The 120,718-nt window shown below is 40.0% G+C and overlaps 16 protein-coding genes across 23 annotated transcripts; 8 read left to right on the plus strand and 8 right to left on the minus strand.

Annotated features, from left to right (window-relative positions):
- The first annotated feature begins 1,740 nt into the window (after nt 1-1,740).
- LOC104414656 lies at nt 1,741-5,700 on the plus strand. The gene is made up of 4 exons (XM_010025805.3): nt 1,741-1,978; nt 2,627-3,940; nt 4,059-5,043; nt 5,213-5,700. The coding sequence occupies exons 2-4, from the start codon at nt 2,627-2,629 to the stop codon at nt 5,467-5,469; spliced, it is 2,556 nt and encodes an 851-aa protein (XP_010024107.1). The 5' UTR covers nt 1,741-1,978; the 3' UTR covers nt 5,470-5,700.
- Nucleotides 5,701-6,100: 400 nt separating this feature from the next.
- On the minus strand, nt 6,101-10,006 carry LOC104414657 (protein DEHYDRATION-INDUCED 19 homolog 3). The gene is made up of 5 exons (XM_010025806.3): nt 9,618-10,006; nt 8,857-8,999; nt 7,746-7,823; nt 7,009-7,262; nt 6,101-6,515 (listed from the first exon to the last, which is right to left on the minus strand). The coding sequence occupies exons 1-5, from the start codon at nt 9,691-9,693 to the stop codon at nt 6,407-6,409; spliced, it is 660 nt and encodes a 219-aa protein (XP_010024108.1). The 5' UTR covers nt 9,694-10,006; the 3' UTR covers nt 6,101-6,406.
- Nucleotides 10,007-11,215: 1,209 nt separating this feature from the next.
- LOC104414658 (exonuclease DPD1, chloroplastic/mitochondrial) lies at nt 11,216-15,086 on the minus strand. 4 transcript variants are annotated; one of them, XM_010025807.3, is made up of 4 exons: nt 14,848-15,086; nt 13,065-13,723; nt 11,761-11,966; nt 11,216-11,635 (listed from the first exon to the last, which is right to left on the minus strand). In XM_010025807.3, the coding sequence occupies exons 2-4, from the start codon at nt 13,646-13,648 to the stop codon at nt 11,415-11,417; spliced, it is 1,011 nt and encodes a 336-aa protein (XP_010024109.1). In that variant the 5' UTR covers nt 13,649-13,723; nt 14,848-15,086; the 3' UTR covers nt 11,216-11,414. The 4 variants fall into 4 exon arrangements, with proteins under 4 accessions (XP_010024109.1, XP_018716773.1, XP_010024113.1 ...); XM_018861228.2 differs by lacking the exon at nt 14,848-15,086 and adding an exon at nt 14,674-14,818; XM_010025811.3 differs by lacking the exon at nt 14,848-15,086 and adding an exon at nt 14,297-14,632.
- Nucleotides 15,087-17,394: 2,308 nt separating this feature from the next.
- LOC104414659 (importin subunit alpha-1a) lies at nt 17,395-22,198 on the minus strand. The gene is made up of 11 exons (XM_010025813.3): nt 21,828-22,198; nt 20,373-20,469; nt 20,134-20,225; nt 19,916-20,047; nt 19,606-19,791; nt 19,261-19,424; nt 19,066-19,144; nt 18,844-18,972; nt 18,575-18,702; nt 18,080-18,456; nt 17,395-17,959 (listed from the first exon to the last, which is right to left on the minus strand). Exons 1-10 carry the CDS (start codon nt 22,038-22,040, stop codon nt 18,081-18,083), a joined length of 1,596 nt encoding a protein of 531 aa, XP_010024115.1. The 5' UTR covers nt 22,041-22,198; the 3' UTR covers nt 17,395-17,959; nt 18,080.
- A 1,270-nt stretch (nt 22,199-23,468) lies between these two features.
- On the minus strand, nt 23,469-27,774 carry LOC104414660 (calmodulin-binding protein 60 C). The gene is made up of 8 exons (XM_010025814.3): nt 27,308-27,774; nt 27,113-27,188; nt 26,503-26,555; nt 25,756-26,252; nt 25,484-25,644; nt 25,188-25,391; nt 24,766-24,958; nt 23,469-24,639 (listed from the first exon to the last, which is right to left on the minus strand). The coding sequence occupies exons 1-8, from the start codon at nt 27,367-27,369 to the stop codon at nt 24,131-24,133; spliced, it is 1,755 nt and encodes a 584-aa protein (XP_010024116.2). The 5' UTR covers nt 27,370-27,774; the 3' UTR covers nt 23,469-24,130.
- Nucleotides 27,775-37,401: 9,627 nt separating this feature from the next.
- On the plus strand, nt 37,402-40,636 carry LOC104414661 (zinc finger matrin-type protein 2). The gene is made up of 10 exons (XM_010025815.3): nt 37,402-37,507; nt 37,636-37,716; nt 37,811-37,838; nt 37,991-38,073; nt 38,918-38,950; nt 39,449-39,527; nt 39,627-39,679; nt 39,841-39,901; nt 40,000-40,082; nt 40,209-40,636. The coding sequence occupies exons 1-10, from the start codon at nt 37,487-37,489 to the stop codon at nt 40,296-40,298; spliced, it is 612 nt and encodes a 203-aa protein (XP_010024117.1). The 5' UTR covers nt 37,402-37,486; the 3' UTR covers nt 40,299-40,636.
- Nucleotides 40,637-41,523: 887 nt separating this feature from the next.
- On the plus strand, nt 41,524-43,158 carry LOC104414662 (universal stress protein A-like protein). Its single transcript, XM_018859926.2, has 5 exons — nt 41,524-41,538; nt 41,639-41,938; nt 42,062-42,168; nt 42,456-42,574; nt 42,702-43,158. The coding sequence occupies exons 2-5, from the start codon at nt 41,740-41,742 to the stop codon at nt 42,796-42,798; spliced, it is 522 nt and encodes a 173-aa protein (XP_018715471.1). The 5' UTR covers nt 41,524-41,538; nt 41,639-41,739; the 3' UTR covers nt 42,799-43,158.
- A 2,053-nt stretch (nt 43,159-45,211) lies between these two features.
- Nucleotides 45,212-51,040, plus strand: LOC104414664 (U4/U6.U5 tri-snRNP-associated protein 2). Its single transcript, XM_010025818.3, has 10 exons — nt 45,212-45,342; nt 45,838-46,227; nt 47,034-47,278; nt 47,550-47,634; nt 47,744-47,929; nt 48,013-48,180; nt 48,281-48,499; nt 49,858-50,029; nt 50,209-50,380; nt 50,468-51,040. The coding sequence occupies exons 2-10, from the start codon at nt 45,859-45,861 to the stop codon at nt 50,559-50,561; spliced, it is 1,710 nt and encodes a 569-aa protein (XP_010024120.2). The 5' UTR covers nt 45,212-45,342; nt 45,838-45,858; the 3' UTR covers nt 50,562-51,040.
- Nucleotides 51,041-53,912: 2,872 nt separating this feature from the next.
- LOC104414665 (calreticulin) lies at nt 53,913-57,646 on the minus strand. Its single transcript, XM_010025820.3, has 14 exons — nt 57,457-57,646; nt 56,614-56,721; nt 56,278-56,470; nt 55,919-56,177; nt 55,783-55,839; nt 55,642-55,689; nt 55,435-55,521; nt 55,301-55,358; nt 55,149-55,216; nt 54,977-55,072; nt 54,834-54,881; nt 54,508-54,537; nt 54,292-54,420; nt 53,913-54,174 (listed from the first exon to the last, which is right to left on the minus strand). The coding sequence occupies exons 1-14, from the start codon at nt 57,566-57,568 to the stop codon at nt 54,163-54,165; spliced, it is 1,305 nt and encodes a 434-aa protein (XP_010024122.2). The 5' UTR covers nt 57,569-57,646; the 3' UTR covers nt 53,913-54,162.
- A 1,437-nt stretch (nt 57,647-59,083) lies between these two features.
- LOC104414666 (pyrophosphate-energized vacuolar membrane proton pump) lies at nt 59,084-63,350 on the minus strand. Its single transcript, XM_010025823.3, has 8 exons — nt 62,852-63,350; nt 61,344-61,918; nt 60,853-61,232; nt 60,673-60,759; nt 60,206-60,536; nt 59,719-60,129; nt 59,555-59,614; nt 59,084-59,474 (listed from the first exon to the last, which is right to left on the minus strand). The coding sequence occupies exons 1-8, from the start codon at nt 63,075-63,077 to the stop codon at nt 59,268-59,270; spliced, it is 2,277 nt and encodes a 758-aa protein (XP_010024125.2). The 5' UTR covers nt 63,078-63,350; the 3' UTR covers nt 59,084-59,267.
- Nucleotides 63,351-66,323: 2,973 nt separating this feature from the next.
- On the plus strand, nt 66,324-70,371 carry LOC104414667 (peptide chain release factor PrfB2, chloroplastic). 2 transcript variants are annotated; one of them, XM_010025825.3, is made up of 7 exons: nt 66,324-66,893; nt 67,560-67,772; nt 68,341-68,442; nt 68,632-68,769; nt 69,013-69,317; nt 69,476-69,594; nt 69,724-70,371. In XM_010025825.3, the coding sequence occupies exons 1-7, from the start codon at nt 66,447-66,449 to the stop codon at nt 69,753-69,755; spliced, it is 1,356 nt and encodes a 451-aa protein (XP_010024127.2). In that variant the 5' UTR covers nt 66,324-66,446; the 3' UTR covers nt 69,756-70,371. The 2 variants fall into 2 exon arrangements, with proteins under 2 accessions (XP_010024127.2, XP_010024126.2); XM_010025824.3 differs by having other exon boundaries at nt 66,338-66,893; nt 69,476-69,629.
- Nucleotides 70,372-72,437: 2,066 nt separating this feature from the next.
- On the plus strand, nt 72,438-75,909 carry LOC104414668. Its single transcript, XM_010025826.3, has 3 exons — nt 72,438-72,744; nt 73,146-73,261; nt 75,141-75,909. The coding sequence occupies exons 1-3, from the start codon at nt 72,619-72,621 to the stop codon at nt 75,397-75,399; spliced, it is 501 nt and encodes a 166-aa protein (XP_010024128.2). The 5' UTR covers nt 72,438-72,618; the 3' UTR covers nt 75,400-75,909.
- Nucleotides 75,910-82,538: 6,629 nt separating this feature from the next.
- Nucleotides 82,539-85,574, minus strand: LOC104417300. 2 transcript variants are annotated; one of them, XM_018860873.2, is made up of 6 exons: nt 85,480-85,574; nt 85,012-85,230; nt 84,545-84,718; nt 84,339-84,445; nt 83,860-84,167; nt 82,539-83,647 (listed from the first exon to the last, which is right to left on the minus strand). In XM_018860873.2, the coding sequence occupies exons 1-6, from the start codon at nt 85,525-85,527 to the stop codon at nt 82,728-82,730; spliced, it is 1,776 nt and encodes a 591-aa protein (XP_018716418.2). In that variant the 5' UTR covers nt 85,528-85,574; the 3' UTR covers nt 82,539-82,727. The 2 variants fall into 2 exon arrangements, with proteins under 2 accessions (XP_018716418.2, XP_010026905.2); XM_010028603.3 differs by lacking the exon at nt 85,480-85,574 and having other exon boundaries at nt 85,012-85,328.
- Nucleotides 85,575-95,941: 10,367 nt separating this feature from the next.
- Nucleotides 95,942-98,518, plus strand: LOC104414669. Of its 3 annotated transcripts, none has more exons than XM_018862069.2 (3): nt 95,942-96,248; nt 97,129-97,928; nt 98,240-98,518. In XM_018862069.2, the coding sequence occupies exons 1-2, from the start codon at nt 96,179-96,181 to the stop codon at nt 97,893-97,895; spliced, it is 837 nt and encodes a 278-aa protein (XP_018717614.2). In that variant the 5' UTR covers nt 95,942-96,178; the 3' UTR covers nt 97,896-97,928; nt 98,240-98,518. The 3 variants fall into 3 exon arrangements, with proteins under 3 accessions (XP_018717614.2, XP_010024130.1, XP_010024129.2); XM_010025828.3 differs by having other exon boundaries at nt 97,129-97,761; XM_010025827.3 differs by lacking the exon at nt 98,240-98,518 and having other exon boundaries at nt 97,129-98,086.
- Nucleotides 98,519-106,914: 8,396 nt separating this feature from the next.
- LOC104414670 (nicotianamine synthase) lies at nt 106,915-107,974 on the plus strand. Its single transcript, XM_010025829.3, has one exon. It carries the CDS (start codon nt 107,068-107,070, stop codon nt 107,893-107,895), a length of 828 nt encoding a protein of 275 aa, XP_010024131.1. The 5' UTR covers nt 106,915-107,067; the 3' UTR covers nt 107,896-107,974.
- A 2,265-nt stretch (nt 107,975-110,239) lies between these two features.
- On the minus strand, nt 110,240-115,649 carry LOC104414672 (homeobox protein knotted-1-like 1). The gene is made up of 5 exons (XM_010025830.3): nt 114,868-115,649; nt 114,502-114,615; nt 114,236-114,386; nt 111,838-112,091; nt 110,240-110,825 (listed from the first exon to the last, which is right to left on the minus strand). The coding sequence occupies exons 1-5, from the start codon at nt 115,129-115,131 to the stop codon at nt 110,637-110,639; spliced, it is 972 nt and encodes a 323-aa protein (XP_010024132.1). The 5' UTR covers nt 115,132-115,649; the 3' UTR covers nt 110,240-110,636.
- Nucleotides 115,650-120,718: the final 5,069 nt, after the last annotated feature.

Raw genomic sequence — 120,718 nt, forward strand, 5'->3', positions numbered from 1 at the left:
TGGCGACTTTATGGCCTGTCCACGTGGGACGCTGACAAGCCCCCACCGTCCATCACATCACACCACACCGCTCGCTGGTTGCTGACACGGCATTCGTCCACGTCACTTGCTAGCCTGGTCGTCATTTGTGTTCCCCTTCTTTTCGATTTCGAATCATTCTCTGCGGCAAATTTTCATTCACCCAAAAAGGAAAAGTGGAAAAGATAAAAAAGGAAGTAGAAACCTTCACACCACGCCAGCTTTCTTTTCCTTTTCTCTCTCTCTCTCTCTCTCTAATGCTTTGATGGCCTTATTTGTCTTTAAATTTATTATAACGGCAAATGCCAATATCGTTCAATCAGGTAATTTTTAAATCGGAAAAATATCACTATTGCTAAGTGATGTGTTGAATTATTAGTGATTGTTTTTATTTTTTTGGTGACCTAGGAAACTCTGGGATAATAAGAGGTAAATCTAGGGGCAATATGTACTAACCACCACACACGTGCCACCGGATAAATCACTCTGCGACGCCCGGGAATCGAACTCCTCCTCTTACGCTAGAGGGAAAAGTTTGCCGCCAGCAACACCACCCAGGTGGATGGTGAATTATTAGTAATTGTTAATGTATGGCAAATTTATTAAAGGGTTGTCTACGATTTATCATATCATTATATAAGTAAATTTTGCAAATTGATTTTACTTAGTCCACCTTTGCTCTTTTTATGTTATATTTGTATGAGTAATTAATTAATATAATGATACACACACATATATATATATATATATTTTTTTTTTCTTAATGTGGAATATGAATACTGTGAAATTGACGTGCCTTTGACTTCGAACTGCGGTTGCTCTTTGAAGTTTGGACTTGGTTTTTTTCCATAAATGGAAACAAAAAAGAACTTTTGCATTGTTTTTTCGCTTCTTTCACGTGGAAGGAAAGAGAGAAAATGCAGCTGACCTGGCAACTGCTGCCGAGGGAATAAATCAAATAAAATCGTCAACAACAATGTAATAAAAAGCATGATTTTTTTTGTTTCTTAATTAGCACATTTACATATAGCTTCAATCGATACCAAAGACAAAATGCGCTTTCAAAAAAAATAAATTTACAAAGTTTAATGAAGATTCGGCTATTAAGAGAGACTTTGTACTACTACATTCCTTTTTCACCCTTTTATAGTCCCGTCGTCATCAAGACCGTAAAGTCAAATATCTCTCAACATAAAATTACTTTTCATGCGGTCAAGAAAGAAGTCACCCAATTTCGTGAAATTTTATTAATCTCATACACATGCACAATTTTATCAATAGAAATTGCACGCATGTATTTAAAAAAGCCATGACTTTTTTACGGCATTTTAAAATAAGGAAGATCTAGACCCTAAAAGATCAGATTTTGTATACCCAGCATAGATCATTCTTAATTGCGACTCTTTTATAGAGTTATTCGCAAGACGATTTAAAAAAAATAAAATAAAAGAAGAAAATAATACAACCCGTGCATAATATGAGAAGAGAATAAAAGCAAAATTAAGGGAAAAAGAAAAGAAGAAAAAAAGCAAGGGGGGTGGGGCCCAAAAATACGTGCTAATATAATCGCAAATCCCAATGATTGAAGCTTAAAAAAATCTATGGTTAAACTGCTCCCTGATCTAGAAGGGGGGGCACTTCCGTAAATTCGGCACGACGACGAGGTTGCTCTTGTATATGTCGCCTCCGCATATCAAAACAGTTGCTTTTTTCTCTTCTTTCTCCTCTTCTTCTCGGGACATAAAAAATAAAATTAAAGGAGCGAGAAAACGCATCACGACTCGTTCTCCAAAATTTCGACGGACGGGGGGAAAGAATTCGGGTGAAAAAAGGAGCGATTTTGTACAATTCCAGGAGCTCAATTTCACTTGAGCTCACGAAAAGTTGTTTCCTTTTTCGCCTCCTCCTCCTCCTCCTCTTCCTCTTCCCCTCTCTCTCTCTCTCTCTCTGTGTTTCGCAGGTGAGCAATTGCGTTTTCTTTTTTCCCATCTTTCTTCCTTGACTTGTTGTCATCGAGGGCGGCGCTTTGATTCCGTGGGGAATTCGTTTGTGGGTGCGATGGCGTGGAATCGCATTAGTTGGTTGGGGGAATTTTGAGGGCTTTGCTCATTTCCGGGTCGGTTCTTGCTTGTGGTTGTGTTCCCGACTGTTGGGTCCTGCCCTTTCTTTGAGGAGTCGGGCAATTCCCCTCTTTCTTTCTCGGAATTGGGCTTCTGGGTTTGTGTTCTTTCGGCCCTTTGTTCGTGGGAATTTGCGTCTGCGCGGGTTGTTTTCGAATCTCGATTTGATTGATCTGGATTCGGTCTGCGGTTTCTGGGTCTGCGTTAGCTTTAATCTATGTTGGAAGCGGATCGAAAGAGATATTGGGTAGGGGTTGGGGGAGGGGGTTTGGGGGAAAAATTGGGTGGCTGACTGATTGTGTCTTGAGATACTGTGGAGGAAACATTTTTTGATGTATAATCTGGAGATCCGTTTCGATGCGATTTGATGTTACAGAGGCTAAGGACACGGTGTGAATTGCTTCTGTTGATTTTGGTCGCTGATTTCGATTTCTTGAAACTGGGTAGCTAGTCTTTTGTTTTTTTGACCCCCGCATTTGGTGAAACAGATGGTAAGGGGAGGGAAGGTTGGTAGCAAGAGGAACCCGAAGAAGGGGGTGAAGTCTAGAGACCAAGGTTCTGACGATTCAGATGAGGATTATGTAGTTTCTGATGAAGAAACAGATGCATCTGAGGATGCTGTGGGGGAACTAGAGGTGTCTGCGTTAGAGGAGAGTTTTGATGCTCTCGTGGAAGATGAAAATGAGGAGGAGGACGAGGATGAGGACGATGAAGATTATGATGGCAATGGTGCTGATGACGACGATGACGACGATGTGAATGAGGAGGAGGAGCAGGAGGAGTATGAGGATGAGGACGAAGATATGAAAAAGGTTGTCAATTCAAAATCGAAACCAAATTCACGGTCGTCCAGACAGAGGAAAGCTGGGAATAGCGTATCACTGAAAAAAGGTAGTGATTGCTTTGAAGAAGATGATGAGGAGTATGATGTGAATGAAGAGGACGATGAGGAAGATGATGATGAATTTGCACCGGATGAAGATGACTATTTGGATGATGAAGAAGATTCTGTGGCAAAGAAGAGCTACAGGAGTAAAGTGAATACCACAAGAAGGAAGTTGGGTAGAAGAGGTTTGCGGAAAAAGGTTTCTAGAGGTCATAAAAAGAGGAAGAAATCATCAAGTTCAAGAAACCGTTCGAGGAAGATGGTAAGGAAGCGTCCTGCGGTACAAAAGAAACCCAAATCTGCTGACGAACTCAACGACAGCGACGATGAGGATGATGTTGATTTTGGGGTGAGGCATAATGTTTGGAGAGAAAAAAGGAAGAATTGTTGGGGAAGAAGAAAGAGGAGGTATGTAGCGTCATCGGATTCAGATTTTGTGAGTTTGGCGTCGTCTGGTTGTGACTACACTATTTCTGAGGAAGAGAGAGAACAGGTGAGAGAAGCTAATGAGTACTGCGGGAACTTGTCAAGGAGCTCATTACCTTCCAAGAGATTGAAGAAGGATGGGTGCTTTGCTTTGAGAAGTTCATCTATCAGTAATGGGACAAGAGAGAATAATGATCCAGATCAAAAGACAAAGCCTAGCGGGATAAAGGGAAAAGAGAAGGTAGAAGAAGTAAACATTGGAAAGCCAAACTGTGGAATTTGCCTGTCAGCAGAGGACAAAAGAAGGGTTCGAGGGAGATTAGACTGCTGTAATCATTATTTCTGTTTCAAATGTGTCATGGAGTGGTCAAAGGTGGAAACTCGTTGCCCTTTATGCAAACAGAGATTTCGGGCCATTAGTAAACCTGCGAGATCAACTGCAGGAGTAGATCTGAGAGATGTGGTGACACAAGTACCAGAGCGGGATCAGGTATCATTTTGCTTGATCCTTCACTGTTGGTTTTTCTGTGACAGGCATGCTCTTGATGTTTTAGGTATACCTATCGTTTTGGTATTTCTGGATATTAAATGGCACGTTGTCTTTACAGGTCTATCAGCCAAGCGAAGAAGAAATTAGGGGTTATCTCGATCCGTATGAGAATGTAATTTGTACGGAGTGTCACCTGGGTGGGGATGATGGTCTTATGCTTTTATGTGACGTCTGTGATTCTCCAGCGCATACATACTGCGTCGGTCTCGGGAGGGAAGTACCCGATGGCAACTGGTACTGCGATGGTTGCAGACCCGCTGCCCTTGGATCTTCAAGTTCTCCGGGTCAAGATGCTTTGCCCAATCAAAGGACGACAAACATGAGTTTGTCTACCAGACTGTCACCCCCTGCCAATGCTATGGAAAGCTTTGACCTCAATGTGGCTCCTTCACCCCATCCATCGTATAATTTAGGATATGGGAATATTCAGTCTCCTAGGTTTTCTGGTGGATTCAGCCAAGCAACGCCGCCACTGTCTGGAGCAGGAGCTCCCACACTATCGGGAAGGAGATGGCTATTTCGTCAGATTCAGCAGATGCGATCTGGAAATAGACCAAGTCCTGTCGCTGTAAGAGCAGACGGAACAACTTCTGCTAGTGTTCGGTTTGGACCACTAAATTATTCCATTGATCAGGGTAGGCAAATGGGATCTCATCATACAGCTCAAGAAACGAGAGAGTCCTATGCTAATCTATTCGAGGAGAATGTACTGGAAAATCAGTCACCGTTGGTTCGAAGTAGGGATAACTTTGACTTGGGAGCAGGTCACTTGAGAAGGCAAGCAGGCAATGACCCTGACCTTGTTTTTACCCCTCCAATTCCCAGTACTACTGGCCGGGCACTTCTGGACGAACGTGCAGGGATGAGCTCAAATATAGTACCTGACCAGCATCATCAGTCCAGCAGCCGATCCAGCCTCGGTTCTGATGGGCCTACATCTCCTTATGCAGGAAGAGAAGATAGCCATTTTCGTAGAGAAAAAGAGGAATTGCAATCGATGGTCAAAAGCCATTTGAAAAGCCTTTCGAGAGATATCAGTTTAGGTATGCGAGTTATATGTCCTACTAGATTTTTGGTCCCAGTATTATACATATTACGCTCTAGAATCCTGTGGTCGTCCTCTTTATGATGCTTTCTTTCGAGTGCTTATCGCATTTGTTATTTCCTGGTGCCTTGCATGTGGTGAACTCATTGATATCATCGTTGATGCAGGTCAGGGTGATTTCAAGGAAATAGCGAGGTGTTCCACTCATACCGTCTTGGCTGCTTGTGGCCTTGAGCACAGGAGGAGCGAGGCCTACATGATCCCTCCGCCGTCCGGTTGTTCCCACGTAGACAAAATAGCCACTGGACAGACAAGCCTGATGAGAGGAGTTTGCTTGGCATGCTTCGATGTTTTCGTCAGAGACGTAACCCAAAAGATAATGAACACAAAACTGCCACCGCGTTGGCTTAGTTTAGGTCTTTAGGAATTGATGAAACATGGGCTGCCACTTTTTACACGTCCATCCTTTTTTCCTTGGGGGGGATTTAAGATGAAAAGTAGGGGGATTTTTGTCCATACTGATACTAGACTGACTGTTCATGGTCCCTAGAGGATCCATTTTTCTGTGATTACATTGATGATATTTATTTTTGGCTGAAGGGGTCCTATTTTTGGAAAGAGGTGGGTCAATCAATCTCTATGGTACTTCCTTTTTCTTCCCAGACCGTTGTCCCCTCTCTTTTCCATATAATTCAATAGAATAGAGGAGTGGCTCACTCACTTTTCAGATAGTAAATTCGACAATCTGAACCTAGTCAGAAGTTTAGATGTCGCATGGAATGTTCTCGTTCGTACGCACCGTGACTGATTGGGTCAAGTTTTGGTCGTGGAAACGGAGGCAGATGTCATCAAGCGAGAGTAGCATTGACTGAAAGTTTAAATTCGATAACGCCTGATTGCTGGTTACCGTGAAAATCCTCCCTCCACTCCATTTCCAACGCTTTTAAAAATTCCAAACTACAGTAAAAGTTAGCGGCTCTTACTCGATATTCTTTGCTCTTCCGAAAGCGCTTCCATGAGTTCGTGAATAATATAATACATACACGTAAAGGAAATTCCTTCGACATCGTTACTTTGAGAGGTCCAAGCATCACACTGGAGCTATGCACGTCAAAGCACGTCATTCTCATTTAAACTTTAACAATGATAAACAACAAACAAGGACGATACAGCATTTTCCCTCGGGCCTACACCAAAGTCGACAAGCAATGAATTACACTTTAGCTTATAAACCTTATTTCCCTCGCTTCCTATTTTAATACATCAGCAGACAACATGTTCACCCAGGGCCAACCATAAAGATTGCAGAGCCAGATTCTCGGTCACATAAAGCTCCATATCACCCGCCCCTCCACACCTACTCATAAATTGTCGTCGATTACGGTGGACCATAATAGCTCAGACACAAATTCAGACCTCTTTGCCCTCTCTTCACGATCCTTATCTGACAAAGGCGATGCTTGACTGTGGCTGGCACCAACAAAAGGCACACACGTTAGAAACAAGAACACCGCTGTCACAAGACAAAAGTAATGAAACGTTCGACCAAATTGTGAGACTGTTCACATGCTTATTATCTATGTATGTGCTCGACTTTCCTGATACGGCTGAAGCACACCCCAATTCCCTCACTTTTGAGAAAGAAAATTACTAGGACACAAAGAACAATGCTTTCCCTGACAAGCCCCAGCAGGAAGACAGGGCAATATAACTGATAATTGACTCATTGCCAGACCGCAGAAGAGCCTGTTGAATGATTTTTATAGATTCCGTCAACCAAAAGAACTCGTACCAGACCATAATTCGCTATCCACCCCAGCCGAACTCAAAAGCATCTCACTTCCTTCAAACTAATGCAACATGATGTAGTAACTTTCAAATAATTGTGTAGAAGATCATGCAGTGCAACAATCGATATGACAAGACAGCTAAAAAAAAGGTATTCCCTGGAGCAATAACACACCTTTCTGCCACATTTTCATTCAAACTTTTCTTGGCTGAGCTTGTTTCTATTTGAAGGGATGGCTGAGAACTGGAGAGATTCCCAGCAACAGGCGAAATAAAGGATGATAACAACGGATCTGGAGCCGCATTTGTTGAAGAAAGCATACCAGAGCCACCCAGAAGGGATTGGAGAGTCCCTTCTCGTAGTTCTCTCCTCAACAAAGAAAGTGTGGAGTGAGATCCACCTTTACGTGATTTCCTCTTACGCTGCATGTAACTCCCCGTTAAGGGAACATAGTTGTCGAGCATATTTGACATAACAATTTTCACTGAACACAGAGGCGGATTGAAGAAATGCATGGCTTGAAAATCGACAGAACAAACTAAAAATGGTGAATCAGCAATGATCAGTTCAACTTGGGAGCACACACCAAGACAGTCATATCATCCTCATAAGTCATAAGCTAGGTAATCCAGAGTCCCATTTTTAAAGTATTGTGTGGCAACTAGAAAAAGAAACTGCAAAACACTAGACGAAACTTGGTGGACACTAAAGTGAATTTTTTGAACCAAGCGTCATCCACAGGAAGTGGAAGTCAGAAAAGAAAGCAAGGTGCCTCACGATTCAGCACCTTCATGAAAAGCAACTAAATCAAATAAATAGCAAATTGCAAGTGAAGCAAAGAAGATATAGCAAATAGATCATATGCAATAGCATGTAAGGAAAGAGTGCAAGTAAAGATTGAAAAAGGATATCTTCAAAATATTTCCATGCTGTAAGGTTATGTGTGCAACCATATCAAACCCCACTCTCATTGCACAAACTGGACAAACCTGCAAAACAGAGATCAATCAGTTAGGATTTAGATTTTCGACATGCTTTCTTTCACATATCCTAATAGTTGCGGTTTTAGCACATAAATACAAATTTGCAGTGAACAAGCAAGTGCAAACATAACTTGCACAGAGCCATGCAAAGCACGCCACGTAGCCATTTACAGATATAATCCTGTCATTGCTGAAAGCCCCCTTACTACCAACCAAACAAGTGGTTCTCCAGAAGACCGATGTTTTTTAATATAGACGGACCAACCTAAGAGCCAGTCAGAAGTTAGAACAATGATATCTTAAACTTATAAATCGATCCATTGCTTAACCACAACAACCCAATCGAGGTGGCAGTCATACTGCCTTTCTTCATGGAGAAGGTGGGTGTTTCAAATCCCCACTCCCAACGTGTTCTTTTCCAAGGTGGCATTCTTGTCAACCGATTAATTTATTTAAGGCACAATAGAGTTGCAACGCCACTAGAATGGGAGATTGTATTTAGCATCCTTCTCACTATTGTCGAATTAAAACTCACTAGTTGGAGGATAATCACTCATGAATGCTAACAAGCCTTTCAACTGAATGTTAACTACGTTTCTCCAATTCATCATCCTATGGTTGCAGTTTCTGTTCTTCACCATCTTGCAAATAAGAGCCTCTCCCTTTATCTTTTTACTGCAATGTCTTTTAGTGCAAATGATTTATTGAAAGGCCACAGCTATTGCTTGCACCGAGTTCTGTTAAATCAGACAAAGAGTTCAGTTAAGTACACTAGAGACTGACGCAATGAGAGATATTAGGGCCTCTTAAGGAAATCCCACTGGAAAAAATAAATAAACAAATAACAAACTTTCCACAGTTAAGAACTGACTCATCGCCAAGATTAACAAAGAAGTTGGTTCACTTATTTGTGACATATCAAGAAATTGCAAGACCTGCACCAGGGGAGACAAGTATACAGTAACCTCGCAAACAACCTAACATGTTATAAGTAACTTATGTGATGTTGTTATCATCAACATATGAATTCGAGCAATACCCCATTCCTTGCCTCCAGCTGGTGCTCATCATCTATGTGGCAGCACAAGCCCAGGATGTCAAAGAACTCAGAACAGAAGGGGCAAGGGAACTCCTCTCTTATATCATAATCTCCATCGAATTCTTCGAACCCCATAAACATATCTGCATCCACAAAATCCCATTACATTAGATAAGCAGAGAAGCGCACCGCAATCACAAACTTCGGAATACATAAACAACCATCACCCTTGCCTATAGAACGAGGAAAAAGCCCAAACTTTACCGGGTCCACTCACTCTCTCAACTCGACCGCCGTGAGAGATTCGGCTGTACAAATAAGACAGACCGCTCTTACCGACTTTACTCAAGGAAGACGACGACGCTAGAGGCAAAGATGGAACATTTCGAAGACCAGTCACGGCCGATGCAACCGGGGAAAAAAAAAGTTCAAAAATTTTACATCTTTATCTGCCAATTCGACACCTTCTCCTCCTGCATCTATCCACACCGCGGCCGCTCTATCGATCATCGCGGTCTAAGCGGCCGACTCTAAAAAGACGTGCCAAACGCGATCGACCAAAGAGCAACAAACGACTGAAAACAGAAAAAAAAAAAAAAAAATCCATTCCTTCCTTCTCGTCTTATCTCCAGGCGAAGAAACAAATCAAACGCATCGCTCCAGAATTCTCCACCAAAAAAGATAAAAAAGACGAAACGATCGACCGATTCACCAGCGGCCGCCATGCACGGGGAAACAAGAAGCGAGAGGGGGAGGCTCACCGGATCTCGACTGGAGAGCGGACTGGTACCGCTTCGAGGCCGAGGACAGGCGCGCGCTCCACGAATCGCCGTCCATAGCAGCTGCTGCTCCTCCTCCTCCTCCTCCTCCTCCTTCCTCTCCCCCGAGCTGCCCGAAAGGTCAAAAGGGGCCGACGCAAATTCGCTCCGGACACAACCCCAAACAGGCCCCCGCCGCTCGTCGTCGTCGTCGTCGTCGTCGTCGGCGAAGAAAGAAGCGTCCGGCCGGCGAAGGTTCAGGTCGACGAGCGAACGATCGATCGGGAAGCCCTAGAAATCGGAGGAGGAATTTTGGGGGGGGGTGGGGTTCGAGCAGGAGAGAGAGAAGGGGAGTGAGAGCGATGGAGGAAACGACGGTGTTGGTGAAGGCAGGAGTGTCGTTCGTGGCGTGCTAAAGACTTTATTATTGTCCCCCTTATTTTCTTCCCCTCTCCCCCTTCCTAGATAATAGTGAAATAGATAAGAGGTGAAAAAAGAAAAATTGGAATTTGCTGGGCAGTCCCCCCCACACACTTTTTATTATTTATTTGTTCGTTTTTGCTCCTCTTTTTTCTTTTCTTTTCTTTTCTTACCTTTCGGGATACTTTTGACCGGATCAAATGGGAAAGCAGGAAATTTTTGGTGTTGTTTTTGTTTTGGTTTGGTTTGGTGCTATTCAGGGAGGAATCACTGTTGTGGGTCTTTATTTTCGTGTGGGATTTTTCTTCTCTTCCTCTTTTGGTCCTTTTGTATTGGAGCTGGTCATTGGTTTTATGCATTATCTACTCCTACAGCTAACATGGTTTTTCTTTTTCTTTTTCTTTTTTTATCCTTTTTCCCTCTTGCTTGATTTATTGAGAGTTTGAGGGATGTCTATAGGGAGTCAATTTTTTCTGTCGAAATCGCCCTTAATTTTAGAGATTGTAAGCATTTATTCCCGGACGGTTACATAAGATTCCATGATCTTTAATTTTTTATTTTCGGTCTTAATTGTCCATTCATTTGTTTTCCTTCGTATGTACAATCAACGTGATTTTTTTCCTTGGTACATCTTTCTTTTCTTTTTAATGAAAGTCTCTCTTAAAATATGATGAATGAATTAACATAGTTAGATAAGATGTTTTATGGAAAAGATACGCAGATAAATAATTACATTCATTTAATATTTTCTTCCGTCTTAAAGCAATTAAGAGTAATAGAGACATTTCATAAAGAAAAGAAAGAAGATGAAAGTACGCTTTTGCTTTTTAAAAGTCACATGCAATATAACACGCTAAAGCAAAAAATAACGGGAAGGGTAAAGGTCATAACAAAATGAAAGTTTAGAGATATTGTATAAAATTAGCATGCTAATGCTAGGATGGGCTAATTCACAAATACTTTGGTTTGGCATAAGTTCATAATATTAAGAAATTTTTTTATGTCAAATTGGCCTTTCTCTCTCTAAAGATTGTATGAGCACTTGTGCCACCTCTACTATTGTAAAATATCTATCACCACACGTATGTGAAAATTGTAGGATGGTAACAATGACATGATTGTTTCCTTTGAGCAGGACACTCCATGCACAAAAATGCTTGTGAGAGAGAGAGAGAGAGAGGTTGTAGCCCCAAAGGCATTTGAAATTTCATTTCTTTAAATAATGATAGGACACAAATTACAACAATGGTTGCTTCAAGATTGCTAATCTGACGAAATTTCCATGCCCCAGTATTTGTCACGAGCAGCAGCCGCTCCCTGTTGCTCTAGCATCACTCCTAAGCATCTGCTTGAAGAGGTGATGAAGCATGGATGAAAGAATCAGCTTGAACTTTTCTTCTTCTTGACACTGTTGAGATCTGTGGCTTTGAAAGATCTCTGTACGAGGTCAGAGGGCAGAATCTTGAGGTCGTGTGTCAATCTCTGAAGAATTGCTGACAATATGTTCACGTCCGACATAGCCCTATGAGCTGAACCCACCAATGGAATTCCGTAATGCTCGCGAAGCGATTGCAACGATATGCTTGAAGAAGGTTTCATTCCTGTCAAAAGAAGGCAAATACATTCAAGTCTTACTGTACGTACAGTTAATAGAATTCGTCAGTGAAGCAAACCATTTATGTGCACGTGCATAAGTCATTTGCCGCGTGCACAGAGAGAGAGAGACCTTTAGATTTCATCAACTCACGTGCCAGAGGAAGTGTGTCGATGAATAGCCAGTTTGCAGGAATCTCATAGGAGCAGCGATTAAATTCCTTTGACAAAAAAGGCACGTCAAAACGTCGAGCATTATGAGCGACAAAGAAGACTAATCCCCCAGATTTTTCGCGGCTCCTCACAAATTGAAGTAATATCGGTATCAAGTCCTCCATCCTACATAACCAAATTCCACTTCTGATCTGAGAAAATAATTTCAGCCAAAGAGCTAAAAACCTATAGACTTCCAAAATTGAGGAAAGCTGAAGAGCAACAGGACAACCATCAGCTTAGTATTTCATTAAGAAGACAATCCAGCCAACAAAGCACATAACACAGGTAATGGGAAACCATCTCATGTCACTTCATTATTTTCCAAAGAGAAGCCAAACTATAAAACCATTCCGTTTCTGCTCAACTAGCTATAATCTCGCAAGTACTGGGTAATACAGACTGGACATCCAAACTATCAGTTGAAGAGGCATTTAAAACACAAAAGCAAGACAAACTGCTAATAGAAGACTCAACAACAATAAAAAGCTTTTTTCAAAAGAAGAACTAAGGATTCCATCTTCTTGTTGCAGCCACAAGTCCCCAAGCATGAATAGTCCTTTCCAGCACAAAAGCTTCTACTTTTTGAGGGGTGCACAAGGGTCACTACTGTCACCTAAGGTGAACAAATAACATCATCCTTTTAATGACAAGTCTGCTTATAACTAACGGTCAAATTTTAGCTAAATCTCAAGCATGGTCCAATGGTTCATCTTAACCCCCCACAGAAGAACCTGTTCTCTTTGGAGCTCATGAAAGTGAAACACAGTTTTCGCAGTTACTACATTCTCATCATTTGGTTTTTCCTTTTCCTAATTCAACACCAAAAGGGGCAACAAATAAAAAAAGCATAGGCACGGGAGCAGCATGTACATCAAATGAAGGTTGCCTGAGGTATCTGTATCGGGTAATGTACTCAGAAGAAAAGTTCAAGGAGCAGTGCTCCTAACTTTTTGCCCACAGATGATTACTCAGTCAAAACATGTTAAACATAATAGACAACTTGAAAAGGACACTAATGCTTATATAAAAACATTGATAAACTTGATCAGAACCATGAACTTTGAGAAATAAAAGATATTGTGATCTGAATATACCACTTGAGACATATTGGACTATCTTTAATGTTGAGGAAGCTTTTTTCACGTGATCATTTTCTTGTCGCTTTAATTCATATACTGAAGTTGACAATACAAATTCATACTTGCAAGTGAATAGATATACCTGGGAACCTCAGGCCTGTTCACCATATGGGTTGTAATGCCATGAATATAAGCATTCGGAACAGAACGTCCTGGATTTACAAGCGTCTGGAAAGTGCTATTCTTGCCCCCTGAAAGATCTTGCAACGCAATCTCAATGATTCTTTCACTCTCTCTACTAAATCCTGTAGTCTCCAGATCAAAGACAATTAGGGTCACAAGGCTGGCTAATTCTTTGTTCTCAGCAATCTTTTGTTGAACATCAGAATACTCAATTTTGCAGAACTCGGTTATTCCTGTTTTTTCTATGTTCAGCGTTGTGCTTGCAGAGATTATAGCATCCGAAACTCCATCCCTAACATCACTGTGTTTATTGCCTAGGGTCTTGTTCCTTCCCCCTGTTCTTGAAGAAGATGGTCTCCTTATCCATTTCCTACTGTATCCTCCTTCAAGCCCAGAAGTCTTTGAACTGAACAATGTAAAGTGAGAAGCGTTCTTGTCAGGTCTACCAAGAGTGTGGAAGCTTTGACGCCAGAAACCAGCCAATCTCGGTATTCCAACTCTTGAAATTTGTAAGATTGAGAAGCACATAGTGAGAGTTCGCATCTGAGATTGAAGGACAAAGGATTTGGAACTGAACAGGAGGAGAATATGATGTCACTCCATTGCTCCAGCTATTACCTAAAATTCAAAGTAAGAATCTCAGAAATGTTGAACTTGCAAGACAAGCATGTGACAATCAATCCCACTGCAAAGCAGTGTGAAGAAGAGACATCTGCAAGCACACAAGATACAGCAAATAGAATGCAGGCGACCCACGTATTTATCTATTATCATACCAAATAAGACAAGGTTTTTCTCAATCGTTTTGAGCCAGCCATGTTTTTTTTTCCCAGTTGCTACAACCCAACGGACGGAAACAATTGTAAATTCATATTCATTACAAGCAACGCCTAAAACCGAGTTAGAGAACGCGGAAAAGGCTCAGTTCCAGTGGCATATTCCTATTCCCTCACGGTATTTCACTGCCTCCTTCACAAACAAAAATTTGAATCCAAAGCAAAATGAATGCTTTAACATCTGGATGCAAAGTTCAAGTAGCAAAACTAGAACGAAACCAGATAAATTGGATCAGCCAAGAACACTTTAGCAAGAGACATTTCATAATTCACAGAGTATCCCCGCATTCAAAGATAAGAATCAGTAAAAAGCACCTAGATTCCATCAGCTAACGTGCAAACGAAGGATACCCACTTAAATCGGGCCGGACTAAAGCTCAAAGCTGGAAGCTTTAGCGATAGGACAACACATTTCTATCGGATCAAATCTTGGGTCACGCTGGATTCAGGCAAAACGGATGCTCAGCAATTTCAAACTCACATCACTCCAACCAACTCCCGTGCTGCCCATTACCCGGTTGCCGATTCAAAGAGTTCTCATTCTCTATCAGCTCTACCAAATGGAATTCAAAAACTGGTGCTAGCGTGCAAACAAAGGAAACCCACTTAAATCGGGGTGGACTAAAGCTCAAAGCCGGAAACTTTAGCGACAGGACAACACATTCCTATCGGATCAAATGTCGGGTCACGCTGGATTCAGGCAAAATGGATAGCCAGCAAGTTCAAACTCACATCACTTCAACAAACTCCCGTGCTTTCCATTACCCAGTTGCTGATTCAAAGAGTCGGAACCTCCGTCAGCTCTACCAAACGGAACTCAGAGAGCGGTTGGCTAGCACACGAAAGGAACAGAACAAACCCAGAAAAGAGAACGGAACAGAGAGAGAGAGAGAGAGAGAGGGATGCCTGGTCGTGTGATGATTCGACGCCAGGCGAAACGGAACCGCGCGTTTGAAGTAGGAAAAGGTTGCGAATTGGATTACTTATACTGGTGGGGAAGGAACCTCCTCGGGAAGAGAGGGAAACGTGCACGGGGAAATGGAAATGTGGAGTGAGAAATAATCTCGGAGGAGAGAGAGAGAGCGTGGGGAGAATGGAGCGAGTGGGGGAAAGGAAGGAAGCAAGCACGAGGCAGAAGCAGGCACCTCCGCTGCTTGCGGATCGAGAGAGCCCCTGTCTGACCCGATCCATGCCTCTCGGGTCCATCCTCAAAACCCGGGTGACATTTTGTCAAATGAATTGGCCTTTTCTTCAACTTTCGCCTCCATATACTTTTAACTTATTCAATGTTTAAATTAATTCTTCAATTATATGAAAATATTCAATATTTTTCTTCCATTAATTCAAGTTTAGAGATACATGTACTACATTGAGCATGTATCAAAGTTCAAGTACATTGAATAATTTGAAAATTAAAGGAGGATATTCACATAGGACTAAAATTTATGAACCATATTAAACAAATTTAAAATTCATGGATTACATTACATATTGAACCAAAATTTATGGATCATTTGTGTTGTTTTCCTTTTGTTTTCCTAGCTTGTTACAATTAAAGTTCACAATATATAATTTTTTATACGTTAATTCACATATAATTTTATAGATTAGTAAATGAGATAGTGCTTTAAAATAAAAATTCTTAGTAAAAGAGCATAAAAGAGAGACTTTGGGCAACAAACTAAGAGTCTCACTTATTATAAATATTCCAATTGCATAATTACTTCGCACACCTATTTCACTAAAATTTAAAATTAGCGAGCCTCTTATTGCGGTCCCATATAAAAGTTGATAGTAAGAGAGTCTCTTCACATGAACAATGCCCAACCAAGCTATACGCACACTCAACCAGGCTATATGCACATGATGCAAATCAAATAAGTGTTACCATGCTAAAATAGTTCTCTCCCTTTTTATTCCGTGATGCGCAGAAGTTAGCACGAGAAATCACCGAGTTTGACAACATTTTCTTAAGCTTATCTTCCTTTTTCTTCTTTTCGTTTTCCCAATGGAAGAAACTTGCACGCACCTTCTGCCTTCTAAATCTTGAAACGAGAAAGAAACTCTCGTGAGTTGCCCGATCAGTTGAAACTAGTTTCCAACTCAAAAGGTCGAAATTCAAACCAGAGGAGGACATCGTGATGTTCTCTTTCTGTATTAACGTGCAGAGACAACCTACCTGCGACTTTCAAAACGCAAAAATAAGACCAACAAATCCGGCTTTCAGATACAATCCCACCCCAAACTCAAGTCTCTCTCTCTCGGGTTCTCTGAGACCGAGGATTGTCAACGCAACTCCTGGTTAGCATTGCCGGAACAAAAGCGGAGCCACGTCGTTGTTCCTTACTTTTTAAGGTAAAAATGCCTCCTGCGCATATGCGTTCGCTGTTTGCTTAAGTAAGGCATCAAAACACCAAAACGAAATCATTTCCTGTAAGTTACACACTTCCGCATGCTGTTTCAGCTTGATAATAGTTAAAATATGGTTTCATCAAGATAAGGACTTTAAGTTAAAGAGATTTTCCAAAATACAAATTGCATTTGATATATTATAATCTAAAAATCCATTGCGAAATACCTTTAAACAAAATAATTTATATTTACAAAGACTTATTATTAAAAAAAAAAAAAAAAAACTAATCAAGAAAGGGCAATGGTCACCGACGATTCAAATCTGTCACCGACGGCGATTGTCTGAGATTGCTGGACCTTAGACGGCCCTCGGCAAGGGTCGCTTCGGGTCGACATAGGTGAGACCTAGTTGAGACCCTCGCCGCACCGATCACAGTGAGACCCTTGCCTGAGGTTGCGTGGCCTCGGCAAGGGCTGCCTAGGGTTAAGCGACCCTTGGTGACCCAGGTGAGACCTAGCTGAGACTCTTGTCAAGGTAACCGATCATAAGCAAAACCCTTGCTTGAGGTCGCGTTGCCTTGACAAAGGCCACTTGTGACCAGGCAATCCGTCGCCTTGCCCCTTGTGATCACGCAACCTGTCACCTTGCCGAGGGTCGTGCGGCCTAGATACAAACAAAGGTCGCATGACCTATTAGCAATAGTCGCTTGGATCACCATGACCGTCGCCAGCCTCTCTCTAGTCTGTCGCCAGCCCCCCACAACTCGAACGTCTTCCCTCAACGAATAAGATAAACAGTGAAGCAATAAGGGCAAAACTGGAAAATAAAAAGTTAGTCAAAGATGGTTTGGGAAGAAAATTTCTCACTAACCTACCCGAATTTGCATGCCGAGAAGGCTGAAAGCCCATGCAGCCCAAGGCATCGCAAGATCAACTTTTGCTTTTCAGCTTTCAGAAAGCTACCTTTCCCCTAATGGGATTTATAAAATCTCTTCCAAACACCCAACATTTTGTAGGCTCTGGGTGTCCAAAGTCCATTCCCAATGCAAGTTCCAAACGCACCGCGTCAGGTGTCTGGCGCACCAATTAAAATTGTCCAGAGAAGCAAAAGCCAAAGGAATCATTTATTCACATCTTTTGCATATAACATAAGAGTTGACATTTCAACAAATAGAAGGCAATTGCTGCCACGCTCTGTCTCGACGACAGAAAAATCCGCAAGAACAGGGAGAAAATGGAAAATGGAAAATAACTATAATAGTGACCCTTAACAACTGTAAAGAAATAAAATACTGCTCAAGATTTCAGCGGAGCAATATAACAATATACCATTGTGAAGACAACAAGACTACAATAGCCCGACAGTAATTACTTTAAAACTGCAAGATCCTTGACAGGAGCCCAACTGACAGCGACGACCTCTTGCAACAAAAACTTCGACCAAGAGCGCTCTCTTTAGCTGCAGCGTCATCAATCCACATATAACCACACCGAATTGCTCTCTTCACAAAGCTTAATCCAGACCCAAGCCATTCCAAGCATGACTCCAAAATCTCATAAAAACTGGACACAACAGGGCGACTATGAGCGACACCTGACCTCAATGCAGATTCCATTCCATCCCTCCGCAGTTTGACAACTTTATATAATTCAGCAACAGCTTTCCCTGCAGGAGTAAAATCACAAGGACAAACGATATCAAACTTAGTAGGACGAGCTAAATGAACCTAAAAAACAAAAACCCCATGGGTCTGAAACAAAAACCCCATTGCTCATACAACCCAACCTTAGCCAAACTTGAAACCACCAGACGGAACAGGAGGCAGCTCATTTCCTCCAAACGGTACACCAGGGTGCGCAGAATCCTCAGGAGGCATCGCCTCATCTTCTTCTTCCAACCAGTATGTTTCAAGAAGCTTAACCGCTTTCTCATATATCTCATTGTTGTCATGACTCTGCAAGTTCTCAATCTTCTCTAAGCCCTCGGCATCGTCAATCATTTGAGCATAAAGATTCACATCACCTGTACCTCCTAGGTTTTTCTCAGCTTCCCCAACCTTCAAAATGTTCTCAAGACCTTCTAAACAGACGGTCACAATTCTTGGATCAGGACAGATGAGAAGATCACACAGAGGCTTTATACACCCTTGACAAACAAGGAACCTGCAGCAACAAAGTTAAATCAAAATCAAAGATATAGCACCACTCAAATACAAAAAGAGACTTCTTACCAAAAAAAGTAAAATACAAAAAGAAACACTTATACAAAGGTAACTCATACTTTATCTGTTCATGAGAACCTCCGGATGTAGCATTGGAGATTGCCCATGCAGCTTCCTTTTTGATGTCAAATTCAGCATTTTGAAGTAAATGGACGAGTGGAGCTATTATATTAGCCTCTATGACAGCCTGTAGAGTATCATACAAACAAATGGTCATGCATGATGAAGATGTTGACAAACCACTACGCTCTATATAAAACTTCAGCTTGCATTCAATCAAGGAAAACAACAAAAAAGAAAACAAAAGAAGCATTAAGAAATATTTTACCTGAATCTGCTCCTTGTTTCCAGCAGTGATGTTTGAGATGGTCCAACATGCTTCCTTCTTGATGCTTTTCTTGTAATTTCCAGTCAACAGGTTAAGAAGGCATGGTAGTGCTTGGTGGTTGATGATGCACTATATCAAAGGAAAAAAATTACAACAAACTGAGTGTGTTCCCAAACATACTTTCTTATAAGGATGTTGCAACAACATAACCCTTTCAAATACCTGAGTTTGTAAATCATCCCCAGTTACGATATTCCCAACAGTGCGAAGGGCAGGAATCAGCACTGACGGAGATGGATGGCTGACAAAATCGATCTCACATTAACCATCACGTATAAAAGGGAAAAAGGATCCAAACCCAAACAATGAAGAGACAACAATCCTATCAACAAAACAGTGTAGAAAAAAAGAACTCACAGAAGCAGTTCAACAAGCCTGGGACAAACGCCAGCTTCAATTACAGCTTGAATTTTGTCATTTGTTCCATCAGAAAGATAGGATAGTGCCCAACATGCATCAGTCAAGACCTCTTCATCATTTGAATGGATAAGACGTTCAAGAGCTGGAAGTGCGGGCCTAACCTGTCAGTGAACAGATAAATATTGGATGTCAAGGCAAAAACTGTCATTGCCAACATATAGTCTTAGGTGACAAACTGTACATGTACTTTAATCAGCAGAGAGGTTGACCATATCCATATCAATTCATCAAGTCATTTAATTAAGTCTTTGAACAAGAGGCAACAGGCATAAACCAACCAACCTGATCAAAAGGAGGTTGTGGCTTTCCCCTACAAAAGTTCGAGAGAGTCCAGGTAGCATTTCTCAGCATTGACAGTTTAGCATGCTCATTCAACTGTGCCAATAAAGGAAGCAAAGCTCCATTTGCAAGAACCAGATCACGGCATTTAGGAGAATCACCAGCAACATTTCCCAGTGCCCACACAGCCTGTTCCAAAAGAGAAGGTGAGTAGAGTCAATTGATTATTTGATCACACACTTAACAAAACAGTCCAAGTTTCAACTAAGCAAGAACAGAGGTAAAAGAAAGCATAGTATCATCCACACTATACCTGCTCACGAACATCATCACTAGGAGAAGCAAGAAGTTTAACAAATATAGGGACGGCTCCGTGATCAACCACAACTTTAGTGTTCTCAGATGTCCCGGAAGCAATATTAGTAAGAGCCCACGCTGCTTCGAACTAGAATTGGTCAAACAATTGAAAAGTTAGCACCAAAGTTGAAAGAATGTTCACAAGAGTTGATTAACAATGGCATCTCTTAATACCTGGAGTTGAGGAAAATCCTCCCTCATTAGAAACTCAACAAACCGTGGAACAACTCCAGATTGTATAACTTCTTCAATTGGAGGGCTGCGTTCTGATGAAGTGGAGTAAAATATTATAATTTGCATATAAAAAGCAAACTACACTTTGCATAAAATGTTAGTTCTTATTGTGTAAGCCTCTCAACCACACAATAAAAGCAACTGCAGAACATGCACTATACAATGTAAAAAAAACTCACCAATAGAGAGTAATTTTCTAAATTGAGTAGTGGCCTCCAGTTGCAAGTTATTATCATCACTATATACACCACCAATCATGGAAGGCAAATGTTCCAGCTGATGTTATATATTAACAACAAAAAACTGTCAGGATAACAACTCCATGAACACGAGTATGATTACCATTAAAACATGCAAAAAGCATGAAAACAGTTTCACCATAGCATTTTCTCTTAATTCATTAGAAAATATAAAATTGATGGGAATTAGCAATATCCACCGTGCTAGAACAATTTTTCAAACTACCTAGATAAGTATAATTTTTCTTTTTAAAAAATAAAATTCCTACAGGTCGACCTGGTTGCCAGCAATGGCATAATTAGATAGACAGACAGAAGTAACTATGTGAGTAGTTACCCACATCCAATTCCTTTTACTTTCCCATTCTAACAGAAGCAATCCAAGTTCCAATATAAACAATGCTAAAATGAAGGCTTAAAAAGAATCAAAATAAGGGAGCTCTCCCTCAAGATGCAACCTAGAAGACAACCAAACACTACATAGACCATATGTTCCTTTTAGCATTAAAAAAAAAAAAAAAGTATTTCTTTCGATAGTCAAACTGATAAATGAATTCCAAGCGAAGCTGCTCTTCCAGTCATATCTAGTTCCCTCCCAAAGAAAGAAAATCCAAAAGCTAGCAAAGATCACAGGTATAATTTCTCATATGCAACACATTCTTTTCCACTTTAGCTCTATAAACAACCAATCCTCATAACTGTCTCATGAGTTAACTACTCCAAACTAAATTGGGAGAGAAAAACAAGACCAAGCATATAGCTACAACAAGATTACAGGACCCCTCTCTAACGTGGCAAGGGAAAAGGTCATCTCCACATATCCCAGTTTACTAAAGATGATGGATGTCAATAAACCAAACTCAAAACGCAATAAAGTAGCTCACTTTTCAAGCCGTTTGTGTTCCTTACGTCCAATAGCTTAAGCCCCTTATGCAGTTAGTCACATTTTCAATGAGCTCAACACACATCTATGATGGTTCTTCGCTAACGCTTCAATCTATCAAGAATCGTGACCCAACTAGAATACACGAATAACATGCACAAGGTGATCGATGTCTTTATAATTCTGCGAATCTAATATTAAGATAAACCCAATTTCCATCCGAACAAAACAAAAACTCCTTCCAGATGAAGGGCTTCATCACGAACAATCAAGCTCAATTAGAGGTCTCCAATTTACATCCCAGCGAGCCAAAAACCAACCTCCACATCAAACAACAAACGAAGCTACACAACCAGTCCCTATCCCGACACGGTCAGAATCATCACCCGATCAATCGGACAGAACCGCTCAATCAACCAGTCGCGAAATAAAGCAAAAAGCAAGCCGATTGCCAGCCCACACGAAACCCTAAACCATCACATCCAAAGGACGACGACGAGGGATTCTCTCACCTTCTTCTCGACGGCGGAAGAGTGGAGCGACGGCGCGGTCTGCTGCTGGGCCTGGAGGCCCTCCCGCCTCTTCTTCTGCAGGCTCTCCTCGCGCCGGTTCTTGCGAATCTCCACCATGTTGTCCTCCCTCCGCCGCCGCCCCTCCTCCGCGTCGACCGCCACCTTGTAGCGGTTCCGGCGGACCTCCGTCCTCGCGTTCGGCCGGAGCGACATCGTCGGGGCGGGGGATCGATCGGGGGCGCAGCCGAGGCGGTGGACCAGGGAAGGGGAGCGGGCAAAACCCTAGAGAGAGAAAGCGAGAGGGTTTTAGAGAGGGTTGCGATCGGTCAGAGAGCGGGGAAGAGCTAGAGAGAGAAAGTGAGTGAAGAGAAGAGGCTCGAAGGAGGATCTGCTTTATAGCGGAGCTCGTGCGAGTCGACGCCATGGAAATGAGATTGGGCCCCGATCGTAGCGGAACTACGGAAATGCCATTCGTTTTGAATTTGAAAATATGGGGAAAAGGTTTTTTTTTATAACTTTTTTCGAAAGGTCATAATATAATATACCATTTATTTTTCGGTCCACTGTTGAACAAATGATGTTTTTTATTCGAACCCCTATGTTATGTCCTTCATTAATGACTCCTCGAAATGAATTCAAGTACTAATTTCCAAGGAAAATTTCGAAATAAGGCAAGAAAAATCATTTCAGCTAAATTGGTAATAACATAATAAGGGATTAGGAAATTGCGTCTTAACAAGGTAATGCTTAAATATATAGATTTGTGAGATTATTTTAAAAGGATTGAGGAAAAGTAAATCGTTGGATGACACAAATTCTACGGGTCAAATACAATTTAAGGGGACTCTTTTTACTTCCCAATGAGAATTGAGCTCATACTCATAGTAGGTTTTTTTTTTCTCAAATAAATGCCTAAAATGACTAATTTAGTTTCAAATAAGGGTCCAAACCACTTACTAGCAAAATCTTCATCCACGGCTTGTCCGGTGGATAAAATAGGGGCAAATTGGCTAGATAAAAAAAGGAAGAAGACCAAATCCCTAAAAATAGAAAGCTCCCAAATTGTGGTTAGCTGGCCATTGCGCTGGAATTTTCATGTTTAGCTAATTAGAAGCAATAAATGATCAGAATATGCAGCCTCTCCATCATTCAAATTGGATCTCTATAAGCTGTTACCGTGACAAGCAATCCTTAAAGAAGACAGGAACTAATGCACAGATGCACTGTGCCAAGAAACTTAAAAATATTTGAACAGATTATGGTAATGGGTTTCTTTTCCGAAGGTGTCTATGGATTCAGACATTGCAGCAACAATGTTTTTTTTTTTTTTTACCTGGGTAGATCCAACCACAATTTAGGACTTTTTGGTTTTTAGGGATTTGGACAGTTTTTACCTGGTTCAACTCAGAAATTCTTGGACCAAATCACTCCTGCTTCAGTCGCCGGAACAAGTAGCGACGGGACAAGAGGTCTACAATTGATCCTTTTTTGTAAAAATGCTTCAATTTTATGTTTTCATATGGAAGATTCCCTTCACTTATGTGGACAATAAACTCAGGAAAATTGCAAGTAAGAACGAGTTTTTCATCGGAATGGCATGAAATTCATTGTCACGAACTATTGCAATGGAGCCACTCGAGCTTCTTCCAAACCGACTTTACTTGAGCCGATCTCGAGACTTGTCTTTAATTTCTTTGCAACGAAGAATACATGCAGAACAATTACGGCGCACGCGGTGTTGCTTGTGACTCAAGGCACTCTCTTGGAGAGAGATTTCCTCCTGCATTCCTTTTAACAGCAGCATTTCGCTGGCCTGCAAATATGAGACAGTTTCAATTCCAATCAAGACAGCACAAGCATAGACATCAACAATGGGAGGTGGATCAGCAGCAAAATCTAAAACCTATCACTCCTAAAAAATCTATGGAAATCTGAAGCATGTTAAATTATAAAGCTCTTGAGACACTGATTTTGAAGACATTAGACATATATTTCACATGATCTGACTGATCTATTGCACGACTCTTGTGAGTGGCCTTTCCTTTGAACTTCCTATGAATCTACAGCTTGATACAGAAGAAACTACTGCAAGGAAAACGGCCGAAATCTAATCGATCTACATACAGACAACAATGCCACATTCTTTTGGCAACCCTGCTCTGTAAGATACTATGAATTTACAACCTAATGCAGGAAGAAATAAACGAACGAACGGATAAAGCACAGCTGAATGACGTGTTTCTGCCCCCAAGATGCTTGCAGGGACAGGGATCACAGCGGATGCACTAAAAGATCCTCAGAATCTACATACACAGAAGGCGCGCCATTCTTCTGGCGGCCACATCGCGCCTGACTGATCCCCACTTGACCGCAGCTCGAATCTTGCACCAACCTGCCTTAGGCTTCATGCTTTTGTGGATATGGACACCGATGTCTGGGAAAGAAGAAAAGATCCCAACTTCAGCCTCACCCAGTGAATTGATGAATAAGCCATTTCCCGGCGTCCAAACTGAAGAAGAAGATGATGGGAAACAGTATGATGATTCGACTTGTGAAACATTCATATCATTGGCTAAATTGCTGTTAAACTCGAGTGTCCTTTGTGAATTATACTGAGAATTGTTCTCTCCACTGTAGAGTCCCGTCCAGGCAGTTCCTGTCGTGAAACTACTTGCGGGAATTGGGTTAAAAGCTTGCCCTGGATAATAATCCTGTGAGATGGAAACTTCAAATTGCTGGCTCTGACTAGCGTCGCTGTTGTAAGATGTTGAAGCGGACGAAAGGTTGAATCCAGACAGTTGTCCTGCTGGATCTGCATAGATAACAAGGGCTTTTAGAAAAAAAAAGAATTTGTAAAGGCCTGAAAGAAATCACTTCAAAAGATAACCCTTTCAGGCTTTCAGCATCACAAAATCGTAACAAGTAAACTATCTCGCACCTTTGAAGTCTTCAATGCCTTGGTACAAAGACGGGAAATCAATGAGCGGCTCAATTGAACTTGAACCAATGATTGAATCTGATGTTGGCAAGCTACTCAAGGGCCTTGGTGGAGCAGCAATTGAAGATAAATTGATCCGTGCCCATCCGTTCAAATTCAAGTAAGCCTGCTGCTTTAAATTATGCACCAAATGCTGCAAGATAGATGAGGGGATCCTGTAAGAGATGTGATCACTCCAATAGCGACAAGAGTTCATCGGTGAAGATCACTAAAAGTAACATATATGCTGTGCTATTTGCTAAACTTGATAGAATGCCATATGCAGCACGCCACTGAAGGTTGTAGCTTTTCACCATACGAATTTGCAGTTGCTGAAATGAATCGAGAGGCACATCTATGTTTTTCAGATTGTCAAAACGCACCTTCTGATGAAAGGTCAAGTTTTCCAGTGGATGGTAATTTTGGCCATCAAAGGTTGCGCTGATGACTTTGTAGGTTGCATTGAACAAAAGCCCGGCACTCTGTGAGGCATCAAAATAGATGTACGCCTCATTATCATCTATGATGCAAGTCATCGCATGCCGATAAATTGCTTCCCATATCTTGTTCGACGGGTTACCTAGTGTCTGCAGTTTCAGCAACAGATAATTTAGGTGTCATTAAACTAAAGCTGCTCCACAAAAAGAATGATAGCCTGCAAGAAAGTTAAACTCCTCACCTTTCTTAGGGAATCTGAGTCCATTTCAAGTTTACGCAAGAAATCCTTGACGGTGAGAATTCCGACGGAAGCCAACCGAGATTGGAAGGTGCCGTCTTTTGATATTTTCTCAAGGCGCCATACTTTATCTTTCAGGTTTGGAGGGTAATGTTTCTTGTACACTGCAAAAAGGTCATGCGTAAATCCCATGAGATCAGTGGCTAGAGATAACCACGGCAATAACACGAGGATAGAACAGTGATGAATAAACTTTTCAAGCTGTTTAAACTTACGCTCTCCACGGTGATCTTTCACTACGAACTTTCCACTTCTGCCTTCCCTTATTCGTACACCAGCCAAAAATTTCTGCTCGATTTGAGCTCCCAACCGGAAGTTCCGGCTTTTTATCCAGCTCGAATTGTCCGTGAAGGTTATGTTAGTAAGATAACCAACTCCTCCTTGCAAAGTTATGCTTCGTTCTCCAACCACCAGCGGTCTTCGACCTTCTCTTTCACGCATAATTTTGGCCCTGAACTCAGTCTCGCTCCAATCTTCTCGGTCATCGGAGCCAAAGTCACCATCGAGGACCAGAACCTCAACTCTAGCCGAAGACAAGGGACCATTTCGAACGATAGAGTTGGTTCTGGTGTCAAATAGTTCGATTTTGATAGGGGAACCGTCTTCACCTTGGATCTTACAGCTCGTAAAAACTTCAGCCTTCAACTGACTGACAAAACGCAACTGCAAACCTCCTTCTCCTACAGAACTTCTGGCTGGGTCAAATGAGGGCCTGAAACAGAACGCAGGAAACATGTTACTTGATGGCTTGTGAGGAATCCGAACAATAGGGATCAGATAAACGAACTGAAAACGGACGGTACAAGCAGGCATGCATTCATACATCGAGATCAGAAACAATCAACAGCACCGGCTCATGCAACAAGCAGATCAAAAGCAGCCAATGAACAAGAAAATCCATGGCGACATGAGAAACATAAGTTTGTGGAGACAAACAAGAGTTGCATAGGTCAGGGACCAACCTCTGAAGTGGGTCTTGCAGGCGCGAGAATACACGTTCCACCTCCTCTCTAACCTGATTGACACAGAAGGGGAAATTGCGCTCGCATGAGAAAGGCACTAATCTAGATTAGACGAAATTAGTTCACATTTGGAGCATGCTAACGACTTGATTTGACTAATGATTACATCACCCTGTGAAGGTACCTGACATGAAGGGTACTCAAAACTGTATCCTCATACACCTATCCAAATACACTGATTTTCAGAGAGATGAAATTTGAAACCGGACAATTTTAACAGTCGCATACTGCAGCAAGTATATATTGTGAAAGTTATCATTTTTCTCTTATCGTTTAAGGCAAAATTTCTAGCTGCAAAACTAGACATTATAAGCAAGAAAGGGATCATGAGACTATAACTAAGCGCAGTTCACACTCCAGATCCGAAAAACCAACCATCAAAACTGCAGAATGCTTTCCAGTGGAACAACCTAGACGGTTCAACAGGGATGTTAAGCAAGAGTTGCCATACTTATTTGTCTAATACACAAACTAATCAAAACGGTGAAATACCAGTTTATGCAAATTACAAGCAGAAACTAAAGATTGCAGTTCATCATCATCAACCTACCACTCTGCGCACGAAAGGCTCGATGGCATGCGGGATATCATTCTCCGAGAACCGTCCAATTATATCTCCCAGAATCCTGCGGTAAAATTCAATCAAGTCCAAGTTAGAGGCCTTTCAGTTTCAGGGCATCGGTCACAGCCCCATTTGGAAAAAATTAAAAAAAAAGAAATGGAATAAAAAAACTGGGGTATCAACCTTCTCTTTGAAGCTCCAAAACCCTCTTCACCCTCCACCGGGAAAGGCCTCTTGAGCCCCATTACAGTAACGAGATCAACTTCTTGCCAGGACAGAACTGAGAGAGTTATGACGAGTCTCGGAGCAAAGCAGCAAATCAAGTGTCAAGGGCGCATATTTAAACCATTCTTGATCTTATCGTCCATACCAGTTCCACGTCAACACGCGCATGGAAGGTACAGAGAAGTTTCCGTTGAAAGTTGAACAGAGCGCCCGAATGAAAACTACGCGCTAATCATGAAGTCAAGCACGAGACTTTGCGGGTGCTCCCAAAACAGAGCCACTTGCAATATTAAAGAAATGTCAGAACAAGAGATGCTTCCAAGTTCAATTCCTAGGACTTTCAGTTAACTCAAAACACCGACGAATGAGTCGCTCGAAAAATAGGCGAAATGTTGAACTTGGCATTTTTTTTTTTAAGATCTCGGACAAATGCATGAATGGTAACGAACCCCGACCGCGTAACGACTGGAAAGATGGATTTTGTAAACTATTCTCTGCACTTCAAAGAGAAAGAGACAGGGACAGGGACAGGGACAGGGACAGGGACAGACGACACGTTGGCACTGCGACGGACGCGTGCGCGAGTTGCTAAACGCGGGAAGGTCGATGGAAGTTGCAGCGAGCGAGTCGTTTCCAATGGAACCGCGTTCCCTCGTGGGGATTTTGCGTGAAGGGTCGAGAGACAATTTGGAGGCGATCTGAATTTCGGGGTGCATTTGGGACGAATTCGTCGCGAAGTCGTCGCCCCTCGGCGTTTAAAAAAACTGTTCTTGAATGTGTGGTTTCTCTCGATGCTCTGTTTCTTGCTGCTGGGTCGGGAAAATCGAGAGTACAAAAGATAATATTCAAGATGCCACTTGTGCTCGAGAAAACGACGACCGGTTGTTGTGCAAAGTTTGAGCACATAAGATTTGCCATACGAGCGATCTCGAGAAGGGAGGAAGTATACATGCGCACGACACAGGGGAGACGAAGACCTTGACTTTGAATGGCGCTTTTGTCATTGTTTTATTCCCACTGCTAAGATACGACCTTGACGGCCCGACGGCCCGACGGCCCGACTTTTTCGATCAATCATTCAATTTTTTGAACATTTTCGAAATGTTTGATATTGGTTGGTAAGGTAAAGATCGGAATCCTTGAAAAGATATGTCGGATTTGAAATAGTTTTTAGATAAGTACGCATTCGAGTGTTTTGATTTTTCTATGTTTCTGACAAGTGATAGGAAGTGTCAAATAGTGATTTATACTGAATTTTTTATATTTATGACAGGTGATGAGAAGTGTCTTGATAGTGATGTATGTCGAAATGATTCTATCTTAAACGTGACTAACTTTGGTTATCGAAAGGAGATGAGCTTGGTTGAACTATCGAGATCGCTTGTGAATAGGGGATTAATTCAAATAACGTTAATTGACGACTCGAAAGTAAAAGGGTCGATGGTAAATGAGAAAGTATTGGCAAATTTGTAAGATTCTCGACATTACACTTCTAGCACCACATGACACTTCAAATACTCGGGCGATGGTTTCAATGTCGAATAGTGGTTGATTGTTTCAATGACTTTGGAAGCTGCGACTTCTTGTAAATTATAATTATCCATGTACCAAAAGCATGCCTATCATCTTGGCGGACATGTGGCAACAACAGTAGTAAATAGGAATAACTTGCTTGTAAATAGTTACTATTAGTGGGCTATGAATACCCCCGTTTTGTTGTAAAAAGATAGACTCATTTTATTGGAGTTAGTCAAATGACATTTAGGCTCCATTAGTTTAACGAAAAATGGGACATTTCTAAAAAATATTTTTCAAAAGTCATATTTCAGGAAAAATGACATTATTTTTTGGTATTCGATTGAAGAATGTTCTCTATCGTTTGATAAAGAGATTAGATTTTTCAAGGAAAATAATGATTGGTTGGTGGGCGTGTTCGAGCACGTAAGATTTGTCATCTCGAGCGATCTTGAGAAGGGAAGAAGTATACATACACACGACACAGAGGAGACGAAGCTCTTGACTTCGACTGCACTTTTGTCATTATCTTATTCCCATTGCTCAGATACGACCATGACAGCCTGCCCAACTTTTTCAATCTAAGGTTGTTAATGATTCGTGCGTCTTTTAATATTTTGTGAAATATTCAATACTGAATTATAAGGTAAGATCCGAATCTTGAAAATATATCACGGGTTTGAAATATTTGTTCCGATTGATATGAATTCCAGCATTTTGATTTTTCTATCTTTTGAGTGATGGTAAGTGTCTAGATAGCGATTTGTACCGAAAAGTAACTAGCTTTGATTATTGAAATGAGATGAGCTTAGCTAGACTATTCAACATTGCTTGTCGATAGGGGATTGATTCAAAGAACATTAATCGACAATCCGGGAGTAAAGCAGTTGATGGTAAATGAGAAAGTATCAAAATGCAAAGGACCGATACATTAATGTATCGGACTCTTAACTTTAAGTGACTGCTTCTAGCACTAGGTGACCGTTTAAATACACGAGCGATGGTTTGAGGAATTTGACTGTCAAATAGTGGTGTGATTATCTTGATGACTTACGGAGTTGTGACTTTATCCATTTACTATTGTACCGATAGTAATGATTATTAGTGGGCTATGAATACTCTCATTGGATGTTGTAAAGAGACATACATGCTTTTTGGGACATCAATCAAATGACGTTTAATTACCTTTATATTCTTGCAAATCTACTTCCGAGTACTTATAAATTCTGGCATTCATTCGTTCTCCATTTCGTTTTTCTTATCTTTGGCCAGAAATCTTCCGTCCAAGACCTACGTGGAACCTCTTTTGTTCATAAAAAAACAAAAAACCAAAATCATCTCTTTTTTTTTTTTTTTTTTTTTTGCAAAAGATTTTCACTTTTCAAGTGAGATAAAAGTATACCGCGTGCATCGCTTGAATCAATTTGTCGAAAATGATTTGCGAATCATCGTACGCGGTCGCAATGATCCAGCATGGGCTTTTCTCTTGTCGTTGTCGACCATAAATGTGACAAATTTCGCTTTTTTGGTCGGCGGACGTGCGACGATTGTTCAACCGACCGTGTTTGATTTTGTCAAATCTTGAATCGACGTGTCTGAGTATAAACCACGGACAAAGACACAAAACTTTTTCTTTTGTTTTGGTCGCAAAAGTCACAAAGTCACAAAACTTGATCCGCAAGAGTTGAAGACCCGAGAAAAACCAAAAGTTTCCGCCTGCTTTCCCCAAGCATTCACGATTTAAAAAATGTTTTTACAAAAATAATTATTCATATCCCGTAAATCTCACCCAAAATATTAAGACGCAAATTATTATCGATAAAGAATTCTTTTTATCAACTAAATTTTTTACCCAACCTAAACAATCACTTAAAAAAAGGTAAAAAAAGCTATAAAAAATCCAAATTTTACTAACCATGACATGTTCACCATAAAACATTAAAAACCTCAAATTACATTTACATCGAATTTGTACAGTGTAAACTTTTTTTTACGATACTAAAAATCCCAAACTTGAGGTTTAAATTTGGCGTTAGAGAAAATATTTTGGGTTTTTGGTGTCACAAGCAAAAAATTTGAGATGAATGTGTCATACAAATAGAAGTTTGGGTTTTTTGGTGTCATGGAAAAATGTTTAAAATAAACGTGTTATAATTAGCAAAGTTTGAATTTGTTTGTGATTTTTTTTCTTTTTCTGTGAAATAAATGCACAAAAATTGGGGAACAAAATGATTGGGGAAAGGAAGCAATTTGTTTCGGTGCACTTACACGCGTCGTCGACGACCTTCACGAAGCCTGTGCATTTCCCTCGTTTCCTGGAAATTCCTGCTTCGTGGATTGACCGCGGCATGACGTCTTTCGCCGTCGATGACAAAATTTCCTTGGCTATCCGAATCGAGAAAAGCTCGACCACATCGTACTAGTCCGCTGGAAATTCGAGAAAAGACGAGGCCGTTGACTTCCTTCTATAAACGAAACTCAGGTCGTCGTAAATAGCAAATTTCCCACCCACTCGCGTCCATGGATCTCGGTTCGTTCAATTCGCACCACGGGACCGATCGGTGCATGAGATAGCCATAAGAATGAGGATAGGATGGTCCCGATAAGGTTTCAAAATGTTATATCTCGACGTCATGTAGAGGTTTATCGATTGGAATTGAGTGTTTTAGATATATTTATTAAACATAAGTCGTGCGCCTAATGCTTTAAGCAAAGTAGGTGTAGATTTTTAAAAGCATAATATAATTCTAAACCTTTTCGATTGTATTAATTTAGGGCATGTTTCATAACGTGCAAAATAGTACCTAATTTTATTCTTTTGTTCTCCGAAACAAAAAATGAACGAAAATCTATTTGATAATTTTTGTTTCTGAAAATAGATTTGGACTGGAATTAAGAGTAAAACAAATTGCTTCTTTGTCCAAGGAAATAACTCTAGAATTAAGCATTTTCTTTTTTTTCCTCCATGGCTTTTTTCCTTCTTTTTCTTTTATTTTTCTTCTTCCTTCTCCTTTAGTTGAACACAAAAGAATTTTAGGATCGCATGAACTGAATTTCTATTTCAGAAATAGAATTTTTGAACAATTACCAAATGCTTTCAAATATTCAAAAACTCATCTAAGAAACAAAATTAGAAAAAATCATTTTTGAGTATAATTTTTTTACTGGAACATAATAGTTGTTAAACACATCCTTATTTTTAAACTTCTTGACTATTTGTAAATTTAGTTCTCCAATCGAATTTTTTACCGAGAATTGCTACTTGGATGATTTAGTTAGCATTGGCCATCATACGTGGCTTGGCTGACACTAATATGGATAATTTTTATTTTTTTAAATTATGTATTCTCATTCTTTTCTTTTCTTTTTTTCCTTTTTTTTTCTAACCTTGGGCTAGTAAGGGCGAGGGTGCCACGACCCTCACCGGCCAATAGGTGAGGGCTTATGGCCATGATGCCCTTATGAAGACCAAGTGACCTTGTCGATCTTGAGTTAGGAGAAAAAATAGAAAATGAAAAGAAGAAAAGAAGAAAAAAAAATTAAAGATTAAAAGTTTTGTCCATCTCAATGGAAGATGTGTCACTTAGGATCGCTGTCGCCATTAGACCGTCACGCGCCTTCTTTCGATTAAATTTGGTTGGAAATATTAACGAATTGTTTGATAATCATTTTGTTTTTGAAAAAAAAAATTATGCTTAACAATGATTTTTTTATTTTATTTTGCTCTCTGAACGAGTTTCTAAGTATTTGAAGAGGTTTGGTAGTTGTTCAAAGTTTCTATTATTGATATAGAAATGCGTTTAGTAAGACCTCAAATTCTTTTGTAATTTAATTTGTTTATTTTTAAATAATTTTATTATATTCTCCCATTTTGTTCTTCACCTTTTTCCTTTAGCCAATCACTAGCCCCTAGCGAGGTGAGCCTCGCCGGTGCCTAGACGAGCTTAACCTCACCAGATTTGGGCAAGGCTAAGCTCGTCTAGCCAAGGTGAGGTCAAGCCTCACCCATTCGTTAGGGAGGCTTAGCCTCGTCAAGGCGATGCTCCGACGAGGTGATTGCCCAAAGGAAGAAGGAGAAGAAGAAAAGGAAAACGGAAAGAGAGAAAAAAGGGAAATGGACTTAATTTTGGAGTTGTTCGTAGGAACAAAAAAAATGATTTTTTTCTACTTATTAATTTTATTTCAAACAAAAAAGTTATCAAACGAATTTCTAAACAAAAGAATAAGATTAGGTATCGTTTGATCGATTACCAACTAGACCTTAAATTGACAAATTGTCAAGAAATTTAGAATTAAATTGGTATAATCGAAATGTTTAAAAGTAAATTGGCATAATTGAATGGTTTATAACTAAGTTGGTAAATTGTCAAAAGATAAGACTAAATTGACCAAATATCAAAATGCTTGGAATTAAATTGATACTGTATAATAAGTTTAGGTTTTTAGTAATTTTTCCCAATGTATGTTGTATATACTTTATGCATGTCTTTCCCAATTCTTGAAAAATCTTCATGAGTAAAGATTCCGCGTCAAAGACAAGTTTTGCCCTAGAAATCCCATGCACATACAAAAGAGATAAAGACATGTAGTCTCCATTATTTTGCAAAAAATAAGTAATTTAAAAAATATTTTTCAGAAAACTATCACTTGTATCAATTATAAAAATTGAACAAACGAATAATATTTTAGACATCCGAGAAAATACAAGACATAAGTTATTGTGGATAATAAAAACATTCCTGATTGACTAATCATTTCAATAGATAATTATCACTATTAAAAAAACATATTTTATAAATATTTATTTTTCGCGAAATAAATAGAGCCGTAATATCAAAATGGCCTTCGAGCCGGACCGACCAAACCCGATGGCCTCGGTGCCAGTGCCACAAGCGATTACGACTAACGTCGGCAGATTTGCTATGCTGAGTCTCGACCACGTTGGTCGGAGCGCAAAAGATGGCTGCGTACGAGTTAACCACTTTAGTTGCCGTTGGAAATAGTATATGGGTCGAGGAATTCCCATCTTTTCTAGCCGAGACTGTTATGCATGACATGGATCGAGAAAATCTTCGCCTTTCCCGTGAAAAAAATGCTAAGATTATGGAAAATCCAATTCACTAAGGCATGATTCCGGCTACGCGGAATGCATTAGCAAGGGTCGATCGATGCCTAATTTCAGCAAAGTAAGAATCTTCTTCTGTCATCCTAAAACGGAAAAGCTCAATGCAAACCCTAACTGAGTACCTAACTCTATATTTGTCACGTCTTCTTACCCACACCCAACGAGTTAAACAAACTAGAACTTCCCTTTCCTCTTTCGCTTTCCCCATCTCTCACCCCCACTCCGTGGCCATTGTCCCGCACGGAGAGGGGAGCGGCGAGATGGAGGATCCCTGCACCGGCCGGAACGTAGAGATCGTGGAAGCCGAGAGCAGCTCCCGACCGCGCCCTTGGGAAGCCGCCGAGCCATGCGCCGCCTCAGGCGGGGGCGAGAGGCGCCTATGGTTGAAGGAGGCGGAGGCGAAGAGGAAGAAGAGGGTGGCCCGTTACAATCACTACGGGGTAGAGGGCAAGCTCAAGGCTTCTCTCAAATTCGGCATCCGTTGGCTCAAGAGAAGGTGTTCTCGGTTCGTGGGTCTTCGGTGATTATCCCATTTCATGGGGAGCATGAGATAATTTGACATTGTAACGAGATTGCGAGGTGAGATGCATGGACGGAAGACGTTCGTATTGAAGTGACAAGGAAGTTGGTTCGTGATGCCACTCGAACGCCCCCAGAAAAAAAAAGAAATACAAATTTATATGTTGAAATTTTAAGATAGATAAAAAAAAATTGATCATCACGTTGATACAGTGTAATTTATAATTAGAACTGATTTTTTTTTTCTCTCTCGTTCAAATATTTTCTTGGCCCTCTCTGTACTTCTCCCTTGTATGATTGATCACTTTCTTCCATGGGAAAAAAAGGGAAGACCAGGATCGGCGGGTGGAGAGTTTGATGTACTTTTCATATGGTTCAAACAAATTCTTAAATTCTGATGTTTCTTCTTCTTCTTCTTCTTCGGGGAGTTTGATGTACTTTTCATATATTGTTCAAGTAAATTCTTAAATTCTGGTGTTTCTTACTGTTCTTCTTCTTCATCACTCCCTTTCTTCCCTCTATCTTTTTGTTTCTTTAGCTTCTGTATCGTCGTCTTGCGTTGTTGATCAACAGTCATATGACAAGAAGTGAAATGATGGTACAATAAATATGGATCTTAAGTCAGTAGCTGTCTATTTAGCATTAATTAGCTTACAATTTGGGGATAATATCGAATTTTTCGCTTGGTAAATATATTTATCAATAAATTATAAAGTTTGGATGGGCCAAAATGAAAACTTTCTACATAGTGGGCTTTGGGCATAGCGTATGGATTTGCGAGAGGGGCCCCAGCGAAGAGCCTCCTCTGAGTCCTCTCTATTTAATATGTCCTTGTCCATAAGATCGTCTTAAGTGTCGAAATGTAGAATGTAGGAATTGGTATGTTTTGTGAAAAAAAAATGATTGATATAAAAAATATCTTCATGAAAATAATTATTTGTGTTAGTTGAATAATGAGTTAATAAAAGTACTCCTATTATCATATCTAGCCATTTTTGTAAACGATAAGAATTATTTTTTGGTACATTCATTTTTCTTAATAATACAAATATTCATTTTGAGGAAAATATTTTACAAAACAAACGGAGCCTAATTGGGACTTGAGAATCAATGAGGTATTAACTAAATGGCAGAGTTTTTGGTCAGGGTACAATAAATTCGTATTTGTCCTGGTGTCTCTCGTGTAGAGTAATCTTGGGATCACGCCTGAGCCCTGGAGCTTCCAAGTATTCTAAGTTAATCATACAGAGATAAAAGGAGATTGGCAAATTTTCGTAAGGTCACGAGACGGCAATTGTAGAGCACCCTAGATGCAAACAATCTTATCCAGCTTTGTAAGAATCGCACGAGCCCGGCGAGATCCGCCGGTACTCTCCCTCCCCCCTTGCCTCTATCTTCCTCCTCTCGGGTTCATGATTTCAGTTAATGCTCTATTTTATTTTCTAATTTCAAAGTACTTAGGTGATAATTAATCACGCACTTCATGGCCGGCCAATTTTCCCCCTCAGGCCATCATCGTGAAAAGATAGATCGATCGATACGCGTTTGGGAAACATAATGGAACGTTGAGATGAACTCACATAAAATAACTATTTTGAGACAACGGGTCCAATTTGATAATTTCTTTTTATTTATTTTTTCCTGAAAAGGGTAAAGTTCTGGATTTGGTGCATAATTAATTACTCTGCTCTTGTACCTTATCTGATAGTTTAGGGTCTATTTGGTAATATTTTTATTTCTTTGTTATTCTATTATTTTGTTTCTTGGAACATAAAAAGAAGATAAATCTATTTGTGTAAGTCAATTAATTTTTTCATCACCGAAAATGGTTCAATAACGATGAAGTAGATATGGAACAAAAATAATAAATAAATTTTTTTTTGAAACGATAAGAGAAATGAAGTTATTTTAGAAAAACAAACTCAACATAACCTAAAACTTATCTTTACACATTCGACACATGGCCCAGGTGAGATCAACATTTGGACCAAATCTCCTATTTAAAAATTTAGAAAATAGATTTTGAGTAGGTTTACTAGATTTTTAATGTTAATTCTAGTTTAAAATTAATTTAGCATTAAAAAATGTGAAAATATTTTGATAAAAATTGGATTCAAGATTAAATAAACTTCTAATGTTTTATAATATGGATTTTTGAATTTATCTTTCTCTTAGAAACAATATTAGGTTGCCACAACTTAACAACTTCATCGAGAGAATATGTCTTCTTCCCCTCATATTAAATTGGAGACATCTTTGAGATTATATGCAAGATGGCTCTAAACAGGTCTTTTACATTACTATTTATCTTGTGGTCATAGCAAGCAATGTTCTGTATATTTTCAATGTCGTTTGCTTGAAGATTTGATGAGTTTGTGTAGTGTATCAACTTTAAAATCACCTCCATTTGTTGCGTCCTTGCCCATTTTGGGCAATATTTGCTTGTCTTCTTGCAATTAAAAAAATTCAAAAGTTATATCTATTTATTGTAATGCCTAAATATTTATTATTAGCGTGCTCATATCGTGAGTTATATATCGGGATTTCCTACTACCATTCCAACCATCCATTTTTGATTAATAATTAGATATTTTAATAATTAAAGAATCGTACTGAACACATTTATATCTATTTTTATTTTAGAAATAAAAATTTTATATAGTTACTAAACATGTTTTCCTACTCAAAAACTCATTGAACTGTAGAAATAGAAAATGATATTTCTGAATAGAATTTGTTCCGGGAAGAAAATGTTACCAAATCCATCTTCACCGACCATCGGAAAATTTTGTAGACAAGAAAAGAAGAAGAAGCCAATTTCGGCTGTAAATTAGGTTTCGTCATCGTCCCGCCCTTTCCAGGCTTCCGTAGCCAAAATCCGCATCCTCCGGCAGCTTCCTCGGCGCTCCCGGGGAATCGGACGCCCGATTCGCGACGATTCTTCTTGAATTCCAGGCCGAGCCGAGCCGTCGGCAGCCATGGTCAATACCAGCAACAACGTAAGTTCGCGATGGATTGAAATCTTGTGTTTTGTTCGGGCAGGTGATCAAGGGACTGTGTCTGTTGAAATTCGGGCCGTTTTGAGATGTGGGTTTTTGATTCCGGGATCGTTTGGCTGTTCCCGCAGGCTGTCGGGGTCGACAACACTTTCCGGCGGAAGTTCGATCGCGAGGAGTACTTGGAACGAGCCCGGGAACGCGAAAAGGAGGTTACTTTCTTGCGACGCATCCTTGTTTTTGTCCGTTTAGGGATTTTTGTTTTGATTCTGAGCTGTTCGAGCTTTGTGGCATTGGTTTTTTCAGGAGGCGGACCCGCGGCATAAATCAAAATGTGAGCTTTATTTTGTCTTTCGTTTGAGTAGTTATTTCGTGGGTGTTGTTTGATTTCCAACTGAAAGTTAAATACAGTACAGTGGTGGCTGGTGCTTCTGTTTGTGAAAGGAGTGTAGATGTTGGAGGAGTGATGTGGATATTTGTGTGCAGCGAAAGGTCCGCCTGTGCAAAGGAAGCCGTTGAAGCATCGGGATTATGAAGTGGACCTTGAATCTCGCCTAGGAAAGACTCAGGTGAGTTAAATGTTGGCATTATGTTTTCTTTTATTTTCCTGGGCCTGGATCGTGATTCTGTGTGTGGTGGCATGTAACGATTTCCAAGCTTTATGGTATTGTTGTTTATATTACATAGATGGAACTTGCCATCAACTTTCGCCATCGCTTTTGTGAGAGTGACCCGATTCCTGCCAGGTTGATCTATCCCATGAACTAGCTGATAGCTCGTGGTGCACCCAATTGGCTGTTTCCCATGTATTTGAGTGGGATGAATATTGATAAGCACGTCTGTTCTGCTAATAAGAACTTGTTTGTTCACTGGTATGAAATGGATTGTGTCCCCTGCTAGGGCGTTCCTTCTAAAACTAAAAGCCTGTTCATCTATTCTTCTCTTCCAAACAACTACCATCATAATAAGAGAGAGGAAATTGCTTGAGCACTAACTCATTGGTATTACTTAGAGGAGTGACTTGAATACTCTCGTGTAATCAATGATGCTAGCAATTAGCATGGAAGGACCTACAGTGTACAAGCAAGATCATTGTCTCTGTTCTGATTCACCGTGAGTTCTTTTATTTCTAGTTTATTTGTTCATGGAGTCAATGACTGTGTTATCATTTCAAGCACGTGAAGTTGCCAAAATTGGCAGCAATGAACTTTGGTTGGTGATCCCCCCCACCCAAAAAAAAAAAAAAAAAAAAACTTGGTGGGTGATTTTTCTGGGTCAAGTATAAACGTGCAAAGGAAGTTTATTTATATACATATTGCGAGATTGTAAATCTTGGAGTTCGTGTATGTGGTTATTATCACATCTCTTGTCAGTACTTATTTGACATTCCCTTTACTCATTTGTGCTTTGCAGGTGGTCACTCCAATAGCACCTCTAAGCCAGCAGGTAATCTCTCATTGTCTCAACATTGGCTGTTAAGGGTTGTGTCTGTTGAATATTGACTTCATACATATGTTTTTTCACCTTTCATATCCAGTGCCAGATCAGAATAGAAGTTTTTCTTGCTGGAGTTTCTATAGTCATTTGTGGGTCCAGATCTTTTGTGTGCTCTATTGGCTATCAAGTTCTATCACCACCAATGGGACTGATAGTTGCCCCCTCTCCTACTATGCTTTGCTTTTGCTTAGTAAATCGCTACTTCATTCTTTTAGCACAGTGCTTTGACATCTGAGTAGATTGAATTGACCTTTTGTGTTGCCATGCGAGCGTGCTTTTTTCTCAAGTACCCTTGCTCAGGGTTTAGGAGAAATTTCTTGCGGAATGTTGTTTAGCTCATGTAGATAGTTTTTGCTGAAAGATCATTTTAGTTGCTGAATATGTTCATGGTTATGATTTAATACTTTAACATAAGTATTTTGTGATCATATTTTCTTTGTTTTACAGGCTGGGTACTACTGTTCAGTATGTGAGTGCGTGGTGAAGGACTCAGCAAATTACTTGGATCATATAAATGGAAAGAAACGTACGTGTTCACCAATAGCTTTCATTTGGTCAATTTTCTACAAGTTTCTCAACTTAGTTTTCATCTTCTCCTGATGGCTTGTTTCATTTTGTCATTCAGATCAAAGGGCCTTGGGTATGTCTATGCGGGTAGAACGAGCATCTCTTGAACAGGTGATTCTTTCTCTTTCATTTTGCAGTGTAATTAAACTCTATACTGCTTACTCTGGGGCAGATGACTTGGGTTCTCATGGAATGATTTATGCTTTGCCGAAAGTCATGGTTGGGATTAGGAATGGAAGGCTGATCTCTGAAGATCTTTTTGTGGCCTGCAGGTCCAAGGACGTTTTGAACAACTTAAGAAGAGGAAGCCTCCTGGTACCTTTACAGAGCAAGGTAACCCTTCCAAGGATGCAAACGCTTAAGGAGTAGAGTTCATCGATGCTTCATTTAATCAGATGGCTAATGGAATGTCTGTCCTCTCTACTTTACAGATCTTGACGAGCGAATATTAAAACAACAGGAGGAAGAGGAGGAACGAAAGCGCCAAAAAAGAGAAAAGAAGAAAGAGAAGAAGGTTTGTATTTTTACTGGTTTTTGGTGTGTATCACAATATGAGGAACATGCAGCTGTTCTGTGGTGCTGGTCCCACGATGCTTGCTATGGTTTTGTCTGTCATTCACTCTTATGTTCTGTATATCAGAAGGAGAAGGCGCAAGAAGAGGAACCCGAAATGGATCCTGAGGTTGCAGCTATGATGGGATTTGGGGGTTTTGGCTCATCCAAAAAGTGAGCAGTTATCACCATACCTTCCTATCATTGGTGATATCCCCATGTTTATCTGATTTTCAAGGTGTAACATCATCTTGATCCACAGTGATCCTTCGCGAAGGTGTCATTATTTGTGTATTTGGTTTGTATCAGTGAGTAGCACAAGATGATTTTCAAGGTCATCTCAAATTTGCAGCTGATTTATGTGGTGTCTTTTCATCTTTATTTAGGTGACGTGGGAGCTAACTTAATTTAGATCGCTATTCTATCATCAAGTTGTATCTGTAGGAATTTGAATGTTGCAAAGCAACTTTCTGACTTAAACTCCAACTGGAACTTGAAGGGGAAAGCCTTATGACTAACAATTAGATTGATCTTTATAATAAAAATGAGAATTTGGATTGATTCGACATCCACTCGAAGTATGTTCTTGCTTGACAAGACGGGGGACTTTTGCCTTTCTATATGATGATCTAGTTGGTTCTAGCTACAAATAATTTTGTACGATCATCTGCAAATGAGAAATTTGTTGGGAGTTTTGGGCCAATTAACTTATGTTTCAACCTAAAACACGAAAGCAAAAAATAGGGTCAATATGATTCGGACATGGTGTGGAGGTAAGATCAAATCGATCCGAAAGCTCCGGCACGGGCTTTATCTTCTGAAGTGGTGTCAAATTGACTTTGCTCTGTTGGGCCGGTTGTTCAATTCAATAGAACCGGGGTAATGGCGACATTTTTCTATCGAGTTATGTTCTGATCTTACGGAGAGAGTGTCGGTTTCTTGACTCAAATTGATTTCCAAAGCCAGAAGCAAAAATTAGAGTTATAATTTTTGATTTTGTTGGCAAACCACCAAAGGAATTTTCGCTCCAGGAAAGGAAACCAAATTGTACCGAGCTGAATGATACGTTCCCCCTGGTTTTCTGTTTGAATGGAATGATGAACGCCACTACTAAAAGTCCCAGATTTATGTTCTAAAGAAGAGTTCAAGTATCATGAAAATGCTCGAGATGAGAGTGGAAAGGCATCGATAGGAACTGGCCTACATATGTATTAATGTCAACTGCAACTTTGAACATATCCAATGGCTGACCGAGATTGACGTGACAACGTTTCCAGATCCGAAAACTGCTACGAGACAAAGTCCAAAAGATAAAAAACTGCTACGAGACAACGCTATCCAAAACTGCCCACCGTCTTCAAAACCACTGCACTGTGAATGGCCCCTTCGCCCCCAGTAAACCATTGAACTGCCAACAGGTTCTTTTCCTCTCTCTCTCTCTCTACCCCCGGCTGATTCCTGCTGATCGACACGAAAAGCAAAGGAGGAAGTCCACTGACACTATAAAATTCACTGCAGCCTCCACTTTGCAAACCAGCCCAGTTCACAAAGAAGCTGATTTCACTCGAGCGTTCGATCTACCCAAGTTTCTTGAAGTTTTTTTCTTCGGAGTGATAGTGATGGCAGAAGCGGAAGCTGCAGAGCGAAGAGTACTGGTGGCCGTCGACGAGAGCGAGGAGAGCATGCATGCCTTGTCTTGGTGCCTCAAGAATATCGTCTCCGACAAATTCAGAGACACCCTTTTGCTCCTCTATGTGAAACCTCCTCGGGCTATGTCCACAGCTCTCGATGGCACAGGTACAAGATGTTATACGGAAGGTAGCTTTTTCTGTTCCATTTTTAGTTCATAGTCTTATGACCTTTGGTTTCAAGAATCCCGGAAGTGAAAGATTGATTTTTTATTTTCTTTTTCTGGGGTCGTGTTCTTTGTTTCTGTTTCAGCCTACTTGTTTTCATCCGAAGTGATGCTTGCCATTGAGAGGTACGGCAATGAAGTGGCCGATTGTGTGATGCTGAAAGCCAAGAAATTGTGCAGTGAGCTTGCTGATGTGAGTTCATATTCTTGCTCTCAGTGCTTAAAGTTTGTATTCCTTGAAGAAAATACTCGGACACCTCTTGGATTTGAAAACTTAGCTCAGCAAATGAGACCAGATGAAAAATCAAAAAAGAAGTTAGGAATGCACTTACGATCATTCATTGAGATGAGTCTAAAAATGGACTTTTTACAAGTGTAGTGATTAAAGTGAATTCAATAGATGCGCTGCTGAGGATGATGACAATTTTGCTGTTGAGTTTTGAAACATGATGATAATGTTGGGCATGGGGATTCGGACAGGTTAAGGTGGAGACAAGAATGGAGAATGGTGATGCACGGGATGTGATCTGCCAGATGGCAGACAAATTGGGGGCTGATCTGTTGGTGATGGGAAGCCATGGCTATGGCCTGATTAAGAGGTAATCATGATTGATCAGTGTTCTATAATTATCATGTCTATGCATGACAAGTTAAACGATTTTCATTTTCTTTTCCTAAATCTTAGTTGGAGATTGAATTGACTTTGTTTTGGGGTGGGAATGGCAGGACTTTTCTGGGGAGCGTGAGCAATCACTGTGCACAGAATGCGAAGTGTCCTGTGATGATAGTGAAGAAGCCCAAGTCCACTGCCAACAGCCAGTAACTAAACCCAAGCGGCTCTTTGCTCTGTTTAGGCTTTTTCTCTTTGTAGAACTTCTCTGTCTCTCTTGAGTTGTGTGACCTACTGCCGTTGCCTCATTTGGTCAAGTGTCCTGTAAATGCTGTTTTCTCATTCACGTTTCTTGTGAAATTGAGCCGAGGGTACATCTCAGCATTTCCCCTTTCGAAATGCTCACATGCATCGCGGGTTGCATTTAACATGATGTACTATAATCAATCGCGACATAGTCATTTGGATATAGTTTTTGATCCTAGAATTTGCCCAGAGAAACGTTGACAGTCTCATTGGCCCCTTAAAGGAGCAATGATAGCCAAGACGAAATCATTTTCTAGGGTGCTGTCATTTTGCTCCCCAGGTATTTAGCTTGAGAAGAAGCGGATTCTTCCTTCCAATTGCGCCTCAAGAAGAAATGATTCGACAACCATCTACCTAGCTGAAAACGAGTTAATCATCGTGGAGAGTTGTCGAGTGGAATAGTAGTAAGAATCACATGGATGGCAACTTCGGTCTTGAACTGAGGAGATGATCAATGGCAATTCAATTCGTGCGCCCATCAGATCTTGAAGCCGTGGAATGTGTTGGTGTCTGGCGCGAAACTTAAGATGCGGGAATGTTTGTCCTGTTGTCCTGCATCTCGTTCTTAATTTCGTCTCAAATAATGATAAGGTTGGTGTCGACACTCTGTATGCTACTTGAGATTCTTGGTATGCTAGAGATATCCAGAGCCCACGGAAATGCTTGTGAAGATTCGTCTAGTACTCGTCTTCAAAATTGAGATCTGCGTTTCAATTACTGCAATCTAAGACGTGAAGGCTATTGCCTCGTATCATATTTATGCAATGGATGTATCATTCATTTGTTTTGACAATGCTCTTTTGGTTCCTCAAAAGTAAGAAGCACTACTTGCTTCGGATGAATCTGGAGCCAGAAGAGCCGGACTGTGTTGTTCCCAAGGAGGGTTCTTAGAAGTGGCAAAAAGAAAATGTGTGTACCTTAGAAGTAGAGCTCGTGTGCTCACTCACTCACTCTGCCTCTCACGTTTTATGCATCTAGAGAGAGAGAGAGAGAGAGAGAGAATTATCTCCTAAATCCACACGTAATGGGGATGACACAGCACGTATTGCGCGTTCTTTTCGACCCTCATTCCGTTGCTTCCATTCCCAAGTTGAACTCGTGACAGGGTGGATCAATGCATCCCGTAGCTGGTCACAAACCTCATTCTCGGAAAAACTGCCCTTATGTTGTTAGTCCATGGACGACGACTTACTTACGTTCACGACACCAGTTTCTCCAAAATTTTTTATTTTTTTTTATTTTTTAAATAAAGAAAATCCATAAATTGCAAGTTCAAAAGGGCTCTCGATGCTGGCTCTCTTCATAAGTGAAGTTACAGCTTGAGTTGACATACTAAAGACGCCAAGGCCGAATATTTAATCGGTTGTTTCGTCGCTCTTTTTATTTTCTTTTAATAAGTTTGCTCTAAAATATGTGGGTTTAACATTGGAGTTTTATTCTATATATTAAATATCCCAACATTTCTTGAAAAAAGATGCAACAACTTCTATCTATCTTTTTTTTTTTCTTTTTAAAAAAATTCTAAATAAGGGCTTGAACTCATTGTTTGATGAAGGCCAATTTTATCTTTTATTTTTTTTTTATATTTTTTCCATAAAAAGAAAAATTCAAAAAAATTACATTTTTTAAAAAAGAAAAACACAAATAAGAGAGAGGTGTACTTTTGGTTGCCACCCCATTGCTGCTGGGGGCAAAAGCAATGGCCAAGGACCCTCGCCAAAAACGGGAGAGGATAGCGACCCTCTCCCAAATTTGGGAGAGGGTCACCCGCTCTTGCTCAGACTTAGCGGCCTTTGCTTAGGGCCCTCAAACCTAGTCCCCTAGTCTAAGGGTGCTAGGTGAGGGGCTAGCAACCCTTGTTCATATCTGAGAATTGCCTTCTTTCGTTTCTAGTAAGGGTTCGCTGGCTTGTGCCTCTAGGTGGTGAGGGTTGCCAGCAACCTCGCCTTTGCATTAGCAATGGGGTGGTAACCAACCCTCTTGCTGTATTTTTACCTTTTTTTAATAATTTTAAATTTTAATCTAATTTAATTTAATTTAATTTTAATTTGGGCGAAACAGTTTTTGATATATTGGCTTCATACCATCTTTGAAGTTGATATGATTTGTTCATATCTTTATTTAAAATAAAATCTATTTTTACCCTTATTTGGAATTATCAATTTTCTTTACGTAGCTTTTGCATTGCGATATGTATTTCGGGTTTTATTTTGTGGAGAAATTCGGCCCTGAGATTTCTGGATTAAAAAAAACAAATAAAAAGAGGCATTCAGAATTTATATTATTATGTTTATGACTTCATAAATTAAAATCCGAGGATCAAAAGCATAAAACCCAGCAGCAGATCACCCAGCATTTTCCCCCAAATCGCGTCTCCCCGCTCTCTCTCCATCTCCGACAACCGCGCGCCACCGCCGGAGCAAGCCCGCCGCCGCAGCGCCGCCACCTCCGGTTAACCCCCCTCCCCCTCTCTCTTTCTCTCTCTCGCTCGCGTACTTTGCTGGCTTTTCGCCGTCGGCTGCAGTTGCCATCCCTCTAGAAACTTCTCTTCGTTGTGCATTCGGGCCGTTCCCCATTTCGCTGTCGAGAGACCGTTCGGACCTCGATTCTGCTCTCTCTTTAGCCGGTTCACCTTCGGTGCCGCTGATAGTTCGACTAGGAATCCGGTTTCGCGGTTCTCGTAGGTTCTGGTCCCATACGCCATTGTATAGTCTGTGTTGATGTCTTGAAGTTTCGCTCTGCTGACTGACTGCGAGCTGAGCAATTGAATTCGGTATTCAATTGTTGTTGCGCCCTGTCGATTTTTCGAAGTTCATGCTTTCGAATCGGTGATTCATAGCGAGGCGTATGCGTAGAGCTATGGATTGTTAGCCTGCCATTTTATTTGATTATTGACCTAGGCGAGAATTTGGTTGGTCTTGTTTAATTTTTTTGTGATACGAGCAGGGAAAGGAAGAGTTAGCTATTATGAAAAGAAACGGGGAAGCTGTGGATGACGAAGAGTTCGTTCCCGACGCGAAGAAGCAGAGGGTGCTCGAGCAATCATCTCCTTCTTCGTCCTCATTAGTCGAGAACCCACTTCATCAATTGACGGCTTACGATGATGTTGATGATGAGGAAGACGTTGCGAGGAGAGGAATGAGAAAGGGTGACCAAGAGGGAGTGGATGGACGTGAGGCAGGGGAGCAGAATGGACGTGTGGTTGATGAAAGAGGGAGAGAAGAGGACGATAGCGAGAGTGATGATGAAGAAGATGAGGGGTATAATAAAGGGAAGAGAGGCCGCCTTGTTGAGATCCGGAGGGACTGCCCTTATCTTGATACAGTTAATCGCCAGGTACTCTAAGCTGACCTTTTATGAACTCAATCTATGATGATATTTGTGGGGTTGGCTTGTATTTTTCTGTGCCTATGTTAGCGTGTATAATTTGTAGTAAATGTGCATGGTGATGGGAATATTCAAGTCGCAATAGAGCAATTAGATTGCTAGGCGCATGGAGCTTATTTGTGGCTGTAAATCATTCTACTTCATGTTGCTGGCGGTTATGTAGTCTAGTGTTTGTCCATTTTGTGTTTTAGCACACTACACATTTCTACTCTCTATTGCTATTGCACATTCTTGGGTCAGGAAGTGGAGTTTCTTGATGCTTAAATCTATGTGGAGACTGGCAGTGCAATTGTTTCTTAATTTAGGTTTTAGTAAACCACCAGTAGATTGGTTTCCATTCTCAAGAATCAGTCTATTGTCATTTCAGTCTTAAGGATCATTTTGTATAAGTGTATATTCTTGGTTTTTGCAACAGAGCATGCGAGAAAAGCTGGATAGTACTAAAGAAAAAGATCAAAGTTGTTATTTGCTAAATTTCGTGCATATGAGGGTTGTTATGATGTGGTTCATAATGCTGTGTTTGTTTGTAAGGTTAATTGTAAAAGGATGTTGTGTTTATATATCATAGTCCTATAAACAAGGGTCATAAAGATGAGTTAAGGTTAAATGAAGCAACCGATATTAGTTTTGGTGTATGAGTTATGTATCATTGAGAATATGTCATTTTGTCAATGATACACATGTTAACTGTTGTTACAAGTAATTAGTGTTTTTACCCTATCATACTTTTTTACATGCTGCTTTATCCATTCCAGGTTTTGGAGTTTGATTTTGAGAAGTTCTGCTCTGTATCTCTATCAAATTTGAATGTATACGCTTGCTTAGTCTGCGGCAAATATTATCAAGGAAGAGGAAGAAAGTCTCATGCTTATACACACAGCGTTGAAGCAGGGCATCACGTCTTCATCAATCTTCAAAGTGAAAAGGTTTACTGCCTGCCCGATGGATATGAGATCAATGATCCCTCTTTGGATGACATTCGGCATGTGCTGAACCCAAGGTTGCTTCTTATATTTCAACATCGTTATGCTGTTAATATCCATAATCGAGCTTTCTTTTATGCTTGATTTTTCAATGTACTGTCTTTCTCTGTGCATCCTGGTTTAATTGACTGTCTTTGTCTGTACAATGTGATCTGTCCTTCATGTGATAGCAGCTAGGCTGTAATGTCAACTTGTAGCAATCCTTGCAACTTCTTTTTCAGGTTTTACTTGGCCATTCATTCATTCCGTGAGGTGCTTGTTCTTGATTTAGTTTATATCTAATGTTAGGTTTACAAGGGAGCAAGTTGTACAGATTGACAAGAACAAACAATGGTCAAGGGCTCTTGATGGTTCTGATTACCTTCCTGGGATGGTAAGTGCAATATTTTGATCATGCAACAATATTCCGCTGCTACTTTATATTCAAAGTTAGGGTTTTCCTTTTCTTCTGTGTTGGCTATAAATTCTCGATTATTGTTCAGGTGGGACTGAATAACATCAAGGAGACTGATTTTGTCAATGTCACTATTCAATCGTTAATGAGAGTTACTCCTTTAAGGAATTTTTTCCTTATTCCTGAAAATTATCAGCATAGCAAATCTCCACTTGTTCATAGGTTTGGAGAACTCACCAGGAAAATTTGGCATGCACGAAACTTTAAAGGACAGGTTTGTCACTTGGAGAATTCTACCTCTTTCTAATTCCCCTGTGCACAAAAAGAGATTCTCACCATCGACTTTCACATTTATAGGTAAGTCCACATGAGTTTCTGCAGGCAGTTATGAAAGCCAGCAAAAAACGTTTCCGGATAGGTGCGCAGTCTGACCCAGTTGAGTTCATGTCATGGCTTCTTAATACTTTGCATGCGGATCTCAAAACTTCAAAGAAAAAGAGCAGCATTATTCACGAGTGCTTTCAGGTATACTACCGGTTTCTAGCTCTTTTGTTTCATATGTTGCTGCCACTGCTTTTCATGCACAAAGTACTCGTCTAATATTTTTTTTTTTTTTACTTTGAAGGGGGAGTTGGAGGTTATAAAAGAGATTCCTGGAAAAATTATGGCTGATAAGAAAGAAAGTGGTGATGACCAGGATGGCAATGCAAATCTCATGGATAGTGGGACTGAACTTAATAATGTAATGTCTGACACATCTAGAATGCCCTTCTTAATGCTTGGACTTGATTTGCCACCGCCGCCACTTTTCCAAGACGTAATGGAGAAAAACATTATACCCCAGGTTCGTTGTTCTTTATGTTAGCTTGATGAATATTTGGCAATAGCTGTAGTTATTCTCCTTTATATTTTTATTAAGTGTTGAATCCTGTTAAATGTCTACTGTAAGATTTCACTGAGGGATAAAGACATGTAAATATTTTTGTTCATATTGAAACTATGAGTATTTGCTCCCATTAGTGGCAACATCATCAATAAACACATAAAAAGATATCTTTCTTATTGAATCTATGAGAATTTGTCAGCTGAGGTGGTAACAATTCTTATTGTTTAAGAGGCTAGCATGATAAAAAAAAAAATGCTCCCTTTTACTTTGTGGGTGGGATTGGATTTATGTTGACAGGATTGAGTATCCGTCTGGAGTAATTTTTACTCTTTAACTTTCACTTCTTATAAATTTTGTGAAACCTACACTTTGACTTTTATTTGCCTGAAACACCTGAAACCTTTCAAATAAAAACTCAATTTATTATTATAAAAAGTACTACTATCCAATCGAAAGACGATTGATTATCTATCCAAGAGTCCCACATATGAGAAAAGGTCACAAATCGAGTTGAACCAAGTAAAATTGCAAAGGCATAATGATAGTAGGGTTGGGATACCTCCGCTCTCCGAACAGGACGTGAGGGTCTCCCCTCATTCAGCTCTCTATGTTGGAAGCAGAGCGTCGGATTTAAAATTTGAATATTCAAAGATACCCCTTCGTCATTTCCTTGGTATTGAAGTTGGGCTAGGTCATTTTGGGGCAAGCGGATCATAGGATTTTTAGTTTCATATTTTGGAGGGAAAGTGCAGGCAAACAGGCCCTGAATCTTTATCAATTGAGTTGTGGACAAGTAAGTGGTTTTTCATCAACTTGATATCGAGGGAACTTATGCAACATGGTTTATGCGCTATAAACATGATAGATCCTTTGACAATAAGTTTTTTCTCCTTTTCTGATGGTATATGTATAATTTGGGAGTCTTCTGTATCGACAGTATTGATGTGGGCGAGAAATTTGCTTTTACTGATAAAAAGTATCTGTGTGGACATATTAAACAAGATACTCTTTTCAGAAGAGGCTTAGATTGATCTATGGCATTGCATGCCTAAGCACATCAGATGCCTCCCGCTCGGTCAGTCCTTTGCAACAGTTTGGTACCATTTATTGAAAGAATCGAGTCAAATAATACACGTTTAAGATAGTTTGGGATTGTGATCATATCATGAATTTTCATCATGGGCTTGTATCATGTGATGGGGAATCTTCAAGTTGAATATCAGATGAGAGAGGTCCTCAAAGATTTCTGTGGCACTTCTGCACCATTGGAGTCCCAAGTGCTTATTGATCTAACTTAAGGTTTTATTTTCTTTCAGGTACCCCTTTTCAACATATTGAAGAAATTTGATGGAGAAACAGTAACAGAGGTTGTACGTCCCCGCCTTGCAAGGATGAGATACCGTGTTAAGAGATTGCCTCGGTATCTCATTCTCCATATGCGGAGATTTACGAAAAACAATTTTTTTGTGGAGAAGAACCCAACTCTCGGTGAGCTTTTGGAACCTGATGATTTTAGTTGGAAAAAAATTGGGGAACTTTGATGATGATCAGATCAGCCATTTCATAATGCTGCGATTTGATTTAGAAGAAAATATGAAGTGGCGAATGTGAAATGTTGATCAAATTAGTACTTTTAAGTATCCGATTACTTATGATTGCTTTTGCAGTTAATTTTCCTGTCAAGAACTTGGAATTGAAGGACTACATTCCATTACCCACACCAGGAGATAAGGAGAGGTTGCGATCAAAGTATGATTTGATTGCCAACGTTGTTCATGATGGCAAACCTGGTGAAGGTTCTTACAGGGTTTTTGTTCAGCGGAAGTCTGAAGAACTTTGGTAAATCTCTCTCTCTCTCTCTCTGATTTTTGGGGAAATGAGAGTGCAGTTGTTGTATAGATTGACAAGTCCCACTTTATGCTTTAGGTATGAGATGCAGGATCTGCATGTTTCAGAAACGCTTCCTCAGATGGTTGCACTCTCAGAGGCATACATGCAAATATATGAGCAGCATCAGTAGGACAATTTTGGTGGCAAATTTTTTCAGTGCCTTCTGCTTTGCAACTTTGAGACCCCAATGGTGCTGGGCTTCAGATCTTCTAAAAAGAAGTCGATCTGTATGTGAGACTACCTGTCAGATCTGAGGAGAGCAGCTGGGGTTTTTGATGAACCTTAAATTTAGGTTATCTTGCTGTGCTGAGATGACTGATGGCGTAAACCTGTATTCTGTTGACTGTATATGATCATTAGCGAAACCTTAAGCTTAGGTTACTTTGAGTAATTAAAGAGGGTGGCTGCGGCATATCTCTGATATCTACAGTAATCATATAGTTCTCAGGTTCGTTTGCCTTTCCGCATTTTTCAGTTGGCTGCCTCGTGCAATGGAAAGGCAAACATATTGATGTCTGATATTTTTGCCTTTTGTTTCTGTTCTTTTTCACTAGCATGTACTTCCTGGTGACTGATTTCAGATAGACTATTGAGGCAAGCTTGCATGTCTTCTTGCTGGTCTGTCAGGTTCTTCTAAACTCTGCGCTTGTCTACCTGTTAAGCATATTGATGAAATGACACGACCACTGAAGCGAGGAAACGGTCGAAGGATCGACGTGATGTTAATGTCGCCATGGACACGGTCGAAGGATCGACGTGATGTTAATGTCGCCATGGACGAGAAAACCTTAAAACTACATTTTCTAAAAGAAATTGTTAGGGCTGTCTACAAAGCGAGTAAGGAGCGGTTCAAAATGCGATCGACCCTAGCGCCACCTAGAATTCCTAGAATTGATATATCAGCCACGTTTCTTGCAAAACATTTGAAACTTGAGAACTCTGGAGTGCATGCTCTTCATTTATGCTAACCATGTTTACACACTAAACTAGTAGAGAAACTCATTGATCGTTCGTAGCCGGGTAGAGTAAACGTGTGTAAGACGCACGCTCCAAAAAGTGGAAGGGACAATGGAAATTGAGGGGATGAATGATTACTTCGATTTGATCCGTTACAGCACTAGGCTATGCAATGGTTGTTGGATTAAAAAAAAGGATCCGCCCGTTGCACGGATTCAGGTATTTACATAATTTGATTTATTTAGGTAACATAAATGGTTAATACCATTAAAAATCTTTATAAGAAATTTACTCAAAATTCATATCGTCTAACAAAAAATCCCAAACTAATAGCTGATATGTTTACTTCAACTTAATTCATGTTTTACAAAAGTTCTCAAACTGATACTTCTAACCTAACTCTGCCCTTTGTTAAAATGAATACATGTTGACACATCAAGATACACACATATCAACACCCGTGAATTTTTTATATTGGATATATCATTCTCCACTATCCTTTAGTCATTTGCCATGTGTATTGACACGTATGCAATCTTTAACGGGATATTGAATGGAATGACCCTACTTATATATGCGATATTGTCCTTGCAAGCTTCGCAAGGGCCCCACTTATGTTCAGTTCGCACCCGGCCCCGGGGCAAAAGAGTTACCCCGTTTCTTCAAGCAGGAAAAAGGGGGCTGGTCTTGTATTGACAGACCATCCGAATCCCAACGAGAAATTTCCCCTAGCGAGGCAATAAACGTGATGTCTTGAACATGTTCCGGGTTCTAGGTTGAAACTCGTGCATGATCCATTTCGGTTGAGCTTGCGCGAAGATTTAAGATTTATTTAATACCAATACAATAGTTTAGGAATTTTTTTGATACTTTTCTAGTTACTTTGTGAACTAGGGTTTCTAGATTGAAAGACCTAAATAAAGAACTGCATCTGGCTGTTGATACTAGTTGAAGGTTCTTGCCTTTTTACGGATGATACATTCATTACAAAAAATTGTTGTTTCGACAGTACAGTGTGACAATGCAACATATAGACCGTAAAAAATTATGCAAATCGGGTCATTTATGTTTATTTGAGTGTTGCAATTGCATAATTCACCTAAATTTATTTCAACTCCTTTCATTATGGTAGCTCACTCGACGATTGATGCCTTGTCTATGGTGAGCTTTTGCCTTTTCCCTTTTTTTAGATAGGATGATACAAGTGACAATTGGTGGATAAAATGAGCATGACAACGCGGATAGTAATTTAATTTTATCGACGAAGATTTATAAGGATATCGAATTGAGATGGTATTACTTTCAATTTTCATGATAATATATGTTCCTTTCCTATTCCCATGCCCATGCGAAGCATAATTCGTTTAATAGTGGAAAAGAAAACTAACATTAGTGCGAACCGTAATATATGTTCCTTTCCTATTCCCATGCCCATGCGAAGCATAATTCGTTTAATAGTGGAAAAGAAAACTAACATTAGTGCGAACAGTGAATGTACCTCTCATCGATAATTATATAAAAGTACATAAATTTTGGCAATTGTGATATTGTGAAATATTGAAATTAGATTATGGAGGATGAAAATGAAGGTTTTTCTGTTAGAAGGTGATGGTTCTAACTTCTAGCTGACGCAAAGGGTTATGAAGGAATGTAGTTTGGCTATTGATACGGCTCATACACGACACACTTCCATCATGCCCCGGTGGTAGACTCATTAATTGGTGGGTCGGATAAAAAATAGTCTTACTCCAAATAGACCAATTTAATCTATTTTGACTCATTTCCATAAAATGTATATCTACCTGTCTCATATTCAATCCATACATGATCCGATCCTTAATAGTAAAATACTTACATATTTAACTCAATGTGTGAAAACTCATACCTAAATTAAGGTGAATGTGTGACGTGAGCAAGTGTGGGCAAGAGAAATTGAAGTGAGAGTCATTGAGATGGGTTGTAAATTCATTTAACACTTATATCGTGTTTAAACTCATCTATGGCCTATTTACTGAAAATAAAATCATGAATTAAGAAATAGACCTATGACCCATTTTACCTAGCTAGATGCACAGTCATCACTAAGCACAAAAACGTTTTAGCTTTCGTGTTATTGCTAGTTGTCGTAATCTAACCGTTTCTTACCCCATTTTCCATACAGGGGTGCAAACGAGAATGGATAGACGCTTCGATAAGGGAGTACAGACATTAACCGTTTTCATGAACACAACACAAATTGAGTTTGTTCCGGAGGTGTTGAAAGGAAGAGTGCCGGTTGCAGAATCACAGACAAGGTCTCAAACTGCTTTCAAGGAACATGGTCGCGTCGTGACTCGTGACGCATACACAACATATCCATGCCTAATGCTTACGGACACGATTCTCCGATCTAATTATGTTTCATCAACTTAGCGCTCAAAGACCTTAAAAGCCGTGCTGACTATTCAAACTGTTACAATCGCGATGATTAAGGGACGTCGTCAAGTGGATATGTCAAGCAGAGAGCTTTGATGGTGAGGGGAAATAGCAAAAGGAGGGGCACATGTTTCATTCTCTTTCCCAATCCTCAGAATCAGATTTGACATTACATGTTTCATTCTCTTTCCCAATCCCCAGAATCAGATTTGACATTGATGCAATCAGCCATGCACTTCGCATGAAATGTTCTCTCTTTCTCTCTCCCCCAAGGATAATTCCTACTAAAAAAGAAACGGTAAAAACAAGCAAAAAATCAAGAATTTTGGAGCAGCTCGTTACTCCACTTTCGGCGTCGCCTACAGCTCATCCTGCAAACGAGAAAAGACGGGAGAGAGAAAACTTATCAGTAGATGAAGAGGAAAAAAAACAAACCAACAGCAACACCTTGCAGTCGGCACTGTCATCTTGGTTTCGAGGATTCCTACCTTTACATCTTCAGTCTTGATCTCGTCCGTGGAGTCGGCGCCATCATCTGTTTTGGTTTCGATTTCTGCATCGGAATCATCTGCTTCGGCATCATCAGCATCATCGGCATCATCATCTTCATCCTCAGCCTAAAAAACAGATTTTTTACCCCCATGAGAAAACACACGGACACACAAAATGAGATCAACTATATTTTTACAGGCTTATGGACTTACATCGGAATCAACAGGGTCGGCCTTAGATTCCTGATAAAGCATTGAACCACAAGTCAGTGTTATTGAATTGGAAAAAGATGCTGAAAAAATGCGGTGGTGCATCGAGCCTTCAGCAGGCCAATGTGGGCATCCACTTACTAAAACTAAACAGTATAAACAAAATTTATACATACATATATATGGTCGAAATTAATAACTTAATAAATCAACAAGTGGACATTGAGGATATCGAAGTTCTAACCAACTATAGTGAGCCAGATGCGCATTAATATTGATAGCAAGTCTGTCCCAGACAACGATAAAGACTTGTGAAAACGAGATATTACCTCTTCCTCTCTCTTCTTCTCTGCCTCATCAAATGCTGCCTTTTCGGCCTGAAAAGTCAAAGAAATTGGACAATCTCAGACACGAATACTGGCAATATAATCACTTACTTGAGTAGAAAAAAGAAGAAGCATATACTCCATACATCCTTGTTCTTGCCCCATGTTTCTTCGGCAAGCTTCTTTGCATATTCGACATCATCAGTAACCAAGACGTTGTCAAACAAGGTTCCAGATTTGACCTGAAGCACACCAACACTGCTCATAAATGTTCACGCCCTGTGAAAACCGGAATATTAAAGAAGAAAGACACGTTACCTGCCACAGTTCTACACCAACATACTTCAAGTTGGGGTAGACATATAGGTCTGGGTCATCTTTAAAATCTGTTTGAATATATATGAATATGAGGAGTTATAACAAAGATCACAAGAACAAAACCAATAAAAAACATTACTGAACAAACAAACCTGGGTTGTCAATCTTCGGTGCCTTCCACTTCCCCTTGTAGTTGGGATTTTTAATTTGCTACAGGAATAGAGAGATTCTTAAGAACTGCGTGATCCAACAATCTCATTAAACACGATCAAGAACATTCTAATACCTTTGGCTTCCACAGTCCCTTGTACTCAGGGTTAGGCATAGTTGGGGCTGTCCATTCACCATCCTCATCTTCATCCCAATCCTCAGGCTGCAAACCATCATTGTTCAAACTATATTAAGCAGCTGAACCTCCAACGGAGCAGAGCTATAAATTGAATCATAAAATGGAGAATAGTTGCATAAACAACTTCAAAATGATCATATTCACCTTCTTGGCATCGGGATCTGGTATCTCTTTTGGTATATCATCATATCCCTGCAGGCACATGTCAGCTGTCAGTTCATCCAATACTCATTAGACATCTACTTCATAAATAAACGAACTCCAGAGACATAATGATGCCTTTACCTCTGGCTTCTTATCTTCTGGATCGGGGATATATTCATTGTCATCCCAGTCTTCTGGCTGCCACCCAAGCAAGGGAATCAGCATGATATACCATCACATACAGAGGAGAAGCTAGATGAATACCTCAGTAACTTACTTTTTTGGCCTCAGGATCCTTGATCTGCTTAGGTGGGAGAAGATCCCAGTCAGTGTACAAGCTACCGCTTCGCTTCTCAGCATTATCAATGAGAATACTGTAGGTGGCGTCAGGGCGGAGGATGAAAGTATAAACATGAGTAAGCTGATCAGTCTCGCAGGGAACTTCCTTCTTGATCAAATGGTTGGTATCATTGTAGTTGAGTATAGCATGAACTTTCTTGGTGCTGTAGCCACAGATATCAGGTCCAAACATAATACTGCAGCAATCCCAACAGTCGTCGAATGAGCAAGTGCTTACAAATAGAACAACTGAGCAGAAAGGTAATAATATCATGTAGTCAGAGGAACTATAGTAACCTGTATGGGGTGTCACCACCGAATTTTTTCTGATCAATTTCACCACTGAGTAGCTTCATGTAGCCACCACCACAGTCAAGCTTCTGCTCATGCTTGACGGAGAATTGGAAGACAAGGGTCTTGTCTTTGTTGCTGAACTCAGGGAATTGCGCTGATGTAGCATAAAACCTGTAGTCTTCACTCGTCTGGATACCTGCCAAAGGAGATCGATGATAACTCTGAAGCTAGCCAGCACGAACATCAGATCATCTAGATTCTCGAATGCTAAAAGAATAAAATTCAAACTAACCTAACTAATTCACAACACATATATTCGCTCGTGAGAGAAAAGCCTACCTTTGTCATTGGGGTCTCCATTCCATTTTCCAGATGTGTAGTTCCACTCGCCAGCCAAGTTTTCATCTTTTTTCCAATCAGACTTGACCCACCGGTTCTCCCATCCATCTAATTGAATTAGAGACATGGCAGCATAGAGTTACAAAATGAGAAACCGCTAGGCAACAAGAAAGCACAACACAATTTATGCAAACTGACCACAAATTTTTCGCAAACAGAACTCAATGCCCCTAATGACTTTTTTCTAGTCTAGGACACAATCTTATTAATTAGTCATTTCCAGCAAGCGACCGATCATGATATCAAACTTAACATCTCGTCACACAGCGAAGGCAATATGCTCGTAGAGCCCTACTCCCAACAATGCTCGCGTCGGTCAGGCAGCAGAGCTAGTGCTCCTCCACTAATTTCCACTCGGACCAAACATTGCTGCATTCACAAACTCGACGTACAAGTCCCGATAATCTATAGCACCCGAAGTATCCGCCACCCGAACACGTAAACGGAAAATGACTGCCCACAGCAATCTCACGCCTCCCCCGTCGCGGCTAAAACAAGGCCAGCCAAGGAGGCGGCCCCCGATTTCGGAGTTAAAAAAAGCGCGATCAAATTGCCGACCGCAAATTCCCGCCAGACACCGATCTAAACCAAAAAGCGGCGTCGAGCCAACAGATCCACGCGCGAACAGATCAATCTCGGAAACGACTCCGCGAAACTACGATCGGCATCAACCGCGCGCTCGCGACATCTCTAACGGAAAACGCAGTCGAACAAAAACCGGAAGCGACGAAGGAGAACGAACGAACGGAACGGAAATGCGCGATCGAGCTCCGGAAAATGTACCGTCGAATCGCTCCTCGAAGAACACCTCGGCGGTCGCGATCGCCGCGACGGAGAGGAGCGCGAGCAGCAGCAGCAGGAGGCCGCCGGGGTTCGCCGGCCGCCCGATCGCCATCGCTGTCTAGAGAGAGAAAGCGAGACAGAGTGAGTGAGAGAGAGGCTCTTAGTGAGAGAAAGAGCGTCGCAGCGAGCGGATGAAGCTGGGAGGAAAGCGAGGTCCGGGGCGGCGTTTTATAGCGGTCGTCGCCCTCGGTGCTGGCGTGGCGCGTTGACGTCCACCGTGGACGCTGCGCGGTGACGTGGGCCGGTGGCGGCGCGACACGTCGCCGCTCCTCGTCACGGGCGTGACGTGGCGGAGAGAGATTGGCTCGCGCGAGGTGTACGGAATTTCGAGTGTCACGAGAGATGCGTGGGGCCCCCCTGTGGAGCGGGGGGGGAGCTGCCGGCCGTTCGGTGGATTTTCCTGGGAGCGGGTTCCCGCACGCTTACAAAGGTTGGCACGTGCGGGACACGTTCCAAATCGGAGCCGCCCCCATCTTTCCGTCCGTCGATTTTTGTCCCAGTGAATGGATCTGAGCCGTCGGATTAGGATACGCCCGCGCAAAGCAGGCAACCTTTTTGGTCGTTTTGAAAAACGAAGACGATATCTTAATATGCCTTTTCTTTGGAAAAATTAGGTAGGAAAATCGAAAGTCATTAGAAACTTTACTAATCCTACACAATACACATTATTTGCTTCTGCATATGATATCTTTATCGATTTGGAAAGACAGGATAATTGCTTAAAATTTTTAAGATTTTCTTTTTTATAGATCATTATAAAATCTCGAGAGACGATCTAGGCATTAGAAATGACGCGTGGCAAATAAATGAATATCCCATATCGAGAGCCACGTCGAATTCCCAATACTTGAATTCCATCGGTCGTGAGCTCAAGGCCTTAACGAAACTCCATGAAGACCTTCGGTCTCCAACTGGCCAAAGTAAAAATCTTTAATTCCTCAATTGATCACGGACCAAGATTGATTTTTATCGCGTCGATGCATTTGAGGGAGCTGAAAATACATACACGTGCTCAATTTCTCAAATCAAGTCTTACTAAGGTCAATTATTCACAAAGTTTTGGAAGCGGCTTATCACTTAGATATAAAAACGGATCACACATATAAATTCTTAACCCATTTATGATGAGTAGAGCGATTATATGAATTAATTATATTCAATAAATAAATTGTAAATGAATTTAAACGTAAGATTGGGCATTAATGTCAAATATGGATAATAAATAGCTTCGCAACTTATTTAGATTCAATTCATTTATACCACTCTTTCTTCATTCCCTCACTTTTACTTGATCTTGTGCTTACTCACTCCTCATCCTTTCCTCAACTTGGGTATGAGTATACCTCAATTATATAAGTATTTTAGCAATATATGTTAGATTGAGTTTGGATCAATTATATGGTTTGAAATGTGATTAAATGAGACTATTTGGGTCAGGTAATTTTTGACCGGACTCAACCGTTTAACAGTTCTAAATTCCACGTCTAAGTTGCTTGAGCTTTATAAGGATTGCGGGGCTTAGCACAAAACTTATGTGTGATTTAACTTGGAAAAATCAAGCTAAGGATTGCATGAAACCGGGTGGCTAAGCTAGGACTTGTATATATAGAAAGGGTACCGCAACAGTGCAACTGAAAGGGGGAACTGCCATGGATGCAACAGAGGAGTCCTAATAATTACAGCAGATGCTCAGTTAAAAGAGGCAACGAACGACGCTGTTGGCCTGGCCTGGTCCGACCGGCCGGCGGAGTTCAGAACAGCTTAAACAGCAAGCCCCCGTGTGTGGCGAAGAACGGGGCGAACACCAACGACTCGACCGCCATGAGCTTGATGAGGATGTTGAGCGACGGGCCGGACGTGTCCTTGAGGGGGTCCCCGATCGTGTCGCCGATGACGGCGGCCTTGTGTGCATCCGAGCCCTTGGGCCCCAGCGTCCTGGCATGCTCGGAAGCGCCAGCCTGCGCGAGCCCGGATCAATTCAGACTCGACCCGACTCGACATGACACGAAGAAATCAAACGGCAAACGAGCAGACTCACCTCTATGTACTTCTTGGCGTTGTCCCATGCCCCGCCTGTGTTAGAGGCTGAAATGGCAACCTGAATCAGAAATCAAAACGAGATTCATCAATTCAGCAAAAATGTCTGGACTTGTTTATAATTGACACGATGGATTTGGGGAAGGTAAGGTGATAGGTGGCTACCTGCACGCCGGAGACGAGCGAGCCGGCGAGAACTCCAGCGAGAGTTTCCACTCCGAACAAGGTGCCGGCCACTAGCGGGGTGAGCATGACCAAGGCACCGGGCGGTATCATCTCCCTCAGCGAGGCATCGGTCGAGATCTTGACGCAGTTCGCATAGTCAGGCTTGGCCGTTCCCTCCATGAGGCCCGGGATGGTGTTGAACTGCCGCCTGACCTCTTCGACCATCTTCAGCGCCGCGCTCCCGACGCTCTTCATCGTCATGGCAGAAAACCAGTAAGGGAGCATGGCACCGACGATCAAGCCTATGAACACCTTCGGGGTCAACACATCAACGGCCGTGATGCCCGCCCTGCTCACGAAGGCGCCGAACAAGGCGAGAGAGACGAGTGCCGCTGATCCAATAGCAAAACCCTAAAGAGAAAAGGCAGACAGTGTAATGAGGTTCTTCATGTCACAGCTGATCATGCAAAATTTAGATAGTCATTACCTTGCCAATGGCAGCAGTGGTGTTTCCGGCAGCATCCAAAGCATCGGTCCTCTCGCGTATTTTGTGGCTCATTCCGGCCATCTCGGCGATCCCGCCAGCATTGTCGCTGATAGGTCCATACGCATCGATAGCGAGACCTGTCGCTATAGTACTCAGCATCCCCAATGCAGCCATAGCGATTCCATACATGGCAGCCAAGCTGAAGCTCACGTAAATAGCAATTGCTATGGCAAATATGGGGATGATGACGGATTTGTAGCCCAGAGCCAATCCGAAAATCACGTTGGTCGCGGCACCAGTCCTGCACGAATCCGCCACATCCTGCACCGGACTGATACAATCGCTAGTCAGCAAATCAGTGAAGCAATGCCCCGTACTTTACATGCGTCCTCGGCGACCTCCGAACGCAACATGATCTGATATGTTCTACATGATAAAGAGTCACAAATCATGAATCAAAAACTCACCTGTAAGCATTGCTCGTGTAGTACTCCGTGGTATAGCCGATAACAAGTCCAGCCCACAAGCCGGTCACAACGCAGAAGAACAGGTGCCTGTGAGCATATTAATCACGTCGATGAAAATGATCTAGGAGACATAGAAACGAAGATGAATCCGAAATGATGGCAGCAGAGCGGGAAGCATACCAGTTCTTTACGACTTTGTCGCTCCCGAAATTGTACAAAGTGAATTCCGATGGCAGAGCAAAGAAACTGACCGTGGCGATGCCGGCAGTCATCAGGACTGTTGAGATAAGAAGCTGACGCTTCAATGAAGGTTCGATTTCACTCACGTGCTTGATCTCAGAAAGATCTGTCGCGAATAGTGTTGTTATCAAGCAGACAACAATTCCCATCGAGCTAATGATGAGTGGATAGGACATGGCCAAGAAGTTGTGGCTTATGCCGAAGGATGAGATTGATGCGACAAAGAGTGCAGCGCACGATGATTCGGCATAAGACCCGAAGAGGTCAGAGCCCATTCCGGCAATGTCCCCGACATTGTCGCCGACGTTGTCTGCAATTACCTGCAAAACAAGCAGTGCATTGAGCATGTTTTTTCACAGATCACGCAACCAAAATTTTGATTTCGCAATTTTGTTTCTAGACCGATGTCATGGGAAGGGAAGAAAAGTTACAGCCGGGTTCCGTGGATCATCTTCAGGGATATTTTTCTCGACTTTCCCAACAAGGTCTGCGCCGACATCAGCTGCTTTGGTATATATACCTCCGCCAACTCTTCCAAAGAGTGCCATCGAAGAACCGCCGAGTCCATAACCGGTAATAGATTCATACAGTCCCTCCCAGTCATCTCCGTAGTAAATCTTGAACAGATTGATGGACACATATAGAACAAGAAGGCCATTGGCAGCAAGAAGGAAGCCCATCACAGCGCCGGATCGAAAGGCCACAATAAATGCCTTCCCGACACCCTTCCTGGCCTCTAGAGTTGTCCTAGCATTGGCATATGTTGCAATCTTCATCCCTAGAAAGCCTGAGAGCACAGAAGTAAGAGCACCGAGCAAGAAGGCCACTGTGCTGAAGATGGCATTGGCCAGAGCTGGTTTGCAGAGATTTTCCGGGTTGTAACTGCAAGGTTCGCTTTCGGTGCTAAAGCCCTTAACTGAACCGAGGAAGAGGAAAATGATGGCGCCGAATGCACCCATGAAGATGGTGAGGTACTTGTACTCGGTAAATAGGAAAGATGTTGCACCTGGAACAAAAATGGTCAAGCATCTATGCAGTTAAAGATCAATTTCCCAAGTTCAAGCAATGCTGCAGAAAAAGAATCTAATAGGATATCCATTTTGCTTCTCTTCTGCCAAGTTTCACACTTTAGGTAGAGTACTAAGAATTATAACATACGGTAAAATTCTGGAGAGACGGTTCTTCGGTGACAGATGGAGATAGGATAATCCTAACCAAAGCATAAGCAGTTATTTTCTGGTTGTTCAATCAAACGATCCTAAGTCGTTTGCAAATCTAGATTACCACCAGTTGTTTCCAGAAAGTCACCCCAATTATTAAACTCCGCCCAACAGTAAGCAGTTGAATTTAGATATGAATTACACAAATCATATTTTCTATGTAAATTTGGACAGCACCAGGCTGTCCGACTAGTGACGATGTTTCTTGCCCAGTTGAGCATTTCCTTGGCTAAAGATTGGCTTTTGATTTGTTCCTCACATCCGTTTTGCCCTATTCTATTTTCCCCTGTTTGTATACCTATGGAGAATATGGTGATGATGATGATGATGCTGGGTAAATTTATATGGTGCCTGCCCAGAGTGAGTTTGGTCTGATGCATATGATTTTTAGCAGCAAAAGATGACATAACGAGAGAGCGACTAAAAAAATCATGACAGCAGCAACATCTCTAAAGGCAAACACAATGTATACGAGAACTTCTGACGTAGTCAATCACCGTAATGATCTCATGGAATGTGAACTTTGTGAGAACCTCTTAAATAAAACGACACAAAGAATAAGACAATTCCTTGATACAGAAAAGAAAAAATATCCCACGATCGGCTGCCTGTATTTATATCAGCAAACGGAATTCACTATCTCCAGAGTCTCACAGACAATTCACAGACAAAACAGAGCCCTGAGAAGTTTTCTTAAAAGATCGAAACGGGGACCTTACCGACGGCGATGGCATTCTGAATCTCAGAGCACTTGATGACAACACTAAGCTGATCCACACCCTCCTCTTGATCTTCATTCTCCATCAGGTTTTCATGGTAGCCATTGACGTCCTCAGTGACCTTGACCCTGGACACCAGGAACCACTGGAGCAGAGCAAATCCAATGCCCACCAAAGCAGACCCAGGTATCAGAACCAGGGTCACGGTATCACCCCACACGCCCATTCTCGAGAAACCTAGGAACCACTGCACTTCAGCCCCCAAAAGACACAGTCACTGGTCTTTAGTGGTACTACGAATTCTGAGCCTCCAGAGAAGCGCGAAGTTGCATTATCCGTGGAAGATTTATCTCGAGTGGTCATGCAAGATGGTGCCAAAAAGAGCTTGGAGAGCCGGTAGTTTTGATCGACGGATAAAGGGTCCTACGCATTTGCGAAGTTCGAGGATTTTCTCGTCCTTCCGGGCCTTCTATCTCCTGGGGGCTTCTTGCTGCATTAAACTTCGGGGGCCGTGCTATACCAGTAGGTTTGAATGGCAGCTTTCAGGATCGTCGATCCATATCCGAGATTTTCTAGGGCACCAGAATTCAACGTGTCAGGATTTGGATAAAGTCGGCCAAGTCAGCATGGCACGATGATTGGGTAGAGAGAGACGAGAACATTAAATCTTTGCAAAATGCATTCACTCATGGGTCAAGAGATTTTCACTTGTCCATATTACAAGACAGTCAATCAGCTACCACCTTTCCCAGATCAGCCCTTCACTTCAGGATTTCAGCCCTTGATTTGTCTCCTTTTTTATCTGCTAAAGACAAAGAAACCATCGTGCCGGGATCAGATTAGGTGAGAGGATAACCATGCTTTGCGCAATGGTCAAGGAACTGGAAATTTGCGGCCGCAATTATGAGGAGAGAGCGTCATGGTTTCGCATCCGTGTCGATCTGCCATGCTTCCCCAAGTCGGCATCAGATGATGGTAATGGAGAGGAATCACTGTCAGAGTCCCACTTAGGATGGAGGAGATGTCCTTTCTCGTGATGTGCATTGAGTCAGCACTCTGAAAGTAGCCATGCCATGCACTGAATCTCCCCTGGAATGGAACCGTCCTGAAAAGGAGAGATCTTGTCATTGGAGGAACAGGGCTTTGGGGAGCAAATTTTGGCCAAAGAGAAAGATGCCTTGCCCATGCATTTCATTGATGGGAATGGTCAAAATGGTTGGTGAAACCCTTGAGATTTTTATTAGGCATATTTATTAAAGAAATACTAAACTTTAAAGTATTGATTTTTTTATGCCCCTAGAGAAGTTTTCGTAATGAGATTATTTAACGAGTGTCGGGTGACTATTGACAAAGTTCCTATAAACTTAGAAGAATTGGAGATTTCTAATGTCTTAGCAGGTTATGCCTTGGGTGACTTTTCTATTAGAAACTAAGTCATTGCAATAATTGTTTTTTCAATTATTGTTAGTAACTTTCATGTGAAGAAAAGTTAATTACCTAAAAAGTAATAATAGTTCTTTTTTCTTCATTTGCTTAGTAAGTAATCATGAGAAAAAGTAACTTCAGCTTTTGAATAATTAATAATTTCTCCATATAGAAACTCAGTATCAATCCATCATTTTATTAAGCTTTTTTCGTCGTGGTTACTCTACCGAGGATATATGATTATATGTTTCTATTAATAACTAATAAATATTTATTTGATTAGTCACTTTCAAATAAGAAAAGTAATTTTTTATTAAGTAAGCTATTAGTGTTTCTCCACTTTGATTGCGACTCCCACTTAGGATAGTAACTTCTGCCGTATACGCAATTAGGAATTAGGGATCATCTGTAAAATTTACATGTGATTAGTTTTTTGTAACAATCAAATGTTGTTTTTCATGCACTTATAGTGAGTAATTTCTGTGCTGTTAATAACTTATGTAATTTTTTACTTATGCAAATCGAATGAGCTAGGTTGTTTTTACAATTAATAAGATAGCGTTAAGCAATCTCACAAATATGTTGTATTTCAAATTAGAATTTGAATCTTCCTAATCTCACGATTACACAAATTTATTAGGAGAAAATTTGAAACATGAGATGTCTCACCTTTCTTCGTACAACCTAACATTTTTCAAAATTTTGTTGACATGCGTGCTTTTTCGGATATTCATTTGATGAACAATAAGAAAACATAGTAGTGTGTAATTTCACACAAAATCAATAAAAAGTGGGGTCATATTGAAAATCCTTTTTGCATGTAGAAGTCATCAATTTCCAGTCCTGTCTGATTCCACTCAGGAACTAGGCTACGAATTGAATCACCTGATATCAGAGACCTCCGGTCTGGTTCAATTACTATCTAATGGAACGGATCACTTATTGTTCATAACTTAATATGTCTGTTGGAACTTGTATTCACATCAAGTTTCCTCCAACTAACAGCGACTGGATATGTAACTTTCCCTCTTTGAAATCAGTGTGAAAGTTTTGTAATTTTGTAGTGATCGCTCCTATGAAGAATAGCTCCCAGATGAGTTTGTTTGTCTCGTCACTGTAGACGATGTAACTTTTGGGAAGTTTCGAGGAAGGAGGACTGAAGATCACTTTACTTAATTTTTTGAAAAAAACTAAAATAATTAAAATATTAGAAATTGGATCATCTAACACTGATTTTACTTTTAATAATTGGAAATCAGACCCAACTGGCATTTAGTCTAGTGTAGACGATTTCTGGTTCAATTAATCTGTTACCAAAAAATTCTAAACCTAACTCTAAACATTTTAACTGTACCAATTAAGTCATAATTTTTTTTTTTTTTTATATTGATACAAGCTCAGTTTACCTGGGTAGGAAATAGCTTACGTGCGCGCCGACATTCTTATATGACACTACCACGCTGATATAGACAAAATTTATTATTTTTTAATATTTCATATCTATTTTTTCCATTTATTTTTCTTTTCTTTTTACCCCTTACCAGCGAGGTTGTCGATTGCCCATCGCTGGCCAAAGGTTGGTCCAAGCGAGGTGTTGACCCTCGCCCGAATCCATGCCACAATGGCCTTGAAGGCCCCTGCCAATGGCCGTCGGGGTCGATGCCTTGTTAGTGGTTGGTGACGGCGTGGGGACTCTTGCTTAGACAAGTCTCTAGTTGGTGAGGTCACCACCCAGAGCACGAAGAGAAAAGAAAAAAAGAATAGTATAAAAAGGAAAATATGATAAAATAATTTGAAAAAATATTAAAAGTGATTAAACTTTGGTGCAATGTCCGATTGCCAACGCTTATATCAACAATTTTCTAAACTCATTTGAATATTGAGAAATTCATAAAAGTGGTCTTATTAATATAAAAAAAATTAAGACTTAATTAGTTCTATTGAAAAAATTATGGTTGGATTGATATCATATAATAAATTTATGACTTTTTTGATATATTTTCGATTTGCAAGTGAATTCTTCAAGATCCAAATTTTCCGATTTTGCCCCCTCAATCTGGAGCTATTTCCAGTTCGGTCCCTCCCCACCATAAACCCTACAATCTCAAAACCCCCAAAAACACGAACAGAGTTAAGCTGAATTCCATCTTCTCCTTTTGATGCAAAAAACATGACTGTGATTTTCCTGAGAAGATCGCGCATCGGATCTTCTCCGCATCCTCCGAATCCCGCATCGCGAGCCTTCTCCCTCCGCTCCCTGTTCAGTCTCGCCGCCCCGTCGGAATCCCGAGTCCAAGCTCCGAAACCCTCTCGCTTTCGCGGCTCCGATGGCTCCGCCGGCGGCTCCGTCGCCGGTTCCGGTGCGCCGGTCGGGGCGAGCTGGGTGCGCCGTTTGGAGGAGGCGCTGGGGAGAAGCGGCTGTCCGGCGCGTTTCGGGGGCTTGCGGTCGTTCGCTGCTCGAGCCGCCGCCGCCGAGGAGCCCGCGACCTCCGACGGCCTGACGGTGGAGGGGATCCTTTCCAGCCAGTGGACGATCCTCGACGAGAGCGAGGGCGATTGGAAGAGCCATGCCGCCGCGATCGCGCAGTCCATAAGCTTGATCAAGCGGCGCTTGCAGGTGGAACAATTTTCCTTGTGATTTTAATTTATCATTGAAATGCAAATCAAGGGTCGGAGTAGATAGCTCAGAGAGGTTCATTTTAGCTGAGGAAAGTTGCATTTACATTTGTGTCAGCAGTCTGCCAAGTTTAGGGAATCGCAGTTCCTAGAATTTAGTGCCTAAAGTTTACATTTTGAATATCCATGGTGCTGAAGCCGGGCTTTGAGAACGGGGGTCACTTGTCAAAGTGCGTTTTTTATGCTTTTAGTTATAGAAATGTTGGTAATTCTGGTGCGTCATGAGTAATATGAGTGAGCGGTAATGCTACTTCTGTTGTAGGCAAAACTCTAACAAGGGACTCTTGATGCGAATTTGATGTGGAGGAGCAAAATATAGCAAAAAGAACAACAAACGGGGTTAAAATTAGTTGAATTGAAGCTGGAATATAGAAAAGCTATTCTAGGGTTTATAGAAACTAACTACATTTATTGAATCCAGAAAAACTGATGACAAAGAAAACACTGAAAATACTTGAACTAGAATTCTCCTCCTGCATCGACTTGTCTTTGGTCTAAATTGTAGCTTTCTCATGTGTTCTTTAAGTTGAGCTATGGAATATCTACCATATAAAAAATCCATACTTTGATTTCGACTTCTGATGATGATTCTGTGTTCTTTTGACAGTGGAAGAGCTTGTTAGTGAGGTTGGAGCTGTTGTCTACACAATTGAATAAGCCAGACCTTTGGGATGATCCTCAACATGCTGGAAAAATAAGCCGTGAGCATGGTAGACTCATGGCTAAGATGAGGGAGGTGATGGGATTTGAACAGGAGTTGCTTGAGCATATTGACATGATAAAGCTTGCTCGGGAAGAGAGTGATGCTGACTTGGAATTGGTGGGCCCCTGGTTTTCCTCACTAGGCATGTATTTGTCCCTGTTTCATGTTGTCTCCGGTGCTGTGCTACTCTTCCAGTCTATATTTAGTTGGACGAGTTAATACTTTGCATTTCGGACTACTAGTGTGTTTATTTTTAACTCTGGGATTAAGAGATCGGGGCGTGAACAGTTTTGGGAGAAACTGAGAAACAATTTCACCCTACCGCTGGTGCATCAGTTATAACTAGGATTATTTGTCCATCAGACCAAGTTATTACAATTGCTATATCCCTGATGTCTCCTTGTGCTGGTATGATACACTTTACATAAGTGTGACTGTTGTGCTCCATAGTTTAGATTGGACACTGCTTTTTAGGTTCCCTATCTCATTATGTCCATATCATGTCTTGTCGCTCCTGAATTTCCTCCATTTTACCTGTATGAGTTCTCATTCATTTTCTTTTTTTCCTTTGAAGTCAAATTATCATTTCCACTGCTGAATTATTGAATTACAAATTGTTAGTGCTATTGCTTCCTTGCTGCATTTACAAGTTTATTGGAATCATGCCTTCTTTCTGTTCGTGCAGGAATCATTGCAAGCTTTGCTAAGGATGAGAAGATTTTCAAAAGAGAAAGAGCTTGAAGCTTTGTTAGCTGGAGAGCATGATTCTTGCTCCTGTTTTGTAGAGGTCTGTATCATGCATTCTTAACTCCTAGTTGTCAAGTCACGAGCACTCATGTTCGCAGCGCTTTTTTACATTTTGGGTTTGCATCTTATAGGATGCATAAGTGACTTTGAGCTTCCCCACACCTAGCATTATTATTCCTTGTGCCTGGACAGTCTAAGAATTCAGTGTTTCGCTCATCTATATACATAGGTGCAAGCTGGGGCCGGGGGCACTGAGAGCATGGATTGGGCTGCGATGGTCATGAATATGTACAAAATGTGGGCTCAACGCCGAGGATATGGAGTAACAGTGGTGGATGAAATGCCTGGTGAGATTGCTGGAATCAAGGTTCACCTTCTTACCATCTTTTTCTCACGTTACTAAATTCCTTGTGTTTTTCCCCTTGAAGAAGCCCTACTCAATTATAACGTTCCAATTTTGACCCCAAAAAAAAGAATAATGTTCCGAATTGCAAGTGTATTTAGCTATATGCAGTGTAGCTCTTGCTTCTTTTGACTTTTTCCTTAACTACTCTGTTTCTGAATTAGCTGAGTTTGCAATTAGTCCTGACCTAGACTTTGTGATTTTCAGCGAGCAACAATTAAAGTGGATGGTGAATATGCATTTGGATATGCCAAAGCTGAAGTAGGTGTGCACAGGTTGGTACGAATCTCACCATTTGACAGTAACAAACGGCGACATACTTCATTTGCTGCTGTTGCTGTAATTCCGATCTTCGGTGAGGATTTTTCCCATGTGCAAATAAATGAATCCGATCTCCGAATTGAGAGATTTCGATCTGGAGGAGCTGGTGGGCAGTCTGTTAACACAACTGACAGTGCTGTGAGAATCGTTCACATTCCCACTGGAGTAACTGCAACTTGCCAAAATGAGAGGTAGATGGAATCAACCTATTTTAAGTTTTTGCACTGTTGTTGACTTATTGCTGCACCATAGTGAAATTTGGAAATTTGGATTTACATAAAGGGTGCCCATTCATTCCTTTTTTTGAGGTGCAGAGTTCTTTTGTCACCTTTTTTCTCTGCTATTACAGATCACAACATCAAAACAAGGCTTCAGCCATGGCGGTGCTCCAGTCTCGGTTAGACCAGCTTGAGATGGCTCGACAGGCTCAGATGAATGCACAACATACACAATCTCTTACAGAGATAAGTTGGGGCAACCAAATTCGTTCCTATGTCCTTCACGTATGCCGTAGCATCTGCTCATCTTCTCTTAAAAACCATTATATTTCGTCTGTGTAGAAAGCTCTTCCTGACACTGTCATTTTCTCCCGTGCAGCCTTACCGGATGGTCAAGGATCTGCGGACTAACTACGAGGTTTCTGACCCTGATTCCGTCCTAGAGGGAGATCTTGATGGGTTCATCTTGAGCTACTTGTCAGATTTGATGGACAAAGATGAAGCCAGCTCATAGATCTATCCAATTTGTTCCGCACGAACTTCGGTCCTAAAGCAGAAATGACTACATCCTGCATCCCTAGCGGGGACAGATTTATGATTGGCACAAGGGAGTGCGAAAATGGGCCTCAGCTGCATCGTTAAGTCGTGGTACATACTGAAAGAGTCTAGCTTCTTATACATTTATCTTCGGACAACTAAATTATTCATCAATAGTCAAAATAGTCGAAGCAGTTCTCGACTCGGAAGAGCAGATTAGCATTTATTTTTCCCCAGTACTGCCAGCAAATGGGTGAAGAAAAGTATCAGAATCGGACTCTACATATGATCTCACCACACAGCTGGGTTGATGAAGTGATGAAGATACATTAGGCGCCTTTTCTTAGAGCAGGAGGATTCTTTCCTTCTTCTTCTTCCTCCTCTTTTCCATTTTTGCGTTGCAGAACCTCTCTTTTTAAGTAAGTGGATATCCGTGAATGACTGTAATTTAGAATTCATTAATAAAATTTGCTTGTTATGAATGTACAAATATATCAAGTCTTCTGTTTTTTTTTTTTTTGGGTTTTCTACATCTTTGGTTTTCTACATCTTAGGTTTTCCACATCTTATAAAGTATAGATACATTCTCAAAACATCAAAATTTCCTCATCCTTTTTGTGCACAATTTGCATCTTTAAATTATAAAAATTGCACTCATACCCTTTTTTTCATCAACTTAATTTAATTTCAAAAATAAGATTTCCCTAGTTAAGAAAAAAAAATTCTTCTGTATATGGATTGCATCCAAGTAATTGCAATTTAGTACCAGTATTATAACTGTAGCAATGCATCTACGTCATTGCATTGCGAGAACGGTATCCCTAATTTTAAGAACTTCAAATTTTCAATTTTTTTCTAAGTTAATTAAGTGTTTCTTTTACAATTTGTCCATATATAGATAATTATAGATAAAATCAAAATATTGTTTATACACTGAATACTCATTCATGTTAGTTTTTCTTTTAGGTCAGCATTCGTTTATGTTAGTTTACATTGTGAAAAAGGTATATGCTTTATTCTGCCTGTGTGAAAGAGAGGGGGCAAAAGAAAAGGTTTAGGGCGCGCGTGTTTTTATTTACTTTTTTTACATTTAGGAGCTAAATGTAAAAAAAAGTGTTTACATTAGGGAAACAATTTTTGAATAAAAACGCGTTTGGTAAACTTGTTCGGAAATAAAAAATGAATAGAAATACGTTTGGTAAATTTTATTCTTTTTTTGTTTCTTTTAATTTTTTAATATTTTTATTTTATTTTTCATTTTTTCCTTTCTTTTTTTTTTTTCTTTTTTTTTCGGCTCTGTCGCCGGCGATCGGCCCGACGGCCGACAGCCTCGCCCGGCCACGGCGAGCCTCGCTAGATCTAGGCGAGCTCGAGCTCGCCCGACCATGGCGAGGCTCGGCCTCGCCGGGGCCGGTGAGGTCGCCGACCCTTGACAGCGTCGCCGGCCATGGCCGAGGCCGGCTACCGGCGAAAGAAAAAGAAGAAGAAAAGAAGAAGAGAAGAAGAAGAGAGAGAAGAAGAAACGTTTCTTCAAAATTGTTTATGGAACAAGAAGTAAGTTTTTTTTGTTTCTTTTTTTGTTCTTTTGCGTTCCAAGAACAAAAAAACAAAAAGTGTTCAAAAACACTTTTTAGGAACGTTTCCATGCAGCCCCTTAGAATCTTATGTTGAGCAAGATATCTCATTAACTTTCACGAATTGCACTTTATTCTTATATTTACTATTAATGTCGAAACATTGTTGGTAAATGGTCATATTATTATTTCAAATTTTGCGCAATTGGTAAAATTTACTCAAATCTCATTGCTCTTTTCTTTTTAAAAAATTATATATATTTTTTTGTCGATCCTATTTTATTTTCATTTTAATTCTTATTCTAAGACTTTTGCACTATCTTGAGACTTACATTTAAAATTAAATAGTCTTTACTCTAATTTCTTAAAAATATGGGAATTTAAACCCTTCACTTCTCCCTTTCTATTTGAGAAAGGTGGTTGTAATTAAAACATTACTTCAAATCCAACAAAAATCTTCATTGAGAAGGAGGTAGTTTTTTGTACCACATTTCCACTTTCTCTCACCTATCTAACTAATATGGATTTGGAGATCTTCCTTATCTCTAACACAATTACACTCCTCACCCCCTCTCCCTATCCCCAAATATTCAAATTAAATTTCACATCATCTTGTATATCAATTTGGATATTCTGTACCATTATGATAATCAACATTAATCTAAAAAAACTTATTCATTAGTTTTTTTATTTTTGTCCATTAATTGGTAAATCTTATGAATTTTGCTCTTCTTATTTCTTTTCCCCTTTTTGGGCATGTGCATCATCCTTTTTAAATAGAAATAGCATAGGCAAGCAGTTCTAATTTCTATATAGTTTCACTAAAATCTATTATTAGATATAGATTTTTCATTTTCTGGAATCTGTAATTTATTCCGTCATAAGTTTTAGGGTCAGTTTTAAGTTTTAATCAAGTTCTATTTATATTATTTATTGAATGATTTAATGAGATTTTAAGTTCTTCTCTGGATCTAATGCTAAGAAATGGAGGGGGACAAAAGGCATGAGATTTCGAGGACGATTTGGACCAAACGGGAAGAGCCTCCCTTGCTTCGCAACATCGGACGCCTCGGACCGACGACAAAGGCGGCGACTTTCGCAGAGGGCGAGAGCGAAGATCCGCGAGCAAGAGGGAGCGAAAAACGGGGTTGCCCGCCGCGTCGATGGCGTCTTCTTCTTCCACCTCTCCGGCGTCGGTGATCACCCCGGAAGACGTCCTCGAGTCGCTCATGAACGACGGCACCATCGACTCCCTCCGCCTCAAGATCATCAACCAGCTCAAGGCCAACGTGAGCGCTCCCCCGCCCCCCGGTCCCCCTTTTCTGCGAATTCCTGCTGCCCTTTTGATGGTTCGAGTTGCGGGGTCGTGGGTCGGCGCGGGGCTCGCCGATCCTGGACGCTTCTTGCCTATTTCGTGGCTCTGTCCATTGGGTAGCGGCTGTTGCGTCGTGGGTTGTGTTTTTTTTTGGGTCGAATTGGTCCATTTTAGTGGCCTCTGGTGTGAATTCTGGGGGGTGGATGATCTTTACGTAATCGTCGGCTCTTGGCATAAGGAAAGGAGGGTTCTTTGTTCTTATACTTGATGTCGCGCGATTGTTGGCATTGTGCTTTGGCTTCCATTTGCATTTTGTTTGTTATGCTTCTTAAAGTTTCTTCCTTTTCTCTCTTATCCGGATGGTCGGGTTCGCAGGAGGAGCTGAAGAGCACCACAATTAAAATGGCGGAGCAGAGCAAAGTTCTTAATACCCCCGGAGCTGAAAAGCAGACCAAGAGAGAGCTCTTCGACGCCCTGCGCCAGGAGTTAGAGTAAGAACAAGAACATACCGTTCTTGAGTTCGAGTTTATATCGTAACGTAGCTAGTAGCGTACGTTAGCAGTTCGTTCATGCTCTGAAGTTGTCAACATCCTCCCTGTAGCTAGAGTGGTCAGTGCACTTTTTTGATGAGCTCGATGGACAACAGTTTCGGGATGCAATCTAGTGCTTACCGTGTGGCTTTCGGCCATCTTGATGTCATCCCTGTAATCCTCCTGCTGAAAGAGTTGACTGTCAAAGGAGAGATGTTGCAGTAGTAATTATGGTGCTAAATTGTAAAAGTACCCCTGGTGCTACGAGCGAGTCTTCTCCCTTTAAAATGCGGGAGCAAGGGAATGGCCAGTTGTCGTCCTCCCTTACCAAGAGTCAAGAAGTCTAGATTTTGATCCTACCTTCCTCCAAGATGCCTATTTAAGATGGTGGGGAAGGAGATAAAAGAAATGAAAATTACTCCCTAGATAATGTTGGTGCAATTTCTAGTCTTGCTACCTCATGCCAAAATGCTGTAGATTCTGCTGCTATGAAGTAGATTATCAAAACCGAAGGGCAGAGTGCTCGCCAAGACAGCTTTTTAGATGGCTGTGTAGCTTGGTTGGCATTGAGAAATCAAAGCCTCAGGATCTCAAATTCCAAACCGTAGTTATCTTCATAGTGCAGTTGCCATGTACTAGAATTTAGTTGGCTTTGGCTTTTTTAGGTCAATATGGAAGTTTATAGTCGGCAAGATTGTGAAAGTCTGACCTCATAGTTGATTGCGAGTAAAATTTTAAATATAATGTTGACAAATAATAAAGGGCGGTATAGGATTCAGAAGGGTTGCATCTTAGTAGCAAAATATCGTACTTGTTAAAATAAGATTCAAATCTTGAATTTTAACTCCCCGTTTTCTGAGCATGAAATTGATCGATGGGAATTGTGACTTGTAAGCCTTGGAAACAAATTGGAAAGACCTTGACAGGGAAGCACAGCGCACTTTTTCTTCAGTATCAATGTCACAATTCTAAGTACGTGGGTAATAAATGTTGACTGCAGTTAGAGTGGAGGTCACAGCCATAAGACAGACAAAAAGCAATTCTTTCATTCCTCAAGCATCCTCTCTCTCTCTCTCTCTCTCTCTGTGTGGGAAGTGTGGGTTGACTGGCTGTGGGGGTTGGTGAATAGGCAGACTTGTCTTCCTCACATCTTTCGTGATTATTGTTGTAAGTTAGTGTTATCTTTAATTTTCTTGAACCCCAGCTGAGAAAAGATGGAGGAGAATAATGGCCATGTTTCCCTGAGAAGATGTTAGTGGGGGTTGAGGGACTAAGAAATTAATTTGAAAGAGATGAGTTCATTATTTGATCTAACAAAGATATTGATAGATTGAATTAGTCTCCTCGACTAGCTGCTCTGCCTTGGCAAATCGTGACTGAAGTGTGAATACAATAATGATTGAAACACAACTCTTGCTGAATCTGATTTATACATGTGAGTTAGTTTTATTTTTTAACAAACGTGTGACAAGCTGTTTGCAGCTAAATTTTGTTTCATCTAGGAAGTCTTTTCTGAGGGAAATATCCTGTGTAAAGTCATGCTGATTATATGGACTGCTAGTAGTTTTATATCAGATAATCCAGATCCATAGATTATCATGTTCATCCCTATTTATGCACTCTTTGCAGTTATACAGAAATATTTTGAGTTTATGTTCACCACCTTTTGATTTCCAAAGGTATGGCATTTTGCTAGAGATCCATGTTGATTCACACAATTGTCAGCACACCTGTTAGGCTGACTGGCAGAACTATCACTTCTGGATGAAGCTAATTGTTGGCATGCGTTGTTGCTGGTCATTGGATGTTTATTTATTTGCTTGTGTTCATTTTTGCACAGGGCCCCAGTGCTTGAGAAGGCCTCCAAATCAGTTTGGGAGTTAATTCTTGATGGTGATGGGCTGGGGAAAGAAATAAGTGAGACGGTAGAAAGAGTTTTCTGTCGATTAAGTGGAAGAGAAGCCCCGCTATTTGTTGAAGCAGAACCAGATAGAGCAAAAGATGAGTCCAGAGGCAAAGAGAAGCATGCTAATGCTGACAATGGAACAGAGGAATTTCACTCTGCTTCAAAGAAGAGAAGTTTTGGCGATATGAACTGAGTGGATGGATGTGTAAAGGAATCAGGCAATTGTTGCAGCGTACATTCTTAAGTGCTTTCAGGACATGATCCACTCAGTTGAACTAATATGAAATGTGTGAGAGAGTCCTCTACGAGACCTTTAAGCAGAACTTTTCAATCAGTTTTTTCAGGATTTGAAGCAGCATCTAAATTGTCAAAGCAGCACCTTTGGGAAGATGTCACTGTCAGTTTTGTGACAGGGCTTGCAGTTTTGAACATAATTGTAGTTTCTATGCTCTAGTTGGTTCAATGTATTTCATATCAAGGGTTATGACATAGTGATGAAGAGTCTGTATTTCATTTTTAGTTTATATCTCCAGCCTTAGTACCAGTAGTTGTTTTGCTAGATACTTGGTATAAGGCTATTGACTTGTAGTTTTGAACAAATTTTTGTTTGCATTAGCTTCTGTAAAGGTTGAAGTGATCCATTTTCTTTTTATGGTGTATGTCAGAGGTTTCCAGCATTTTCTTAAATGCTTTTCAATGTTAAGCTTACAGTGCATCCCATTTGTGTAGGCATCCTAAGTTCGAGGATTGAATTGATGACAAATTAAAGTTTGCGGACCATATTACAGACAGCCAGGTGGAGAATTTTATTTTTCCCTGTTTTGTTGCTGAGACATTCAAAACTTGGAAAAGAAAGATGAACACATTACTTTTTGGCTGCAATCACGTCCAGAAACAAAAATGTGTAGCGATGAAAAGGAAAGAACGTAAAGGAAAGAGATGCCACCATCATCTTCAACTCATCCTAGTCCTAATATGCAAAACTGGGACTGCCCCACTGATATATTCCTCACCTCAAACCAAGTTTTCATTCATTGACTCTTGAATCGAGGTCTGACACAGAACATCAGTCTCAAGGTGATCGATTGTGTGGTTTTCGCTCATAAGCTTTGATGGCGCATCAAAGAAGTGATAAGTTTGTCTCTGGGACACGGGGACCAACTTAAATTGCTCGTTACTGTTAGCATCCATCATGTTCCTGTCTCATCCATTGCATCACCATTGCTTGCAGAACCTCCTGCACTCGATGAACCAATCAATGATGTAAAAGTCTCATTCTGCTCTGAGGGACCAATGAATTTCCCACTACTGTTGACATATCCATCATGCTCCTGTCGGACACCCATTGCATAATCATTGCAAGCAGAACCTACTGCACTGACGAACCAATTGGTGATGTGACAGTGCTGTCAATTGCAGGCAGAAGCCTAAGGTGACACCGACTGATTGGATTGGGATCCAAGACTAACTGCTGCTGAGTATTCCTCATGATTGCAGGAGTTTGCTAGGTGGGGACCGCTGCTTCTCCAACATAGGGTGAGTTTAAATGTTCTCTAAGACAGGGGCCTGAATCGGCTGCAGCTGCAGGGGGTGGAGGCGGAAGGGCTTCAAACTGACAAAGGTTGTTGCATTCTCGAGTCATTTGTGAATTCTCAAATCCAGAGTGTTGCAGCATGCAGAATGTTGTTTCTGCACCGCTCGGAAAGCTGCTCTGGCTCAACTCAAGCAACTGGTGGTTGCTGCTCAGAAGCTTGATGTAGTTTCTGTCGAGGGCTGCTGAAGGAAATTCAAGATGGTGCCTCCTAAGAAGAGACTAAGAATAAGCATTACCACCTATTAATGGATCGAATTATCAGTTTACTATATGACTAAACCTGTGGAGGCATTTATCTACACTAAAGTTCATCATTGTACAGTGACAGGAAATACTGGAGTGTGTGTCCAACATATCGAACAAGATAATAGAGTACCGGCACCTAAGAGCTTGGCCGCCAGCGAAATCATCTGCAAACAACCAAAGCGAGTAATGCCGGGCGGTGGATCAGTCTCCTTGTAGAAGGTGGGAGGCTGGTCTAACTGCATGATGGTTACAGTGAATGGATTGCATTAGTATTATGGTAAAAAATGTCGGATTTGAAGTCAGAGAAATTTCTAGGGTCAAAGGAAATCAATTGGAACCTCTATTTTCAGGATTCCCAGCTTGTTTTTTGATAGTGGCTCTTATACAAAATGTCCAACCATTGTATCTCAAACTTCTTCAGACCATTTGCGTGCACTTCCCAGACTAATTTCCTTGTTGCGAAGTGGAACTTTCCTACCAAATCTGCTTCATGTGCAGAAGCAAACTGCACATACGTATACTTTTGATTGCTGAATGAAGGGAAAGAAGGGAAAACAAAAGTTCTGCTCTTCTTCGTCAATTGTAAATTATGTAGAACTAATATTGAATCTTAATTACCTGCCATGAACCAATTTTGACTAATGTAGCAGGAACTTGTGCAGCTTTTATCTCTCTGTCACGAAGATCCACTTGAGGGTTATTTACTTGTGCCAGAGGATGAAAGGGCTTTGATTTTTGGGACGGAGCAGTCTGCACTTGGTTCTTCAACAGTCGTCCTGATCGAACCTTAGCCCAAGCAGAGCCAAGTTCTCGAGTGTCTCAGCGAGTTCCTTAGCCTGCAAAAAGACAACAGCGACTTGTGCAGGAGGAGGCAAAAATCTGGGCTCTGATATCTCACGGGATTCTTAGAATCCCAAGCAGATCGGAAGAGAGAGGTCACTTGGCTCATAAAAGAGTCGTCCTTCTCGAGCAGTCCTCACTTGGCTCATAAAAGAGTCGTCCTTCTCGAGCCTTGGCATGAGCGGAGGCAGAGTCTCCGCATGATCTTTAGCCTGCAAAAGAGATAACAGTAGATCATATTCAACAAGCGCCAGGCAACGTGCATGGCGGAAAAGTTTCTTGTTTACACAGTTCAAGGATCCGTCAACCCAAGAAGAGACCCCAGATGGAACATCGGCATTAGCATTACCATCATGATACATTCCATCATTTTTGCCTAAAGATGGATGGTTGTTGATATCATCATAGGAATCCGAAGAAGAAGAAGAAGAAGGACAAGAAGAAGAAACTGGTCGCCAGATTCTGGTGGAGGTTGGGATGGCGACGCCATGGCAATACACTGACTGGAACTGTTTGATGGAATTGGGAACCAAATGATGATGAGGGGAAGAGAGAGGGTTGCTATGATGATGAAACGGAAACTCCCCTGAAGCAGAGAGAATAGTGACTGCACTGCACTCTACTCTGCTTCTATATTTATGGATGCAAACGAGCGCCAACACCAGAAATTCACAACATCTGAAGAAGTAAGTGTAACAACATTGGAGGAAAAAAAAAGGGAAAAGAGAGCCCAAATGAATATGTCAAAATTATGCATTAGCTAACTCTAAAATAGATATTCATTCCCAATTTTTCAGTACTAATGCCAAAAATTAAAAATCCAAACATAGACTCAAATCCATGACAAAGAGTTGGTTTTGAGTCATTTTTTTCTGACTATTGTTGAGAAGATATATCAAGTTGATAGATACCTCTCTTTGCAGAGTGTGTCCCATACCAAGTTTGATAGATTAAAATCAAGAGTTTCTGCTTTTTTTTTTTTTTTATTATTTTTCGATATACTTTTTTTTGTTCTTTCAGTTTCTTTACATATAGGTTTGATTAATTCGATGGTTAGAAGTGGTTATAATCTCCGAGCCGTGCAAAAGAGTAATCCTCCCAAAAGAAAAGCATTTTTTGCCCAGCTTCTTGCATGGTTGAAGAAAAGCATTGGCTTATGTAAAGGTTGAGGCGATTCATGTTTTTTTTTCCTTATGGTGAATGTCAGAGATTTCTAGCTTCTTTTATAAACTAAAGTGCCAATTTCAGGTATTGACCAAAAAAATTTCCTTAAATGCTTTTCGATCCTAAGTTTACAGTGGTTGGCATCCTAAGTTGGAGGATTTATTGCAAGGTGGAGATAAGAATGTACTCATCCCAATCCTGTTTTCAGCAATAAAACTCGGAAAAGAAACGAAGAACACCCTACTTTGCATACACTAAAGAACAGAAGAGAAAAGAGAGGCCACCAGCATCTTCAACTCATCCTAACCTCAACTTTGCAAACCTGGGACTGCCCTACTGATGAATTCCTTGGCTTAACCCAAGTTTTCATTCCTTGAAAATCTTGAATCAGAGTTTCACACAGAACATCATTGCCAAGGTGAGCCGTCGTGTGGTTTTTGCTCGCAAGCTTGATGTCGCATCAAAGTGTTCTTTATATGGTGCATGTCAGAGGCTTCCAGCATTTTCTCTACATGAAAGTACCGACTCTACTGATAAAAAAATTTCCTAAATGCTTTTCGATGTTAAGCTTGCAGTGCACCCACAATAGGAGGCATCCTAAGTTCGAGGATTGAATGGCTGACAAAGTAAGTTTTGTGGACCATATTACAAACTGCAAGGTGAAGGTAAAAATGCACTCATCCCAACTCTGAATTCCTTTGTTTTGTTGCTGATTTATTAAACTTGGAAAGGAAACGATTAACACTCTACTTTCTGGCTCCGATCAACGTCCAGGAACAAAAATGTGTAACAATCGAAAGGAAAGCACAGAAAAGAAAAGAGAAGCCAATAACATCTTGTCCCTACTGATATATTCCTCAGGTCAACCCCCAGTTTTCATTCCTTGAATCTTCTTGAATCAGTGTTTGACACAGAACATTAATTCCAAGGATTGCTTGGAAAGCGGCCCAGGCTCAACTCAAGCAATCGGCGGTCACTGCTCAGAAGCCTGACGTAGGCCCTGCCGAGGGCTGCTGGAGGAAATTCAAGATAGTGCCTCCTGAGAAGAGAGAAAGAATAAGCATTACTTGCTATTATTAATGGATCAAATTATCTGTTTCTACCATATGACCTGTGAAAAAAAAATCATTTATCTATACTATAGTTCATCATCATATAGCGAGAGGAAGTATTATGAGTATGTGACCTATGCGTCGAACAAGATTATAAAGTACCCGCATGTAGGAGCTTGGCCACCAGTGAAATCATCTGCCGAGATCCAATTCGAGTGATCCCGTGGCTGCTGATTAGTCTCCCTGTAGAAGGTGGGCGACCAGTGTAACTGCACGATGGTGACAGATTGGATCGCATTAGCTTTATGGTGAAAAATGGTTGATTTCCAGTCAAATTAAATTCCAGGGTCAAAAGACATCATCTGCAACCTCTATTTCGAGGATTCCCGGCTTGTTTTCTTCGATAGTGGCTCTAATAGAGGAAATGTCCGACCATCGTATCTCCATCTTATACTGAATACCGTTCATGAGAACTTCCCAGGCTAATATCTCCGTTGCAAAGAAGAACTTTGCTACCAAATCCCCTTCATGTTCTGAAGCAAACTGCACATACGCATACCTTGATTACTTAACGAGAGGAAAGAAAGGAAGAAGGAAAAATTCTGCTCTTCATCATCAATTGTAAATTGCATAGAACTGACATTGAATCTCAATTACCTGCCAAGAACCGATTCTGATTAACGTAGCAGGAACACGTGCGACTTTCAACTGTTCCATGTCGCGACGATTCCTTGGCAGGTCATTGCGTAGTATCGCAAGACGAAGGCGCTGTGGTTTCAGGAACAGAGCAGTCCAGACTCGGTCCATGAAAATAACGTCCTTATTGAGCCTTAACATGAGCGGCGGCGGAGCCTCCGCGTGTTCTTTACCCTGCAAAAGAGATAACGGTAGATCACGTTCAAAAAGTGCCAGGCATCGCGCATGGCAAAAGAGTTTCTTGTCCACGCAGTTCAAGAATCCGTCAACCCAAGAAGATACCCCAGATGGCATACTGGCATCAGCATTACCATCATGATACATTCCATCTTTTCTGCCTATGATGGTTCTTGATATCATCATCATCATAAGAAGAAGATGAAGAAGAAGAAGAAGAACCTGGTCGCCAGATTCTGGTGGAGGTTGGGGTGGTGACGCCATGGCAATGCTTCAGTTGGCTGAAACTGTTGGATGGAATTGGGAGCCAAACGATGATGATGAGAAGAGAGAGGGTTGTTATGATGATGAAACGGAAACTGCGCAGAAGCAGAGAGAAGAGTGACTGCACTGCACTCAACCCTGCTTCTATTTATAGATGCAAACGAGCCCCCAACACCAGAAATTCGTCACATCTGAAGAAGAAAAAGTATAGCAACGGTGGGAAAAAAAGAAAAGAAAAGAAAAGAAAAGTGAGTCCAAATTACTAACTCAAAATTATGCACGAGCTATTCTAAAATAGATATACATACCTATGATTTTCCAGTACTAATGCCAAAAAAATTTTAAAAAATCCAAATAGACTTATATGCATTTAGACTTCACTCTCACATAGACTCGATTCTATGACAAAAGTTGGATTTGAGTCTTTTTATTCAACTATTATGGAGAAGATATATCGAGACGTTATATCTATCTCTCTTGCAAAGCGCATCTCATATCCAGTTCGATAGATTAAAATCAAGAGTGCCCACTTTCTTGTTTTTTTTTGTTAGTATATTTTGATGTACTTTTTTTATGTTCTTTTAGTTGCTTTATTTTGCATCGATCAATCTATTTCTTTAGGTATGATTAATTCGATCAGTTAAAAGTGTTTATTATCTCTTTGAGCCGTGCGAAAGAGTAATCCCCCTAAACAATTACTTTGCACATATCAATAATAATCTACTATTTGATGTTCTACAGCCAAAAGATATGAAAAGGGGAAAAAGACGAAAAAAACAGAGAATCCCCGGGAATTGACTGGACTAGAGTCCTACAAAATGAATTTAACTTGGTAAATCTTTTTTTTTAAAATTGATTCCCCCGATGGAAATAACTTAGTAAAGAAAAAAATTAAAACGGAATCAACCTGGAAAAAAAAACTTCCTTCACTGAATTCATAAAAGGCGGCTTGTATGGTTATAATGACATATAATGACCAACAAATCGGAATCAACGTTTTTATCCCAGCTTCTTGTGGGGTTAAAGAACAGCATTGGCTTATGTAAAGGTTGAGGTGATCCATTTTTTTTTTTTATTTTTATGGTGAATGTCAGAGATTTCTAGCTTTTTTTTTTTTTTTTAATAAATTGAAGTGCCAATTTGAAGTATTGACCAAACAACCTTCCTTTGTTGTTTACAGTGGCAGGAATCCTAAGTTTGAGAATTTATTGCTGAAAAATCAAGTCTGTGGACAATATTGCAGACTGCAAGGTGGAGATAAGAATGTACTCAACCCGATTTTTATTTAGCAACAAAACCTGGAAGAGAAACGAAGAACACCCTACTTTGCCTAAAATAAAGAACAGAAAAGAGAACAGAAGCCACCGACACCTTCAACTCATCCTAATCTCAACTTTGCAAAACTGGGACGTCCTATTGATGAATTCCTCAGCTCAACCCAAGTTTTCATTCCTTGAAAATCTCGAATCAGAGTTTGAACACAGAACATCATTTCCAAGGTGAGCCGTCCTGCGGTTTTCGCCCATAAGCTTGATGGTGCATCAAAGGAGCGAGATGCTCATAAATTTGTTGTTCAGATACAGAGGGACCGAAGTTGAATTGGTCGTTAGAGCTAGCATATGCGTTATGTTCCTGTCCGACACCCATTGCATCGCCGTGGCTTGCAGAACCTACTGCATACGAAGCTATTGATGATGGGAAAGTGACGTTCTGCTCCAAGGGACCGAAGATGAGTTGCCTGTTAGTGGTAGCACATCCATCCATTGCATTGCCAGTGTTTGCAGAACCTACTGCACTCGGCGAACCTATCAACGATGGGAAAGTGCCACTCTGCTCCGAGGGACACATGATGAATTGCCCGCTGCTGTTCGCATATCCATCATGTTCCTGTCTGACACCCATTGCAACGCCATAGCTTGCAGAATTTACTGCACTCGGCATACTCGTTGGTGATGTGAAAGAGGTGTTCTCCTCCAAGGGACAGAAGATGAATTGACCACCGCTGTTCACATATCCATCATGTTCCTGTCTGGCACCCATTGCATTGGCATTGCTTGCAGAACCTATTGCACTTGGCAAACCTAAGCGTGATGGGAACATGCCATGAACTGCAGGGAGAAGCCTCGGGTCATGCGAGCTGATTGGATCGAAGAATAACTGCCGTTGTGGATTCCTCATGATTGCAGGAGTTTGCAGGGTGTGGACCCCTGCTTCTCCAGCATAGGGTGAGTACAAATCTTCTCCAAGATAGAGGGCTGGACCGGCCCTGGCCACGGCTGTGGCTGCAGTTGTGGCTGCAGGGTGTAGAGGTGGAAGGTCTTCGAGCTGAGAGTTGTTAGATATCTGATCCCATGGATTCATTTGTGAATTCTCCAATCTGTGGTTTTCGAGAAGTTGAGAATCCAATACTGTGTTACACCAACAAATTGAGAGTGAAGAAAGTGAGCCTGTGATTGTTTTGAGACAATTTTCAAGCTTTGATATATACATCTTTGGTGAAAAAGGAAGAATATATGACCATGTAAAGGCGACAGATAAAGTGATCATATTCCACCTGTAGTAAAAAAAATGTAAACTCTCAAGGTGACTAAAACTTTCTCGTGACAAGGATGCTGCGTACCTGACATCGGCGGAGTAGAATTGTTCCATTGACGGGCTTGCTCCATCACTGCTTCACATGATTGTCTCCGCTGGGGGGTCAATGCCGGCGGATATGCATTCCGAAGGTGGACCTGATGCGCATGTGGCATTGCCATTGCTGATCTTGGAGGATATTCATCGCAATTAAAGTGTTGCGACGTGTAGAATGCGTTTTTCACACCGCTTGGAAAGCGGCTCTGGCTCAACTTAAGCAACCGGCGGTCAGTATTCAGCAGCTTGACGTAGCCCTTGTCGAGGGCTGCTGAAGGAAATTCAAGATAGTGCCTCCTGAGAAGAGACTAAGCGTAAGCATTACTTCATATCAGATGGATCCACTTACCAGTTTGTACTATATGACTAAACCTGTGAAATCATTTATGCACACTATAGCTCACAGTCCTAGAGCGACAGGAAATACTGGAATATGTGGCTAATGTATCTGACAAAATAATAAAGTACCGGTACATAAGAGCTTGGCCGCCAGTGAAATCATCTGCCGAGATCCAATTCGAGTGATGCCGGGGCTGCAGATCAGACTCCTTGTAGAAGGTGGGTGGCTGGTGTAACTGCACGATGGTAACAGTGATTGGATCATTAGTATTATGGTCGAAAAAGCCGGACTTTTAAGCCAAAAAATTCCTGGGTCGAAAGAGATAATTCAGAACCTCTATTTCGAGGATCCCTGGCTTGTTTTCTTCGATACTGGCTCGTATAGCGGAAATGTCCGACCACTGTATCTCCATCTTGTTCTTCAGACCGTTCTCGAGCACTTCCCAGACTAATTTCCTTGTTGCGAAGTAGAACTTTACTACCAAATCCGCTTCATGTACAGAAGCAAACTGCACGCATATGTACCGTCGGTTAATTAACCAAAAGAAAGAAAGAAAAGAAAATTTCTGCTCTTCCTCACCAATTGTAACTCATCAAGAAGTTGCCAGCAGAATAAAAAATTAAATCAAGCGGTTCAAGTGTTTTAAACAGTTGGTAGAAATCTCACAAAATTTTACGTTAAATTTTTCGAACGTTAGAATATTTAAATATTAAACTGTGTCATTGCTTAACAGTTAAGAACTGTTGGGATGTGTGCGACTTTTAACTTCTGATTACAGAAGTAACACCGAATCGTAGTTACCTGCCACGAACCAATTCTGATTAATGTAGCAGGAACGTGTTCGGCTTTTATCTTCTCTTTGAGTTGGACTTGTTTGGGGTCCTGGTCTATTGCAGGAGGACGAATGGTCTTTGATTTCTGGGACCTTCCCTTTCTTGCTTGGTACCGGAAAGAGTCAGTCTTATTGAGCCGGAGCCCGAGCAGAGGCAAGTTCTTGAGCGTCTCAGCGATTCCCTTAGCCTGCAAAAAGACAACAGTTGACCATGAACATCCGAAAAGAGTGGGAGATCTTTTCATGCACGGCGAAAAAAGATCCAAACTTGTCTACACGGTTCACCAATCTGTCGACCCAAGAAGAGACCCAGATCGCGCGTTGACATTATCATCACTGTTACGCATTACATCTTTTTGCTTTTTGACGATCTTTGACGTCATAAGCATCCAAAGAAGAAGGAGAAGGAGAAGCAGGAGGAGAAGAAGAAGGAGAACCCGGTTGCTAGATTCTGATGGAGGCTTTGGTGGTGACGCCATGACCATGCTTCGGTAGAGTGGAACTGCGAAATGGGATCGAGAGAGGGTTGGTATGATGATGATGATGATGATGATGATGATGATGATGAAAGAAAGGGAAATCGGTAGCAGAGACGAGTGAGGGCAGTTCGCGCAACTCCGCTTCTATTTATAGAGATGCAGAGAAATGCCAACGCCAGATTCTCAAAATCTAAACAAGAAAAAGCACAACCCCATCGAGAGATCGAGAGAGAGAGAGAGAGAGAGAGAGAGAGAGAGACATGAAAACGTCACAATCATGCATGGGCTAATCCAAATAATCCATTCTTGGATCCGGATCTTCTTTGTTTGACTCCTGTTAAGAAAAACATACTACGGAGTCGAAGCACATCTCTCTCTACGGAGCGTCTCACAACCAGTTCATAGATAAAACCAATCACAAATTACAACGTTCGGCTTTATTATTATTATTATTATTATTATTATTATTATTATTATTATTATTATTATTATTATTTTGCGTCGGTATATTCTAATATGCTGTTAATTATTCTTTAGGTTGCTTTACTTCGTCTGGATCAATCCGTGTTTTTCTCAATTTTATCCACTGAAAGTAGTTATAAGCAATATCTATCTGAGGAGTCCCGGACCAATAAGAACTTTGCAGATATGATGATTCTCTAATATTTGATTTTCTAGCATAAGTAAAAGGAGATAAGTAAGAGGATCTTGACTGAACTTGAGAGTCCTAAAAGATCTGACTACTGTCTGTTTGTTGGGGATAATCAGGCAAAATCTATTTGATTTGATTTCGCTCGTCCAGCCTAGACAGAATTAACTTAGCGAAGAAGAAAAAACTAAACCAACAAAAAAAAAAAAAAAAAAAAACAACTGGCAATTCATTTGCCTTCAAATTTCCAGATATATTGCAATTCTTTTTTTGCCCCAAAAAAATTATGTCGATGGCTAGTAATTATCAAGCTCATGTTTGACTGTGGTTGAGAGAAGAACAGGAGGCATCTAGCGTGACTTTTATTTCATGTTCTCACTTTCAATTCAATATTCTTTGTTGTATTAAAGTCGACTAGTTAAAATTAGAATGAGAACCAGACGCTGATCCTCTTATATTAGCTTCTTCACATTGTAATTTGGGCATTTGAGTGGAAATATGCATACATACTGGGTTACTTATATTTTTAATGCAGAAATGCCATTGTGAAACATATTTTATGTTGTGTTGTAGTTATTTTTCCGTAATCCCAAAAATGATTAATCTCCAGTATCATAAATTTTTATTCATACCATTAGTAGAAAACGTTCTTAAATGCGAAAATTCATATATGAAACCGAAAAAGGAATGGATAATCAAAATTCACAAAATGCAATGATAAGCCTACGCAAACTAGGTATCAATAGGAATGAGTTAGAATTTCCTTAAATTTCCCTAACATAGAGGCTCGGGGTAGCTCCTCGTCTAAAGCATGAGAGTGTGGTCATATCACTTAAAGCCATAATAAAGAGTAATTATCATCAAATTTAAACGTGTAGCTCATTGGATTCAACGATGGCACTTATTAGATTCAACCATTCAATCATACCGTCTATGGAGGAACAACAATTCTTCTTAGAGCAAATTCTATCTCGAACCTTGTACAATTGCCGTTTATCCACGATGAAAAAGGCCTATGATAAAGAGCAAAGCAGTAAAAGTGGGACTTTTTCTAAAGTGGATGATGATTGAATCGTACATCAACTAAGGAATTTTGATCCCTAAAAGGTCAAACAAGTGTTCAACAGTGGCCGCCGTCCCAATAGGCAATAGCTGGCACTTGTATGGACTCAATTTGGCATTGGCTCAAGTCTCCATATGATTGGGTTCACGTGGCTCAAGTCTCCAACTAGAAGTATATCCTTGACTACATTTATGCAAGTCTTCTTCTATAGTACTTCAACTTCAGTTCAAATCCAAGATGGGATGGAAGAGAAACTAAAAGTTATGTTTTAAGTAGACATCCGTTCCAAAGTTAACCGCCCAATATAGTCATAATCACTCCTTTCTTAACAAGACGGGCATAAATGAAATTCAATCGATAAGAATTGGGCTTGATAGTACTTGAGCATTAGGGTGAAACCCTACGGACTAGTACTAGGTCAACCACTCAGTCGATACTTGAGATAGATGGATTGTGATATGTTACAAACTTAGTTTAGATTTGCAATTATGTATGTAAACGGTGTTATATATTTTAGCAACTTCTCTTGTCATATAACAAGGAGTTTCTTGCATGGGGAGCACTTGAGAACATTCAAAGTTCCTCGCCCGAGTCATCTTAAAAGAGATGACCACATTTGGTGGAGGGAGTCATGACGCAACATTTTCATAGTCTTTAAAGTGATGGGAGGATTTTAGCCAATATCTTCTTTAATTATTATGAAAACTTGGGCACGTGCAACTCATTTTTTTATTTAAAAATTGCAGTGCCCGTGCGAGGAGATAAAGAAAAGAAAGGTGATAAAGACATCATGTGAGGTCATGCAATGGCAAGATGGCAACTCAGGGAAATCTCACCTTTGTGGAAATTGATGATCCACCAGTTTAAGTGAGAGAGATCCAGAGCAACTTCTAGGTGGATGGATAAACATCGATTAAAGTCATCATTAATATGACTGATTATGTATTAACTAATATGATATTCTCGTCTAGTCTTAGTAAAAGTAGTGGAAGGAGTCTATTTGTGGGATGCTCTATCCGGTGAGATTGGAACTCATTGGATGTGTGACTTAGATACATATCATTAAGTAGGCTATTCAATCAATCAATGTTTCTATTTTTTATTTTTTGTACTTGTGGCTAATTGGGAAAAATTTCAAGACCTACAATCGGTTCCTTTGCAATATATCTTAGGGGTGGTTGTCACCTCGTCTCGACATACCAGGTAATATTGGGGAGGCAAAAGGAGTGCGAGATGGACTATTTGTAACGACCAGGGCCCAGGTCGTTACACAATTACTTCGGCTTCTATTGTTTTTTGGGCCTCATATGTGTCTAGTGCCCGAGTAAAAGGAAAATCTCATAATTCATGAAGAAACCTTTATGTATTTTGGATGTACAGCATCTCCGGGCACCCAAAATTGATCGTCACATGCCAAAGTATTTCAATACTCGATGATTGGTTTTGAGTGGATAGAAATGTTGTAGTGTCGATGCACTTGAAAATTTCTCAATTTCAATTTCTGGCTGTTATTTAAATTAAATTAGTGCTTTCCACTTGTTTCTTCCCTTGGGATAGAGTTTAGAAGTGGATTCACATAAAGCAATTTAACAGTCCATGGGTCAGCATCTTCAATACACTTTATTATCCAACTTCTAGATTACTTTGGCTAGTGATGACTAACTACCCTCACGCTTCCCCCAACAACGTAGAAAATTCAGATTAGGGATAGAATCTCTTTTTACCATCAAATCATCGCGCAATTAACTGAAAGTGTCTAAGATTGTGAGTTCAATGAATTCTGCTATATTATATGCAATAAAACCCTAAAGAAGTACTCACGATTTGAGTGAGAGTCTGTTCTCTATGTCATATATCATGTGGATTTTAGGAATTATAAGGTTACCTTTTTTACCCCATTCATATGAAGAAATCACCGAGATTTCGATACAAAACTACAACGATTGCATAGATAATTGATCAACAGAACCGTCATTACCTCGCTTAATTAACAATCTTTTTGGTTACCGTAGATATTCAAAAATTTGGAGCCATAAGTTAATGATATAAATAAAGAATATGTGCTTTGGAAGTCCTAAAACTTTAAATAAAATGCCATTGAATCATAAAGCTTATAAAAAGTGTACTCAAGTTATAAATCTTGTCAAATTGGTATAAACAAATTCTTCCATTAACTCTGTTTATTTAAATTAATGGAAAATGTTCACGTGGCTTTTTTAAATATTTTCTCTCTCCTTTGTGGCCAAGACTTGGCCAAAACATCAAACACAAGATTAAAATATCGTTGTTTTGGATTAAATTGTAATTTTTATGATCAAAATCTTAATTAAATAGAAAAAAAAAATTGAAAAAACCCAAAAAATTAGCCTGGGTCAGAACCCTCTATCTAGATTTGGATAGGAGTTGCCGGCCCTCACCCAACTGTGGTAGCCCTCGGCGAGGGTCACCATCGGAATTACCCCATATGGCCCTTTTAAGTGATGGAGGGGATGGTGGCAAGGACCTGCCATCCTTACTTTTGGCTTCCCCACCCCCCCCTTGTTATTTTTAAATAATTTTTTTATTTAATTAATATTTTGGGTAAAAATTAGAATTTAGTCCATGTCATCGCCACGTTGGGAGAGAAAATATTACAAAAAAACTATGTGAATTTTTCTATTAAGCTAAATGGATGGAGTTAGTAGGAATACTCAATTGTACCAATTTGATAAGTTTTAATATTTGATTGTATTTTAATAAGTTTTAAAACTTAACGGATTCTAGGATTTTAAGTGCATATACATCTTTAAATAAATGTAAAGAGGATCGCTTCTTCAAATGAACATGTCAGGATATCAATTTATTTTCTATCAACCCTACATTTTTTAAGTCCTGGGGTTGATGGACGACCATGTCGTGGGGCTGCTCAAAAGCTTCAAGTGGATAAGAGAGAAAGATAGGCACACCGAAGGTAATGATTGGGAAAAATTAGATAGAAGATTGCACATGACTCTCTTTCCACGCAGAAACTTTCTACAAAGTTGCTGTCAATCTCGAGAAGGGGGACCATCTCCCTTTTGACTCGAGTAGATGACCCAATCATTTTCTAGGAAAGCACAAGTTTGGATTTGATGGGGCATCGATTGTGATTTTGCGGTCGTCACATGCCACTCCCAACATAGAGAAATATAGAGCATGAGAATAAAATTCGTGACGTCCATAGTGGAAGAATGAGATGGACTGGAGTGTGCACTAGCTTGGGGATTGGTGGAAGATATTCGTGACCTGCCGCCCCCTTTATTTGCTTTCTTATTGTACGTTTCCAAATTTCATCATAGGCCAAAAATCCAATCCGCACGTGAAGAGATGAGTTAATTTTTTTTTTAAATATTAAACCACACATTTTATATATTAATTTAAATTTTCACATCAATTAAATTTTACCATTAGCACAAAAAATCGTAAAATAATTGAAAACTTTGAAAGTCGACACTATTTTGAAACCCTATTCAGTTAGCATGCGAGAGTGATTAATTATGCTTCGGAGCTCGTAAGTCATCTGAAACCCTATTTAGTTAGCACGCGAGAGTGATTAATTATGCTTCGGAGTTCGTAAGTCATCAAATGTACACATTAATGCCAAAAGAAAGATTACCTACTTTCAAGAGCTGAGATATTGAGTATCATTGCCATGCAGACTCCATATCATGCTCTTATTAAAGAAATGCATAGATCAAGATACATGCACGAGATCTTTGGTGGGATCCATTTCCTCCGACGATGAGAAGCCATGCGTGGAACTTGGGAATCAAAGTTGCACGTTTCGGTATCCATCTTTACCTCCCCTTTTGATTTTATAAGCTGAAGCATCGTGAAGTCCACGTTTGTGTGCTCGTCAGTGGAATGCTTTTGCTCCTAGTCGAACTTGGGGGGTCTCGATTTTGATGCTGCGGTTCGTTATTTTGCCCCTCTGTACGCACTCTAATCATGAGAGGAGTCATTATTCATTGAAATGTCCACGACCCACTTTCGAACGTCCATGTTCAGGTCGGCCAGGTCTCTTCTAGGATTGTTCCTACGGTGGCTTTTTACTTTAACCCTATAGAGGCGGCTACATGAAAAGTAACTAAATAGGTTTGCAAATATGCATGTTCGGGTCGGCCAAGTCTCTTCTAGGACCATTCCTATAGTGGCTTTTTAGTTTTAACCCTATAGAGGCGGCTACATGAAAAGTAACTAAATTCGTTTGCAAAATCTTGGTAACTGACGCTATGGGATTAGTTCGGTGGCTAGAGGACAAGTTTATGTGTGTTGATTAAGCATGCCACACGAGTTTCGCTCTTGGACCACTTGCCTTCATATTTTTCACTCGAGTTTTTTTTTTTTTTTTTTATGAGGTTAATGATGCGAGTTGTGAGTCTGAAATTTCCCAAAGATGGGAAAGCTCACCTTTGCGGAAAATGAATCTCTTGTAATTATAAAAATACTTTTGATTTTAGGTCGTGAGAAAATATTTAAAAATTTTATCTCAATTCTTATCCAAATTTCGAAATAGTCGGGATGTAAAATTTCTAGAAGATATTCTCTATTTTTGATAAGGAGAATAATATAGGAGAAATTACCGCCGCCACCAAGAGTCCTCCGTAAAGGAACTCCAACCATCATTAGAGGGGGTCACCTCCCACTTAAGGGGTTAGTTTTCCCTCTTCAAGCCCGGGGCCAGGCTTTCGCCTCGGTGGCGCACCCCGTGGTCCTTCCTCCTGTTTTTACCCAGTGTTTACCCCAACACAGCAGGTTCTCCCTGGGGGCTGGGGGCTGACTCATGATCTTGTCGGGAGCAGTTTAAAGACCTATTCAAGTCTTATGGAGTATAAACTGTGTGCTTGCTAATACGTTAAAATAAAAAATGCGTTTGTGGGCGGGTCGTGGAGACCTTCGTAGGAGTGAAAGGTACCTTTGCTCTTAACCGACGCTATGGCTCCAAAAGAGATGGCCGGTTAAGAGAAATTCAAGGCAATAATTTGAGAAGAAAAGGAATCAATTTGGTCCTTGCTCCAAGGCATGCGAGCGTCAGCTGAAGTTTGGATGAGCAGGAGCTGGAGGTTGACTCATCACTCTGTTGGGCAGATAAAAAGGGGGTTCACACCATCAATGACATGACATCACTTCGCTTTTCTTTTCCTCAATGAGTGTCGGTTGCTAAAATTTCCTTCTTTCACACTTGCTTTGGGTCATTGGGGCACATTTGATCATCAAGTCATCGAGATCTTCGCCCCTTTGGTTGAAAGCCTTTGACGAGTGAGTGTGATCAGACAACAGGGGACAGTCACGAGCCTGAGTTATTTTAGGGTTTTATCTCTCCAGCAAGATCATCTGCTCAACTTCCGCTCTGGGCGTATCACTGATTTTTATGAACTTCCCATTTTGAAGGTTGGGGGAGTTGCTACTAAGTTGTCAGTGTGGTGATGTTTAGGAGGAGAAAATAGTAAGTGTGAGATATAAATAGGACCATATTTTCACTCTCATCATGGCTAAAGCATTCGTCGTCACAATGCTTTGATAATATTAACTTTTGTGGGTCATATCTTTTTGGCATTTTTTTGTTTGGTTGTGGTGTACCATTTGTTTTCTTTTTGTCTTTTCTCATGGGTCCCATTTTTCTCCTTGAGTTTACTTTACTCCTCTCCCTAGCCTCTTAAATGCAGCCGTGGTTCACACCTTGGTAGTACCCATCAAAAACAGAGAGAGAGAAGGAGAGAGGGAACAGTCTTTTGTGATTTGTCTTTTCACTTGTCCTCTAGGTCATGTTTGTTGGGTAATTTGAGGTTCTCTCGTTTCAAAAGTTAAGTTAAAAGATGAAGTTTTCTCTCGTGCTTATTAATGAATCACCAGCTATTTTTACAATTGATATGGGACGATTTCAATAATCTTTCCCTCATACTTTGTGGTTGTGTCAAAAGCACAATAACTTGTAACTTTCCCATATGACTATTAAGTCTAGATTTGTTGGCAATCCGAGATTTGATATAAGTATTGGGTAGTTTTGGATTTCTTTCATTCCAAAAACTAGCTCAAAAGATGATGTTTTTCTTCATATTTATAAATTGATCATTAGCCCTTACAACCCTAACAATGTTGTGTTCGTTTTTGAACCGTTAACGGAAGTTTGATACCCATAAATTCAATAAACCTAAAGGCTACCACAACTTGAACTAAATGCCTATTAGAACACAGGGATCCAAACAATTGACAAGCAACAAGGCCACCTCATCTCATAAGGGCTCGGACTTGAGGGTCGAGTTCACAATCACCTCTTCAGCCCTTTCAATCAGAGGCAATGATGGCTTGGCAATCGAGATTAGCGGGGAAGTAGGAGAGACTATGGGGGCAAGGAGGGGAAAATCCTCGCCGGTCTTGAGGATGGAATAGTCATTCTTGAAGGTGGCATTTTCGGTGTGCGTAAACAACTTAGTGAGGGTAGGAGGAATTGAGCCATGGATCTGGAGGCTGGTAAATGGTGGCAAATCAATGATGATGGTGACAATTAGGACCAAGAAGATGAAAACGGAGAAACAAACATTGTTGAGCAACTTCTGGATCTGAATCTGTAATGGACTTCTGGATCTGAATCTGTAATGGGGTTGTTCTTGTCTTTGTGATCCATCGATCGAAGAGTTTGATGCGAGAGGGGACAATCGGAGAAATGATGGGTTTTTTTTTTGCTTACAATTGAGCTTTTGAGTTGAAGAAATGGAGATCGATGAGGACTAGTTGTGTGAGGAGGAAAGTGGTGTTTTAGAAAGAGAGAGAATAAGGAGAAATAAATGAAAAGAAGGAAAGTGGGACAATGAAAAAAGAGAAAGAAGAAAAGCAACTGAAAATTGTTTTAAAAAGGTGAGACTCGCAAAGGTTATTATTGTTAAATTATTATGATAGGGAGTATTTTAGCCATAATGGGAGTGAAAAAGCATGACCCTATAAATAATGTTGTCTATTTAAAATATTTAAATAATATTTTGCGCATTCATCTAATAGTATGAATTTTTAGAGCAATTGGCATGATCCCACAAAATCTAACATGATATTATAGCCAAGCCTTTTCCCTATTATGTGTATGTCCACCTTGTTAATTAAATTTCACATGACAGTCCTAATCCGACTTACACATGAGAAGGTTTGTTGAAAATATCATGTCTTACAACTAGTATTATATGTTCTTTATATACATGTGTTCTTTTTTCATCTATTAATTTAAACTTTTAGGTTTTATTCTCAATATGGTCCTTAGCTGGCATCAACATCGAGATTGCTTCCCAATGAGATTATGCATCAAAATGGATGACATATTATTGTATGTAACACCCTTTCCTATCCAGCAAGACGCTTGAGCAAGTGAGAAGACCCTACATTTTTTTCCTTATGAGGTTGGCATTTGGGCACCTTAGAGCACACTATCAACCTAATCGAGTCATCACATTGCGGACGTGTCCCTCCATGACCTAGTTATTGCAAGGTGAGAGACCCATATAGATAGTTCTAATATGATACTTGTAGTTGGCGCTCGAACCTATGACTGTAATTCATGAACGCGGATCAACATTGAGTCTTAATTAGCCTCGGTAAGTTCTCCGAAAAATCTTAAGGCTACGTTTGGTGATCTGGACATTTTTGCTAAATAGGATAATGTCGGATAGAATAATGATAGGATAGGATTTTAAATATCAAATTCAATGTTTGTTGACATCCGGATATTGCATGGATTCAAAAAAGTATTATTACTATTATGAGTGTTTAATTTACAGGATTAAAATTGAAAATAAACCATGGAAGTCATAAAAACTATTAATTTTTTTGCAATCTTTATCCATGTCAAACACCACTCTTCTCCGTGACTTCGAGGACACCCACAAGACACCCTCTCCTTCTGAGACATCCCTTTTGTCGCCGTTGACCAACCCGTTCGTTCTCTTTTATTTTTTATTTTTTTTCCGAATTCTCTCGTGGAGGAAGAAGGGAATTGAGGCTCGATATGAATTCGTCTTAAGATATATTCGTGGTGCTTGTGCTCTAGTCCTTTGGTGACCATTGTGGTGAGAGAAATAAAAACTAGAGAAAGAGAGGAAGAGTGATCATCGAGCGCAAAAGTGGGGAAAGAACACGTGATTTAGCAATTTTCTAAATTCCAATCTCTTATCTGGGTTTATCCCATTCCTTAGAAGATTTTTTTTTTTTTTTATCTGAGTTGTATGCATCATTCAAAAAATCAAATAGAATAAAAGTTACTTTATTCGGAGTTTTATCCCACCCACCAAATGTAGCTAAAAGAGGTGATTACTCCCGCGATGGGCCAGACAACATAAGCTCGAAAGACCGCATGATTTATCAAATTTTCCAAATTTCGTATGTCCATATCTTATTTGGATCTATCACATCCCCTAGGTGACATTTTTTATCTAGACTACACTCAAGTTATATCTGGTCATGTACGGGACTTCAAGTCACTCCAAACACCGAAAGGGACGAAAGTTATATCACCTAAAATTTCATCCGGTCCATCAAACGCAGCCTAGAAAGGGCAATCCAATCCTTGTTTGAGTGGGCAATTTACCTCCTCGATGGGCCAGCAGACAACATAAGCTCAGCCCAGGATCGATCCGTTCTTCAACTGTCTGAATTAATGAATTTCGACTTTGGTCCCCAGCCTTCTTTGTAGGCTTTAAACGCAAACGGCGAGTCGGCGCGTTGGCGCGTTTTTCCTAATCGCCCGACTCCCCTTCCTTCCTACTCCGGTCAATTCCACTCCACACCCCACGTGTGCGGCTCTGGATTCTCCCCTCCCTGTCCGAATAAAAGATCGAATTTTTCCCCCTTTCGACGCGGTCGATTTCCTTAGGTTTTCAATCGGATTGGGGCTAAATCTGAATTAGGGTTTCTTAAACCGGCGCATTATCGCTGCGGGGGGAGCGATGGATATCCAGAGGAAGCGAGTCCAGCTTCTGGTCTTCGTCGTCGGCATCATCGCTCTCAGCATGACGGGTACTGTAAATTTTTCTATCGATCCGCTCCTGCATTCGCTCCGTAATGTCGTTTCTTCTTCTTCTTCTTTCCCCGTTGACTGCAAATTTCGAGAGTTTTGGATCTTGGCGCGGCGAGTTGAGACGATTGTGCAGTTTGGTTTCCGTGATATGCGAGTTCGAGTGTTGGGCTGCGATTCTTTTGCGGAATACGGAATTGGGTTGAACAGTGTTCCTGCTAGTCGAATCTATTGGTGCTTGTGCTTGTGGGTTTGGTTTGGAATCTCGTTTTCCTGATTGTGGGGAACGTGATGTTGAGGTAAATCGATGAGTGGGTAGTTCGTGAAGTATTCTACTTGATGTAAATTTCGTATTTTTACGTGATCGGTGCATCCTGTGTTTGTTAGGTGATGAAGCGTTGAGTTTAAGCAATCTATTGATCATCCAGTTGTTTTCATGTCGCCTGTCGTAATCCGGCTGGAGTGTCGATAGTAGATAGTTTCTGGCTGAAGTAAATGTAAATTATGCCCATCAATGCACTTTCCTAGAGCATAAAAACGGTATCCAATTTGTAACAGCCTAGATGGTGCATCTATGGAAACATCTGATTTTCAAACTGCTTATTTCCTGTTATTTCTTAAGCAGACTTGGTAGATTAAAGTATACACATTTTGTTGATCGACCTCAGTCACGTGATGTGACATCTAGAATTCAAGGGAGATGTCAAAGAGATAAGTGCCAGAGTTTGCTTATCATCATCCACCAAGCGGGAGAATTATGTTATTACATTGGTTTCTTTTGTGGTTTTTTGAGGTCTCTGTGTTTAAGCTCTATGATGGCCTGTGGATTTCTTGTGGCATTTATGAAAACTGATATGTCGACCAACTTTTGGTCTTTCGCAGCCGAAAAATGCCGACAGCTAATGGGGGAGGAGGGGTCATCTCAGAGTGGTAAGTTTACATTCTTGAATTGCTTCGACATGGGCTCTGGAACCCTAGCATGTTCGGTGAAGGAGGGAGTGAAGCTCTATTTCTACAACATACGGGCAGCCCATGTCGAAAGGGCTAGGGTCCTCGCGATTGAGACTGCGATTGTCGACGCGATGGCACAAGGGTTAACATCCAAGGATGCAGCCAAGCAGGCACAGAAAGAAGGGGCCAAAGCAGCAAAATTGGCGACTCGGCAGGCCAAACGCATAATAGGACCCATCATATCTTCAGGGTGGGATTTTTTTGAAGCTTTATACTATGGTGGTACAATGACAGAGGGTTTTCTCAGGGGATCCGGGACTCTGTTTGGTGCTTATGCTGGAGGCTTCCTTGGTGAGCAGAGACTTGGGAAGTTCGGATATCTAGTGGGAAGCCATCTGGGAAGTTGGGTTGGAGGTAGGATTGGGCTTATGGTGTATGATGTCGTCAATGGAGTGCATTTTCTGCTTCAGTTTGTTCAGCCTCAAGAAGAGGAAGCAGGGGTTAATGAATCCCCAGTTTTCAAACATTTTGAAGGTTCTGAAGAGTCTTATGAGACTCCTTTTGGTAAGAGCTCTGACGCTTCTGAAGATTATGTTGCTCATGAGTCAACTACTTACTCCGAGGCTTACTCTGAGGCTTCTGAAAATGATGATGCTCACGATTCAACAACTTACTCCGAATCATACGAAGAGTTATAAGTTTTAGAGTGCAGGCTTAGGGCTGCAAAATTGGTGAGATTATTGTTATGCGATTAGAGTCGATAAAATATGATTAAACTGCTTTTTTTGGTTGATCAATATTGTTGTATATATTACTGTTATATGTGCATCATAGAGCAGATTGTGATCTTAACTTTTTCGTAATATGAAGTTGAGCTTTATGAATGTCATTGATGGTGCACATGTCTGCAGAAAATCAATGATTTGAAAAACATTTCTCAAAATGGATTATTTATATCGCCTGGAAAGTCTAGAAGAAAAAAGTTTTCATTGTCACCAACAATCTATATCTAGACATTTTTGTTGATGTTGCTTTTCCGCAGAACAACCATTCTGAAACTCTGATCATACCTCAGAGCAGCGGTCTATGCTCCAGTGAAACGTGTACTTATGCAGGTGGCGGCTTAAGGGAGGGTTTTAATCGAGGATCGGAAAGGGCTGACTTGGTTATGTACTATCTTTTTGAATATTTCTTAAGAATATGCTTTGGTGATTTGGGAGTTCTAAGCATCATATAAAAGTTCATATATTGTAATGGTCAAGGTGAAACTCTGTCATTTGATTGTATGTATATTAGGGATGAGCATGGTTTGAGCGGGTAATTCTCACCCTAAAACTGAGAAAGTCTGTCCTATTCCCGGGGGTTTATGGGTTTCCTATTCCCGGAACCGGAACCGGTCTCACCAAGCTTCACGCATCCGCACTATAATATGCTAGAAAGAATTATACAATGAAATCACTTCCTCAAAGACACTCTAATGAACCAACATTATTAGTATGTTAGGAAGTGTGTAAGTAAGATAGCATACTCACCAATTTTTGTTATAAACAGGCCAAAGTAGATAGTTATCCAACATAAAAACTAGTACTAGCCTAGGATTTAGAATTTTCATTTTTTTAAATTAAAAATTAAATATATATTTCATATGTATGTTGGTCTAGTCACTTGAAATCAGAAATTGGATCAATACTCATCGGTTTCATTAAATTAGAACTAGGAACCGGACTAATTCCATTAGGAACCACCGGTTTTTGGGCGGTCCAAGTAGTTCTCGGTTTTTTTGGCATTACCCTTAACACATATCTTTCAAATCGATGAAAGAAAGAGAAAATATTATGGGCAACTATGATGTCACTTCACTTTTACGATATTTCATTAAGTGAGCAACATGTATCCTTGCTGGGCTCACCTATCCCCTCTCTCTTCACGGTTTCTCTCTCCCTCCCGACTCACAATCTAGCTCTGCTCTAAATTTCTGCGCTTAACCTCAACCTCTCTGTATATCTCATCATCCCCTCAAAAGTGTACACCCACATTCGAGAAAAGAAAACATTAAAATGGGTCCTCTTTCTCTTTTCTCATCTCTCATTAAATTTCCTTACTGGTGCTGCTTTGTAGGGTCATCATCGTCCATCTCCTCCTGCTACTCTCCTTGGCCCTCCTCCGTCAGCCACATGCCCAAACCACAGATCTTGTCTTTGTTTCACGTGGGTTGGTTTGAGTAAAAATAGTTTCGTGTTTATATAGGTTTTGTTAACAATTGAGCGAGCAAAAGTTGTGTCTGGATTTCTAAGCAGCTTCGACAGTGCCCGCACGGAAAGTGGAGTCCTGAGCTTTGGTTGGAGCGGTCGATTTCCCCTGGTCCTTCTTCTTCCTCAGAGCTTTCATGGAGGAAGAGAGGTTCCGATTCTTCTCCTTGGCCCCGTCCGTCTCTATGCGCTCTTGCTTGCGCTCTTCACTGCAAAATGGCGTGTCCCCTCTGCAAAATTTAAGACAGAAATCAGCCTAAAACAAGACGACGGAAGCCAGCAGGGAGGGGCAGAGAGAGAGACCGTGAAGAGAGAGGGAATAGGTGGGCCCAACAAGGACATGTGTCGCTCAGTCAATAGACTATTGGAAAAGTGAGTTGGTATCAAAGTTGCACCCAATATTTTCTCATAAAAGAAAAGGCTCTTACTATTTGAACGATTTTTTGTTTTTGTTTTTGTTTTTTTTTTTTTTTTTTCGGTAACATGGAGTTGGTTCGACTATTAGAATGATTATTCATGAAAAATTTAATAGACTATTCATTTTGAGTTCATGAGCATATTTCAATGTACAATCACACATAAAGCAACTGCACTCTACCAATTCAAGACAAAGCATTATAATGTCAAATTATATGTATACTAAAAGGCATTAACACTCTCTAAAAGCCTTCTTTGTTGTGTTGAACATTCCAATGACACTTAGTTAACATGTATCAAAAACTCTCTTCACGCTCTCCGATACACAAGTTTAGAATTCGACATACACGGGTTAATTTTAAAAATTGGAGTCAAAATTAAATATGTAAATAATAATAATAAATAATAATAATAATAATAAATGAGGAAAGAAGAATAGCATAATCTTCTTTTCTTTTCTGAGTCTCACTTTCCGTGATATACAATTCACCCCTGCAAGTTTGTTTTTTTCTTTTCTCTTCTCTTCTCACGCGCTCTAACACGCAAGCCCAAAATGTAGATAACTTGTTTTTTTCCTCTAAGTTTTATGGATTATTATAATAGATTTAAATTTTTCAAATTGAAACAATAAATGATATTAACATATTGTGGATTAATATTTTTAGTGTAAATTTATTCTAGACTCTTTTTTATTACTTATTTATTTGGGAATTTGAATCAAATTAATTTGATTATATATAAAAATGTACATTTAATATATAACATATTTCAACATGTCAGAATTCTCTATTTTCTGATAAATGATGTGTCGCCATGTTGTATTGCATCATGTGTCGCGTATCAGTATCGTTGTTACTCAGTATGTATAGGATGATGTTGGGAAGACAAGTCGCTTATGTTAAGGAAAATTCGCCCTTAGGTCTCCTTACTACATCTCCCCATATCCATTGAGGATTCAAATCCATTAGGATTGGAGCGCCGTCTGGGAAGATTAGGATTGTTAATCTATGATTTGTGCCTACACCAACTCTGGGTTAGAATCAAGTATGGCATTGGAGATTTGAAACTCTTTTTCGAGACTTCAATTTCTTTGAAACCGATGAGGTGATTATATTGGCATGCGCGATAATTTAACCATATTTTTTTGTCATAGATCACAAGGCATGCGAACGCATTGGTGAATGAATGGTGGTTACATTTCCTTTTCAGTTGAAAGAGCAAGCCAAAGATCCATGGTCGTCGCACTCAATTAAATGGAGACGATTCGCTAGCTTACCCAAGAGATTCCCAATTCACATAACTCATCTCAGTCGCAATCACAATCACCTAACTTAAAAAAAGTGGATTGGAAATCATATGAGGAAGGCATGGAAAATGACGATTGAAGAGGCAATAGGAGCGCCATCCACATGAAATATCATTGATTATATCTTTCCATAAAGGGAAAATGAGCTTTAGAAGGCATGCAAATGTCAACGCGATTCCTTACCAAAAAAAAAAAAAAAAATGTCAACGCGATTAGTCCTTCATTTGGTGACGCTGCACTGCACGAGAAGTCGCCGTTCTCATCGAGCAAGCAGAGACCAGATGCCCAAGCGTGCTCATCGATGCAGCAAGGCGTCGCCATTAAGGATAACGATTCTAGCTAATGACGTTTCACGAGGGCAAGCATGCATGTCGATGCAAGACTAGGGACGAAATAGCTTTCGATCTCATTCATCAATTCTAGTAAGAAAAGAAGCCCCCAATAGAATTCGAGCGTTCCCACTAGACAATAGAGCAACCACAGGAGAAATAGGTTTCCCATCGCTACGTTAGAGGGGAGATAAATTTTTTATCGATCGTCTGCTTCATTCTTTGTAAGTTTTTTTCTGGCAGACAAGTTTTCCTCGTATGTATGTGGACAAAATTATACTTTTCATTTAATAGAGATAAAAGGGTTTTCTTAGTGCAATCATACGCCATCATGGCGTCCTTATCCCACGACTTATTTTATTCAATCTTTCAGTCGTACTTACCATAACTGTAGGAGTAGATTTAAGAAATAAGAAATATAGTTGTGGATAGTGTATAGATGTGTGGAATCAGTTCACATTGAAATCTTTCGTTTTGTGTCATTTTCTCATGTATCAGAGCAAATATTGATCCTAGTGTAATTTCTTCTTCATGGCCGATCAAGAAACTTCCTCTGTCTCTCCCAAGATCGATATAACATCTCCATATTTTATTCACTCAAGTGACCATCCGAATGACTCTCTTGTCTCTCTTCCTTTGAATGGAGACAATTATCCAATGAGGCATCGTTCCATGCTCATGGCCCTTGAGGCAAAAAATAAACAGTGCTTTGTTGATGGGTCCTTGCCACATCTTGTTTCAACCTCTTAAGAGTGAACGTCGTTGGCAGCTAGAATTATTGGTGGGGTGCTTGTTACGATCATTCCGGAGCATGGCACGATGCCATGTTGGATAATTGTCTCCATCTAAAAGGGAGAGACTAGAGGGGCATTCAAATGGTCACTTAAGTAGGAAAATATGGAGAAGTTACGTCAACCTTGAGAGAGAGAGTGGAAGCGTTTTGATCGGCCATGAAGAAGAAAGGACACCTAGATCGATATTTGCTTTGATATCATGAGAAATGACATAAAATGGAAGATCCCAATGTGAATCAATTTTCTTGTATTCTAAATATACATATTTATATAGTATTCAGAACTATATTTCCTAAATCTACTCCTGCAATTATAGTAAGTATAATCGAAAGAGTGAATAAAATAATCAAAAGAATGAATAAAACAACTCATGAGATAAGGCTTGATTGTAATATCAAGATTTTATGGGTTAATCGGTTTTATTTTCTTCTCCTTTCTTCATTAAAGAGAGAGCTCACCATAGGTGATTAGATGGTGAAACATGGAATTACAAGGTGCCTTACCAATTCCATGGATCGAGAAATGTGCCAGCAAAAGCAAGGATTGATAAGACAACCCAAGCATTAAATTGTTTGCACATAGTACTACGATGATCCAACGGGTGTAAAGTCTTCCCTTTTCTCTCCATCGAGAATATCTTAGGTACATGAGAACCTCTGAATGCTATCATGTACGGCAAACTATCTTCACACATGATGCTTAGAAGCAACATATTTTCAGCAATGCCCTTTCGGTAAAAGAAGTTGGACTAGCAATAACAGATTGCCATTCTTGTCATTATTATGCAAAATCATTGGGTGGTACTAAATTAGTCTTCTCGCACGCAAAATCATTTGGACAATCAATTACCGTGGAAATAACTGGATAGGACAAAAGGGGTAGTTTTAAATAGGCAGTCGGTGTGAACCGAGGGATTCTGTTTATCATTAAATAATTAAAGAATGACTAGCTTTCTTGCTAGCTCTTACGACAAGCTTAATCGTCTGTTGCTTAGTGACAAGAAACGAGACCAAAGAAAGGAGTGTGAAAAGTAGGAGGCGGAGGATCTCCCCAAAATTTGTTGGAACTTGAATTCTTGGAGTGAGATTTTGGAAGTATGAGAGGGCTAGAGTTTGGAGGGTTTTCTTCAACCTCGTGTGCTCCTAATTTGACCTATGCGAACCAACGCCAATAATCGAACCACGTATCTTATTAGTTGGAAATCGATGTCGAAAGGGCAATTAACGTCCTTGCCAGAATTTTTGAGGTTGTTCATTCTCTTGGCAATTTTGACAAACGCGTTGTATTTATGTGTGTTAATGCATGTATCTCATTAATTCGAGTTCATGTATCTTTTGAATTCATGTATCTATCTAATTTATAATTCATGTATCTCATGAATTCTTGTGTTCATTTAATTCATGTATCTTCTAGATTTTTATATCTATTCAATTCATGGTTTATGTACTGCTTCTATACATGAATTATAAAACTCTATAAATAGAGCTCAAAATATTCATTCCAAGAAGAAGTGAAACACTCATATCTCCCATCTTCAAGTTTTCTCTAAGTATGTCGGTTTCAAAAAGTATTTGACAGAGTCATGTTCGTATAGTGTTGATACCAACAAGTTCGAATTGTTGTATCTTGGAAGGCAAAGTTTGTCAAACTACTTAGCACCATTAGCAGGAACTAATCTTCTTAAGGAAATTCTTAAAGAGATTCGGCTAATCGCACCTCATCTCTAATTACTATTTCTTATTGTTATCACTTGTTTGAATTTATTATTTTTTTATTAGAACAAACAGTCTTATGTATTCATGGCGTAGCTGTCGGCTGCAAGCCGGTTTCACCAGCACCCAAAAAAAAAAAAAAAAAAAAAAAAAACAGTCTTACGTATTCATGCCCTAATATCTTTCTTCTTCTTCTTCTTTTCTTTATATATTTTCCAACAAAACAAACTGAGGACGGTTTTAGTTTCTATGTCACGAGGAGAACTTGCCCCGAAATCCACCCAATGACAATAACATAATCAATAATTGACCGATCAAAGTCAATCGAGATTGCGTCTCCCCCCCCCCAAAAAAAAAAAAAAAAAAACAAAACAAAAAAAAAAAGTCAATCTTGACGCGGCAGAGAAATTGATCGTGGTAGAGAAAAAGAAGAACAAGGACAAGAAGCAAAGTTTTCTATTTTTATCTTTTGCAGAATTACATTTTTTAAAATCACGACTTCTTAATACTGCAATGGAAAGTGGAAAGTGAACTTTTAAGTAGGGAGTTGTGGATAACATGGAAGTGTGTGAAATAGTTGGGATAATTGTCTTTGAAAGTCTCAAGACTTACTGTAGGATGAACAATTCTATCTTAAACAATTAAATTATATTAATTTAGTTCTAAACTTTTTAAAGATTTGCTAATTTAGTTATAAATATTTTAATGATTTGCTAATGTAATAATCCTAGAAAATTTTGATTGAAAATCGCTGATATAGATAATTTTTATAATATTTTTAGTTTTTTAGTTTTTTATTACTTATTATTTTTTCTCTTTTTCCTTTTTAAAAAAATCCATATGGGCCGCGGTGGCTGACCATAGGCAATGGTTGCCTTTGCCTAAGCGACCGTCGCCCTTGCAAGATCTAGGTGAGGGCCACGCCCTTGCCAACCACCCTTCACCTAGGCTCGTCACCAATGAGTACCCTCACATGTGGTTGGCCACATGGCAAAAAGGTAAAGGGAAAACAAAAAGGCAAAGACATTATTAAAATTGTAAAAATTATCCACGTTAGTTTTTAAAAAATGATTATGTGATAGTCTTTAATAAGCTGTAAGAATAACAGTCAATTTTGAATCACAAATAATTATAAATTGTTAAGGAATCCACTTTTGAAGAATCCGTGGCTCATTATAGTAGCCCAAGTACTATTGTAGCTTTTTGGTCAAAATTTGTTGAAATGACTAAATTGGTAATTAGTTAAAAGATTTAAGACCAAGTTGACAAATCATAATATGTTTAGGATTAAATTGACGTAATTGAAAGATTTAGGAATAAATTAGCCGACGTACAATAAATTCAAGATTTTTTTGATAATTTCCTCGAAGTAGTTGGAGGTTGAGTGGAAAAAGATTAAATTGCTGAAGTTCTATTTCTAAAAGAAAAAATTTATTAAGTAAATAATGTGATGGGCTCTCAGAGAGTGTTACCTGCTTTCTCGATACCCACTTGTGGTCCGAGACATTATTTGGAATACCAAATATCGACTATCTAGAATCAAAATGTATGTAGCCTTATTATTGACGAAATTCCATATAGAATGATAAGGTCTCATGATAAAAGCGCAGTGAGGTGGAATGTAAAAGTGGCGGGTAGCTTTTTTTAAATAGATAGTGAGTGTTTTAGGGTTATTTCTAACCACAAGAGTTTGTCACAATATATGTCAATTACGGCTGTTAAGCACTTGTCACTAATGGAAATGTTCGATACTAATCTTTTCTGAGTTCGGGAGCGTGCTTGCCATGAGTTCATGTCTGAATTATATCAAGTAGATCAACTTTAAAGAGCAGCGTGAACTGATAAAACATTTCCAAATTCCCATCAGGGTACATTGCCATAGACGGGATGGCGATAGTCCCTAGCATCCCGGGCGATGGGCGCCACCAGGGCTTCGCCTGTAATCTTTTTAATAAAAAGGTGACGAAGGGCTAAGGTTCCTAATATTGGAAAAGCACGTGTTAAAGGAAAACTACGTAATACTTTTTGTTGTAAACAGAAAAACATAAACAGAGATAATTATGCTAAGAAAGCAGTAACAATTAATTAAAAAAGTCCAAGCCAATGTAGATATAATATTTACGAGCAAACATGACAGATTACAAACCAAATATAAGCTTGTAAGATGCTGTAAATTCATAAAGGAATTAAATAGGAGGATGGCAATTAATTACTGCTAATGATGCTAAGCAACTTTACGAATTAAGCATCCCCAGATACAACACCATAAACTTATTTGAATTAACACTATGCAAACAGGGTCTGTCACATCTCACGAAACTGGCATACTTAGAGAAAATTGAAGTAAAGAGATGAGACATTTTGTTTTATCCTTCTTGTTTTTTTTTTTTTTGGAACGAAGAAGAGTTCAAATCAATATATAGAGTTTTGAGAAGTCGTGTGCTGAAAAGATACATGAACTAAAATTTAAACATGAATTCAAGAAATACATGAACTAAAAAGATACATGAATCAAGATATACATGGATTGAAAAGACATATCTCATTTTGTTCACTTTCACTCATCCATTTAATCCACTTAATCCACCATAATTACAACACCATCACTAAATCGAATAGGGATTGTATTTGAAGCCTTCAGGAGAGGAAAGTACAACGCCCGTCAGCTACACCGGCCAAGGTGGATTGATCTCTCAATCTGAGTACACAACAATATAGGGTTCCGGAACTTGAAGAAACGTATCCGGAATGGTCAGATCAAGAAATTAGAAATTGGCTTCTTCAACTTCTCCGGAATTGTTTATAACCTATAAAAAAAATACAATATGAATGCATCTTCATCACTAAAATACGCGAAAATAGTGCCGACCCTCCGCAGCAATTGGACCCCGGAGACGCCCATAAATAATGCCCCCTCATTGGATGAGCCGCAAAGTGTTCCCATCGAGCTCTGAAATCCTTCGTTTTCAATTCCATTTCAAGCGAAACCTGCTCCTCCTGATTCGTAGGTTGCTTCTCGGGGCAGTCGTGTTTTTTGTCTCCAAGTAGGTTGATTGTGTCGACATGGTTTGCCACGGATACCCGTTGATCGGAAGACTCTACGAGCTGCACGAGAAGATCTGCAGCCTCGACAGCCTCAACCCATGCAAAGATGTCGACACCCTCTTCACGCAGCTCGTCCTCACGTGCATGCCCCCCACCCACAACCACATCGATGTCACCACGTTATGCAAGAAGGCTCAACAAATGAGGTCAGACCTCATAAGGCTGGGTGGCGAAGCAGAGGGCCTCTTGGAGAGTCATTTCGCGACGATCCTGGGGTCTTTCGATCGCCCAATTGAGAAACTTGAGATCTTCCCTTACTATGGGAATTATCTCAAATTGGCCCAACTCGAGTTCACCCTCTTGACCCAACACTGTACTCATGTCCCCAACAAGGTTGCCTTCGTGGGTTCTGGCCCCCTCCCTCTCTCCTCGATAGTCCTGGCCTTGAATCACTTGACAACCACCTCGTTCCACAACTACGACATGGACCCCTTGGCTAATTCCAAAGCGGCTCGGTTGATCTCGTCCGACCCGGATTTGTCCAAGAGGGTGTTGTTCCACACTTGCGATGTTCTCAAAGTCACTGAAGAGTTGAAGGAGTACGATGTCGTATTTCTCGCCGCGCTTGTGGGCATGGACAAGGAGGAGAAGGCCAGGGCGATCGAGCACTTGGGGAGGTACATGAAAAGTGGGGCTATTTTGATGGTGAGGAGCGCGCATGGCGCTAGGGTTTTTCTGTATCCGGTGGTGGATGTTCAAAGTGATCTTGGAGGGTTCGAGGTTCTTTCGGTGTTTCACCCCAAGGATGAGGTTATCAATTCAGTTATTGTAGCGCGCAAGTGTTGATCATAAATCACGACACATGCCTGCACAAGTCGCACGAAGAGTCATTGGAACCGACCACTGAGAGGAGCAAAATTTGAGGAATCCCATCCATCCATCCCCCTACCCTAATTCTTCAGAGACAAGTTGACTTTTAATCTTTCTTCATGATATGCTATTACGTTGTAATTATCATGCATCACTATGCATGTATGACGAAGTGGTGTTCTGGTTTTGAATTTATGGCACTTCCACTCTTTGTCACCGACTTTTTTGTTATGAGCATCAGCAACTCTGTTTTGACTCCATCTGCAATCTGGAAATGAATTTCGCTCCTGTTTTAGAGGTGGCACTCCAGGAAATATTTCCTGGGGATAGAAGGGCCCTTAAGAAATGCCTTTTGACCTAACAACCCTGCATATGATTAAGGAATTTGGCCATGGAGAAGAGCATCGCTCAGTAACTTCTCTCTGTGAAACCCTTTCCCTAGCTTATTCAAGTCCTCGGTGAATGTTCAGGCAGGTCTTACTTTTTTCCATTCTAGCATCATGATATGATCATGGATTACGATTTCCATGCGCAACTCAATTAAATGGCATCAGGCACCTTGTTTTAGCTCGATCAAATCTAGATGAGGATCTCGCTTGTCTATGAAGATAGCGATATCATTATGCAATTGAAGTCTCTACGAGAGTCACTTCTTTTTCTCACATTGCGTAGGTCAACTTTTGCAAGAAGGGATGAAATATTAGCATGGAAACTTCTTAATTTTGTGAACAAAGTATATGGTGTTTCTATGGATGAACCAAATGGTTACATTTCTGAAGCTGAGAACATGTCATAGTGTTGTTCTTCGCTCTTGAGACTGTGATTTCGTGGGTTATCAGGTCCATATTTTGTTGGACCGCATGACGTTCTTCAGTGCAATGCAAGAAAAAACACAAAGCCCATTTCTGAGTATGATATATTTTAGGGTATGCGTTTTGGTGGTAATGAATTCAGTATATTAGGTTTAAAAAATCGTTACCCTTGACCTAGATAACATGTGGAATTCGGTACACGAAGTGTTTATTGACCTAGATTCATAGACTAATAGAACAAACATTGGGAGACGCGTAGATCATTTTCTCAAATTAACTTTTCTAGAACTCACATTAGAATATACAAAATTGATGAGAAAATTGTCCATAAAATTCCTCAATCTATTACACTTTTGCTAATTCAATCACACATTCAATTTTGATAATTGAGTTTTAAATCTTTTTACATTTTATCAATCAAATTCGTCTAACCAATTTTGACTAGAAATCACTAATATAAATGCTAACTATGTCACATAGTATAACCAGCACTAATGTGAATAATTTTTAATAATATTTTAATATTTTTCAAATTTATTTATTTTCTTTTTTTTTTCTTTCATTTTTTTTTCCGCTTCTTTCTCGCTAGACATCGTGATGATGACATCGCCGAGATATGGCGGGGTTGGTTAGGCAAGGCTCGCCCTTGCACTAGTGAGGTTGAGCCTCCTCTCCTAACCAAGAAAAATATTTTTGTTCTTTTTCATTTTTCCTCCCTTCTTTCTCCTCTAGCCAATTGCTACACATCAATGATGATCGATACGATCATCACTGCACCTAACGAGGCCAACCTTACCCAGACATGGAGAGGTTGGCTAGCCAAGTTGACACCATCTCCTTCGAATGCGGCCTCGTCCTTGCAACCCACCCCATTGATGAGTCGTCCGAGTGGCGAACCTTCACCAAAGAGTCCAACATCAACAACCTTGTCCGAATCGGCATGGGCCGGTAGGGGTGAGCTTTGTCGAAGCCTGGCAATCGACTAGGGGAAGAGGAAAAGGAAAAAAAAAAAAAAAGAGAAAGGAAAAAAAAGGAAAAGAAAAGAAAGAAGAAATTTTAAACTGTAAAAATATTAAAATATTACTAAGAATACGCCCGCTGTCCCGACTAGCCGACGGCTGACAACTACGTCAATAATTTTCAATTAAAATTGGCTAAATGGATTTAAATTGGAAAAATCATGAATATGTTTAAAATTCAATTGGCCAAATTAAAAGATTTAAATTTTTTTGGGATTTCCCATTAATCCTTATTTCTATCCAGATTCATCCTCTTTCCCAAAAATGCCCTCAAGGACAATATGAACCGGCTGAGTCACAAGTCAACTACTGTGCCAACACAGCTGCAATCCAACAACGGGTAAGAGTCAAGAACGGCGATACAAGATCCAGTCGGGATCACAGACAGATCCAACCTTTGGGATCCAGCCACAGCACAAGAATAACGTCCACCAACAGATGACAACCAGAACTATTGGATAGACTCGTCCATTAGACAGCATAACAATATGTAAACGAAATCAATCGCAGGACAGCAACTCAGGATGTCCTTGTTAGTGTCGATCTCATTGTTCTCTAAGCTGCTAATCGACTTGATCTAATACAACAAGCCAGGAGAGTTGTCTTCTTAAGAAAAAGCACAATAAATTCGTGTTTAAAGACAATAGAGAGAACTATTTTCATGCCTCATCTATTCCTTCTACTGAGATAAACAGATACTGCCTCAATATTTTTGCTTGGAACTTGAACACCAGAGCTAAAATATGCAGACAGTTTTAACTATAAGGAGTCACACAGTGGAAGAGATATACATGAAGAAACGACTTACACAGGCAAAGAATGAGTGGCATTGAGAGGAAGAACATAACATGGACCCAATCCAGAATCTGTCGATCAATTATAAACATCATTCTTGACCTCCACCCCCAGTGTCGAAATACGTAGGCACTCCAATACCACTGTTGACACCCTCCATCAAGGCGAATCTCATGTCTTCAGATGGCTTCCAATGCCGCTTCCTCTGGTTTATAAACCAATTGTTAATTTGCTTTTGGTCTAGCCCAGTGACTTCAGATAGTTTCAATTTTTCCTCTTCCTGCAATACATCACTCATTAGCCACATCGCACTTAAAGGAAAAAAAGAACTTGTATGCACTAGCTTTTTCTGAAGATCAACCTCAAACCATGATAGTCTTCAAAAGTTTAGAAAATATAGAATATCACATGCAGTGTGGCAGGAAAAACTGTGCATAGTTTTTTTTTTTTTTTTTTTTTTGGGTCAGAAAATTGTGCATAGTTTGAACAAAACTTTTTCCTCCTGCACGCAAATTGCCAGCATTTCAAGCAAAGGAGATTCAGTTATTTTAATGCCAAAATAAACTTGAGGCTAAGACTAGACTACTGTAAAAAATTTAGGAAACAGAAACACAACATAGATTATTTAATGGTCAGACTGAAAACATCAACTTTCAATTTTAGACAAACAAAATCTGAGTCTACATCAGTACAAAAACCAACCATCAAAAATCAGACGCCATACATATTTCCTTGCAATTCACGCCAAAACTAGCTAGCATTAATTAGGAAGCAAATGATTACCATTCTATTCTAGAAATCAATTTCTAGCTAGAAATGGACTTTTCAACTTCTATTCTCCGAACAAGTTTCTAAGCAAAAATACGCATTTGATAGCATGACAAAATTTCTGTTCCTAGAATAGAAATTTGTTTGATAACAACAAAAACTTCTCCCTCCCAAGTGGTGGTGGGAGGCAGCCGGCAGGTGGAGAGTGGTGGGCAACCGGCAGTGGCAGTAGGTGTCTGTCAGCGACAGGCAATGACAAAAGTAAACGATGAGAAGAGTTTTCATTTCACTTTTGTTCCAAAAATAGAAACACTAAAAATTTTAACTTCTAATTTCTATTTCAAATATATTTTTGGAATAGAAATCCATTCTAGAAATAGAAAAATAAAATTGCATTATCAAACAGATTTCCGTTCCAAACCTGTTCGGGAAACAGAAAAATAGAGAAATAGAGAAACAAGATGGTTATCATGCACACCCTTAGCTTCTCTTGCAATTAGGACACTAAAAACAGATATTCTTACTGTTGGATAAGGCCATCGATAGTGGGAGTTCCACCAGTTGAGCAGTGTCATCCTCGCATCCTTTGGTAACTTCCCGTTTTTCCTCTTCTTCAAGAACTCCTTCCTCAAACTGCTGAGATAGCCGCTGTACTTGCGCAGGAGAACCTCCTTCAGGTTTTTGTCGCAAGGAGGCATTCCGAACAAATATTCTTGACCTTCTGGAGCTTCCACTTCCCCGCAGCTGAGCTCCTCTTCTGAACTCCCACCCACTTCATCTGAAACAGGTTGAAAATGCAATGTGTCGAGTCTATTTTATCAATGGCATATTAAGTATAATAGGTTTGACTTATATATGCAATCAACCGACACATTCCTAGAGGGATGGCATCCCATCATTTACCAACATTGTGTCGTGTCTCTAGAGGGATGGAATGCTTTAGCCAAACATATGGTAATGTGAAATGACAACAAATAGAGCCAGGATCATCTGTCCAAAGGAAGCTCGACGAAAGAAGAACCGCACTTGAATAATTTTATTTTTATCCGAATGTGGAAAAAAGTGACTAACTTTTTTATCTCATAGCACAAACAGTATCTAAACTGCATCAACAGTTTATTTTAACACATTCAAATCCTAAGCTTTTAAAGAGCATCCTTGCGTTCATTTATAGGCGGCCTTTTTTTTTCCTGAAAACTACAATTACATGTTGTCAAGTGCTTCTTCCAAGTAATATTGATTATAGCTTCAAACATTTCACAATAAATTAGCATGCCAGGGACTCCTAAGTTTCTGGTAAACAATCATCAATACCTTAATCTCTAGCTTTGCAAATACCTAACACACCATGAACTTCCTCTTATTAAAAGCTATCCTTAGGCATCAAGAACTGGAAAGATGTTTTCTCCTTCCAATCGCAAATAACATAACCTGAACTTTGCCTCACCAAAGTAGTCCACTTCATGACACAAGATAAATTGTCACCGTTAAATGAAGAGATCAAATCACCTAACGAAAGGATCACCTTAAAATCTGAGAGCACTTTTTCTAAAAATAGAAACCTAGATGATGTTCTCCCTCGAATTTAAATATGACTCCTACCGGTGCACAGTGTCACCGGCCAACACTAACACAAAGTCGGTGCACTTCTCACTAAACAAATTCTCATTACTTGCGAAATCTTGGAATCTCTATTAGGACTTTGCACAGGCTTCCAATTCACCATAAAGCCACCTTTATAGACTTCCTAAACCAATTCCAGCTTGCTTTTCACTGGCAAAATGCGGTTGCTAGCTTTAACTGCCATTAATGGCTAGCTCCTATTTCACCATATAATCTCCGTACACAACTCCAGGTGATCATTTCTACACCGTGGTTTTTCGTCCTTAATAGCTGTCCTTCTCGAAGTCCATTATGCTCCACCTACTAACACTCATGCATTAAGTTATGCACAAAGTTGACTAATCTGACGAGTTCTTCAATAAATGGGAGCCCCTCCCAACCATAGAAGTACTTGCATCTTTATTTAAATTAACACTGAAGATTGAGACAAGGCAGGCAATTTATCCACAAACGGAATGTCTGGATTACCATAAGACTACACTATGGGGGAGAAACTGCTAGATTTATGATTTAATTGCAACACTAAAGCAGATTCAGCAATGAAAATCTTAATAGCCGAAACTCAACTGTTCGTCGGTCAAAGTATACCACATCAACTAAGCCTTGGGTCAGCTAAATGAATACCTTCGCACCATTGCGCTCTATTACCTATCAAGTCTTTGTATGCTTAACTGTAAAAGTACGTGCTTGAAAAACATTTTATTTGAAGCCGCAGCACTTTAAAAGAGTAGTCCAATTCACCTTCTGTCATTTCCAGTGATCTGTGAAGTTGAAGGATGAGTGAAGAACTTGGGCGTTTGAAAAGACAGAATGCATAACCAACTTATTCGAGTGTTATCTTCGCACAGAAATCAATACAAGGAACATCCAGTTTCAAGTTAGAATACCTATCGACTCTGGATTAAAAATTAGCAAGAATTTTTACATGGTAAACTACTACACCTACTAAGTCTGGCTAAAATATTCAGTTGCAAAATGACACGTGTAACAAGGGTGGGGCCAAAAGAAAATCCATATAATTTGAAAAAAATAATGGTAACGCCAATTATATAATAAGGGTTTCGAATGCATCTGTTGACTTATCCGAGGGAAAGAAAAAATGTTAATTTCTCAAAACACCAAGCACGGATAAAGATTGCACCCAATTACAAGGCTCTTTACACACCATACATGTCATTTCATGCACAGAACCAACATGACCCATCAAAGCAGCAGACAGCACCCAGTTTTTAAGTGCAGATAAAAGATCTCTGAATAAAAGCACCACACCCCAAAAAGAGGGGAAAAAATGGACATTACCTGAGATGCAATGCCCTGAACGAAAAGCTGTTGATGCATCTATACAGAGGTTGCTAAGTTGTGACTCGATGTTGCTCAAGAAGATAGTGGCCTCATCAAAGGGCTTGGACAACTCCTCCTTGTATGTGTTAAGGACCTTACAGTAGGATTCCTTCAACATTAAGAAAACACCCATTAAGATTGTCTCACCTTAGTCGGTGGGCAAAAGGGGTAACAATTCGCGGTCCATCTAGTGAGAAAAAATTCTTAATTTTGGGCAAAAATACCATGAACTCGTCAAGTTCCGGATCAGCTCCAAATTCGGCGCAAGCACCAGTCCGGCGTTTTTGGTCTCGGCCAATCTCCTCAAGAAGTGTGGCTATTTCAGGAGGTGCTCCAACCTGCAACCAAACCCAATAGAAGAAAAGGCAAAGAATTCAAATCACACAATCGACACATGATTTGACAGATGATAACTGCAACGTGAGCTTACAGCACCAAGCGTCCCGGTTCCAAAGGCACGATCATTAGTATTTAAATTCCAGCGAAAACACAAGTTTTGACAAATGAAAACATTCCAAAAGCTGGGCCAAGCGATGGTCACCATGATCAAAGATCGACCAAGGCGAAAAGGGTTTGCTTTGTGTACGTACCTTTTGGCATTCTAAATAGGCAGACACAAGTTGAGGATACAAAGGGTGAGTGGCAATCTGGGTCTTGATCAGATCAGACATCTCGGACCCTTCCCCGGATTCCATAAATCTACCCGACCCGGACCGGACCAAGTCGTTCAAGGACCCTTGGAAATCATTATCGTCATCGGCATCGGCAGTGCTAGCAGCACCAGTGATGCTCTCTACCCTAACCATATCATCCGAACCCTGAACCAAAGTGTCAAGCCTGTAGAACTCTTCCATCCTTGTTCACTGTTCACCGCCCACTCATGAACGTTCCAAGTTCTCGAACTGAAAAGGCAAAGGCCAGGCCCACCCCTAAAGGCTCTCAACTTCTCCAAAATGCGAACTCTCTAGGAATACGAAGGATCTGAAGGTTCCATTAAAAACCCTGTTCCGAAGCACGCGAAAAGCTCAGATTTGCATGTTCTTTTCCCGAAGATGGCAAGAAAGCCGACTGCAAACTGAAGATGATCCGGAAGGAGCTCTAAACGATCAAGAACCAGATGACCCGTGTGAAAGCAGAAAGGGACGGCACGGTAGTGGATGCCGCCATCGCAAACAACCCCCTCTAGCTTAGCTCGAGAAACACCTGAGGGAGGAGCAGGAGGTCTGATTTTTTAAATCGTTAAACATAAAGACCAGGGGAAAGCCAAGTGCTCGAAAAGGACCAGACACAGCTTTCTTTCCCAAGAAGAGTAGAACAAGTGGAAAAACCGGAAAAAGAAAGGCAATGACTAGGAAGGAGAGAGGGAGAGGGAGAGAGAGAGAGCGCTTTATCACATCGCACGGTCTTGCACGCGCTGCCGCAGTGATACGTAAGTGTAGTTGCAGTTAGATTTTTTCTCAGTGTTATATAGTTAAGAAAGATTTCGACGCATTGTGGTCTGGCGAGATGGATTTCTTGCGTAGCCCGGGTTTGTAGAGGTCGTGTCTCTGTCCCTGTCTCTCTCTACACGAAGGGGGGAAACGTGACGTGACATTCGACCCACGTTTCACACCCACGTTTCACGACGCCATTGGGGGACATCTGCAGGAGGTGGGTCCCAAAGAACATTGCCAGAAGTGGTATCCAATACACGTACTGTACCTCCATCCTCTGTTCATCCTCTCTCTCTCTCTCTCTCTCTCTTCACGGGGAAGTCTTTTTTTTTTTGTTAAGTTAAGGATAACGTTAATTAGCAAAAAAAAGGATAACGTTAATATATATATTATTAACTCATTTGGCAAAATTATTACATCCATTATAGTGTCCGCAGCTCCATTTTATCTCAAGAAAAATAAATAATTTTTGAAAAATTTTAAATAATCGCTCATTTCATTATAAAAAAATAATCAATAAGAAATATTTTCATTATCATAACAATATTTTCGTAACTTCATTTATTTTCATAAATAATAAAAGTTATTATTTTTAGAAAAAATATCTTCTAAATCATTTTTTTAAATCATATTGGCATAGTGATCAAAATCATGGTAATTTGTTTATTCTTAAGAAACATGAATTTGGAGTGCTGAGAATCGTAGGAAGACCTTATGTGACATTTGAAATTTTTCATGTTCGATTATAATATTAATGATACAAAATCAAGAATTTGCTAGCTTGGAGTTTTAGATGGCACATATGGAATTTCAAGTGAGTTGTTATTTTTGTGAGGTATGGAAGATGTGAAGGATGATTTTTCACGGTCGTAATTACTCGAAGTACAATGCATTAAGATTAAATTGCATGTTGATTGTATAGAGCAATGATGATTAACTTACCGTCTCAGTATTTGTTAGCGAGGACTAGTACACTCTAAATTATGTGTTGGATAGTTTTCAAGTTTTAAAATTTACTAAATTGAGATTTTCCTAATATTTGTTATGTTTCACTGATAATTTTGGTGGGTTGAAAGTATTTTTCTAGTTTATTAGCATTTCAAAACGAAAAGTGATTCCCTGATTAGGTTTTGATAGCTTATAAAATATCTACTTTGCAACCATATATAAAAATCAATTGTCACTCTTTGATTTATACATCTTTCTCATTCTCCACCAAGTATTTTAACCCTAATGTCATCATTACGTTTAACATTTGGTAATTTAGTCTTATCTCTTGGCAACTCTTCAGTACCCTTCAAATGCATTCCCCCTGGTCATGTAGTTCTATTCCCAAATTTCATGTCTTCAACTTTTCTCTTTTAGTTTCACTCTCCAATTTTTCGTGAAGGCAATGGTTCAACTCGTGTATTGTTGGACCTTCTAATTTAATCTTTTTAAGAGGTACAAGGTGATTTTGTGGTTTTATTCTCTTTTATTAAACTAGTTTTGTTAAAAGATTGAGAATGGTTAATATCTATTCTTGATTATTTTACTAGAAAGTAACTACAACTTTGAGTTGTTCAAATATTTTTCCATGATAAGTACAACTCTAAAAGTTAATACTTTTGACTTGATTATTTAATAGTTATTAATTTTGGTTTGACTTTGATATCCAACGTGTGAAAGTTTTGTTGATAGTATGTTGAATCATTGTATTCTTGTGACTTCAATAGATAAGTCTTTATATATCAAGGTTGTGATTAATCAATTTTCATAAGACTTAGTGATATGTTGGGTGAAACTGTGGAAATGGTGAAATTAAACCCTAAAGGGATATATTTGTAATCCGACTAAGTTACCAATTTACTAGTTAAGTGTTGTTGATTAATCACGGGATCAACTCTTTGAGTTGTTGATGTTCATGTGGTCAATTGTCTAAGTTGTTGACATTCACGTTGTCAATTATTTGGGCTATTGATGTTCTTGTTATCGAATATCTAAGTTGTCAATCATAGACCTTGTTGATTTCCATACGTATTAACTTATCTCTAAGTATATTATCGTTGCTCGCATGAGAAATGAAAGGAGATAGGCATGTCATTATCATTATCTACATATGTGATCAGTTAAAAGCAAGGTAATTAAATTTCAATAATGATTTGCATGAAAAAGAAAATGTTGTATATTGAATGTCAATTCTTGAATATGAATATTGATTTCGTTATTGATGCAAGGGAGATCATTTGATTATAATACAATATAATTATTTATGGAAAGCATTATGTTATATATTTCTATTACCCATATAATAGTGATGACAATATCCCATGTGTCAAGATTGTTAGGATTTATCGTACAATCACAAAGAAAATAGAGAGCAAAATCAAGAAAGATCATTTAAGACGCAAGGTTCTCCCCCAATTCATCCTTGAAATAGGGCTACATCTAGCTGAGGATTTTACTATAATTAATACATCACACATCTCTATTACATCTCTCTATTACAAGAGAAAAAGAATATATATATTCAGTAGTTATTCATGAGTCAAAACCCAAACTACAAAAAAAAAAAAAAAAAAAAATGAGCTCCAACTATAAAAGTCATTTAGCATCACTGAGCTTTGCCCTACACAGTTGATAGGGGGTATGAACTATACCCCCAAAAAGATGCCATATAAGTCGGGATGTCTTGAATGGAGATGTAGATGCCCCCATGTATCAAGATGCTTGGAAAGTTAGGATGCTCTAGGAGTGTTTGGGATTAGATGAAGTAATAAATATTACTTATATATGTGCATATATAAACATATAGTCACACATGTCTATTAATGCTAAATGGTGGTAGTGTTGCTTCACAATAAATTATGACGTCCTCCTGCAATGAAGTAGATAATCTTATGCAACATTGTTCAACATTTTCATTAACATATTATGATACGGAGAATAGTGCATGTATTCATTCAATTGCTTCTTATAGCCATTTTGTACTCGTCTTAATTTAACAATGCATACCAAGTTGAGTGGTAAAATAATCTTCTATTTTAAACTTAGAGATTTCATTTACTAGACTTTGACTTATCTCTTATTTTTCAAATAAATAAGGTTTGAAGTTCCTGTGTATGTTGATTGCGAATATCAAGACTTGCTAGCACCTAAATCAATGGTGGTTTACACTAGGTGTAGTTTGTAGTATAGATTAATGTAGGGATACTAGAGGGGATATCACATCATTTGTTGCCTAATAATTTAATATTAATGAGGAGTTGGTTAAACCAATTAGGGGCTTCGATGGTCCTGTAATTTCAACAATGATGGCATACCAATGGACAAGGTCGTCAATCTGTAATTTAGTAGCATGACTTTGTATAAACGATTTTTCTTTTTCTTTTTTTTTTTGTAATAGTATAGGACAGTATTGATCAAGACCCGATTAGCTTCCCAAAGTTTATGTTGTATCCTGCTTCCTTTTGTACTTGTATTTATACTTGGAAGAGGGGAGACATTAGAAATATACATTTGTACATTATTCCAAACTTGGCAAATTGTGTTTCTCGTGCAATGCGACCCTTGTGTTTCTGCATGTCTAATAATAATAATTATGGTTTTAATAAAGGGACTCGCACGTGACTATGGCAAAGGAGTATCGATTTCAACAATACTCAGCCATTTACACTAATCATGCTGTCCATCCCGACATCTTCATTGGCCTAAACACATTGTCAGCCAGGGTGGTGCAATCATTACTATCTAAAATTTCTAGTGATTATTTTTTTTTTTCTTCCAAAATTTAAAAGGCGTTCGCCTTTTGTGCATTATTGCCATCCAGGGCATTTTGTTAATTTTCTAGGGACAGATAGCGAAGCATGTAATCATAACCCTAATGGTAGTGGAGATGCAATCTTTCAATCTAATATGCAGTTATCGTACCAACCAGTCTCGAAACAAATAAAAAGCTCGAATACCCAAACATGCCAAAATTTACTATTTAACCCAGGGTTAATAAGTATGCACACAGGGTAAATTTTTTCCCAAACATGCAAAAGTTTACTATTTATCCTAGGGTTAATATCAAGTATACACAGTGTAAGTTTTTTCTGCACTAGTCCATCGCCATTATAGTTTAAGCCAACCTAACTATTCAACTTGACATCGATAAAGATGACTCGTAAAAATGACTTACAAAAAATTATATATAAACGTCTGACTTAACAAGAGTATTTGGACATTATCTACAATGTACACGGTCATCGAATGAAATTTTTTTTTGCATCAATGTGTGTGGCTTTCGATGTAGAATTTGCTAGAAACGTAAGGCGTCCTACCTATATTTATTTTATTAGACCAAAAACGTTATTTGAGGAGATTCAATACGTGAGATTTCTAATGAGAGCCCAAATCATGAACTGGATATTAGCTTATTTTATATTTTATATTATATACTCTTTGCGATAACAAATTGATCTCCTCTTCGATCAAGGAACTTTTGACCATTAGTTCTTTTACCCTTGAAAATCTCAATGTTGATATATAGAATGTTTATGCATTTAATGACAATACCATTTATGCCGATTTTGCTAGAATACAATCTATTTTTCTGAAAAAGAGTTCCATGTTTCTGAACACGCACTAGCCTCTATCTATTCCTTGCACCAATAGATTATCAAATTTAGGGACAATTTGCCCCAAATACTTTTTGCATATTCCCTCTCGCTTGCTAAGTAAACTAGTCTCCTAAGTTTGTGATTTTTCGTAGAGCTAAACTCACATATATATAGTGATTGCGTCAAGTTGTGTTAAATTTCATCTTCAATAAGTAAATATTTATATGCATATCTATGCTAAAATCTCAATTTGTCTCACCTTTTGGATTTTCCACTATTTCTCTCACATCAGATTATAAAAATATAAATAAAACTGCTACTCTTTCTTCTAATATATTTAATACTACCCATCAACACACGTTCAATTAAATAACTCAAAAAATTTTCCCAAAAAATATTTCCTAAACTTCATATATATCCCTCAA

Source organism: Eucalyptus grandis, chromosome 8, assembly GCF_016545825.1.
Source record: "Eucalyptus grandis isolate ANBG69807.140 chromosome 8, ASM1654582v1, whole genome shotgun sequence".
Lineage (NCBI taxonomy): Eukaryota > Viridiplantae > Streptophyta > Magnoliopsida > Myrtales > Myrtaceae > Eucalyptus > Eucalyptus grandis.

Bases quoted from the DNA above. Each gene is read 5' to 3' on its own strand.
- LOC104414661 (XM_010025815.3), top strand. From the start codon at position 37,487: ATGGTCAATACCAGCAACAAC. The intron at 37,717-37,810 runs GTTACTTTCTTG...TGGTTTTTTCAG, and splicing joins CCCGGGAACGCGAAAAGGAG to GAGGCGGACCCGCGGCATAA. The intron at 39,680-39,840 runs GTGATTCTTTCT...TGTGGCCTGCAG, and splicing joins AACGAGCATCTCTTGAACAG to GTCCAAGGACGTTTTGAACA.
- LOC104414668 (XM_010025826.3), top strand. From the start codon at position 72,619: ATGGCGTCTTCTTCTTCCACCTCTCCGGCGTCGGTGATCACCCCGGAA. The intron at 72,745-73,145 runs GTGAGCGCTCCC...TCGGGTTCGCAG, and splicing joins TCAACCAGCTCAAGGCCAAC to GAGGAGCTGAAGAGCACCAC. The intron at 73,262-75,140 runs GTAAGAACAAGA...ATTTTTGCACAG, and splicing joins GCCCTGCGCCAGGAGTTAGA to GGCCCCAGTGCTTGAGAAGG.
- LOC104414669 (XM_018862069.2), top strand. From the start codon at position 96,179: ATGGATATCCAGAGGAAGCGAGTCCAGCTTCTGGTCTTCGTCGTCGGC. The intron at 96,249-97,128 runs GTACTGTAAATT...GGTCTTTCGCAG, and splicing joins CATCGCTCTCAGCATGACGG to CCGAAAAATGCCGACAGCTA.
- LOC104414670 (XM_010025829.3), top strand. From the start codon at position 107,068: ATGGTTTGCCACGGATACCCGTTGATCGGAAGACTCTACGAGCTGCAC.
- LOC104414656 (XM_010025805.3), top strand. From the start codon at position 2,627: ATGGTAAGGGGAGGGAAGGTTGGTAGCAAGAGGAACCCGAAGAAGGGG. The intron at 3,941-4,058 runs GTATCATTTTGC...TTGTCTTTACAG, and splicing joins AAGTACCAGAGCGGGATCAG to GTCTATCAGCCAAGCGAAGA. The intron at 5,044-5,212 runs GTATGCGAGTTA...TCGTTGATGCAG, and splicing joins TTCGAGAGATATCAGTTTAG to GTCAGGGTGATTTCAAGGAA.
- LOC104414665 (XM_010025820.3), bottom strand. From the start codon at position 57,568: ATGGCGATCGGGCGGCCGGCGAACCCCGGCGGCCTCCTGCTGCTGCTG. The intron at 55,690-55,782 runs GTAAAGGCATCA...ATGTGCCTGCAG, and splicing joins CAGAAGATAAGAAGCCAGAG to GGATATGATGATATACCAAA. The intron at 55,217-55,300 runs GTTTGTTTGTTC...ATATTCAAACAG, and splicing joins ACCGAAGATTGACAACCCAG to ATTTTAAAGATGACCCAGAC.
- LOC104414660 (XM_010025814.3), bottom strand. From the start codon at position 27,369: ATGGGGCTCAAGAGGCCTTTCCCGGTGGAGGGTGAAGAGGGTTTTGGA. The intron at 26,253-26,502 runs GTTGGTCCCTGA...GTTCTGTTTCAG, and splicing joins CTGCAAGACCCACTTCAGAG to GCCCTCATTTGACCCAGCCA. The intron at 24,640-24,765 runs GTGCGAGATAGT...TTATCTATGCAG, and splicing joins AGGCATTGAAGACTTCAAAG to ATCCAGCAGGACAACTGTCT.
- LOC104414662 (XM_018859926.2), top strand. From the start codon at position 41,740: ATGGCAGAAGCGGAAGCTGCAGAGCGAAGAGTACTGGTGGCCGTCGAC. The intron at 42,169-42,455 runs GTGAGTTCATAT...GGATTCGGACAG, and splicing joins TGTGCAGTGAGCTTGCTGAT to GTTAAGGTGGAGACAAGAAT. The intron at 42,575-42,701 runs GTAATCATGATT...TGGGAATGGCAG, and splicing joins GGCTATGGCCTGATTAAGAG to GACTTTTCTGGGGAGCGTGA.
- LOC104417300 (XM_010028603.3), bottom strand. From the start codon at position 85,287: ATGAAAAGATCTCCCACTCTTTTCGGATGTTCATGGTCAACTGTTGTC. The intron at 84,719-85,011 runs GTAACTACGATT...ATATGCGTGCAG, and splicing joins TCAGAATTGGTTCGTGGCAG to TTTGCTTCTGTACATGAAGC. The intron at 84,446-84,544 runs GTTCTGAATTAT...ACCATCGTGCAG, and splicing joins CAGGGATCCTCGAAATAGAG to TTACACCAGCCACCCACCTT.
- LOC104414666 (XM_010025823.3), bottom strand. From the start codon at position 63,077: ATGGGCGTGTGGGGTGATACCGTGACCCTGGTTCTGATACCTGGGTCT. The intron at 61,919-62,851 runs GTAAGGTCCCCG...TTTTTGTTCCAG, and splicing joins TCAGAATGCCATCGCCGTCG to GTGCAACATCTTTCCTATTT. The intron at 60,760-60,852 runs GTATGCTTCCCG...ATATGCTCACAG, and splicing joins GACAAAGTCGTAAAGAACTG to GCACCTGTTCTTCTGCGTTG.
- LOC104414667 (XM_010025824.3), top strand. From the start codon at position 66,447: ATGACTGTGATTTTCCTGAGAAGATCGCGCATCGGATCTTCTCCGCAT. The intron at 68,770-69,012 runs GTTCACCTTCTT...TGTGATTTTCAG, and splicing joins GTGAGATTGCTGGAATCAAG to CGAGCAACAATTAAAGTGGA. The intron at 69,318-69,475 runs GTAGATGGAATC...CTGCTATTACAG, and splicing joins GCAACTTGCCAAAATGAGAG to ATCACAACATCAAAACAAGG.
- LOC104414659 (XM_010025813.3), bottom strand. From the start codon at position 22,040: ATGTCGCTCCGGCCGAACGCGAGGACGGAGGTCCGCCGGAACCGCTAC. The intron at 20,048-20,133 runs GTATTAAGAGAT...GACCAATTCTAG, and splicing joins AGGATTTTCCTCAACTCCAG to TTCGAAGCAGCGTGGGCTCT. The intron at 18,703-18,843 runs GTAAAATATTTC...GATACTCTACAG, and splicing joins GAAACAAGGAGCAGATTCAG to GCTGTCATAGAGGCTAATAT.
- LOC104414672 (XM_010025830.3), bottom strand. From the start codon at position 115,131: ATGGAAGAGTTCTACAGGCTTGACACTTTGGTTCAGGGTTCGGATGAT. The intron at 114,387-114,501 runs GTATTTTTGCCC...TTAATGTTGAAG, and splicing joins CGGAACTTGACGAGTTCATG to GAATCCTACTGTAAGGTCCT. The intron at 110,826-111,837 runs GTAAGAATATCT...GATGTATTGCAG, and splicing joins ATCGATGGCCTTATCCAACA to GAAGAGGAAAAATTGAAACT.
- LOC104414658 (XM_010025807.3), bottom strand. From the start codon at position 13,648: ATGCGAACTCTCACTATGTGCTTCTCAATCTTACAAATTTCAAGAGTT. The intron at 11,967-13,064 runs GTATATCTATTC...TTGGTTATGTAG, and splicing joins AACAGGCCTGAGGTTCCCAG to GATGGAGGACTTGATACCGA. The intron at 11,636-11,760 runs GTCTCTCTCTCT...TTCTTTTGACAG, and splicing joins TGAGTTGATGAAATCTAAAG to GAATGAAACCTTCTTCAAGC.
- LOC104414657 (XM_010025806.3), bottom strand. From the start codon at position 9,693: ATGGACGGCGATTCGTGGAGCGCGCGCCTGTCCTCGGCCTCGAAGCGG. The intron at 9,000-9,617 runs GTGAGCCTCCCC...TTGTGGATGCAG, and splicing joins CGCTCTCCAGTCGAGATCCG to ATATGTTTATGGGGTTCGAA. The intron at 7,263-7,745 runs ATATCCTTTTTC...ACGGGGAGTTAC, and splicing joins AGCATGGAAATATTTTGAAG to ATGCAGCGTAAGAGGAAATC.
- LOC104414664 (XM_010025818.3), top strand. From the start codon at position 45,859: ATGAAAAGAAACGGGGAAGCTGTGGATGACGAAGAGTTCGTTCCCGAC. The intron at 47,635-47,743 runs GTAAGTGCAATA...ATTATTGTTCAG, and splicing joins CTGATTACCTTCCTGGGATG to GTGGGACTGAATAACATCAA. The intron at 48,181-48,280 runs GTATACTACCGG...TTTACTTTGAAG, and splicing joins TTATTCACGAGTGCTTTCAG to GGGGAGTTGGAGGTTATAAA.